The sequence below is a fragment of the Eschrichtius robustus genome, chromosome 16, assembly GCF_028021215.1.
Source record: "Eschrichtius robustus isolate mEscRob2 chromosome 16, mEscRob2.pri, whole genome shotgun sequence".
Taxonomy (NCBI): Eukaryota; Metazoa; Chordata; class Mammalia; order Artiodactyla; family Eschrichtiidae; genus Eschrichtius; species Eschrichtius robustus.
The window spans coordinates 24250814-24393435 of NC_090839.1; the positions used below are offsets into that span (position 1 = coordinate 24250814).

Sequence of the window (142622 nt, forward strand, 5' to 3'; positions counted from 1 at the left end):
CAGGACTCAGCCATGCCCTGTGTTCCTCCTCCTACTCTTTCTCAGGCTCGTTTTAGAGAGTCTTTTTTTTTTTTCCAGTAATTGGCTGGGTTGGGTCTTCATTGCTGCGCGCGGGCTTTCTCTAGTTGCGGGCGAGCAGGGGCTGCTCTTCATTGCGGTGCATGGGCTTCGCATTGCAGTGGCTTCTCTTGTTGCGGAGCACGGGCTCTAGGTGCGTGGGGTCAGTAGTTATGGCTCGCAGGCTCAGTAGTTGTGGCGCACGGGCTTAGTTGCTCCGCGGCATGTGGGATCTTCCAGGACCAGGGCTCGAACTTTCGTCCCCTGCATTGGCAGGCGGGTTCTTAACCACTGCACCACCAGGGAAGTCCCTTAGGGAGTCCAGAAGTGCTAGGAATCTCCCAGGATTCTGCTCTTTTCAACCATCGGTGAAAAGGGGGGAATCCTTGAGGGGACAGAGTCTGGGAAAGAGGGACTCCGACAAGGTGGTGCTGAAGAGTGAGGCTGGGTGAGGTAGGTTAATGAAAGAGCTATGAAAAGCCCGAGGCAGAGGTCAAAGAGGACAGGTGTTGCGATGACTTGAGCCTCTGCGACGTGTCTGGCGGAGACTAAGGAGAGCGGGAGGCGCGCGCCCCAGGCCCTGCCTCCTCGGGCACAGCGGCGGAAGCGCGCGCTCGTGTGCGCAGCAACCTCTGTGCGCCTGCGCCGCCGTTGCAGGGCATCCGCCGGCGAAAAGACGACCTAGAGGAGGGGTGGTTGTAGCGGGGACTCCGGAAGCCCACCTTTCACCCGGAAATGGTTGTCGAGAAACATGGCGTTGCTGGTGCGAGTGCTTGTGAGTGAAGGAGTGATTTTGTGCTGTCGCCCACCGGGCCTCCGGGTTGGAGTCGGAGAGGGCGGGGCGGGAGCAACTGGACGGAAGTGCAGGAGCGGAGCCTGTGCGGTAGCGAGGCTGCGCCGCCGCATCTCTGCGGGGAAACTGAGGCAGCTTCCCACTTCCCCCGACCCTCGGTTTGGCCGTGGCTTCCCCCTCTTTGGAGAAGGCGTGAGACTGACGTCAGATATAAATTTGACGAAGCTTGCTTTTCCTTGGTCACCACCTGTGACTCCTTCCCCTCAGGGAGAGAGGCAGCGATTGGGGCACTGATTGTAGTTTCGGGAGACCCGGGTTCTAGTTCCTGTTCTGTCACTAATGCTCAGGGTGACCTTGGGCAAGTCACTTTTGGGCTTCAGAGTTCCTATGGGCAAAGCGAGGACGTAAATCTGCAGGTCTTTGGGATTCTGACGTTCTTTGGGTTTGTTTCAGAGATCAGTAGATTAATTATTAACTGTATAGTTAAGTGGAATACTCTTAAAGGCTATTAGAGTGAAAGCTGCACGAGAACTGGGGTCATATCTGTCGTTTTCACTCTGCCTAGCACAGTGTCTGGCACATCATAGGTGTTCAATAAAGATTTGTTGAAGGAATGAGATAAGTGACGAAGAACTAGTCGACTAATTAACACCCATATGGGAAGCTGCTGCACCTCTTGTGATTCAATCCTGAACTTCTAGCTGACTCTGACTTATAGAAATTAAAGAGAACAAAAGTTAGGAGGATACAGAGCTTGGGTCCTAATCATGGAGGGATAGTAGAGTTTATAATTTTATCAAGTCTTTCAAAAACTGGGTCAAGGAGATTGTTTTCATAGCAGACACTGTGTATTCCTGCCTCTAGCTTTCTTTTGAGTTGTGATATTAGAAATATTTGTGTCTAATCTTTTTATATGTGGCATACACGGCCTGTGATTTTACTTCTTGTATACCTTGTCAGCCTAGCAAAGTGCAGTGCCCTCTATTGTTGCGTAGTAAAAGTTTTTTTGAAGAGTAGCTCCTGTAACCTACAGAAAGTCACTTGGTGAAGTAATTGTTGATGCCGGGGCAGGAACTGATTCAGATCTGAGGACTGCTGAGGAAATGGCAACTAGGATGTCCTAAGTGTTTTTTTTTGGCCATGGTGCTCGGCTTGTGGGATCTTAGTTCCCTGACCAGGAATCGAGCCCAGGCCCCTGGCAGTGGAAGCGCAGAGTCCTAACCACTGGACCACCAGGGAATTCCCTCCTAAGTGTTTTGTTTTTTAAAAAAAATATTTATTTATTTTTATCATTATTATTTTTTTGGCTGTGTTGGGTCTTAGTTGCGGTGCGCAGGCTTCTCTCTAGTTGTGGCTCGCATACTCAGTAGCTGCGGTGCATGGGTTTAGTTGCCCTGCTGCATGTGGGATCTTAGTTCCTCGACCAGGAATTGAACCTGTGTCCCCTGCATTGGAAGGTGGATTCTTAACCACTGAACCACCAGGGAAGTCCGCCTCCTAGATGTGTGTTGCTTTTTTTTTTTTAAATTAATTTATTTATTTTTGGCTGCGTTGGGTCTTCGTTGCTGCGTGCGGGCTTTCTCTAGTTGTGAGCAGGGGCTACTCTTCGTTGTGATGCACAGGCTTGTCACTACAGTGGCTTCTCTTGTTGCTAAGCACAGGCTCTAGGTGCTCGTGCTTCAGTAGTTGTGGCACGTGGGCTCAGTAGTTGTGGCTCGTGGACTCTAGAGCACAGGCGCTGTAGTTGTGGTGCACAGGCTTAGTTGCTCTGCGACATGTGGGATCTTCCCAGACCAGGGATTGAACCCATGTCCCCTGCATTGGCAGGCAGATTCTTAGCCACTGTGCTACCAGGCAAGTCCCATCCTAGGTTTTTTGTTTGTTTTTTGTTAATAATCGGGTCTGAAACTGAAATTGTCTTCTTTTTCTTTTTTTAAAAAATTTATTTATTTATTTATTTATTTATTTATTTATGGCTGTGTTGGATCTTCGTTTCTGTGCGAGGGCTTTCTCTAGTTGTGGCAAGTGGGGGCCACTCTTCATCGCGGTGCGCGGGCCTCGCGGGCCTCTCACTATCGCGGCCTCTCATTGCGGAGCACAGGCTCCAGACGCGCAGGGTCAGCAATTGTGGCTCACGGGCCGAGTCGCTCCGCGGCATGTGGGATCTTCCCAGACCAGGGCTCGAACCCGTGTCCCCTGCATTGGCAGGCAGATTCTCAACCACTGTGCCACCAGGGAAGCCCCCTAGGTGTTTTTAAGATAGACATTTTAGGGGGGAAAGATGAGAATTTTATTGGGCCGTAGATCTGAAATGAATACCTTGACTTGTCTTGGAAGTTAGTGGCTGCCCCAGCTGAGCATGCCACTGAGCGTGTGGATGGTTACAGGATCATTTCTTCTTAGTTGGTAGCATGCAGTGAAACCACCTTTCTAACTGCCTTCTATTAGTTGAATCTTTTTCTACCCCCCATTTATCCCTTTCTATTCATCTTTTTAGGTAGAAAGCAAGATTAGGTAAGGGAAGTCACTTTCACTTTATACTGTATACTGTAATTCTTTGAAGTCTTCTTATCATGTTGTAATGTGTGACAAAGCAACAGAAACTCCCTTAGGACTAGAGAGTTACAGTAAACATGAAAGTAGCAGATATTTATTGATCACCTATGCTGAAGAGGCGTTAGGGTTAGGCACTGTGAGGAATTCACAAATACAGGAAAATGCACCTATCTAGGAGTCAGAAGAGCCTTGTTTGAAAGCTTGGCCCCATTACTTACTATGGGTATAGCCTTAAGCAAATCACCTAACTTCTCTGAGCCTCAGATTTTCTTAAGGGTAAGTTTGATAGGGTTGATGAGAGAATCAATTGATACAAGTGACATTTTAAATGCTTTTTTTCCCTTCCTTTTAATTCAGCGACTATTTTGAGTGTTTACTGCATTCTAGGAACTCTCCAAGGGACTGAGGATGAAAAACATAGAACTTATTCTCATGTTTATAATCTAATAGCAGAGACAGAAAAGAAAACTACTGATAACAATTCTTGAAATGCTGTGATAGAAGTCTTAACTAGGTACTATGGTAGCAGAGTAGAAAGGCACCTAACCCAGCCTGAGGACAAGCATTTAGATACTTAAACTAAATGAGGGAGCATTAGATGGGGAATACGGGAAAGGAAATAGAGGAGAAGCATTAGCTTATGCTACTATGCTAGACAACAAAGGCGCTCTAAGTAAATCTCTCTGGCTGGACTCAGGGGCACTTGTGGGGAAATGGCAGTAGAGGAGACATTGCCTTGCATGTCATAGTTAGGGGTTGGAGATTTATCTTGAGGCAGAGGGCAGCCATTGAAGTATTTTAAACGAAGGGAAGATTTATTTTTAAAGGTTTTTTTGATGCATTTACTCTTGTTTTTTTTCTTATTTAAATTTTTAAAATTGAGGAATAATTGATGTACAGTAAATCACACTTATTTAATTGTATAATTTGATAAGTTTTGACACAGGTATACACCTGAAAAGTCATAATCATAATAAAAATAAGGAACATATCCGTCACTCCCCAAAATTTCTTTGCGCCCTTTTGCAATCCTTGTGTTGCTCTCCCTGCTTCCAGCCACCATTGATCAGGGGAACACTTTGTTCCTTCTCTCATTTTTAAATTGAAATTTAAAATTTTTAATTAGTATAAAAAAGTAAAAAAAAAGTCAACATAGTAAACAAAAAACATAGATTTTTGTTCTAATAGATCCTTGTAACAGGGGTGGATATAACAGATGGATCAGTCAGAGAGGGCTGAGATTAGAGTCCCCAAGGCCAGTCAGAAACTAAAGTAATCCTGGAAGAAGTGAGGAAGGCCTGTACTAAGTGGGAGATGGACAGTGTGGTTACAGAAGAAGGGATGGTTGCAAGAGGTATTGAGGTCTACAGAGCTTGATGAGAGATTAGATGTTAAGGATGAGGAAGAGGGAAGAGTCTAACAGCTTGTCCCAGGTCAGCCTAGGATGACTGAGTTAATAGCAGTGTTCTTCACTGAGAAAATCTAGCTGGAGTTTTTGGGGTTTTTTTGTTTGTGTTTTGTTGTTGTTGTTGGTTTTTGTTTTTGCAGCTGGATATTTGGTGTTCAGGAGAGAGAGCTGAAATATAAGTTGTAGTTGAAACAAAAATGTTGAGATTTCTCTAGCAATAATATTGATAGGTAACATTTATAGGGCACTTACCATGTGGTAAGCACTCTTAAATACTTTATGTGTGTGAACTTGCTAAATCCTTACGACAGCCCTTTGAAAAGGTAGGCACTATTATTCCCCCATTTTGCAGACAAGAAAATTGAACCACCGAGAAGTAGTATTCCTGAAACATTCTCATTAGTCTCCCCTTATTTCTTCCTCTTTCTGTCTTTTTGACCAGTTTTTACGCTTCTCTAAGGATGGGTTTGGGAAGGAGGAGTAAACTGAAACACTGCTATTGCTGAGTAGATCTAGCAGAGGAACTGGACATTTGAGCAGTGCACTGGGACTTTTTTATGGTTTTATGAGCTGTTTTGACATTGGTAATAATTTTTACTTTTCTTTGATAGTAGTATAAATTGCAGAAAGCCACACTGGAGTTTAAAAAAAATTGTAGTAGAATATGCATAACATAATTTACCATTTCAACCAATTTTAAGTGTACAGTTCAGTGGTATTAAGTACATTCACATTGTTGTGCTGCCATCACCACCATCATCCAAAGAACTCTTTTCATCTTCAAAAATTGAAACTCTGTACCTATTAAAAGACAAATCCCTATGCCCCACTCTACCCAGCCCTGGGCAACCACCATTCTTTCTGTCTTTATGATTTTGACTACTCTAGGTACCTCATATAAGTGGAATCATACAGTGTTTGTTCTTTTGTGACTGGCTTATTTCACTTAACATAATGTCCTCAAAGTTCATCCATGTTGTAGCATGACAGAATTTCCTTTTTTTTAAGGCTGAATAATATTCTGTTGTATGCATATACTACATTTCATTTATCCATTCATCTGTTGATGGGCACTTTGGTTGCCTCCACCTTTTGGCTATTGCCAAATAGTGCTGCCATGAACATGGGTGTACAAATATTTGTTCTAGTCCCTGTTGTTACTTCTTTTGGGTATGTGCTAAGAAGTAGAATTGTTGGATCATATTGTAATTCTGTGTTTAACTTTTTGAGCAGTCGCCATCCTGTTTTCCATAGCAGCTGCACCATTTTACATTTCTACCAACAAAGCACAAGGGTTTCAATTTCTCCACATCTTCTCCAACACTTATTTTCTTTCTTTCTTTTTTTTTTTTTTATAGTGGCCATCTTAATGGGTGTGAGAGGATAATCTCATTGTAGTTTTTTTTTTTTAAAGATTTTTTTGATGTGGACCATTTTTAAAGTCTTTTAAAAATTAATTAATTAATTTATTTTTGGCTGCATTGAGTCTACGTTGCTGCGCACAGGCTTTTCTCTACTTGCAGCGAGCAGGGGCTACTCTTTGTTGCGGTGTGCGGGCTTCTCATTGTGGTGGTTTCTCTTGTTGCAGAGCGTGGGCTGTAGGCATGTGGGCTTCAGTAGTTGTGACACGCAGGCTCAGTGGTTGTGGCACATGGGCTTAGTTGCTCTGTGGCATGTGGGATGTGGGATCTTCCCAGACCAGGGATCGAACCCGTGCCCCTGCATTGGCAGGCGGATTCTTAACCACTGCGCCCCCAGGGAAGTCCCATCTGCAAGTATTTTTTCACATATTTTTTCTGTTCCTTATTTCTCTCCTCTCCGTCTGAGACTCCCATTATACATGTGTTGGTATGTTTGATGGTGTAGATACGTTTGCTGGTAGGTCTCTGAGACTCCATTAAATTTTCTCCATTTTTTTTTTCTTTCTGTTCATTGGGCTGGATAATCTCAATTGATCTATCTTCAAGGTCACTGATTCTTTCTTTTGCTCAAATCTGCTGTTAAACTTCTCTAGTGAAATGTTAATTTTATTTATTGTTCTTTTCTTTTTAAAAAATTTTTAAAAAAAAATATTTATTTATTTGCTTGCACCGGGTCTTAGTTGTGGCAGATGGGCTCCTTAGTTGCAGCTCACAGGCTCCTTAGTTGTGGCTTGTTGGCTCCTTAGTTGCGGCCTGCGGGCTCCTCAGTTGTGGCACGTGTACTCTTACTTGCAGCATGCATGTGGGATCTAGTTCTCTGACCAAGGATCAAACCCAGGCCCCCTGCATTGAGAGTGCAGAGTCCTATCCACTGCACCACCAGGGAAGTCCCTTATTGTTCTTTTCAACTCCAGAATTTTTGTTTGGCTTTTTGTAAAATTTCTTTCTTTATTGATATTGTTTATTTGGTGAGATACCATTCTCATGCTTTGCTTTAGTTCTTTAGTCATGGTTTCCTTTAGATCTTAAAATTTTTAAATAGCTGGTTCAAAGTCTTTGTCTGGTTTGTCTAATGTCTGGGCTTCCTCAGGGACAGTTTCTATTGATTTTTAAATTTTCCCTTGTTTTGACCATGCTTTTTTTGTTTTTTTACATGTTTCATAAGTTTTTGTTGAAAACTAAACATTTTAAATAATATAATGTGGCACCTCTGGAAATCAGGACTTTCTTTTCCCAGAGTTTGTTGTTATTTTTCTGTTTAGTGACTTTTCTGAATTAATTCTGTAAAGTCTGTATTCTTTGTCGTGTGGTCTCAGACCAGTTAGCTTAGTGGTGAAGTAATGATTGGATGGAGATTTCCTTAAATACCTGGAACCAGTGAGTCTCTCAGTATTTGTTGAGCGGCTCTGTGTGCATTTTGGAGCATGCCTTCATCCTTCTGCCAGTCATTTGACAGTTCTGCCTTAACCTTCACTTCCTGCTTGCGAAGCACCTCAAGGTCAACCACAGATGAGAGCTTAGAGCAGTCTCAGGTCTTTCCTGTTCTGGGCATGTGCACAAACCTGTGCATCTGCATGGCCTTCAAATTCCCAGGAATATGTCAGAGTTTTTCAAGGTCCCTATGCATATCTCATTCCTCTGATTTTCCTTTTAAACTTTTTGGTTAGCCTATTGTTTTCCCCAAGTATTATCCACTGCCTCAGGCAGCCACAAAGTTAAACAATTGCCTCTATTTGTTTTCCACTAACGCTCCTGGGGAGCTCCTGGGGAAAATGGTTTTCATACTGGAGGAGTTCCAAGACGGATGGAGTCTTCCAAGGAACTGCTAGACAGATCAAATAATTCCAGACCTTTGTGAATAAGGTTTGAGGAGCTTCAACCCCATTCAGGAGTCAACTTTTCTCCAGAGAAGACTAGTTCCTTTCAGTGAATACTACTATTTAGAAACCAAGTTTGGATGCTACATGTTGTCATTGCAACTGGGGTGTCATTGCTTACAGGCCCTATCAGTACAGGAGTAGGAAGTATATGTATGTGTATACATATACATAAACACACATATGTTGATTTCTTTATTTATCTCTGTATATTAAAAACTTATACCAGTTACTCTAAATCCAACCCAATAGCACAGGGTTTATTCTATCCTTTTGCCTTTTCATATTTGTTAACTCCTTTCTCTGATAGAAACCTGATCCCTCATCCTTAATATATTTACTGATTTGCTCAAATCCTTCCTGTATTTGTGAATTCACATACTTGCTAAAATTTATTTGTAACCCAAATCAATACTCCTGGTGCTTTTGCAGTCATTTGTGGACATGTGCAGAGGGGTGAAAAATTTGAACTGCAACATGCATATTCCTGGCTGAGGTGATACTCTGACTTCTTGTTTCAGCTATTATGCTGTAAACAAGTATCCTTCTCATGGTCTATTTAGTGTCATGTTTTTTGCATTTTTGTGCTTTTGTTGGTGATTTCCCTGTTTAAAATGGCCCCCAGGTGTAGTGCTGAAGTGCTGTCTAGTGCTGCTAAGTGCAAAAAGGCTGTGATGTTTCTTGTGGAGAAAATTTGTGTGTTAGATAAGTTTTGTTCAGGAGCGAGTTAGTGCTATTGGCTGTGAGTTCAATGTTAATGAATCAACAACATATTAAATAAGGTGTCTTTAAACAGAAACACAAATAACAAGGTCATGTATTTGGTTGATGAAAATGTTGTGACCAGAGGCTTGCAGGAACATAACCCTGTATTTTTCCCCTAGGAGCAATGGTTCAGTGTTTGCTAGCTTAGTGTTTGCGGTCACTTTGTAAAACATAACTATGGGGAATAGGACAATTGACTACCTGTAAAGCCTTTTCCAGCTCATGGGTGAGCAAAGGAAAATACTATGTATCTTAAAAACCACATGAAGAAACAGTCTGGTCAGTGGACTGATTAAAGTGTAGTCACAAAAAGAGCTGATCTGTGAGAATATTTTGAAATACAGTGTAAAATCACCTGCAAATCACAATATGCACAGGAAATACAAACATAAAACTTATCTTTAAAATTTTGGTTGAAGTGTTGGTGAGGCAAAAGGACGATAAGGCCAGTTCCCACTGAGTAATGGTGTTTATACTATCCTAAGTTAAAGCAATGATTTTAACCACTGGAATTTTTTTCTGAACTTGGGAGAACTGAGGTTTGCTAATTGTTATAGACCTAATGTATTAGTACCTATAAGAGGATGATAAGTACTTCCACAGATTTATTGATATATATTTATAAATGAAGTGTTGGGAGAGGTGGGAAGGAAAAAGGACTTAGTAGAATCAGTAGAACCAGAACCTGGAGTCTAGGTTGAAGCAAATGAGCTCATGCTTTGGGTAGGAGTGAAGAAGAGAGTCCCAGAGGAACTCCAAGGGGATTAGCTTGTGTGGAGAAGAGCAGTAATTCTCAAACCAGAGAGTATGAGTCAGGTTTTGGAACTGCTGAGTGGAGAATGCAAGGCAGAGTATGTAAGTATATTGATGGGTTGGAGTCCAGTTGGTAAAGATCAGGTGTTTAAGTTTGACTACAGAGACACTTGGAGGCACTGCAAGCTTTTGAGAAAGGGAATTCCAGGTTCAAAGCAATATTTTAAGAAAATGGTTCTTGCTGCTGTGACAGTTTGCTGGGGAAAGAGGAGTTTACTTACATAATTCAGTAACAGTTGTTAACAGCAATAGTGAAGCTTTTGTGTGTGTGTTTTACTGTTATTGAAGTGCTTTTACAGGTGGTCCTTGGGACGCTTCTGTGAGGTAGGTTTTATTATTCCCACTTTTAGGTAAGGGAAAATGGAGGTCCAGAGTTTTGAGTAACTAGTTCAGGGTCACACAGCTATTTAATGGTAGGCTTGAGATTCAGAGACCCTTTCTGCTACACCTCAGTTTCAATTAAGGATTCGACAAAGAATTGTTGTTGTCGGATTGGAGAAGGAAAGAAAAGAGCAGCTGATTACTACTTTCTTCTAATAGAAGTGATTTAAAGTATTGGCATGAGACCAAGTAGAGTCAAATGCTACAGAGAAAATTCTTATTGACATTGGAAAAAATATGATGAAATTCTTCAGAAAATCTTCCAAAAGTTTGCATTGTTCCTACTTGTAATTTCCTCTTACCTTCCCCCCACCCCCCACCTCTTTGGGCCTGAATCTGCTGAAGTTTCATCTTAGCACGGTATTTACATTTTTAGGAAAGGAACATCTGACATCGAATGATTCTGGTAAATGTGTCAGTTGTTAGTAAACAAGAAGCCAGTAATTGTATCTCATTTGAAAACAATCCCAACAGGTCAAACCTCAGCTGAAATAAAATCCTATTTTTAAGCTTTACTTTTAATTTGAAACATAAGTTGCTATGAGTAGCCTATTAGAAACAGTTACACAACTTTAGAAAGCATCTCTAGGTTTAAAATTCTAATACTTTCTCCCCCTTACCCCTGGCCCTTCCTGCCTACTCATGAGGAAATGGAGATTCAGATTCAACTTAATATTTATTGAGCTGGACATACTGCAAAGGACATTTTTTTTCCTTAAAATCCTGAGAGGTAGGGATTTTTATTTATTTTATGAAAGAGGCAACAAAGGCTCATAGCTCACTGACAGGGGAGCCAAGAGTCAAATCAGTGCTTTCTGATTCCAAGTACAGGACTCTTCCCATAGTATTATGCTGTATTTTAATTGGTTCAAGACTAGGTCATAGAGTGGTAGAGATAGAAGGGACTTTGGGGATATTTCCTTTACCCTTTCATCCCATAAATGAGCATGGATCCAGGAGTTGGGCTTTCTGGATTCAAATCTTAACCCTGCCATTTATTAACCATGTGACCTTGGGAAGTTACTTATCTTATCCATACTTCCATTTCTTTATCCACATACATGGGATAATAACAATATACCTAAGTCATTGGGTGGTGATTATGAGGTTTAAATGAGTTCATATATGTAAAGTACCTGAAAAATACCTGGCACATAGTAAGTGCTTGTAAGTATTACTAATATTTGTTAAGAGGAAACTGAGTATCATAAAGGTGTAATTACTTTCAAAGATTATATTAAAGTAGCTGAGTTTAAACTAGGATCCGGATCTTTGACTCCTACTATTGTAGTTGATGCTTGGCAAAGTGTTTTCAGACAGTTTGGTATATCCAGTCCTCATTATGGCCCTATAAGGTCTACAGGCCAAGTGAAAGAAACCCATTGATCTCCCAGAGTTGGTTTCTAGAATAGAGATTTCCAGTGCTGTGTACGTGGATGCCATTTATACAGTGGGTTGTATTTCAGGTTCATAGAGTAAAGCAGGCTTCTCATTTAGCAAGGTAGAGCTCCTCCTTTCTCCAGCCTAACCTTTAACTAATCCAACTCCTGGATCCATGCTCATTTAGTCCAGAGACCTTTTTGAGGTCAATTAATGCCAGAGGGAAAAATTGGACCTCAGTCATAGCTCTAACAGCCACTTAATCTCTCTTTGTCTTGGAAATCAAATTGCCCAAGTGTGTTTTCCCACCCTAAAAATTTCAGCCCTAGTTTCTTCATCCTTTTGGGGATTATGGTAATCCTGGCACTGTTTACTGTAAAGGGATTTTTATGAGGAGCTTATAAATCAGTGTTTATGAAAAGGAATTGCAAACTCTGATTTAAATGATAAGCTAACTGTAAAATGCCTGAAGTAGGTTTATTTTGTTACTTTCCTGAGAGGGAGCTCATGTCCTCCAGTTTGGGTCAGCTATTACCAGAATTCATCTAGTCCGTGGTAGGCAGTGGTACCTTTTATCCTTGGAGAGATGAGCATGGGGAGGCTTGGTCCTAGTCCTGTTTTGGAAATTCTCCTTTCATGTGCCCTGTTCTGGCAGGATTTCTAGACTTAGGTACACTCTTTGCCTTCTACACATGGAGTCTGATAGAGATTCCTGACAGACTATTTTTTTTTCTTTCTCTAGAGGAACCGGATTAGCATCTCCCAGTGGGTTCCAGTATGCAGCCGATTGCTACTTGTGTCTCATACACAGGGACAGTGGGGCAGGGCTCTGTCTGGTACTTCCCAGGTAAGATTTGTTATTCCTTTGCTTGGTATGAAAAAACCTTAGTGTTTATGTGCAAATGTCATGTATTTATAGATTAGCCAACCAAATTGTGTGATGGAAAAACCTCATGAGACCACTTCTGGGTCTCTGTGGTGCCAGCTCAGGACTAATTCCTACTGTATGGTGTCTAGGGCGTTGCTTCTAAATACCCCAGCAGTGGAACTTAGCCTAGGATACCATGCTACAGTCTGATGACTTTTACTGTTGGGAGTGTTTCCAGATATTCATCTCAGAGTTAACTTTTCTTCAGTTTTCTTTTTGTAGCCACTTTGTACCGCTTTTATTTGGGGTAAGAAATGTTTCTTTATTTTTTTCCTTTTTATGAACCTAAGAATCCAAGGAACAATTATTTCAGGCCTTAGTTTACCACTGATCACATGATTCTTTATAATGTAGTTTACTTTGGACCCTCCTTGAGAGTTTTTTCTCCTGATTTTTGTTAATTGTACAAATAATTTAGTAATAAAGGAAATAAAAATCACCCATGACTTCAAACCTGAAAACATCTGCTGGTTCTTTTCCAGTCCTTAAGTATGTATGTGTGTACTAATTTTTTCCCTAGGTACCTTAACAAATATCCACAGAATTTTATGTTCTGGTGCTTTTTCACTTATTAGAGCAGACATTATTCACATTGTTAGATAGATTTCATAATTAATTTTTTAAATGGCTACATGTTATTTATTTAGCCTTTGTTTATATTAAAATTATTTACAGATTTTTTGTAGACTTTAATGTGGTTACCATTTTATTCTTATATAGTATTTCTTATTTTTAATTATTTATTAAAGATAAACTTCTAGGAGGGTGTACCCTAGGTCAAAGGGTATAAGCAGTTTCCTCTCCAAAAAGTTGTTTTAATTTATACTGCCACCAGCAAGTTTATATAACTAGTTTTTCATCATTACCTCCCCTAAATTGGGTGTTTTTAAAAAATTTAAACTAATTGGGTAGAAAACTGTTACCTTATTTTGCTTTGCATTTCTTTATCAGGGTTAAGCATTTTTCTGTTTATCAGTTATATTCTGGTTTGTAAAAATTACATACTTACATCATTTCTCTGTTTATCTACTGGGAATTTATTTTCATTACCATTTTATATAAATTCCTTTTGTAGCCATTCACTTTCTTTTTCATATTTAATGCAATGAAAAATTATTTTTGATGTATATAATTATATATTATATAATTTAAATAAATAAATATATTAAAATACTTAAAATATAGAGTAGTTCCCTCCAGCTAGTGTGTAAGCCTTGCCCTTCTGAGGACATGTCTTATTTTTACCTGTATTTCCTGGGCTTCTCACTAAGTCTGGCACAGAGAAGGCACTAAATGTATGTTGAATGAATGAAGAATATACTTGTGCAGAAGAGGCATCTACTTTGGGTAGTTATGTAGCTATTTCTTTTCAGAGTTGGGCTAGGTTCTATTTTTATTTTTATTTTTGTGCACTGGAAAATTTTAGTAGAATTTATCCTATAGTTCTAAATCGTTTGTAAATAGTGTGTGCAGACATGGTGGAAGGAGGAACTCATTATATCAATCTCTGACTTGTGCCGTATTCTTTGAATCAATAAACATTTCTTGGGTACCTAATATATACCAGGTACTATATTAGGCTCTGGGACGGCATTATAGCAAAGCATCCATGTAAATAACTTAAAATTGTTTATCTCATGCTGACAAGATGTAATTTTAGCCATTGTAAATAAACTGGACATTTTGTCATATTGACGTTACCTCACTGGTACATCTTCCCATCTTTGAGTTCTCCTGATTGGAAAACTCTGCCTCAGAATGACATCCTTAGGTACATATCTGACAGGGAGGCAGATTTGGCTTAGAATGAGGAAGAACTTTGTATTAACTAGGATTGTGGTGTAATGGGATGTGTGGGCTGTATTTTGACAAAGTAAATTTACTTTTACTGGAAGTATTCAAGCAATGATTGGAAGGCTATGTTAGGGGCTTGACATAAAAGTATCCGCCATTGGATGAGTGGTAGTATCAGATGATCTCTAAGGTAATGTCCAATGCTATAATCCTATTATCATTTTCAAAAGGCTAGGGACATTGGACTCTAATCTGTCTTTTCTAGATAACCTCTTGAAGTTCTGTCATACTTTGATGAGTCTACTTAAAAAGTTTTTTTTTAGCTTTTGAAATAATTTAAACTTACAGAAAAGTTATAAAAATGGTAGTGTTCCCTTATACCCTTCATCTAGCTTCCTCTAATGTTAGCATCTTATATGACCATAGTGCAATTATTGAAACCAGGAAGTGAACATTGATGTGATACTATTAACTAATCTATACACCTTATTCCAATTTTACTTTTTTTCCCCATTAATGTCCTTTTTTTGGTCTCTCAATTGGGGTTCGTCTAATATTTTCTTAAGAATAGATTGAGGCTATGCATTTTTGGCAAAAGTGATATTGTTTCCTTCTCAGTGGGTCATATCAGGGGATACATGATGCCAGTTATTACTGGTGATGTTAACTTTGATGACTTGGTTATTAGATTGGTGTCTGTCAGCTTCCTCTACTATAAAGTACTATTTTCCCCTTTGTAATTAGTAGGTGTCTTGTGAGAAGATACTTTGAGATTATGCAAATATCCTGTTTCTCATCATACTTCTTTTTTTGAAGTTTTAAAAATAATTTTTATTGAAATATAGTTGATTTACAATGTTGTGGGGTTTTTTTTTGTTTTTTTGGCTGCAATGGGTCTTTGTGGTGCACGGGCTTCTCATTGTGGTGGCTTCTCTTGTTGTGGAGCACGGGATCTAGGCATGGGCTTCAGTAGTTGTGGCATGTGGGCTCAGTAGTTGTGGCTCGCAGGCTCTAGAGCCCAGGCTCAGTAGTTGTGGCTCACAGGTTTAGTTGCTCCGCAGCATGTGGGATCTTTCCGGACCAGGGATCGAACCCGTGTCCCCTGCACTGGCAGGCGGATTCTTAACCACTGTACCACTAGGGAAGCCCCAGGAGGTGGAGTTTTGATAAAAACTTTTATTTCAACTATTTTGTTCCTTTTTTTGCATAAATATAAAAATGTTCCAAAACTTCCAAGATCTTAGAAGATGGTGACTGAAAGGATCAATCAGTGATGTTCATTTTAAAGGATTAAGAAAAAGTCCAAGAACTACAAAAGATGAAGCAGCCTAAGCTGAATAATTTATTACAACAACTTGTAAATGTTTGTGTAAAATGTCTTATAAGGGTTTATTGTTGGGTCCGTGGGCACCCAGGGGTGAGGGGTGGGAGCAGGATTTCTTTCTTTTTTAAGGCTGTATAACATTCCATTTTTCTATCTATCTGTCTATCTATATCTATATCTGTATATCTATATCTATATATATGTCACAGTTTCTTTATCCATTCTTCTGTCAGTGGGCATTTGGGTTACTGCCATATCTTGGCTATTGTGAATAATGCTGCAATGAACATAAGTGTGCAAGCATCTCTCCAAGATCCTGCTTTGAATTTTTTTGGACATATACGCAGAAGTGGGATTGTGGTATCACGTGGTAATTCTATTTATGGTTCTTGACTGCAACAGTCATTACTATGGTGTTTGCTTGATGGTCATTTTCTAATTCCATCATTGCGTACTACATTTCTTGATTGGAATTCTACTGTAAGGAAGAGCTGTCACTTCCTCTCCATTTGTTTATTTATTCAATTATTTTGTTTGTATCAGTATGAGCTAATGGATATTTATTCTGTGAGTTATAATGCATTATTCTCATTATTTTGTTGATCAAATTGTTCCATGTTTGGCTGTTGAGAACTCCTTCAAGTTCCTTTCCACGTGCCTTCATTTTTTGAACACTTCCTTGTTTCTTGGCACCACAAGATGTTTCAGGTTCATGTTGTATTTTCTTTGCTCTAGCCCTGGAGTTAACAGTTTCCCCCCGGGAGCCCTGGTTCCTTTTATTGGAGAATGATATTTGGAATATTTAGAAATTAAGATCTGGGTGCTAAGTGTACATGAGCCAGTGTTGTTGAAAACTCTACACAGGTTTTTGAAATCAGTTAGATATAGGGGAAAGAAGATAGCTCTGAATACATGTTTTACCCCTTAATGAACTTTACTTCTTTGAGCCTTAGTGTTCTTATTTCTAAAATGGGAAAAAATAGTATCAGCTTTTCAAGGTTGTTGTGAGATAACATAAGTAAAACAGCAAGCGTACAGGTGCTGGGCATATGGGAGATCTTCAGTAAATTGTAACTGCTATTTTTGTTGCTATTTGTGTTCATGCTACTTGGGTAAATTTTCTCCTCACCTTGTAAATTGAAACTTTAAAAAAAAATTTTTTTTTTAATCCTAAAACTACCTTAAGCAAGTTGCAACCTCTCCCTGTGTCTTAGTTTCCTCATCTGTGAAAGGAAAAGGTTGGACTTAGAAGATCTCTGAGATTCCTTCCAGCTCAAGTGTTGTTATTCTAAGTTACTCCTTAGTTCTTCAGTTGCTTTTTCTCCAAGCTAAACAGCTTCAATTTATTTTAACCTTTCCACTAGGACCTTTTATTCATCTCTTTGATCATTCCTGTGGTTCTTTACTGGACCTTCTCCAGATTGTCCTTCTATTTGGGAAAAAAAAAAAACCCCACCTAGTTTTTATTGAGTGCCTACTCCATGCCCAGAATGGTGTTGAGCAATGGGACAGAAAATAAAAGAAGTATAAGATAGACTGTCTCCTGGTGGAGCTTATAGCTTTGCTTTAGGACCAGATACATATAGTGTTCAAGAATTGCTTGAGTCCTGCCCTCCTTTTTCCTTTCCTTTCCTTTCTCTTTCTCTTTTCCTTTCTCTTTCTTTCTTTCTTTCTTTCTTTCTTTCTTTCTTTCTTTCTTTCTTTCTTTCTTTCTTTCTTTCTTTCTTTCTTTCGTTCCTCCTTCCCTCCCTCCCTTCCTTCCTTCCTCATTTCTTTCTCTCTCTCTCTCTCTCTTTCTTTCTCTCTCTCTCTCTCTCTTTCTTTCTCTCTCTCTCTCTCTCTCCCTCTCTCTCTCAGGGAGATCTTTTCATTTTTAGAACCTTTTAGGAAGCAAAAAATAAAAGCAAAATCTTAATATGTCTTTTTTTTAAAAATATATATTTATTTATTTTTGTCTGTGTTGGGTCTTCGTTGCTGTGCACGGGCTTTTCTCTAGTTGTGGCGAGCGGGGGCTACTGTTCGTTGCGGCACGCGGGCTTCTCATTGCAGTGGCTTCTCTTGTTGCGGAGCATGGGCTCTAGGAGCACAGGCTTCAGTAGTTGTGGCATGTGGGCTCAGTGGTTGTGGCTTGTGGACTCTAGAGTGCAGGCTCACTAGTTGTGGCACACGGGCTTAGTTGTTCCGTGGCATTCGGGATCTTCCCGGACCAGGGCTCGAACCCGTGTCACCTGCATTGTCAGGCGGATTCTTAACCACTGCGCCACCAGGGAAGCCCAAGGGACCCTTCTTGTACTGTTGGTGGGAATGTAAATTGATACAGCCACTATGGAGAACAGTATGGAGGTTCCTTAAAAAACTGAAAAATAGAACTACTGTATGACCCAGCAATCCCATTACTGGGCATATACCCAGAGAAAACCATAATTCAAAAAGACACATGTACCCCAATGTTCATTGCAGCACTATTACAATAGCCAGGACATGGAAGCAACCTAAATGTCCATCAACAGAGGAATGGATAAAGAAGATGTGGTATATATATGCAATGGCATATTAGCCATAAAAAGGAACGAATTTGGGTCTTTTGTAGAGACGTGGATGAACCTAGAGACTGTCATACAGAGTGAAGTAAGAAAGAGAAATGCAAATATCATATATTAATGCATGTATGTGGAATCTAGAAAAATGGTGTAGATGATCTTATTTGCAAAACAAATAGAGACACAGACGTAGAGAACAAACGTATGGACACCATGTGGGAAGGGGGGTGGGGTGAATTGGGAGATTGGGACTGACATATATACACTATTGATACTATGTATAAAATAGATAACTAATGAGAACCTACTGTATAGCTCAGGAAACTCTACTCAGTGCTCTGTGGTGACCTAAATGGGAAGGAGATCCCAAAATGAGGGGATATATGTATATGTATAGCTGATTCACTTTGCCATACAGCAGAAACTAACACGACATTGTAAAGCAACTATATACCAATAAAAACTAATTTAAAAAAAAAGAAAGAAGTACACAGTATTTAAATGGTCAGTACTCATCTTCATTATCATCATTATATAGTATTTATGAAACTATACAAGTTGAAAGACAACTTTCTAAAAGACTTTCTGTAAGACATTCACTCTAGTGTTCCAAGCTGTTAGAACAGGGCTTTGACATACAGTAGGCATTTAATAAATATCTGTGGCTTGATAGAATGAATAAACCAGTCAGTCAACTATGTGCAATTTTATAGTGCTATGTATTAGTTAGAACATAATTAAATAAATTTTGCTTTTATTTTCGATTTTTTATTGTTTTTTGTTTTTGTTTGTTTCCATTCTTTTTTTTAAACAACAAAGATAAATTTATAATTTCATACATAAATGCAGATTACATACTATACATCATTTATTCACTTAACAAATGTAACTTGGAGGTAGTTTCATATCTGTACATCTAAAACTCATTTAAGAAATGCTACATCGGGCTTCCCTGGTGGTGCAGTGGTTGAGAATCCGCCTGCCAATGCAGGGGACACGGGTTCGAGCCCTGGTCTGGGAAGATCCCACATGCCGCGGAGCAACTGGGCCCATGAGCCACAACTACTGAGCCTGCGCGTCTGGAGCTTGTGCTCCGCAACGGGAGAGGCCGAGACAGTGAGAGGCCCGCGCACCGCGATGAAGAGTGGCCCCCGCTTGCCGCAACTAGAGAAAGCCCTCGCACAGAAACGAAGACCCAACACAGACAAAAATAAATTAATTAATTTATAAAAAAAAAAAAAAAAGGTTTGTTTAAGGAAAAAAAAAAAAAAAAGAAATGCTACATCACATTCCATTGCATGGACACATCATACATATTGAAACAGTTCTCAATAAATGAACATTTAAGTGGTTTCTAATAATTTGCTGTTGTAAACAATGCACTTTTCACATATGTATGATTATACGTGTAAGACTGAGTATCTAGGAGTGAGTACGGTTGCTGGGTTAATGGATATATGAATTTAAAATTAAAAAAAAATTTTATTGGCGTATAGTTGGTTAACAATGTTATGTTAGTTTCAGGTATATAGCAAAGTGATTCAGTTATACATATACATGTATCTGTTCTTTTTCAAGTTCTTTTCCCATTCAGGTTATTACAGAATATTAAGCAGAGTACCCTGCGCTATACAGTAGGTCCTTGTTGGTTATCTGTTTTAAATACAGCAGTGTGTATATGTCAATCCCAACCTCTCAATCTATTCCTCCCCCCTCCTGCCCACTTCTTAAGACTTATCCGTGATCTTTTTTCTGATGACTCCAGATCTTTTCTCACTAAATTTCTGTTGTTTATTGAAGTATAATAAAAATATAAAAAAGATATAAGTTGTTAAGTGTACAGCTCAATGAATTATCCCAAAGTGAACATAACCAGCACCCAGAACAAGAAATAGAACCCCAGAAGCTCCTTGATCCCCTTTTAGTCACTATCCCTAACCAAGGTTAAAACCACAGTCTTCACTTCGAACATCAGAGAGTAGTTTTGCCTTTTAAACATACAGCATGTATTCTCTTGAGTTTGTCTGCTTTCATTCAATTTTGTTTTAGAAATTCACCTGTTACTCTTTGTAGTAATAGTTTATTCATTCTCATTGTTGTATAGTATTTTATTATATGACTATACCACAATTCATTCATCCATTTATTTATTTAAATTTATTTTAATAAAAGTTATTTATTTAACTTTTATTGGAGTATAGTTGCTTTACAATGTTGTGTTAGTTTCTACTGTATGGCAAAGTGAATCAGCTATACATATACATATATCCCCTCTTTTTTGGACTTCCTTCCTATTTAGGTCACCACAGAGCACTGAGTAGAGTTCCCTGGCTATACAGTAGGTTCTCATTAGTTATCTATTTTATACATCGTATCAGTAGTGTATATATATCAATCTCAGTCTCCCAATTCATCCCCCACCCCTTGGTGTCCATACATTTGTTCTCTACGTCTGTCTCTATTTCTGTTTTGCAAATAAGATCATCTATACCATTTTTCTAGATTCCACATATATGCGTTAATATATGATATTTGTTTTTCTCTTTATGACCTACTTCACTCTATATGACATTTATTTATTGATGGATATTTAGATTGCTTCCAGTTGGGCTTTTATTGATAGTGCTTTTATGAACATTCTTGTACATGTTTTTTGTGAACATATGTACACATTTCTGTTGGGATATATACTTAGGAATGAAATTGTTGAATCTTACAGAATGTGTATACATTCAGCTTCATAGATACAGCCAAATAATTTTCCAAAGTGATTGTACCATTTTACACTCCCATCAGCAGAGTATGAGAGTTCTAGTTGCTCTGTATCCTTTCTAGCGCTTTGTGTGTGTGTGTGTGTGTGTGTGTGTGTGTGTGTGTGTGTGTGTGTGTGTGTGTGTGTGTTTGGTGGGTGGTCTTTAAACATTTTTAAATGTGATATTCGGTTCTCTTTCTTGTGTAGTGAGTTTTCTTTCTCTTCTCCACAACATTATGAGCTCCATAGGATAGTAAAAACTGGCACAAGGGCTGGCATATTGTGGGTATTTAATAAAGGTTCGATAAATGAAACATGTATGCATGGCATGTGTGTGGATAAGAACAAGAAGGATATAATAAGAAATAACCATACAGGTGGTTGGGTTTGTTCATTCAACAAATGTTTGAGGGTTTCCTGTGTATAATACACTGTACTTGATTCTGGTACTACACCTAGTTCCTACCCTCATGGATATTTTTGGTGGTGGTGATAGAAAATAAGTGTGTGTAATAAATATATAATTGTACATTGTAATGATTACTATGAGTAAAGTGAACAGGGTACTGCTATGATAGAGAATAATGGGATGATAAGAAACTATTTTAGATAAAGTGGTCAGAAAAGGCCTCTTTGAAAAAGTGACATTTGAGTATTTTGGGGTATTTTTTCTCTTTTACAGAAAGTTACTTGATATCTTTTTGGTTTAAACAGAGGAAAAATTCATGTTTTTAAAGGTCAAGGGAATCTTTTGGGGGGGCAAGGGCAAGAATGGGTAATAGAAAAAAGTAAATGTGTGTATTTATAGATATGTTTAGGTATGGGGAAACTAGATGTTGTCCTTGGTGCTAGATACCTAGGTACTTTGGTAGTTCAATATTGTGTTCAATGTTACCCATAAATAATGATAGGACAGCAGTTGGTGAGACAGTCACAGAAGGAATCCATTGGTTACTCCTGGAGCTATAGGGGAAGAAAAAGATCATGACATACACCTCGCCCCAAAGCACAGCTTGTTGAAACTGCTGTTAGTTGTGTTCTTTCAGCCTGTTTAAGTGCTTCATGTTCTAGTGGACCATTACACTGATATATGTGATGTAATGGGAGGTGTTCTGTGTTTAGTCTCTGTGTTACAAAGCCTGCTTGATACCTGTGAATTAAAGCATAAGTGTTCTTGGGACTGACCAGAAGAATCCTGACTAATCTTTTAATATCCTTGTTTGGAAAGAAAAGTAAATAGTAACTCTCCACATTTAGAAATTCTATTTTTTTCCTTCATTAGGATTAAAGAAAAAATCATTTTCATTTCATGTGTCCCATCTCTTGGAATAAGCCAGAATTGAACCCTCCTGCTGCTCCTTCCCCACCCCTTTATATTGTAAAGGAAATATAACATTACTGAGAGTTTGGAAACTAGATTCTTAAACTCTTCCATAATTCTACCAGCATAGCAAAATAACTCTTTCATTTCTGTGTGTTCCTTTTTAGACTTGCCCTTATGCATTCATGTGTTTACCTATAATTTTGTACATATTATAAGTGTGTTTTCATGTTGCTAAAAATAATAATCTCTAATGTAAACTGTGGACTTTAGGTGATAATGTGTCAGTGTAGGTTCATCCATTGTAACAAATGTACCACTCTGTTGGGGGATGTTGATAGTGGAGGATGTTGTGGATGTGTGGGAGAGGGTATATGGGAGCAGTCTGTACTTTCTGCTCATTTTTGGTGTGAACCTAAAACTGCTTTTAAAAATAAAGCCTATTAAAAATCTGATTATCTGATTTCCCATTGAGTGACTGTACCTTAATTTAATTAACCACCTCCTTTCTTATTGGGCTTATTCCCCAGTTTTCACTCTTGTGAACAATGCTACAATGAGGATCTCCTGCATATTGTTTTTTTCCTTAGGAATTTACTTTCAAAACTATGTTTACTCGTCTTGATTATAATAATACCAACCTGGTAGGATTGTGGTGAGGATTACATAAGGTAATATATGTAAGGCAAATACATAGTGCCTGGCATGTAATTTTAACTAATGGCTATTATATTGCCAAAGTGCTTTCAAATGCAGTGTGAGCATTGGAGGAAGACAGTTCTGATCTGAACAACAATGATGTTGATAACGATGGTGATGATGAAAGCTTCTACTGTTTATTGAGTACCTATTTTGTGAAAGGTACTTTACGTTCTTTTACTTATTCAGATATTTAACAGATGTTTATTGAGCATGTAGTAGACAACATTAGGAATTGAGTTAAGCAAGGCTAGAAAGATTCTGTATTTTTTACTTTGAAGCAACTCTGATCACATTAACTCTCTAAGTGAATGCTCAGTGTTGCTTACCTCTGTTTTTTTTTTTTTTTTAAATCTCCCAGTGGCCCCAGATGAGCCAGGCCCTATCATGTGGTGGATCAGTAGTAGACATTCAGCTAAGTAGGAAGTATCATACCACAAATAAGGTGAGACTTACAAGTTCTTTCTGTGTCTATAGCGTGCTTTCACACAAGTGTTCTTACTTGAAATTCAGCAAAATTGTTAGCTGGATGAGGCAAGAAATTTTATCAAATGCAGAAGGTGAGGCTCAGGGAAGTAAAGTGACTTGCCCAAGGTCACAAGGATGGGAAGAGACAGACCAACTGAATATTGGAACCTAAGGTGTCTGATCCCATGTCCTATATTTCTTCCATTGTACTCTCTTGCTTGGAAAACACTTTAGAGAAAAAGTGTCGTAGATTTTTTTATATGTTAAAAATAAAGTAATATTTAACTTACAGAGAATTTCTTATTGGATATATAGCCTGCCTTCATCTAGAGAGGCTTAGCATTAGCATAGGTTTTCCTTTGAATTTATTTGCAAACTACAAAACTTATATCTCCTATAGTCATTAATAAAAAATACAAGAGTTTAAAAACATTTATTCAGTGCATGCTTTGATTGATTATGACTTTGAATGACTTCTGACTGCTTTCAGATAGTATTTTTCTTTCCTTTTCCCATAATGTCAATAAACATAGAACATGTTTCTCAGAATTGTTCTTTGGGAGGTGGGGGGTCAAGATTTCTTTTTTAAAGTACTCTTTTCCATAGAACTTTTATTCTGATACCCCAAATCTATCATTTCCTAGACAGGGGTTCATAGACATATGGTCAGTGAGGTGGGTATGTCTGCTCTGGAATTTAGAGGACGCCTATTAGGGTTCCAGATGTGTTTGTATTGAGTGATAAGGTACCCAGAAAAATGAGAATTAAAAATTCTAGGTAAAAAAAAAAAAATCTAAGCTATAAAAAATGCCCTTAGACCCTAGTGAGAAATAAAAGCATTCTTTTAAAAAAACTTTTTTGCAACTAATTTTGGTTTCCTTCTTTTTGAGTAGCTTTCTTCTACCAAGGATTCCCCACAGCCTGTTGAGGAGAAGGTTGGTGCCTTCACAAAGATAATAGAAGCCATGGGATTCACAGGACCTTTGAAATACAGTAAATGGGTAAAGTCTTTTAAGTTTTTTTCATTTTTCTTCTTGAGCTTTGTGCTTTCTGCTCTTCACAGAAGATTTTTTTAAAGCTTCTGCTTTGCTTTTTGTGAAATGCTTATAGTATTTTGAGAGCTTCAAAATATGTTGTTGTCCCCTTGCCCCCCATTCCAAGTCAGGTCTATACAGCATGTGGGGCTGAAATACTCCCTCTACTCCCTTAACCTGATTCCTTAGAAGTATCTCAGTAGCAGGCAATCCAATAACACTGGTCTTCCCAGGTCTTTGCTACATGATATGCCATATAGATGAGTTCTAAGAAGTTAGATGGGCCAAATGTTCTGATGGGCACTGCTCTTAAGGAAACACTCTCTGTGATTCATAAGTGATTTTCCCTAGATCATTGTAGTGACTTTCTTTAAAATTTTACTAATAAGCATTTTTAAAATTAATCAATTCTATGATTAATTGTAATTCATATTATGAGGGCTGTTTGCTAACTGTGTCATTCCTAATCATTCCTAGTCTTGGCCTAGCATGTTATCTGTTTTATGGTACTTGCTATAAATGAATGAATGTCCTCTCTACATCAGGTGCTACTGCCCCTGGACTTTTATAGCAATGCCTCTAACCAATTAAAATAATAAAACACACGTATTTGGGTTTTTCTCAGCCCAGTTATCTCCTAGTACTACTGTTTCTCTCTACAGTTATGGCAAAAGTACCTTTTAATACTTTTCAAGGTTGCTAGAATGTTGGATAAGCCTAATCAGTCATAAGTTATATATTAAAGCAAACCAACACAAGTCAGTAGGGAAGACTTTTCTAGAAAACATCATAACTTTGCCCAAAATGACTAAATTATTCCAGTTACACCATTTTAACAAGTTGGAGTAAAATTAGAATTTCAATTTTATTGTGGACTTTACTTTTAGTTTCTTCTTATAATATCTGGCTCTCTTCCTAACAATTGTCACTGTAGCAAATATAGGCTTCTCTCTATAATCTCCGTTTTACATAAATTGAACGGTGATTCCACAAGCATTTTGTTTGTAAGGGGCTTTGAAAAGTATAGAAGATAGCACACACATTACTAGGTTATAATGATGTCCTTGAGACCCTAAGGTTATGAAGTGTCTTCTTAATCATTAATGAAATATTAGTTATGCTCATTAAAGTTATCTTTTTTTACATCATAATTCTTTGACAAATGATAATCACTGGTATATTTGGTAATATTATTAACCAGGATCTTTTCCTTTATTAAAAAAAATATTTGCGATAATACATTTGGATTTAAAAACTTAAAATGTGTGTTTTGTTTGAAAGTAAGAAATTAAAAGAAAAGGGAAATGAGAGCAGAAAGAAAGAAAGAAAAGAGAAAAAATTTACTGTTTTATTCATTTCTTGATGGTTGAGTTCCACTTGGTTGCTTCCATATGCTTTTGTCTTGTCCATATTTTTATGATTCCAGAGGGAAAGTTGGCTACCATTTGGACGATTACTAAATCATCAGGAAAATTTCTTCACTGTTTTAGTTTAAGTTAGTCTCTGATTTTTCTTGGTTCCCTTGTGACCTCAACTAAGTCCCTAATATTTGCATTTAAAAACTCTTTTGTGATGTGGCAGTGTCTACTTCCTGTAAGCTTCATTTTTTAAATTTGTAATATCAAAACATCGAAGTATGACATTCTAGTATATTTTGGGTGGGAAGATATAGGTATAATTTTCCATATTGAAAGATTGAGAGCCCTTTTCAGCAAATGTTGACTCAGAAATCTATGGCAGACACGTGTATTGGGTTGCACTGGCAAGAATCTTTGAATTTTGTGTTTTCTCATGTCTTTCATTAGGGAGTAAAATGTCTGCTTGTCTTGCTGCCTCAGCAGTATCAGCCAGCTTTCCTCCATCCTTTTATGTAATGTTTTCATGTGTAGTTCCATTTTTCTTCTAGATCCATATTTAGGAATTTAAATGTGGCTTTCCCTTACCTATTTGATTATCCTGAAATAACCCTTCTTTTTCATTATCTTTATGGAGCAATATCCGATAAGGATAACATTTAACAGATTGAGCCACATGTCATGGAATAAGCGCTTTTCAGATTAGCATTAAGCCAAAAAGTTATTCCTGTTCTGAAGGACACTGACAAACTGGAATGCATTCAGAAGTGGGCAGTGAGCCTTGTGAAGGCTTCAGAAACTGTTGAATGCAGAGTGGTTGAAGGAAATAGGGATACTTTGCCTGGAAAAGAGAAGACATAATTGTTCTTCTCAGGTGTTTGAGGGGCAAAAAAATGGTAAAAAAAAGGGTAAAAAAAATGGAGACTTAATCTGAGGTATTCCAGTGTGCAGATAATGTTTAATGAATGTTACATGAAGCAGATTTATGTTCAATATAACAAAACTTTATCAACAATTGTCCTCCAGTGGGATAGGTAGCCTCACAAGGTCACTGGACTTGTTTGAACAGGGGCCCAGATAGTTGACCGTGAATCAAGAATGCTGTAGAAGGAATTCCAGTACAGAATAGAAAGTTCAAATGACTTCAAAGCCCCTTCCAACTCTCACACAGCTGTTTTAGTGTAAGCCTTTTACTAGATTTGTTTTTTATCTTGTAGGATGGTACAAAATGCATCAGTTAGTGGGAGAGCTGATTTTCATTTCCTAAACCTGTCTTAGGTGCTTGTGTTTTAGTCAAGTAGACTGATGAAGTCTTCCAAAGTTAGAATGAAGTCATCTGAGGACCAGAACAATTTGTATTGACTGGATGGAAATTTAGTCCACCTACTTCTTTAACTTATATTAATGCATGAATCTTGAAGAGGTTCTTTCCCCGAGTTGTTATTTCCAGTCCCTGTGTGATGGTCTTAAGGGACTTGCTTTAGAGATTTGTCCAGGAAAATGGCTCACCCAGGTATAAAGGTTTGGCCTCGCTGCAGGAAAAGTGAGGAACTATAAAATGCTCCTGATTGCTGCAGTATGAGCACTGTATAAATACACTGGCCAATCTGGTGAGGTCTTCATTATTTTGTAATGAATGCTTGCTTCATGAACATGTTGTGGGGAAAAACCTCTTTCTCATGGAACGATTTGGGCCTTGGAGGCAAGTGTTCCTTTCCTTAGGCAGAGTGATTGATTATGAACCAGAGGACTATATATGAGAATCAGAAGGAAACTGCCGAGTTAAAAAAAAAAATCAAGACATAGGCCATTAGGAATTTTACTTAAAATTATAAATGTATTGATAGTTGAACTAGGCCTTAAGTTCCATGAAAAGAGTTTTTAACTGCTTTGTTTACTGCTGTATTCCTAGTGTCCAAATCAGTTTTAGGCACTGAGTTAGGTGCTCAATAAATTATTTGTTGACTGAAACAAAAGCTCATACATGTCCTAAACTCTCTGTTTCAAGGATAGGAATAGGCCTGTCAAGCCCAAAGCATTAGGATAACGATATCATTAGGATATCATTAGTTTGGTGATGGTACAAACCAGTGCTTCCCAAAATGTGTTCTATGTCAAATAGTTCCCAGAACCTCAGGTGTTAAAAAGTTAAACATGCTTCTTTTTTAGACTGCTGATATGGTGAATTACACTTATTGATTTGTGAATGTTGAATCAACTTGGCATTCCTGGGATAAATCCCAGTTGATCATGATATGATCTCCTTTTAAAATATTGATGTTAGTATTTTGTTAAGGAGTTTTGGATCTATGCTTATGAAGGCTATGGTTTTGTAGTTTTGTTTTCTTCTGATGACTTTGGTTTTGACACCAGGGTAATGTTGGCTCATAGAATGAGTTGGGAAGTGTTCTTTCCTTTTTTTTTCTGGAAGAGTTTGTGTAGATTTGGTATCATTTCTTTAGATATTCGATAGAATTCTCTAGTGATGCCATCAAGCCTGGAGTTTTCTTTGGGGAAAGGTTTTTAGCCACAAATCCAATTTTTAAAATAGAGATAGGACTATTTATGTTATTTATTTATTCTAGTGAGCTTTGGTAGTTTGTATCTTTCAATGAATTTGTCCATTTCATCTAAGTAATCACATTTATTGGCCTAAAGTTGTTCAAAATATTCCCTTATTATCCTATTAATATCTTTAGGATATATAGTGATGTTCCTCTCCTCTCTGATTCCTGATGTTGGTAATTTGTATCTTCTCTGTTTTTCCTTCTTTTCCCCCCTATATCAGTTCTACTAAATTTTTGTCAATTTTATTGATATTTTCAGAGAACCAGCTTTGGCCTCTTTTGGTTTTCTGTGTTATTTTTCTGTCTTCAATTTCATTGATTTCTGCTCTTATCTTTATATATCATTCTTTCTGCTTGCTTTTAGGTTTAATTTGCTCTTTTTTTTCTTTAGTGTCTCACCATTTGTTTAAATGTGGACTTCCAATGCTGATTTACTGCCCATATAAGTATATCTGATTTCCATTTGTTATATGTTCTGTTCTGTTTTCCCCCATATGAACTTTAGACTAAAATCATTGAAAACTTAACATTAGCAAATGAAAAAATCTTAATTGCAATCAAAGACATAATATTTTAATTTATTATAGGTATTTCTGCCCATCAGAAACTGAAATATGAATATTATATAGTATTGGATATAGTATATCCTTGGTGACTTTGAACCTTAATAACAAAACAGCTCTGCTAAGATTCTAGATTGGTTTTTCTTCAGTTGCTATGCCATTCTCTTTGCATATGTGTATTTTTTAGTCTTTGTATATTTGAGTAATTTTCTCTGTCATTTTAAGGAAAAATAAGCTTCTATGAGCCTTTTGTTGATGGACTAATTTAATTGTATCCTTAAGGAAATATTTTGAAAGCCCTTAGAAATTCTTCTTCTTTTAGCACTGAGTTGGTCTTCAGACCTACAGTTCAACCCTTACAAGAATTTATTTTTCATTTTTAGGTTTTTGTGCAGGCATAATGTACATACAGTAAAATATACAAATCTTAAGTATACAGCTCAGTGAATAAATTAAAACCACCACCCAGATCAAGATTCTAAGAGAATTCTTAGTGCTTTGGGGAATAGTAAAAGGTTGATCCTTTTACTATATTTTACATTCATTAGAAACTCTTATTTATAAACATTGTATTCTGTTAATCAGCGAACTATAAAACTAAGGAAAACATAAAAAACAATGACCCCCTCCCTTCAGGGAAAAAAAAGACTTACAGAATAGTTAATAGGACCAGAAGGGGTCAAATGGAAAGCAGCAGTCCTACATTCAACCACAGGGGTGTGGAATAAAATTCACATTTTATGGCAAGGCAAGAAAAATTTAAGCAAAAAATCTTCTCTACCCTTTGGCACCCTCTCCCCCCTCATTGTGGATTGTGTATGTGCATTATGCATCACCAAACCTCCCCCAATGGCAGGAATACCTGCTCAACCATAAACAACAACATTCTCCTAGCATCAGCAAGACAACTCCTTAAAAGATAACATTCCTCTTGATCTTATAAGGGGTCATATGACCCACCACGATGAAGGTCTAGATTATATAAACTGTCAATAGTAAGTCATTTGATGTACAGCCCTCTGCTCAAAAAACTTATATAACTGTGTCTTGATTCCTAATGAGTAGAACAGTTCTCAGAACTTTCTGAGATACTCTTCTCCAGTTATAATCCTTAAATTGGCTCAAATAAAATTTTCCATTTCTTTCTTAAAAAAAAAAAAAGAATAGTTAATAGAGCTTCTGAGGAAAGATCAAAGGATTGAGGGCTTTGTTTGATTTTGGTCAGGAGAATGGGTAATTTTTTTAATATAAAGGGTTTCAGATTATAAAGAATTAACGTGGATGGTTCTGAATGGTGGTTTAGAGGCTGAAACGTGGTGAAATGGGTTTGAATTAAAGGAGAGAGTTCGTCTAAATATTGGAAAAACCTTTTTGACATTTTGATGCCAAAATCGTAAAATTGTGTGAAGTCTGTGAATGGCTAGAGACAGGTTTGGACCCATCCTTCTAGTTGAAAAAAAAATAAGATTCTGTGACCTACATCTAATGGCACTAGAACATTCACTTGGTCATGTCTTGAGTTTGGTTTTATTTTCTTTGTCTAGAAGATTAAGATTGCGGCCCTGCGCATGTATACTAGCTGTGTGGAGAAAACTGACTTCGAGGAATTCTTTCTAAGTAAGTTACTATTTTTGATAGTTGTGAAAAGGAAAATGAATCTACTTTTCATTTTTATGATTGTGTCTTGGTAGGATCGGTTTTTTTTTAAGTTACTAGTAAAACAGTTTTTCCTGAACAAAATGTATAATAAAAGCTGCTTATTTTTCTCTTTTAATAGAATAAACAAAGGCCAAAAAACCCCTATAAATAAGACATTTTAACAAGTTTGAAAAAAAACCTAAAAATTTGTCCAGTACTTTGACATCATCATTCCCCCTTGTCCACACATGCATCTTTTTACATAAGAGTACTCAGAGTAAACACATCCTGTTTTACGTTCTGGATGTTTTACTCAGTATTTTTGACATGAACTTCTGGCCAATCATTTCTCTTTTATTTCTAGTATATAATTGTTTAGTTAACCCTGGAATATGCCTCATGATTTTTCTTCTTTCTGTAGAAGGACTGTTGAGTCAAAAGGCACATATAATTTTATTATTTTTATCCCATTGATAAATTGCTTTCCAAAAGTGTTTTACTGGTTTAGATCATCATCACTAGCAGTTGATTATATCAATACAGTATTCATTTTGTTAATATAAACTGTTGTAGTTATAAACAAGTCATTTAAAGCAGATACTTATAAAGTCATTGGGAAATTTTAAGCTGTTTCCAGTTCCACAGATTTTGGAAGGAAATGTGTTCTGTGCACATCTGTGGTAATAGTCATTATCCTCAAAGCAACAAACACTTAACTAAATATACTTGATATTTTTCATGGACAGCCAATAATTATATATAATTATGTTAACAACAATGAAGAAAGAGATGAAGTTTTGATTATTTAATAACTATTTTGTTTTTTTAAAATTAAATGCAAGTTTTGTCGATTTTACTATTTCAGCAGATTGAGACAATATTTCATTGGAAACTTAAAATACTGTGCTGAGTTGTAATCCTAATTTAGTATACACCTTCCATTTCTTATTTACTCATAGTAAGAAAAGAAAACTTTCCTCCTTTTTTAATCTCTAACAATTTCTTACTTTAGGAAAAATTAGTCTGAAAGGAGAAAATATTCTTTCTCTACCTGATCAAGAGACTATTAATATTATAAGCTGGATTTTTCTTAAGTGGTTTCTTGAATCCATGTGCTCAAGTTTACTTATTTATTTATTTATTTATTTATTGGCTGTGTGTTGGGTCTTCGTTTCTGTGCGAGGGCTTTCTCCAGTCGCGGCAAGCAAGGGCCACTCTTCATTGCGGTGCGCGGGCCTCTCACTATCGCAGCCTCTCTTGTTGGGAGCACAGGCTCCAGACGCGCAGGCTCAGTAATTGTGGCTCACGGGCCTAGTTGCTCCGCGGCATGTGGGATCTTCCCAGACCAGGGCTCGAACCGGTGTCCCCTGCATTGGCAGGCAGATTCTCAACCACTGCGCCACCAGGGAAGCCCACTCAAGTATTTTTCATCAGGTCTTTTTAAAACCTCATCCTACATATCTATTTAATATTAAATAACTCATAAACTTATTATAATTATTTTGAAAGGATGTTTACTAGCTATCTTTGTTTAGCTAATCCTCATTATTGAAGATTCTTGAATAATGAGACTATTATTACATATTTAAGTTAATATATCATGCTTCAATTTATAATCTGTTGTAAACTACATATAAAAATAAAAATTTATTAAAATTATTAACTATTATATTTTAATAATTCACACTTACATGGTATGCTTTTATTTTTGTCTCATTTAGGAATTACAAAACGCTGTGAGACCAGAAGGGCTTGTATTCTTATTTTCATTTTTCTTTTGTTTTCAGAAACAATTGAAACTTATAAAAAGGCTAAGTGATTTGCCCAAGGTTGCTTAGTCAAGCCTTGATCCTGTGTCATCTGGCTTAAAATCCAGGAATTTTTCTACTATAAAATATTGCCTGTGAATGAAAATAACTGCAAAATAGAAATTGTAATCCATTTTAATATTTTTGTGTTTTATAATTTTTTGTATTTTATAGTTATTTTTTTACTTTTTAATTTTTAAAATTTTTATTTATTATTTATTATTATTTGTGGCTGTGTTTGGTTTTCGTTGCTGTGCACGGGCTTTCTCTAGCTGCGGCGAGTGGGGGTTACTCTTCGTTGCAGCGCGCGGGCTTCTCATTGCGGTGGCTTCTCTTGTTGTGGAGCACGGGCTCTAGGCGTGCGGGCTTCAGTGGTTGTGGCACACAGGCTCAGTAGTTGTGGCACGCGAGCTCTAGAGCGCAGGCTCAGTAGTTGTGGCGCACGGGCTTAGTTGCTCCGCGGCATGTGGGATCTTCCTGGACCAGGGCTCGAGCCTGTGTCCCCTGCATTGGCAGGTGGATTCTTAACCACTGCGCCACCAGGGAAGCCCTATTTTATAGTTTTTAAATGAGAACTACCTCTGTGAGATGTTCTGTTAGTATTGTGAACTGATGTTTATGTATATTAGAGTGTGTACATCTCAGTGAGCTTTGTACTAGCCTTGCCCTTTGAAGTAGTTATCTGATGTCACATTTTTCAGTAACACCACTCTTACTTCAGGTTTTCTAAGACTCACTTTGAGAATTACCTTTTAGACCTATATCATGTTCCTTTGTATTATGCTCCATTGTGGTCCATCTTTGTCATTTGTGGTTAGATTAAATTTCAGAATCAAACCAAAGTGGTTCCAAACTGTGACCAGTGAATAAAAAAGGGAGCAAATCTGAAAAGTACCATTTAGAGGCAGAAAAGAATATCTGTAAAATAATGAGACTGACTTTCTTGCATCTTGGATTCTAAAGAGTAGGCCAGACAGGTTTGGGGTAAAAGAAGAGAATGTGTATAGATATATTGCTTCCTAAGATTACATCTTTAAAGTGGCTATTGCTCCCTTGGATTTTTGGTATTTTAGGGCTTGACTTTTTAGAGTCCTGAGAATTCAGTAGCTTTTTAAAAGGATAGAAAGTCCCAGGTAGCTCGTCAGTGTCATTCTCACTCTTCCAACAAAAGTGAGACCAGTTATATTTCATGAAGATTGAGTTCTTTACTCAGTAAACAATATGCCTATCAGCCTCTTGGACAGGCCCCCACAAAATGCCAAAGTTATAGATACTCTGTCATCTCAGAGCCAAAGTGTTCAGACGTCTTGATCCAGAGACCTAGATATTGGGGATTCTGACTGGTGAGATACCTTAAGAGCCAACTGTTGTTTCCAAGATGTTCTGATGATGTCATTGTGGCATAAATGAGTGTACCCTCTGTGAGCACGCAGTGTTTGCTAACTGGTCTTTTGGAGATAATTTCTGTTATAAAGAGCACTTAAGGGCAGAGGCGTCCAGCCAATCAATAAAGCTTGTGTTTAATACCACACTGTTGTCTGCAGACTGCTTTGTTTTTAGCCCTTAAGAGTTCATACCTTGGAGAGGAGGCTCCTTAGTGAATAAATTTTGAGTTAATAAAATTGAGGTTCTACCTTTATCTCTTTCTGCTACTAATACTCAGCTATCAAATTTATCAATTTTGTGTAAGTGTATGATAAATATATTTTTTTAAAACTTGAAGAAAAAAAAGATTGAGGTTCATCATTTTATTGATGCAGTCTTAAATAGTGAGTTTTTTCAAAGATAATTTAAACCCTAGTGTTTAAACAATTCACTAAAAAACAACAATAGTGAATATTTATTGAGTACCTATTAAATACTAACTACTTTGTTAAACGTTCTACAGGCCTTACTTATCTCATTTAATCCTCACAAGAATCCTGTAAGGTAGGTTCTCTTGTTTTCCCATTTTTACAGAGAAGGAAACTGAGGCACTGAGAGGTAAAGTAACTTCACCCAGAGTCCTATACCAAGTAAGAGGTAGAGTTAAGGTTTTGAATCAGAATGTCTGACACTGGTGTCTGCGTTAAACAAACAACTATGTTAATCCTGCTGCCCCATAATAGTAATGAATTATTTAATTTTATCCAACTTGATGTTGAGGAGGAAAGTACCTAGCCTCAGAAAATAGTGCACTGAGTGTGTACTGGAGCAAGAGTGTGATCATGGCAAGACCCTATAGCAGGTTTTAACTTTGAAGTGTTTAAAGACATTTCATGAAGCTAAAGAGTCTGCTATGTTGTTGAGTTGCTCACAGTCAAACTTTCAGTGGTCTTGTTTTTTAGGGCTTTACCCCGTGGGTTTCTGTTCTGACCCCAGTGGGTACAGGGAGTCAATCATATGCCAGCTCTTTTCCCATCCTCAGCCCTGAGCTGACCCCCAGAGGGAAAATTGTGACCCAAGTCCTGTTGCTGGCCTGTCTGTCTGTCTGTGCTTTCCAGCCGAAGAACTGATTCCCTCTTTGAGAAAATTGGAAAGGCTCCTGGAGGCTGCTGAGAAGCTTTGATGTAGAGGTAGCAACTGAACAGATTGTCCTTTAGAAGCAGCCAAATTTCATTTTCCAGATTGAAAGACAGACTTCCAAGAAAACTTTTCTTTTTAATGTTTTGTTCTAGCATCCAAAAAAGACCGAACTTTAGATCCGGGCTTGAGAGTTTCTCATGGCTGTTCTTGTTCTAGGTAGAGGGTGGTTGGCCCACTCTCAGATGGCATGTGTCTTAATAGCTGAATGGCTAGCCAGACCAGCCTTCACCTCCCTCCTGCTGGGCTCCAAGAGGAAGTCCACTTGACAGCTGCTGGGCACCTCCCAGTAAGCTCACCAGAGTATTTTGGTGTCAGTTTGTGACAGACCTGGACTGAAATCCCAGCCCAGCCACTATCTTGTTAATATTGTGGCTGCCCGCAAGTTACTTAGCCTTTTCGAGCCCGTTTCCTTATCTCTCAAATGAGGCTTATAATGCCTTTCTTCAGGGTTAAAGTGAGGATGAAGTGAGATAATGTATTGACATGACTAACGGTGGACCTGACAGGAAGTATGGACCCTAGTGAATGTTAGTTTCTGATACTAGTATTAGAGAGGCAGTTAGCGATTAAGCCGACAATGTATGGAACCAAGCAGATCTGAATTTGATCCCAGATGTCTCATTTCATAGCTGTGTGACCTTGGGTAATTGTCATGATCTCTCTAAGTCAGTTTTCTCACCTGTCAAATGCGGATAATATCAATACCCACCTCTTAGGAATGTTAGGAGGAGTCATTGAACTAATGCTTGTAAGGTACCTATTATTTCTGACACATAGTAAGCACACAATGAATTACAGCTCTTTATTATTATTGGCATTGTTAGTGTACCTCACAGGGGTCCTGCTCTGTGTTTTCTATCTTAGTGGCCCCTATTTGTTATCATTTAGTACATTGTATACTTTGTTTGCTGAAAGGCAGAAGATACTACTTCCTTCTTGAGTCATTACTCCAAAGGACAGATTCTACTCTAAGGGCCCGAGTTTCCCAGTGATTCTTTTTTATTTATTTATTTATATAAATTGATTTGTTTTATTTATTTATTTTTGGCTGCGTTGGGTTTTCGTTGCTGCACGCGGGCTTTCTCTAGTTGCGGCGAGCGGGGGCTGCTCTTCATTGTGGTGCGCGGGCTTCTCATTGCGGTGGCTTCTCTTGTTGTGGAGCACGGGCTCTAGGCTCGCAGGCTTCAGTAGTTGCGGCACACGGGCTCAGTAGTTGTGGCTCGCGGGCTCTAGAGCGCAGGCTCAGTAGTTGTGGTGCACGGGCTTAGCTGCTCCACAGCATGTGGGATCTTCCTGGAGCAGGGCTCGAACCCGTGTCCCCTACATTGGCAGGCGGATTCCTAACCACTGAGCCACCAGGGAAGCCCTCTCTTTTTTCTTTATCCTCTTGCTCCAGCTTTTCTCCCTGCCGTGTAATAAGGAGGGCATATTCTGTGGGGGACCCCTCTTCCAGCCAGAGGCATTTCTTAGAGATCTGAGAATTGAGAGGCTTGGATGTCTAAGCCCTGAGCTGATTTTTGGTTTCTTAAACCAATGAGAAGCCCTACCTGGTTTGTCATTCCTGGGGGTGGTGAACAACCTTTCGTTAGATATTATCTGCTTTCTTATTCAACTGTAGCTCCCTAGAGTCCTGCTTCTTTCTTCTGATCATTTATTTTGGTTGAATCATTTAACATACCCATTGGGCCACCTTAGAGAAAGAAAGCAGGAAAGGGAGATGGACAAGAAGAGCTTCCATTTCTCAGCAGGGCTCAAGTGAAAAAAAGCCTCTAGTTAAGTGGGGTAGGTAAGGTGGTGTCTGCCTAGCTTTCCAGAAGAATTGGAGCCCAGGAGGGGAAAATAACATTGAATCACAGTTGGAAGGAATTATAAAGATCATCCAGGCCACATTATAGAAAGTGAGAAAACTGAGGCTCAGAGAAGAGAAGTGACTTCCCCAAGTCCACACAGCAAGGTGGTAACAGGGCTGGAACTAGAAGCCTGTTTGTCTGACTGCGTTCAATGCTCTTTCAACCCATGGGCTTGCCTTGTGGTTCCATTGGCCTTCTCTATGATAGCATAATCAGAGAGCACTGTGACTACCATATATTTTAGTTGAACAGATTCCTACCGATATTTCAAATATAGTCCATATTCCTCTTCTAAACCTTCACATATTTATACTTTATTGTTATTTCTAGGGTGTCAGATGCCTGATACATTCAATTCATGGTTTCTCATAACTCTACTTCATGTCTGGTAAGTGAGCAATTTAAGTGAAGTCACCAAATGTATTTTTTTTTTTAAAAACACTGCTGACTTGTTAAGGTATAGCCTTCAGCAGGGCTGATTATATGAAATGGCAGTTGTTCAGGCATTAAAAGCTGTTCCTTTCATTTTAATAACTGGTGTCTTATAGCACATTTTTTAATTAAAGGTCAAAGCATAGTCCCAGAAAGAAACTAATATTTGTAGGATTTTCTCAAAGAACACCTAACCCAGTGAACAATGCTATCAGTATCTGTAAGAGACCCTGTGAGCTTGGGTGGAAAGTTCTTTCCCTTCGCTGTTTTAGGAAAGTTCACATTTACGTAAAAGTGGTTTGAATTGTGAGCATCCGTGGTCATTTTCATTGCTGGTCATCAGAAACCTATAACAAATTATAGCACTGACATTTACGCCTGTACCTCTAAAATGTGCATACAGGTTAGATTCATGCCAGGTTTGTTGCATGTAAAAATATTTAACACCTTAAATAGTATATTTTTTCTTCAGCTGCAAATTAAGTAGCCAAAAAAATCAATTTTTCATCTAATGTTACACAGTATTAAAGGTCAGAAGGATATAGGAGAGACGTTGAAGTGGGGGCTGGGGACTATTTATTGAACTGCCAGATCTTGGGAAAGTAAATTCTGGAGAACTAAGTTTACTACTTTGACCGTAGTGAGTATCTGAGGAACGTGGGGAATGGTTGCCCTGTCAAAAGGACCCTTGTTTGAGACTGCCTTCAGCTGAGCTTTGCATCACAGGACTGACTACTATATAAAGACTTTTTGGTTTTGATCACCTCTGAAATATTTCTTCTGAACTCACATAGTCAGTGAGATTGGCTAAGGGGCCTAAGGTGGCAGTTCATGTTGTTTTTTCCTAAGCCGGTAGTTTGTTGAGTGTACACTGTGTCCTGGGCAGTCAGTAAGCGATGTCAGGAAGCTCACAGTCTAGTGAGGGAGATAAGACATATATAACAGTCAGTTATAAATTGGACTGGCTAAGTTCTGTCATAAATCTGAGTAAGTAGTGCCTGTAGGATCACAGAGGAAGCTGCAACTATCAAAACCCTTGAAATGTGCCATGTCTTTTAGTCAGGCAGCTAAGAAGGCCAACCACCTTCTGTCTGTATGGTGAAGGTTAGGAAAAGGTTCAGGGAGGGCAGCTGGATGTACTGAGAGGAAAACTACTTTTTCAAGGGTAGAGGACTGCAGAGGTGGCCCTGTGGAATTACTCACTGGAAAGGTGGGAGGGTTGAGAGGAGGCTAGGCTGTTCCCAGAGGAGCTCAAAGATAATATTCAGAGTCAGAATGAAAGACTCTTTATTGCCCAATAGCCAGAGGTATCAGAGTGTTAGAGGGAGTGGATGGCAAAATAAAAAATATAATCCTTGTGACCACATCCCAAGGTCAATACCTGACTGCTAGCAGCTGGGAGAACCTTGAAACTACTTGTAGTTCTTTCAAGTTAGCCACCATTCCCAAATGTGCCTGCTGAGCCTTCCTTGCTGAGGTTGGTTTAATTTCTCAGAGGAGTGGGGAGTACCACCACCAGTTAAGTAGGGGGAGGGAGGCCTGTCTATGCTTGGTGTCCCCTCCATCCTTCCTCCTTGGTTCTCATGACCTGTGGGCTTCAGTGGGATGAATCAGCAAACTCTTATTGTGTTAAGGACCGGGGGGCACTGGAGAGTAGGATATGACATGGTGTGCCCCTTCAAGAAACTTAGTTGAGTGGAAAACAGGCACAGTACAATTGCCTGTAATGGATGACAATGAAAGAAGTGCTGTGCCCAAAGCATAAGCAGATACTATGGAAGGACAAGGAGGTGTGACTAAATCCAAATTTGGTGGATGAGGAAGTACGTATTGGATAAAGAGTTGCTCTGTGGTAGAGGTGACATTTGAGATGTACCATGAAGGGTGAGTAGAATTTCTGTCAGAGAAAAGGAGGGCATTTGGGTTGAGGGAATTATTAGGAGCAAAACATAGAACATGTACAAGAACATGGAGTATTTGAGGGCAGCCAAGTTGTCTGAAGCACTCAGACAAGTTGTCTGAAGGGCTGGTTTGTGGAGGAATGTAGTAGAAAGGGTCACCAGAAAGTTACTTTAGTGTCCAATTGTGCTATGATCCTCCAAGAAGAATTGGGGAAACTCTCTTAGAGGGAATAAGGGGTCCACCCCAAGTCTGCAGAAAAGCTATGCTCTTCTAAGTCCTGTTTTCTTAGCCCGAAGCTCCAGGAGGGTAACTGAGGGATCACCAAATCCAGTATTACAGGGCTCAGTGGACTTGCTAGGGATGTGCAGGGTTGAAATACCTCCTGTGGGTGGTAGTGTGAGGGAGAGGTGGGGAGGCTTAGAAAGCAGTCATAAAAATAGAATCTGCCCCCCCGCCCCGCCCGGGGAAAAAAAAAAAACCCACAAGACTAGAATACCCTGGCAGTGGACCTTACAGAAAGCTTGCTTAGGTTCCCAAGGGTGATGACTCCCTGTTGGCTCTCAGAATAGGGACAGGATTTCTCATATCCTGTTAGTTCCCTGTAAGAGGTGTTGATGTTTCCCTTATCCTGTCTGCTTTCTCTGGTTCCCAAGTTTTTATGTGTATTGGGATTTAGGACTGGGACCCCTCCAGTTCCTAGAAAGCCCTTATCAGTTGTGTATTCTTGTGAGCTTGCAGCTTTGGTGACTATGTGTCCTTTGTCTTTGCTGAACAAAATTAGTATTCACCATGGCTACTGAAAAAATGCTGAGAGAGGTTGCTGTGTGGGGTTTCCAGCATTCCCATGTGGACTTGATAAAAGCCAGCCTCCTCCTTTGTTCCCTGTCTGGGACAGTGGCATTGTGATCCATTCAGGTACCCACACCAGAAACCTGGGAAGCCTCCTTGACTTTTCCCTCACTCCCTTCATCTGGTCAGGCACCAGTTTCACCATCTGCAACTTTTTTGACCATGACCCATAGTAACAAATGCATTTTACATTGCAATCCAGAACACACACATGTATCTGACACAAACGTTTTGTAAAACTTATCCTTACAATGTCAGATGATCTCTGATATTTTCTACTCCATTTGAATTCATTTAAAACAGAAATTCAAGATGTCACCCACTAAATTGATTTCACTGGGTTACAAGTAACAGTACCTGAAAACTGGTGTTTGGCCTTCAACTTCCCTCTTCCTGTGCCATTGGTCTTCTCAATACAAATTGGATTAGTATACACACACACACACACTCTCCTTAATATTCTCCATTGTTCTCAGGATAAAGTATGTTTCCTAGCATGGCATTCATATCCCACCAAATATGCCACCTGTGCCACTCTCGTCTGGTACCACTACCACCATCACTCCCTCCCCTGCAAGAAAAAATTAAACTATGTAATAGAAATTTCAGGTCTTCTGCACAAAGTTTTCTCCTGCCTAGAAAGTCCTTCTCCTTCCTCTCCACCTGACAAACTCCTATTTTTTGTTCAATATCCAACTCAGATATCTCTGCTTTGAAGCGTTCCCTTCCCTCTGAAGGCAGAGTTATTTCCTCTTCTGAGTTCCTTTAATATTTTGGTTACCTTTCTTATAGCACTCATCACATAACATTTTTATATTTTATCATATATGTGTCAATCTTCCTTGTGGATGGTGAATTTATTGAGACCAAGAATTATTTTTATTTTCCTTTTGGAGAGATATGAAAATGAGATATTTCTTCGGCTCGATAAATGTTGATTAAATAATCTATGGCCTCAGATCTGACTTGGCTCCTATGGCAATTGGAAGGGTCGGTGCCACTGCCTGTTAGTGGGGAGAGTGGCAAAGCTCTGCGCCTACTTAAGTTTCCCTGGGGGGTGAGATGTATGTAGGTAGAATTTATGTTGGTGTTCTAAGTATTAATAGATTTGCAGAGACCCCCATTTTAAAATATGTCATGGAACACTAGTATGTTATAGATGCAGAAATTAATTTTAGAAAATGGAATGGAATAAATAAAATTAGAATATGCCCATGATGGAGGTAGAGTAGAGAGGAAAATGCAGTTTGTATTTTTAAAAATTATTTTAAAGTCAGGTATATCATAAATACAATAACTACTAGGCCCTTTACAGTACTATTTTAAAAATTATTTACTTATATTATCTCACACATTCTTATAACTGCTTTATTCCTGTTTACATGAGAGATCAAAGACTGAGAGCAGTCAGAGAGCTTGGCCACAGAACTAGTTAGTACATGGTAGAGAGGAAATTCAAGTATGGGTCTGGCTAACTTTGAGTTGCTTTAAGTTGCTTTCCTCATTGGTAACTAAAACTACTGAAGTATCTAATTAGATAATTATTTATTAATACGAATAATATTTAATATTAGTGATACTATTTATTACTTAGTTAAGTACCTGCTTATTCTTAAACATAAATCCATAAAGTTACAGCATTTGTTTTCTAATTGAACCTATGGTATGCAGCACATTTGTTCCCTGCCCTCATAGGGCTGAGGGTGTGGGGGAGAGACCTGAAAGAAGTCATTAATAAAATACAACTGGGATGGGTGCTGTGAGAGTAAGTGACAGGGCTCTGTGGGGGAAGAGGGATACATAACTTAGTTGAGGGGGTGTGGCTCACTCAGGGAGGGCTTCACTGAAGAGATGACATTTAAACTGACCCCTGAATAATGAGTAGAAGTTAGCAAGTCAAAGAGTGGATGAAAAAGCATTGCAGGCAGAAAAAGCATTGGTGGGGAGGGAGTTTAGGAAACCAGCAGAGCCCTTTTTACAGATGAGCTTTTATGCTCAGCCACAGTGTATGAATAGATAAAAGGATTGCTAGTTGGGTTGAAGAAGTGGGAATGACCTGCTCACTTCAGGTCTTCCCAACACGCCCACTGATAAGGGACCCTTACGTAGCTCCCTGGAAACTCAGAGCACAGTTTAAAAACCGCAGATCTAGTCCAGCTCCCTCATTTTACAAATGGGGAGATGATCTTGGCGATTTTAAAGGATTTTTCACAGGCCTCTTTATCCGTAATGGAGGATCCGAGACTCAAATCCAAAACTGACTCTGCGAACTGCTCCTTCTGCAACACTTTGCTTCCTGCGTGCGTGTCCCCTTTCGGTGGTCGTGGGATGGGAGTCTGTGGCCCTGAATTTGAACTGCATACCACCGACCAGCAACTGTATGAAACTGTGTTTCTTAGCATTCACTGTGTGTGTCCTGGGAGAGGCAACAAGTAAACCTGAAAATAGTACAGGGTGCCAAGGGCCGTGTTTGATAAGCAGACATACAGATCTTTTGGAGCACGGGGAAGGGAGGCAGCCTGGGGATAGTCAAAAAAAGCAGTTGCATTGGCCCTCTGGGGTCTAGAACTAGAGGACATGGGGTCTTGAGGAGTTATTAGCAGAGGAAGAATTAATTGTAAACTACTTTTTAAGATGTCCCAACTGAGAAAGAAAGATGAGAGGATGATCACTAGAGGGAGAAACAGGATGGAGGGGGGAAGCATTTTGTTATTTGTTTTTTGTTTTAAGATGGGGAAACACTGGAACGTTTTTATAAGCCTAAGGGAAGACGCCTCTGGGCACGAAGAGAAAGAAGTAAAGTGTGGAGGTGGAAGGGGTTGGAAAACAGACTGGGTCCAGTCTCAGTCCAGCCAGAGAACCGCCCTGGCAGACACTCCTGGCCTTTTCGAGAGGGCTCTTTAACACCACCACAGCAGTTCTGATGTAGCTGTAGGGCTTTCGAGCTCATGCTGGATTCCAGCAGCTCCAGACCTGCTGTATATGGTGAGCCCGGGCCATGTGCACATCCTCTCTCTGCCTCCCCCAGCCAGAGTCGCTCTGTTTAAACACACACACACACACACACACGTAGCTTTTTGCCCAAACCAAAGGCCTGTGCAGCATCATTTTACCAACATTGCACAACCTAAGAGCACTGGTACCTGCTCCCCAGGAGCTTGTTTGTTATAGTGGATCTGACAAGCAGGCCACAGGCCAGGTGTAGCTCTTGGAGGAGGCTCTCTGTCAGGTGAGATGGCTTAAGGAAGTGCCTTGCCCCACTTGTCTGTTTGCCCACAGACTGTCCTGTGGCCCCCATGCTCCCCACGTAAAGGGTAGGCTTGGTGGGGAGGGAGTTTAGGAAACCAGGTGGAGATAGCCATGCACACAGCCCCAGGAAAGGGTCAGCATGCCAGCTCACAAATAAATAAACTCATTCATTAGCACACTGCTGAGACTTGAGTGTGGCCATGTCAGCTCTGCTTTCTTGGCCCCAGCCGGTGGCGGAGTAAGGGAAACAAGCTACGTGAAAGTCCCTTTGGGATGCCTTCATAGCAGCCAGAGTGACACACCTGCCCAAGTGCCCACTGGTCTTCATTGAATTCAAAATCAGATCCTCTCTGAGCAGCTTATAAACTACCATGAGGGAGAAACAAGGCCAAAACACAACTGGCATTGTCAGAAGGCCCAAGCCGAGCAAGTGAGACAGGATGCTGAGAGCTGCCAGGACATGGCAGGAGGTCAGAGTCAGGAATAACAAGAATTCTTCCCTCCCAGATTTGGGCAGAGAGGAGAAAAGCGTGGCTAGGAAACTCTCCTTCCTTTGAACTCTGCAGGCAGTGTTGTTGTCTTCCTCCGAGTCTGACCTAGCAGGAAGAGGCCCTTGGAGCTGTGCTGTCACAGGATGGGGGAGCAGTCAATACTGACACTGCCCTGGGAGGCACTGTGGCTTGAGGCAGAGAGGGGGAGCCCAGGCTTCACTCCAGCTCCCCTCTCCTTCACTGAGCAACCTTTAGGTACTTAACCTCCTCAGAGTGTCAGTTTTCTTTCCTGTGAAATGGGGACAGTTATACTTAGATGGTGATGTACATTGAAAGAGGTGGTGAATGAAAATGCATCTTACAGTGACAAGTCTCATATTAGAGGACTTAATAAATGGTAATAATCATTATTGCTATTTGCCATAAGGCAAAATTTACATCTTAGCCCTTTATATTTTGAGACTCCTAGTGAATGAGTCTTTCTTCCCTTTCCCCCTGTCTTTTAGATATTAGAGAACCATCAGACTAGGGTTTGAACACTCCTTTTTTTCTTTACTTTGCTAACTGGGTTATTTGCTTTCCTTATATGTAAAAGAGATCAGTATTATTTATGAGGCGCTGGAATCACTGAGAGACAAGGATAGTACTGTGAAGCTCAAAACCTCAATAATAAACTGTGGGTTAACAGCATCATCAAACTCGGGAGGGGCAACCGGAATTGCTCCTAAACAGAGAGTAGTTTATGCATAGATTAAGTCTATACTCGGAGTAGGTACTAAATAGATACTTGTTAAATGAATGATTAAATTAATTATTTAATACAAGAATTTTAAAATTACTAGATTGTCTCTTTCTAAAAAGACTAAAAAATAGACTTTATTTTTTAGAGCAGTTTTAGGTTTGAGTGGAATATTGTCTCTTTTTAAAGTTTCTTTTGCATTCTTAAGGGCAATTTTTATTATGTTTTAGCATTGAAGTCTCCCCTCTCCCCCTTCCTCTTCCCCCCAGAACAGCTCTGAAATTATGAAGTAGCAAATTAATCAGTAGCAAAATGTAACTTGACCTCTCAACATTTAATTTAAGCATTTATTATGAGGAATGCATCCATGATGTAAATTGAAGTAGAGCTGTCCTGATCTTTTATTTAAACCTAGTATTCTCAATTGTGGAATAGTTTACTTAATGACTCAAACATATTGTATGGGCAGAGCCTGTGACACGTGTTGGCTTTGTTTTGTAGTGGGTACCAGGACCATCAAATCTTTTTTGTTTACCATTTTGAACTTGTTTTACTCATTTTCTTTTCACCTTCCAACATACTTTAACCTATTCTGGATCAATCAGGAGGTCCTGATAACTCTTTCTCTAAAAAAAAAAAAAAAAAAAAAAATTTGTTTATTTATTTGGCTGTGCTGGGTCTTAGTTGCTGCGTGCCGGATCTAGTTCCCTGACCAGGGATCGAACCAGGTCCCCATGCATTCGGAGCACGGAGTCTTAACCACTGGACCACCAGGGAAGTCCCGGTTCTGGTAACTCTTAACTGTATTTTGCCAGACTGCCTTCTTTGAGTTGTACTCGTAGCTATAGCCTCCCTGTTGAACTGCTGTTGTGTTTGTTTTAAATACATTTTTAGGTTCTTTCCTTTTAGTCTGCCAGCAGTTACATTTTGCTGTTGTAGGTGTGTTTGCCTCAGGTTAGCCAGTCTTTTCCCTTCTGATATTTTATTTCTAATATGATGCTAGTTTTGAAACTTAAATTATTGCCGTTGTGAGGATTAAATGAAAAACAAGGTAAATGGATTCTGGAAGGTTCGTTCTAGTCATTAAAGAGGCAGAAAAACAGTATAACTCTGGGATCAGATTATTAGGGTTCAGATCTCAGCTTTGACACTTAAGTTTTGTAACTCTGGGCAAGTTACTTCTCTAAGACTCAGTTTCCTCAACTATAAAATGGGGACAGTAAGAATACCAGCCTCCTATAGTTGTTGTAAGGATTAAATGAAATAATGTATCTGAATCACTTAGCACAGTGCCTGGCACATAGTTGTGTTAGCTGTTAATTGCAGCACTTGTCCATTTTTGCTATTAAAGGGTTGTTTTTGCTTTCTTCCTATTTCTTAGTCTTATTAGAATAGGAAAAAATTGCCAGATAAGCTGAATTCAGCCTAGATCAGATGTTACCCTAACAACTGCTAAATAAATTACTACAACTCTATTATCCTAAAAAGGGTCTCATTGGGGTGACTGTAGTATCTGTGGATGAAACACAGAGTTGGAGTTGAGATTTCTTCACCACCATCCTTCTGTAACAGATTGTTTTTTCAACGTAAGAAAAGTGTAGTAGAATGCTACCATTGTGGGAAATGGGGAGAAAAGGGAAGCTACTATTTATGTAAAAAGAGTACATATACACTAAGTTGGTATATATATAGATTACATGTGGAAGGTTTCCTAAGAAGCTGCTAACTGTGGTTGCCTTAGGGAGAGGAACCTGGTGATTGGGAGATGTGGGTAGGAAGGGGACTTAATGTTTTTTTTAACATGTGCATGTATTATCTATTCAAAACATTTACTAAACAAAGAAAGGAATAGACTGAACTTGTAGGCTTCAAGGTTAGGAACCCTAAGAATTGACCTTCAGCTTGATCTGGACATTCCAGGCAGCTGACTGTCTAAGATGTGGGCCCCAGCCTTCAGCTATGCTTTTTCCTTGAAGAGGACAAACACAAAAGTTCTTCACAACAAGACGACTTTTCTGTCCTTAACTACCTAGAGAATTTGATTCACAAATTCAGGACAAAAATAAGTTGAGCCTTTAGTTAGCTGAGTTTGGTGATGGTGGATGAATGGACAGCCCTGTGGATCAGAATCTTATTTTCCCAGTAGAACTCATGGTTATCTTCAGTACACTTCCTGTTGATGAGAAGACTGATTGTTTTGATTTTATAACTTTAACTATGTGAGATGAAATTTACTGTAGAACTTTATATTTGATAGTGTTTTCAAATTGTCATCAATTGTCTACTGAACTAATTAGGTACGGTGTTTTAGGAATAATTAGAATTTGCCCTTCTTTCATTTATCAGGCTTGAATTTATATTTTTTAAACTCTTAGTATCAGCAAAATTAGGTGCAGGTTGCAGCAAACTTTGCTGTTGCATTTCTCTCAAAAGGTAGATGCACACTTAATTTAAATTTCTGGATCAGACAATTATGAATACCATAGTTCTACTGAAGTAAATATTCACCAAATTTGTCATTTTTCAGCCTTGGAAAGAAAGGGTTTCCAGCTGGGAAGAAAGAAAGGGTTAACTTCTGAGAGACTTATCTGTTCTTAAAGCCAAGGTCTTATTACACCCCTAATCTTATTACACCCCTTCTTCCTGAAAAACATTCAGTGGCTCTCCTTTGTCTACTGAGTGAAGTCCAGACTTTTAGCATGACATTTTAAAGCCCTTCATGACCTTTCTGGCATATTTTTCTGTTTCCTATACTTCCCTTCCACAAAATCTAGGTATTGTCCCATCCATGTGCTGCGCTTTCCGCGGCCCTGTCTTTGCTCATAATGTTCCACCTGCTGGAAATTCTCTTTATCTTTTATCTGTCCAACTGCAGCTCACCTTTCCAAGCCCCAGGTACAATGTTTCATTTTCCATGAAGCTTTCCCTGATCCCACTCAGCCAAGAGTAATCCTCTCAAACTCCATTGCACTTTGTGTTCCTCTTGGACGGGTACTTACTGCGTTCTCTCTTAGGGCTCTTGTCTCCCCTAAGGAGACTAACTGCTCCTTGGAAGCTGGGCTCTTGTTAACCATCACTCTAATCTCCACACAGTAGGAACTCAATTTATGTCCATTGAGTGAATTTAGTGTCAGTCAGCATCTTGAAAGTATCTTCAATTTGCTTTACCTTTTCAACCCAGATAACCATTTGACTGTAAGCGCTATAAAACAAACTGCTCTGAAACAAAAAACACTTCACTCCATGTTGATATAGTTAGTAAGTTTATGGTCTGAGAAAGTCTGTGCCTTTTAAACCTCAGAGGGCAGGTGTATTAACAAGCTACAGAATTTTCATATAAATGAAGAATTCCATTACCTCACTATTGCTGTTGATGAATTGGCCTCTGACGACACTTAAGCATCAAAACACACAGCGTCTTTTCAGGTGGAGAGGCTAACTTTGGTTAACTTTAAGAAAAATCTTATGAAAAAGGACTGTTGAACTTTCCCCGGTTTGTTTCTGCCTTGGAATATGCTCTGTATCATATAAAGTGGCCAAGTCTTTTTCCATGACCTGTTTTTATTGTCACAAAGTGTTATTTCTTAGGCACTAACTGGGTTCAGAGGTTACAAATTTAGAATCACAGCATCAGCAAATCCCGAGGTTGGAAGGGACTTTAGAGATCGTGTAAGTCAGCCTTCCGTCAGATAGATAGCTGAGTTGCAAATTCTCTACTTTTTGAGGTCATCCGTTACATTATTCAAATCTTCAGAAACTCCCCTATTAGAAAGTTTTTACTTTCAACATTCAATGTTGAGTAGTTTTTCTCCCTCTGTGACCCACCCATTAGTTCTGATTCTACCTTTTGGATAAACAGTCTAATCACTTTTCTGCAATATTTAAGGCAACTGTCCTGTTTTTCTCCAGGTTAAATATCTTCTGACCTTACAACTCTTCCTCTTGTCTCTTAAAATATAATGTTCAAAACTGTCGACAGTATTCCAAGTAGAGTCTGACGTGTGCTGAATAGAACAGAAATCTCACGTTGTACATGAAGATATTATATTTGCATTACTGTTTCTAAAATCACATTAATTTGGGGGGCAACCATATCATCTTCTTGACTCCCCTTCAGTGTATACTGTCAACGTAAGCCTGTAAGGCTTTTTTCACACATAGGTGGGCATGACTCACCAATCCTGCACCTCTACAGCTGTTCTTTTAGACCCAAGTGCAGGACCTTAGATTTATCCCTGTTAGATTTAGCCCATTGAAACAGTCTGTTGAAGTATTTTTGGTTCATGGTTGGGTCATCCAACATATTTGTCTTCCTGCCCAGCTTCTTGCAATCTACAAATTTGATAAGTACGTTTTCTTTTCTCCATCTTAGTCATTAACAGAGATGTTGAGGCAGGCCAGGCTGGAATCATTCCATTGGACCTTACTATTGCTAGTAGATTTAAATGGGCAGGATTAATTGTGTATGGAGCTAGAATTGTCGGTTTAGACTGAATACTCCATAATTATAGTAGGAGTTGTCTTTTAGGTGAGTAGTCCTATTGTAGCTGCTTAATAACTATTTAACAAGAGATAATAGAAATACGTATGGTCATAAGAATGAGATTAGGAACTAGCTTGGAAAGTTGGTGACCCTGTTTATATTCTTATGTATAATTAAATATAATATTGTATTTATTAATTAATAAAACATAATATAATTCTTACATTCTTATGTAAGGTCTTAAGCAGAGGGGCATTCTGGACTGATTAGAGGCAATGTGGTATAGGGGAAAGAGCCCTAAACTTGGCCCTGAGATGTTTTATTCATTTATTTATTCAGAAAATATATATTGAGTGCATACTATACTTAAGCCCTAGATATACAATGATTAAAAAAAACCCAAAAAAACCCAGACTTGATGTCTGCCTTCAATGGAACTTACATTCTAATGGGGGAAACAATTTGATAATTATACAGATGAAATCATAATACTTTCTGTCATCTATATTCTGGACGGGTACTATCCAACAGAAATATAATGCAAGTCACACATTTAAAAGTTGCTAGTAGCTCCATTTAAAAAAGTGAAAAGAAAAAAATGAAACTAATTTTAATTATAGGTTTTCTTTAGCTCAATATACCTGATAATATTTCAAAATGTAAGCAATGCAAAAAATTTGAGATATTTATATTCTTTTTTCCTGAACTGGATCTTTGACATCTTAAACTTATACCACATCTCAGTTTGAACTAGCCATATTTAAGTTGTTCAATAGCCACATGTAGCTAGTGGCTTCCATATGGGACAGCTCAGTACTATACCCACCTTTATAGACTGCTCTGTGGTGTTGGGCAAATCATTTTCCTTCTTTAGAACTCCTGTTTTCATCAGTAAAATGAAGGATTCAGACTTATCTTTAAACAACTAAAAGTGGTCCCTTTCATGTATGAGGGAGCCTTCTGAGGTGCTCTAAATAATCTATGTCTTGATGTGAGTGGTACTTACATGGGTGTATATTATATGTAAAAATTCATCAAGCTGTACACTTAAGATTTATGTACTTTTCAGTGTCTATGTTATAGCTCAATAAAAGATTTTTTTAAATCACTTCTAGTTTTTTGATTCTGTGCCCTTTGATAAAATCACTCAGATGAGCTGACTTTCAGTGGAAATGTGTGATATGAAAAATGCAAACAGCCAGTAACTCTTTATGTCTTCTTCCCACCCAGGATGTGTCTAGTCCGAATGAAGCAGGAAGGCCGGAGTGGGAAATACATGTGTCGTATCATAGTTCATTTTATGTGGGAGGATGTTGAGCAGCGTGGCAGAATCATGGGGGTAAGTGAGTGCTATCAGATTCTGGTCCTGGAAAACTCCAATGAGGGATTGCCTGACTTGAGTTGAAGTTTTATCTGTTCTAGAATGGCCTGATGTCAAGTGGTAATTCACCTAGAGTCACTTCTGCCTCTATGAAGACTGGCATGCTACAGACACTTTATTTATGTATTTGCACACATTATCATGATTTGTCAATGTGAGTACATCCTATGTACGGAGATGGGATTATTAAGTCCAAATCATGGTGATAGGAGAGATGGATTTGGTGAACAGATAAAATCAAATAATAATAATCCAGTTTTAGGACACTTTGCCTTTGATACCAGTTCAGTGTGTCAGTTCACAATTAGTTTGGATGGAAAGACCCTGGCATGGGGCCTGCACTGTCCTCAAGAACTTAAAAACAAGCTTCTTGATCACTGACAACCTAGAATACTTTGGCAAGGTATCTACTGAAAAGGTACATTAGTATATTTAATAACCTGAGAAAGGAGAATATGTAGTATGTATATAACAGAATAGAAAACCAAAACCAAAACATTAGGATACAGTTGGTTATATAAATAGTAATCTCTTCCTTTGTGTATATTGTGTATTTTGTGTATCTAGACCGTGTTTTAGTATATTGTAGTTCCTTGTTTTTTCCCATATCATTGCCTCCTAGCTTGGGAGCATCTAAAGCCAAACCATCAGACAGGGTCACAAAATGGGTTAACTCGGTTTCTTTCATTACAACGCAAAGTTCCGTGGTTTTGCGTGTATATATTTTATCATATATGATATCATCCTCTATGCACTTAAATGCAACTTTTTTTTTACTCAACAGTATATCTTGGAGATCTTTCCATGCTGCATGGGAATTAAGTGGGAGATCTCCCATGTCTTACTTTTATCTACTATAATTATTTTCACACACTTCCTATGTTATTGTCTGATGGTATCATGTGCTCACTCTATGTGTGAAATTATAGTCTTTGAGACTAAATCATGGAAATGATGGTTGCCTACTGAGAATCTGGATTGAGGGTATTTTCAGATTCTCATGACTTTGGAGGAAATGTGTATATAGAAAGCACAGTAGACATGGGTTCATCTTTAGATAGCTTCACTGACATTTACATGCCTTTCTCTGGGACAGCAGACCATTAGCATTTCTGTTCATTCTAAGAAGATGATAGCATATTTCAAAGTTTTAGCTGCTGTCATCATCATCTTCGTCATTATAATCATCTGTTTTGGAGTCAGTATTCACCTGTCTTTGTAATTACACTCTTTGCTTCCTTCTTCATTTTTCTCACTGTCATACCTTACTGCTGTTTAGCTGCCCAGAGTGGGATCAGCAGTCTTCAAGCTATTCATCCAGCTGAGTGTTCCACATGCCCTCAAGTACTTACTACCCAACTCTGTGGCAGCTCACAGTGGATATACAGTAGTGCTGGCAGTCTCAAATCATCCCATTTAATGATGACCAATGATACCCCCTGGCCAGCCAAAGCCTCGGCTGACTGCCATGCAGTTACACAGTAGTTCTTCTATGAGTTAGTCTGTTTTCTTATCACTGTTGATTAAACTCTGCTGGAAGTGGGACCACTAGAGCCATGTGGACCACAGCTGTCCCCAACCTGAATAGCTTAATGAGTCATAGGTTGTCAATTCCTGGACCACAGGAACCTTTTACTCTATCCCACCTCCACCCCCAAAACGAATTTCCTTTGGGACCTACATATATATATATCTCCATCACAAGGTTCAGCAATTTGAACCTTCTCCCATGTTACTTTATAATGTCCCTTCTACTTGACTGTATGCTTTATAAAGGCAGGAAACCTGTCTTATCCAGTTTTTTGTTTACACAGTAAACATTGGATAAATAAATACTTGTTGAATGAATGAATAAATTGAACTTCAGCCTCTGAAATTCTGTTTTAAAGCCAACTTATTTGTCAGATAGATCATACTCGGTTTATTAGTCTCTGGTCCAGGTGTACATCAATGCAGTCCTGCAGGAATTAGCCTTTCTTTTTTTTTTCTCCCATTTTATCCAACCATTTTTTTCTATCTCAATTGTTCTACATATGATGCTGTCCTATAGAGAAGTGTGTTAGACCAGCATTTCTCAAACTTTAATGAGCCTACAGTTCACCTGGGGATCTTGTTAAAATACAAATTCTGATTCAGTAGGTTTTTGGTGAGACCAGAGAGTCTACATTTCTAAAAAGCTTTGGGTGATGCCAATTCCACTGGCGGGACTGGGTGGGGGAGGGGCAACCACACGTTGAATAGCAGGGTTTCAGATGATCCATAATGCTCCCCAAGTGTAGACTCTTAAATTTGTCTTCGTGAACAGAAATGCCAAGCTCAAGTTTAGTCACAAAGACTATAAATAAAAGATGATTTAAAAATAATAGAGGGACTTCCCTGGTGGCTCAGTGGTTAAGAATCCGCCTGCCAATGCAGGGGACACGGGTTCGATCCCTGATCTGGGAAGATCCCACATGCCGCGGAGCAACTAAGCTGGTGCGCCACAACTTCTGAGCCCGCGCACCTGGAGCCCGTGCTCCGCGAGCAACAAGAGAAGCCACCACAGTGAGAAGGCTGCGCACCACAATGAAGAGTAGCCTCCGCTCGCCGCAACTAGAGAAACCCCGCACGCAGCAATGAAGACCCAACACAGCCAATAAATAAATAAATAAATAAATTTATAAAAAATAATAGAGATTTGAAGGAGTTGGGGAATTAATATTATTACGTTTCTGTTATAACTGATTTGCTCCTTCCTTTCCAACCTCATGCTATAAACAGACACCCTTTATACAGGCAAGAAAATTATATATTAGCCACTTCTAAGTTGTGAGTGTGACTGTGTGTGTGTAGAGGGGACCTCAGTCTTTGGCGTTTGTACAACCTAAAGAAGTGAGAAGGTTAGGCTGGAGAAGAATGGCATGTGGCTGGAGAAGAGTAGCAGCCAGAGGGAGCCAGTCTGGCCTGATTCTGACCCTGGCTGGCAAGTCTTTTCTCTTCCCCTTGCTTCAGTTTCTTGGTTAAAAAAAAAAAAAACTTGGGGGGGCGGGTAGCTACATGATTTCCAAGTTTCTTTTCAGCTTTGAAAACCTATGATGTGAAGGTGGTAATTTGCAAATCTATTTCTGTGTTATTTGACATCTTTAAGAAAACTCATATAAAAAGTAGAATTTATAAGACTGATCAATGTAGTGGTGATTTTTCTTATGCCAAAGAATTCTTAGAGGCCATTACTTTACTTGAGTGGATTTGTGTGGGGAAGATTGAGAATGTGAATTAATAACACATTAGAAATTTGGATCAAGAAATCCTTTGAAATTAGAGTTCCAGTCTCATTTGGTGGGAAAATTTTCGCTTTCCAAAAATTTGCTTTTTATCAGCTTTTTAGGAGCCCAACTATTGTGAAAAATATGGCAGCCTCATATATCATCAGTGAAGCTGGTATAAAAAGTAAGTGTTAAATTTGAGGTTACAAAAATCACATCAATAATTTAGAGTGTTCTGACTTAAAAAAAAACATTATTTGGGATTTAAACATATAAATTAGCTGTGGAAATAAAGTTCATTATATCACCTCATCTGGTCTTGTTTTATTTCATTAACTGGTTCTTAAAAACCTTTGTGAGCTGAGTTGCAGCTGAAGAGGTTGGAGACCATTTTTCCTTGGGCCCTTGCCTCACTCCTGAGTGTTGGTAAGAGTAGAGAACTAAGACTTGACACAGCTGTAAAAACAGACAGCGCCTTTGGCCTCAGCACTTTCTCCTGGTGCAGGCAGATTTCAGATGTAAATTTCACTTTCTACCTCTCCTACTAATGAAGTAAGTTTTCTTTTGCTGGGTTTGCAGCCAGGTGTGTCCAGTCTTGTTGCTAACTGGAGCGCTTTACTTAATTTTTCCATTTGTGACATTTCAACCAAACTTAAAAAACAAACATAAAAATTAGCTCAAGGCAGTGGCTCAAAGTGTTAATGGTAACCTTAGGCTGGCTAAACAACTTCCTTTCAGTTCTGCCCTGCCAGACATCTCCACCTTGTGGCTTACAATAAGCAGGTTTAAGCTTTCCAAACTGTGGAGACAAGGTAGGAGTGGGTGGGGATGGGCTTTAGTTAAGAAATGGCAAGTTTATCTCTGTCAGTGGTCCCTGGCGTGACAGTTGGCTTCAGCAGGATGTCAGGTGATTTCTTGCTTGCTGCTTTTCTGAATAAGGGTGAACCTCCTGTCAGCTCATGGTCTCCTGCTCTCTCTGTAGCAGAGCTGCTTGATGGAATGGTGCAGAGGGCCTGGAAGGAGGTGGAGGAGCTGTGGGCTGAATTGGACTTCTTTGTAAAATTCTACTCTGCTTTTCAGAACTAGCGTTTTGCTTTGTAAAGTCCTCTGATCATACTCCAGACTACCTTTCCAAACTAATTTCCGCAACTCTTCTTGAACCTTAAATATGAGAAACCTCTACACATGTGTCTGGTACATAGGAAGCACTCGGTGAACATAACATTTCATCTTTGCCTCACATACTTTTCACTGCAGCCAAGCTGAATGTCTTGCGTCTTTTCTCATGTGGTACATATACCTAGATTGCCCTAACATGCCAGCCCCAATTCCTTCATGTCCCTCCACTTCAAATTGGAAGCCAATCCCGGTTTCCCCTAGCTGTAAGTACCTTAATAATTTATCTTTACCCTTCTTCTGGCTTTTACTGTTTCTATTTTGCATCAGTGTCATTCATGTATTGACTGCCTTCTGGGTGAATTCCAGGGGGACGGGATCACATGCATCCCTCTTTGTATTCTCCAAAGTGCCAATCATTGCTCCTTGGCTGAATGTGTGCCCGGTAAATATCTGATGAAAGGAGATGGTTCTGGAAGCCCACTATAAGTGTTGGAAAAAGTAGGGTGAGGAGGTATCCTTTTTATTCTGAGGATATTTGTTTGCTCATTAGTCTTAAATATTGGAAGAAAAAGAAATGAGAAATTGTCTCCACTCTCAATTTTTCTTTTTCTTTGTCCATGATTTCTCATCTTCTAGTGGAATTATTTGATTAAAAAGAAACAATTTGTAAATAAGGTACTCTATGTTTCTAAACCAGAAAAGCTTTATATCTATAAAAGGTAGTAGAAATAAGAATTACATGTACTTTAGTTTTTCTGGAAATTTCCTTCCAGACCTCTGTAATTCCATTCCCATCTCTTCCTTCCCCCCACAAAAATCTTCAATCAAACTCCTTTGTTTTACCATGAGGTAAAAATTTTGCTATACTTTGCATCTCTAGGTCAGAATTAAAACTCACTGCCAAAGGTATTGTTTTAAAAGGCAAGGACCACTTTAAGGGTATAGTTTTTGTGGCCAGTAATATGAATGGTGGAGTGTAAATACAGAGCAATCCCATGGGCTCAAAGCTTGTAAGAATACATGTTTGTTTTTCAATATCAGTCGTTCTTTTGAACATTTTTTAAATGTCCTAAGCTGTTGCAGTGGATACTTATTTATTAGGGGAGAGAAGACTAAATTCTTAGAAGGCAGAGCAATTCCATTTTGGAATTGGCCCATGAATTTGAGCCAGCTGAAGATGTACCTCTAATAGATGCGTTCCTTTCTCTACACAAGTTTCTTATCCTCAGGCCTTAAGAGGTAGCAAGAGTGCATGGAATGTATGCTTTAGGTAGTTTTCTAACTGACTGGATGCCTGGGTGCATACAACCAGAATGCCAGTCTGATGGCTCAGGTCATGTGACCTGAGTGGCGTACTGGATTCACTCCACTTCAGGGAGTGTCCCTAAAAGAGAAGTTATAAACGTTTCTGTATTTGAAATTAAATAAAGCGTGAGACTGCTGTCTATGCACATGGTCATTTATCTCTCTCATGGCCATTTTTACGTTCAGTTATAGATTGTGAGTTTCCTGAGGTCTAATTCTTACTTGTTTGTCTTTGTATTCCTGCGGTGCCTCAGTGGAACTTTGTGTTTAGTAGGCATTCAGTAAATGTTTCTTGACTGAATAAATAAGTGAATTTCATCCACTTGTTTTTTGTTTTTTTTTTTTTTAAAGTCCTTTTGGCGATCAACCATATACTACCCGATCTGGCCCCAGCGATCTCTCCGACCTCATCGTCTACCTTTTTGCCCTTTGTTTCACTCCACTCTAGTGACCCTGGCTTCTTTTTTTTTTTTTTTTAATTTAATTTAATTTAATTTAATTTAATTTATTTATTTATGGCTGTGTTGGGTCTTCGTTTCTATGCGAGGGCTTTCTCCAATTGCGGCAAGTGGGGGCCACTCTTCATCGCGGTGCACGGGCCTCTCACTATCGCAGCCTCTCTTGTTGCGGAGCACAGGCTCCAGACGCGCAGGCTCAGTAATTGTGGCTCACGGGCCTAGTTGCTCCGCGGCATGTGGGATCTTCCCAGAACAGGGCTCGAACCCGCGTCCCCTGCATTGGCAGGCAGATTCTCAACCACTGCGCCACCAGGGAAGCACCATCCACTTTTTTATCTTCAGTTTACCTCCTGGAATTTCTGTAGGAGAAACAGTGACCTAATTCAATTTTACAAAGCCCTGGCTGACTCAGTGCATGACACAGTCCTGCCTTCCCCTAATACCTTCTTAAGTACTCCTCATGCTAAGTACTCCCAGTTCAGCTCATCACTGCAGAACTGTTTACCTCTCCAATGCATCACATTTCTTTTGCCTCCAATCTCTCTGGGTGCCCTGTTCCATTTGGTATCTTTTGTACCATAGTTAGAATACTGCTTAGAGCTGTGTGCATCGGGCACAGCTAAAGCCATTTTCCACACCTCTCTTTCAGGGGTCACTATTGCTACTCCTAAATAAATCTCACTCAGGAGATGGGATAAAGAGCTCCACGAACCTGTTCTTCCTGTGTTTCCTGTCTCACTGCTAAGGTCATCACCACCAGTCCAGCCCCGCAAGCTAGAATTCTTAGAATGTCCTCAGCTCTTTCCTCATCCTCTGCATCCAGTTGTCTTGTGACTTTTCTGCCCAAAATATCTCTGGATTTTATCCTCTCCTCTGTTCCATTGCTTCATGTCAGTTCCTCATCATCTGTCGTTTATTGGACATGGCCTCCTAACTAGTTCCTGGACTTTCCCCCTCTAGTGAACCTGCCACCATATAAGCTGCCAGAGGTATTCTCTCTAAATCCCACATCTGATCATATCCCTCCTCTGTCTAGAAATCTCTGAGGGACAAAATTCAGACCTCTTAGCGATGGCATAAAGAACCCTTCGTAGTTATATCAGAGAACCTTCTTGGTTGTAATACAACAAACTTTTGTTGTATTACTCTTAACACCTTAAAAAAAAAAAATAAGTTTGAAGCTTTACAAAGTGAAAAATTGGGGGAGAGGCCTTCACATTCTGGCCCCAGCCCACCTGTCTAGTCTAATTTCCAGCAAACTTCTCTTACATGCAAATGTTCATGCTTGAGCGTGTGCACACACACACTCAAACACATGTTCCACTCATGCCTTGTTTTCACTGGTGCTATAATATTCCATGTTCCTTTATGCTTCTGGGCCTTCGTTCATGCAGTTCCCTCTGTCTGAAGTGGTCTTAATCCTGTCTTCTCTGCTCATGGCATTATAAGACACAGCTGGATAGTACCTCTTCCAAGGAGCTTTTCCCAGCACCCCCCAGTAATATTAGTATATTTGGCCACTCCCTTGTCTGTATTCCTCCAGCACTTTGCACAAACTTCTGAGATAGGACTTATCATGCTGTACTGTAATTACGGGTTTGTGGAGGTCACGCCCATTAGATGGGATAAGGATCCTAGGATCCCTAGTGCCTAACACAGAGTGCCTAACGTAGTCACCCCTCAGATACTTGTTGGGTGTATGTATGTGCTTCTATTATTAATGTCTGGCCAGCACTATCTCCCAAATACTGACTTAATGATCTCTTATGGCACCTGGATTCAATTTCTCTGACCCATCCCCCCACCCCCACCCCCCCCAAAAAAAGTTTCGTTTTTCTCTCTCTGACCTGCCTCATGGATTCCCTGGCTCTCTCATCACTTATACTTTTAATCCACTTTATAGCATAGATGAACCTTAGAACATTAGACTGGGAGCCTCAGAGATTCTCTGGGTCTGAAGGTGCTCAGGTGTGTGTATTTTGAAAAACTTCCCCAGAAGGTTTCTTTTTTTTTTTTTTTAATTCTCAATTTTACTTTTTTATGTCGTTTTGATTTTTTTTTTTAAGTTTTAAATTATTTATTTATTTATTTATTTTTGGCTGTGTTGGGTCTTTGTTTCCGTGCGAGCGCTTCCTCTAATTGCGGCAAGTGGGGGCCACTCTTCATCGTGGTGCGCGGGCCTCTCACTACTGCGGCCTTTCTTGTTGCGGAGCACAGGCTCCAGACACGCAGGCTCAGTAGTGTGGCTCACGGGCCCAGTTGCTCCACGGCATGTGGGATCTTCCCGGACCAGGGCCCGAACCCGTGTCCCCTGCACTGGCAGGCAGACTCGCAACCACTGCGCCACCAAGGAAGCCCCCCCCCCCCAGAAGATGTCTGATGCCCATTTCAGGTTAAGGACTATAGATTTGTTCCCACCCTCTCACTTCTGTGGTGAGGAAATGGAGTCCCAGAGGAGTTAATTGATTTGCCCAAGGTCATGCAGCTAGAAAACAGCAAAATGAGGACCAAAAACTAGGGTATGCTGATTCCCAGTCCAGTGTCTGCTTTACTGTACGATGATACCTCTGGGGGTGAGGGGGAAGTGGAAATCAACTTCATGGCAGGTTCCTTCTCCCCTGTCTTGTTACCAAAGACTTCCAAAGACCAAGAGGACAGCTTTTCTTGAATCTAGAGGTGTTCCATTTCTTCAGTGCAGTCCCAAGCCTGAGGCCCCTTTATTCAGAATTTCTAACCCAATACAGCAGAAGTTTCCTACTCAACAGGACGGATGGAGATTAAGGGGAAAAAAAAAAGACAGATGAGAATGCTAACAATGTTCTGAATTTGTTTCTTTTTCCAGCATTTAGAGTCTGAATATCTCCACATCGTCTGAATTCGCCTTAGTTGATTTTACAATTATTTTTCAGAGTCTCCTCAGTTATGTTTTTTTTAGGAGTAGAGGAACACCGAGACTGAACACCGTGCTTGGAGAGGCTGGGCTGGGAGACTAACAAAGGCGGTATTATACTGTGCAAAGCCAATAAATGTATTCAGGAGACACCTAGATGTGTTTCTAGAGGAGGGCATTAGGGGGACGGGTCTGGTGAAAAGGCAGAAGGGTGGGATTAAGATAAATTAAAATGGGGCCAGCACGTTGGATAAGGGGACAGCCTCTTCCTGTTCCCACCATTGCTTAAGATTTTTCATTCTGCTTCGTTCAAAAGTTAAAAGCAGTCTTTACCATATAACCTCACACCCTCCTGTCCCCCATGGGGAAAAGAACTTAGTTTAAAGGCTATTTCAGCCTGATACAGCTGTGTTTATTACTGGATTGCTACATCTGGATGTTCCTGGAGAACCTCAGACTTAAAACTGGAAAAGAACCTTGAAATAATCTAATCCAGAGATTCTCAAAGTGGTCCCCACACCAGCAGCTTCAACATCACTTAGGAACTTGCTGAATGAGAAACTCTGGCGGTGAGGCCCAGCAATCTGTATTTTAACAAACCCTCCAGTTTGAGGGCCACTGCTCTAGTCTGATCTTGTCATTTAAATGATGGAGAAACTGGCTCTGGGAGAGCTGAGTAGGCTTACGTTAGAAACCAACCGAAGAACAGAACTCGGGTTTCCTGATGGCCAGTTCTTACTGCTCTCCCTGCTAAGAGGACATGTGAAAGTTGAGGATTTCAGCATAATACAGAAACAGAGTTCAGCAATAGTAATAGCTAACAATTATTGAGCACTTTCTCTTTGCTGTGCACTTTATAAGCACCATTTCAGTTTTATGTTTTACAACAATCTTACCTGTGAAATCCTATCCTCATTTTACAGATGGAGAAACTAAGGATCAGAAAAGTTAGTATATTAGTTTCCTATAGCTGCTGTAACAACTTACAAACTTGGTGGCTTAAAACAATAGAACTTTATTCTCATACTTCTGGAGGCTAGAAATCATTTTCACTAGGCTGAAATCGAGATGTTAACAGGGCCATGCTCTAGGGAAGAATCTGTTCTTTGCCCCTTTCTAGCTTTAGGTGGCTGCTGGCATTCCTTGGCTTGTGGCCACATCACTCCAATCTCTGCCTCTGTGGGCACGTTGCATTCTCCTCTTCTATCTGGGTCTAAGCACCCTCTTCCTCCCTCTTATAAGGGTGCATGTGATTACAATTAGGGCCCACCTGGAAATCCAGGATAATCTTCCCATCTGAAGATCCTTAATCTAATCACAGCTGTAAAGTCCTTTTTTGCTACATAAAGTAACATTCACAGGTTCCAGGAATTAGGATGTAGATATCTTTTGGGAGACCATTATTTAGCCTACCCATTAGGTAACTGAACCAGACTTACACAGTAAATATGAGAGCCTGGATTGGAACCCAAACTTGCCAGACTCTGGAGCCCATGCTCTTAATCACTACTCTGTACTGCCTGGAAAGGTCGTTGCTAAAAACTGTGGTGCTAGCATTAGTATTAAGATTTTAAAAGTGTTTACTTCTTCCCCAAACTTGCATTATATTAACTGTCATATAACTCAGAATCTGTGAGTCCTTAAGCATCTCTGGTCCTGACTCCTTCAGTTAAATTACTAGAAGGCAGAGATTGTATTTCTTTTCCATTAAAAAAAAATGGAGATATAATTCATATACCATAAAATTCAGCATTTTGAATGTGCTTTTTTAGTAAATTCACAATGTTATGCAACCATCTCCACTATCTAATTCCAGGACATTTTCATCACCTCAGAAAGAAAGCCCGTGGCCGTTAGCAGTCATTCCCCATTCCCCTTTCCCCCAGCCCTTGGTAACCACTACTCTACTTTCTGTCTCTATGGATTTACCTATTCTGGGCATTCCATATAAATGGAATCATATAATATGTGGTCTTTTGTGTCTGGTTTCTTTTACTTAGCATAATGTTTTCAAGGTTCATCCATGTTGTAGCATGTTTCAATACTTCATTACTTTTTATGGATAATCTATTATATGGATATACCCCATTTTATTATCCATTCATCAGTTGATTGACATTTGGGCTGTTTCCATTTTTGGCTTTTTTGAATAATGCTGCTGTGAACACTCATGTACAAGTTTTTATCTGAACATATGTTTTCAGTTCTCTTGGGTATATACCTAAGAGTGGAATTGCTGGGTCATATGGTATGCTATGTTTAGCTTTTTGAGCAACTCAGATATTGTATTTTATATCAAGTTATTTGAATTCCTAGTGTGACATCCATTGTTCATTTGTTTATAATGAAATAACATTCTCATAATTTGTAGTCTTAATCATATTTCTCATCTTATTGCCAAAAAAATATTTATACCTGCAATTTTTGACAGTAAAGAGAAAGGATGGTGTGGTATAATGGAAGGAGTTCTGGCCAGCCCGGCCACTCTCTGGGTGAGCTTGAATAAGTCAAATCACCTCACCTCTCTGGGGAGGGGAGCTTGATGATTTCTAAATTCTCTTCCAGACTTAACATTTGCAACTCTGTGAAAGTCTGAAAAGCTAGCCTTGTGTTAAATCCCAGAGCTTGTGTTCTATTTTTTTAGCAGTTCATCATTCTCTGTCTGATTTCTGTTCCCAGACACAAACAAGGTTTTACCCATCTATCCAACCATTTTATTGTGGTCTGCTAGCTTCCAGGTACTCTGCTAGGCACTGGAGATACAAAGATGACAAAGATATTGTCCCTGACTCCCCAGTCTGGTAGAAGAAGACAAACATATAGACAGGTAATTATAATATTAAGAGATTATGATATTTAAAAATTGCTCTGCCCAGAGGAGAAAAGCTTGGGGTAGATGACATTTGGTTTGTATCTTTTCGGATGAGTGTTTGCTAGACAGGAACATTCTGGGCAGAGGAATGGCGTGGGTAAAGGCAGTATTCTGTGAGAGGACAAGAGCATGTTTGCCTTTGTTTGGTGGCTTTTTTCCTCTTTCTCCTGCAGTGGTGACAACAGACTGTCCAGACTAGCTCCATTTTGAGATCCTTCTGTGTGTCCAGTATTCACAGACTCATTGACTCAAAGGTCTGCAAAATAACACATTTTGTCAAAGTCCTGGCCACCTATAGGTCTTCTTCCCTGTTTTTTAAGGGCACCTCAGACGCAGTTTCTGAGTCAGGAGATTCACCGAATGGCTAAGGAGCCTTGATCAAGATTTGGGTTTTCTCCATAGTAGCAGCTTAGTTTGGGCTCTTGAAAATGCCCTCTTGTCCCCGCTAAGGGTTTTAGTTACATAAAAATACTAGGAACGTGAAATTTTACAATACGATCAGCACAGCACAAGCTAAATTTCTAACCTTTGACTAGAAACATATATGGAAGGCTTTGTGTTTTAAACTGCCCCCTTCCCAGCCTCCTAGGCTTCATGAGAGGTCATTGTACAGCTCTTTCCATGGTCCCTGTTCTCTTCCTTTTTACTGGAGGGCAAAACTAGGGCAGAGAAATAATTTTTATTCACTTCTGAAAGGTTACAGTAATAAAGAAACTCTTGTTAACATCAGAGAACGTTGCAGCCAAAAGTTTTCACAGTCTGGCATTGTTTATTTTACATGTAATTTGGAACCTTCTGCACTCTTAAAATATTGGCACAAAAATGTTTTAACTGTTGAAGTGCTTCATTGCATGCAGTGGTAGTGTGGTGTGAGAGAGGCAGCAGGGCTCTGGAGAGCGGCTTGGCCTGTTCCTTGGAAAGAGAAATGGGGTAAGCGTATGTGTATGTGTGCAGATACACATTCGCTTGTGTATATATGAGTGTCTCTGCACTGAGAATTAAGAACTTTCTCTGCCCTGATGAAGTTCTATGCTTCCCTTGATTTAACAATGAGAATGGTGTAACAATCCTGCTTTCCTATTGCCATGGCTGCCAGAAAGTATAGAGCTTCCCTTATTTGGGTATTTTGGTATAATTATTCATTATCCCCTTTCTCTCACACACACTATTACTTAACACTTTTCTTTTACTTTTATCCATCAAAGGATTTTTGTTGTTGTCTTGTTAGGTCGAAATTAAGATTTGAAAACAATTGCAGAAGGATCACATGTGTTAAATGGGAAGACTGCTAGGCTGGCGACTGGGCTTCCTTAGTTCCAGGCCCAACTTTCCTTCCAGAGTTTGGAGGACCTTCTCCTTCCACCATCTCTTTCTTGTCCTGGAGCCTTAATATAGAGCTATATATTAACCTGACCCTTGCTAAGACCCAGGGATTCCCCAGGGCTGACTATGCACTCTAACCTGTCTGGTCTGGGGACAGTAGCCTGTTGCCCCATAAGCTCTTCTTCCTCCAAATCTGGCACTTTGTTCCTTAGCCTCCAAAATGGAGCCTTAGCAAACGAGGCAGAGGTTACCCCCACCAGGTGAGCTCTGCAGAGCTATCTCCAGGTCAGGCCCTTCTCTAGGGACCTCTAGCAGGGGGCTTCTTCCCTTGCAGGAGTTCCACTCCAGCTCTGAGAAAAGGATGCTCTGCTGGTATGTATACCATGACCACCATGCCCTGCTCCCACAGGCTGTAGACTTTCTGTCACAGCCAGCCAGGGGATCCCACACCCTCTGGCCTGGATCCACTTTTCAGTGCCCACCAACAGAAGATGAAGTGCTCAGGACCTTGCAGTCTTTCTTTGCTCAGAGAGATCTCTGTTCCCTTTTGGAAGACCCTTGCCTTTGGCTTCTTGATCCACAAGAGCAGTCCCTGTGGTGGAGGATCCAGATGAGTACATGCATATGCAGTTTCGGGCTGAGGAGACAGGCCTTTCCCCAACAACCTAGTGAGGGCCCATGTGTCCTGCTCTTCACCTCTAAGGTATGGGTACTTTGTGCTAGACTTTCCAAAGACCGTTTTCCCAAGCAGTTACCTCCCATCACACGGGCTTTGGAGCCAGACAGACCTGGGTGCTAATCCCTGCTTTGCCATAGTGCGGCCTTGAGACCCTGGGCAAGTCTCTTTACCTCGCCTTTCTTTCTCTATAAGCCACACATAGTCTGACTTAAACAATATGATGGTAGTGAAGACTTAGCACAGTACTTGGCACATTTTAGTGCCACTTGGTAAAATAAGGCACTGTATTTGGACCTTTTCTACAGCACCTAGCATAGGCTGCCTTATTTCAAAAAGATTTGTGTACACATCTGTCATGCCCCACTGGATTCTGACTCACTGGAGGATGGAGATCATATCTTTTGTCTTTGTATCGCCCGTTTGCCTGGCATGGGTCATGTGCATAGGAGGCCCTCAGTCGATGTTAGCTGAGCCTGTTAGGATGACTTGGACAGATAGGGCAGGCATGAATGTTTTAGTTTCTCCATCTGAACCTGGGGAAATAGTAACCCCTTATTTTGGAGCCTTTGAGGACAATTTAAAACGATATGTGTGAAGTGTTTGGAGTCCTTTGAAAGGAAGGTACTGGGGAAATTAATGGTGTTTTTGCTGTTCTTAGGAAAGCCTTTGTGGTTCCCAGCGAATAAATTACTTGTAGTGAGTTTTCTAACACCTCCTACTCTGCTCTGTTCACTGAGGCTTTAAAAAAAAAAAAAAAACAAAACTGCTGTAATGCTTCTTTGCTCTGACTTATAAAGAGATATAATTTTGGTTTTGGACTTTTGACCCCTTTCTGCTCCCAGGAGAGAAATTTCTATCAGAATAATAAAAGGTGTAAACTGTGTGTGTTGCCCCTTTTCTGGGCCTTGGGTAGTTCAGCTGCTGGGGTTAAGAATCAATGGGCTTGTGGTTTGTACCTGGTTATGGGGCAAGTAGGAGATGATTCCCATTAAGCACTCCATGGCATTCTAAGTGTCTCCTGCACTACTTCTTTTCATCCCTGTCCTATGCCCTTTTGCTAAAATTCTTCAAATTTCACAGGAACTCTATTTTCTTTGGTATTTTGAGCACACTTGTTTATGGCTATATCTCTTCTCTTTCAAAGACAGAAGATGTTTATCATCTGCTGTGCTTTAGGTCCCCAGCTGAGTTGCCTGGCAAAGAGGATCCTTCCTCTAGAGGAAACAGGATGGGGAAGTTGAAAAACCACTCACTAGTCTTAGAGCTGGAAGAGCAGGGAATTAAAACTTGGTCCTACCGTTAATCAGCGGGTTCAGATGAAGAACCTGGACCAGGTTATTTCTAAGGGCCCCTTCCAGCTCAGACAAAAATCTGTGAGACAAGAATTTTCCAACCCTGGGGAGAATTTACAAGAGTGAACAGTAGTTTGCCACACTTCCCACTTGTTCTCCAAGCCTCTCTTGCCCGGTAGCCCTGGATGACTGTCCCTGTCCCTAATATCCTCAGCTCAAAGGCCCATGAGAGACTAGAGTGGTTTGGGGACAGATGTGGAGTTCAAACATGCTAGAGTTGTCTGGTTTGAAGCAGTGGGTAGATGTGGATGTCAGAAGAATCCCACTTGGTGACGACCCCCAGGGACTGTGTAAAGGAAGTCCAGACTGCTCTGGCTGGTGGCGGGAAGCCCCAGTCAGGGCTAGCCCTAGCTGATCAGATTTGCAAAGCAGTCAGTGTTTATATTTTGTGCCGCTTCAGTGGCTGGCAATCTCCTAGAAGCTTGACAGCCACAATGATAATCCTAATTCAACCTTTTCCAATTGAGGACACTAAATCCTGGCAAGGAAAGTGGCTTGTTCAGTGTCACATATTAGTAGCAGGGCAGAGATTAAAACTCACTGCTGGTTCATTTTGTTGCTCTTTTCATTACATCATCCTGCCACCTTTGCCATTCCCTAGAGCTACCATATACACCTTCCATTTTGTCTTCCTGTCTTACAGACCTCTTTTGGTCCTTTTAAGGTCAGTGTTCCTGTGTCTAGTGCAGTGCTTCGTACATAATAGGCCTTTATCAGATGTTAGTGAATGAGTGAGTGAACTCACAGAGTCTTTTCCTAACTCATTAGAATCAGCTCCCTATTGCTACCTTTCCTGATAAACTGACGCTAAATTGTTGATGGATGCTAATAGGATAGTGTTTTAATGGTCCCTGATAACATTTGCATTTGAATGGGGGGCTTCTTGTAACTAGTGTCTTTGGAAGGAGGAGTGATTGCAGTAGCACTGGGGAGCTCTTGGGGTCAGAGAGGATTGATGATGCCCCCCACTCCATGTCCTACCACAGAGTAGGCAGCTGTCTGCTCTTTTCTCCTGTGGGTTTAACCTGGCACTGGGCAGTACCAGAGGGCGATGGTTCTCCTAAGATCGGGATACCTATGTGAAAAAAAGTTCTGGAAGCCAAGATGTCAGACCCAGGATACATTAGAGCTACACATTGATTACAGCTGCCCTGGATGTGCTGTGAGTATTTCTGGATCCATTGGTGAGACAGCTGTAACACTCCTTTTCCCGATCGTTTCCCTAAATGCTGGCTGAATGATGCTGTGGGGTTGGTTAGAGCTGAAGGGGCCTGGCTGGAAAGCAAGCACTTCTTTTTCCATGTTGATTGCCATCTATTTAGCTGATCTTTTCTGAGTGTCAGCCATATGTGCTGTAAACGTGACATCTCTGATGCTCAAAGGAGCAGGAAGAACTACAAGGAGCCCTTCATTAAAACAACCACTATCAGGACTTCAGTTGTCTTACACTCAGAACAGGTCCTGACCTCTCACCTGAACTCACTGTAGGCTACTTCACTGGTCCCCCTGACTCTCGACTCTTCATCTCAGTTCCAGCCTGCAAATCATTTAACAGCTTGGCTCATCTTCCTAAACACTACTCATGTCAAATACTCATCACACAGAAACCCACAACGGCTCCCTGGTGCCTGCTAGATGGGTGCCATACCCCTTAACCTGTCCTCAAGGCTCCTTGTGGTTCACCATCATTTTATTATCTTTTCTGCCTGCCCCACTTTTCTTCCAGTCTCTGCCTGTCCATAGTCTACTGTCTCCTCTTGAAATCTTCCCTAACTCATCCAGATTTACATTTGTGTGTTATTCTAGCAGTGTGATTATAAATTTCTCAAGTGCAAGAATCACGGGGCGTCCTTGAGTTAACCTCCTTAGGGCCCAGCACAGAGCAAGGCACCGTTCTAAGTACACAGGAAATGCTTCTTGATTTGATTTAAGAAGTAATTTTGTTGCATTGCAAGGGACTCCAAAGGGAATGAAGCCCTTGAAGTAAATGAAGTAAAGATAATCCTTTCAAAAATTGACACAGGTATTGAGACATCTGTGCTGGGTAAAGTATATTCTGAATAATATTTGTTCTTGATTAATTTTCCTCAACTATTGCCTTGACCCTTTCTCATCTGGCATGGCAGTGCAGAGCAGAGTGATACATATGGAGGCATGGGGCTTCCCATTTTCCCTTCCTGCAGTCCCCAGATGCCCTGTACCATCATGAAGTGTTCACTCAGTGCCTGCTATGTGCTGGGGACACAGATGGGACCATGTGGCCTTGTCCTTCAGGAATTTGTAGTAAAGTTTCCATCAAACATCCCTGGTTCTGTCCTTGAGTCGTTTCCCTACCTTCACGTCGGTGCTTGCCAACTGTTAGCAGCAGCAGGCTCCTGCCCTATCCCCACATCTGTACACTAGACACAGGCACTTCCAATCTTAGGGACCTTGAATGACAGGGTTAGGGTAATAACACTAAATTACTATCTAGCATCCTATGTATTTTATTTTGCTTATTGTGACCCTTCCTCCCTCCCTAGAATGTAAGCTCTAGGAGTTCAGGAATTATCTCTCGTTTATTGCTGTATCCTCAACTCCCAGAGCAGTGCTTGGTGCATGGTTAGCACGCATATGCATTTGTTGAATGATGAAGGCATTACTGAATTGTTTTTTTCCTCGAGGTCCAGCAGCCTTATTAATTTTTATGGCACTGTTAAGGATTGTTTTCATTCATTTGTTTATTCAAGGAACATTTTGGTCTCTCACCACGTGCTAATCCCTAAATGCTGCTGGTAGAGCGTATGCCATAGAGAAATGATCTTACAGGGTTTACAATCTAGTCTTTGCCAAGAAGAGAAATGAAGTTGAATCTTTCATCGATTAAGTTCCAAACTAAATAGATGAACAAGTAAGATAGAGTTCACCTGGTTTTTGTTTCATTTTGTTTTGTTTTAGCTGCAGACTTCCTGGAGAAGCTGGCCCAGAGCAGGGTTGAGAGTGGTGGCAGGATGGCACAGGGAACTAGGCAGCCCCCAGGTGCTGAAGGGAGGGACGGAGACTGCCAGGCCCCCGTCTCAGGTGAAGGAGTGGGTCAGATTTCTCACCTCCCTTCCAAGGCAGTGTCACGGTGTTTGAGAGCACGTGGGCACTGAAGCCAGACTGTTTGGGCTCAGGTCCCACCCCAGCTGTGTGACCCTGGGCAAAGTCTTAATCTCTGTGCCTCAGTTTTCTGCCTGTAAAATAGGGATAGCTATGTTACCTACCTCACCTTACAGTTTTGTGGAGAATAAATGAGCTATCATGTGTGAGACTCTCTGAATAGTACCTGGGACTGAGATAGGTGTTTGCTGTATAAACTTTACTACTTATTGTTAAGCATTTTTATCTCATGTGATAATGTAAAAAGAAAAAAGAAAGGCAATTTTGCATAGTTCAAATGGAAAAACTGAGACTCAGAGATTTGTCTTCTAGAGTCACAAGGTGGGGAAGTGGAGCTGCTTGGGCCCAGAATTTGCTTAGGTTTCAGAATATTTCTTAGGCTGGAGTGGGACTTGAATACAGATCACTAGAGAGAGCATCTCTTTAACAGATACAGCATTCCAGCAGCAGTTTTCTTTTTCCTTTATCAAATGCTTACCCTTTGGGCTTCCCTGGTGGTGCAGTGGTTAAGAATCCGCCTGCCAATACAAGGGACACGGGTTCGAGCCCTGATCCGGGAAGAACCCACATGCCACGGAGCAACTAAGCCTGTGCGCCACAACTACTGAGCCTGCACTCTAGAGCCCACGAGCCACAACTACTGAATCCCGTGTGCCTAGAGCCCGTGCTCTGCAACAAGAGAAGCCACCGCAATGAGAAGCCCGCACACTGCAATGAAGAGTAGCCCCCGCTCGCTGCAACTAGAGAAAGCCTATGCGCAGCAGTGAAGACCCAACACAGCCAAAAATAAATAAATAAATTTATGTTTTTTTAAAAATGCTTACCCTTTTAAGAACATTGTACAGAAAAAAGAGGACAAAAAAGGATTACCCTATAGAGATGGGGTCACTCTCAGAGCTCATAAGGCCAAGTGTCCATTCCGTTTTCAGGGGGTATTCGGACGCTACTCCTTGCTTGCCTCACCCTTGGCTTCCTCATTACTTGAGCAGGAGTGATCATATCACTCCTACCCAGAATCCAGGCTAAGCCATTCCCAGGATGCTTCTACAAGATTCTATAAGCTATCAGCTGAATGGCAATTCTGTTTGAGTCATAAAAGAATGTTGGACCAGGAGTCAGAATGCCTTGTTTCTGTAAACATCTAGAGCATTTATGAGCTGAGTGATAATTAGGCGAGTCATCTGACATTTCTGAGCCTTTGTTTCCTCATCTCTACAGCAGGGAACAGCTTCTTTCTCAGATTACCACAGGGTCAGTATTTTGGAAATTGTATGGTGCTGAACAGTAAGCAGTAAGGAAACAACAGTAAAAGACAAGCATTCTGTGATCCATACAGAACAATGGAAATATCCACTTTATTGTTTGGGGCTATAGATTTTGGTCTGACCTCCTCTGCCCAGCTGGAGTCACCAGTTAACATGTGTGATTCAGTTAATTAGCGTTTCCCATCTCTTTTGCTCCCCATTCCTGCAGAGAAGGAGAATTCAGGTCTGTTTGATAAAAGGGCTCCCAATCTCAAGACCGGGAAGGGGCTAGATTTTGCATCGTCTGAGAAAATGTTGCTGCCCAGGTAACATGATGTCTGTCTTAAATTCACTGAGTGGGAAAGGACTCTGGCTGGGGCCTGTGAGCTCAGTGTTGCCTCTAGATCCTCTAGGTTGTTTAGATCCTCAGCACCCAGGACAAGTGACAGTGCCCAGGCTCTGTTCGCAAAGAACTCTCAAACTTGTTAATTATCCATTTTCAGCTGTTTGGTTATATGTCTGTGCATCTGAGATAGCCAGCATTGATGGGGAGCAAGCATCCTCTAGTTCTCCACTGTCCGCAGTCTGCCTAAATTTAATAGAAAATCATTAAAAAAGCAAAGTTGTGCCTGCAGCTTTTCTGCACTTATAAATACAGTCATGAGGTCCAGGGTGCATTTGGGAGCCTGCAAGTGTCTCTGGAAACCTAGGTGTGTCAGCATCTTCTTGATGACAGAAATCAGACCTCATGGCTGCAGGTAGAATGCAGAGGACCCAGAGGAATGACAGCCACTGACACGTGGTGAACAAATTACTAGGAAAGGGGCTCAGGCTCCTAGGCCCTGGTGTGCTATACTGCTGCTCTGCTGGAGACGCCCGCAGGCTCAAGCTAAATACACATCTTGCTCATATTACATCTTGTCCAAGTAAGATTTTCCATTACCACAACATAGGAGACATTGAGGGCACCGTGACTGCTAAAACCCTACAAGACTGGTTGTCTACGCTTAGCGCTGCCAGGGTCAGAAAGTCATCAGCTTATGATTGCGTATAACTGTTGCATTCTCTTTTTCAGCTGGCATTCAGTGAAGTCTGATTAGGTGCGAGTCATGGCCTCACCTTCTGCTCCACATTCACTTCATAATAAAATCCTGTTGATCTTGCTGGACTTTTTCCTCTTTATTCCTTTTGCCACTTACATTAATTCAGTTTCTTTCCAACTCTCATCTGAGCCATTGCAGCAGCCTCCTCTGGGATTCCTGCCTCCGATCCTTCCCCCAGCTTTATGGTTTGTACTTGCCGGGTTACTTTTCTTTTCTTATTTTTCCCGTTTTATTTATTTATTTATTTATTTATTTATTTATTTATTTATTTATTTACTTACTTACTTACTTACTTACTGCGCTGGGTCTTCATTGCTGTGCTCGGGCTTTCTCTAGTTGTGGCAAGCAGGGACTACTCTTTGTTACAGTGCGCAGGCTTCTCATCGCAGTGGCTTCTCTTGTTGCGGAGCACGGGCCCTAGGCATGTGGGCTTCAGTAGTTGCAGCACACGGGCTCAGTAGTTGCAGTACACGGGCTCAGTAGTTGCAGTGCTTGGGCTCTAGAGCACACGGGCTTCAGTAGTTGCGGTGCATGGGCTCAGTAGTTGCGGCTCGCAGGCTCCAGAGCGCAGGCTCAGTAGTTGTGGCGCACGAGCTTAGTTGCTCCGCGGCATGTGGGATCCTCCCGGACCAGGAATTGAACCTGTGTCCCCTGCATTGGCAGGCAGATTCTTAACCACTGGACCACCAGGGAAGTCCTGGGTTACTTTTCAAAAACAAATCTATCCAATAGCACAGGGAACTATATTCAATATCTTATAATAATATATAATGGAAAAGAATCTGAAAAAGAATATATATATTGTTAATTATCCATATATATATATTCAGTAATATATATATTACTGAATCACTTTTGCTGTACACCTGAAACTAACACAGCTTCGTAAATCAACTATACTTCAGTGAAATAACAGTAACAACAAATCTATCTGTGCAGCTTCCCTGTGCTAAGAACTCTTCTTTGTCTTTCCTTCATGTGGCATTCAGGGCCATTTACAGTCAAACGTAAACTGCCTTTCCAGCTCTACCTTCTGCTTCGTCCCATCATGAGCTCTTTGTTACAGATTTTCCTCTGAGGATGCTGTAGTTGTTCCCCTCTCTGTGGCTTTACGCATACTATTCTTTCTGTCTAAAAAGTACAAATCCCTGTCATCCTTTAATACCCAATATAATAAATGTTACCTCATCTCTGAAGCCTTTGAGCCCCCAGACTCACCACTGCCATTTTTTACATACAGTATGTTGTTACAATCATTTGTATGTCATTTCATATGAGATTACAAACTTCTTGAGAACAGGTTCTGTGTTTTATTCATCTTTTATGCCCAGCATGTACCACAATGCCTTGAATATGGTAGGCACTCAATATATACTTATCAAATGCACGCAAGGCAATGTAGAATTCTGCACCCAGACAGCTTATGGTCTAGCAAGGAACGTAAATGACATCATGACACTACTGCTCAAAATCGAGAAGTATCATGAGACGCTTTAATATATACATACACATGGTTAAGTCGCAGACTGAAATACTTGTGTGGGAAGAACCATTTGTAATTGCAATTATCTTTTATTGTGGTGAAATATATATAACATAATATTTATCATTTTAGCCATTGTAAGTATACAGTTCAGTGGCATTAGATACAGTCACGATGTTGTGTAACCGTCATCACTGTCTATCATAGGATTGTTTTTTTTTTTTTTGGCCGCACCCCGTGGCATTTGGGATCTTAGTTCCCCAACCAGGGATCGAACCTGCACTCCCTGCATTGGAAGTGTGGAGTTTTAACCACTGGACCGCCAGGGAAGTCCCACCACTGTCTATCTATCTCCCAAATTTCTTCATCATTCCCAGTAAAAACTTTATACCCATTAAATAACTCCCCCATTTCCACTCCCCCCAGACCCTGGTAACCTCTATTCTACTTTCTGTCTCTATGAATTTGCCTATCTTAGGTACCTACTATAGGAGGAATGGTACAATATTTGTCCTTCTGTGTCTGACTTATTTCATTAGGCATAATGTTTTCAAGGTTCATCCATGTTGTAGCATATATCAAAATTTCATTCCTTTTTATGGCTGAATAATATTCCATTGTATGTATATACCACATTTTGTTTATCCATTCATCTGTTGATAAACACTTTGTTTCCATCTTTTGGCTAGTGTAAATAATGCTGATAGGAACATTCAAATGTCTGTTCCAATCTCAGCTTTCAATTCTTTTGGATATATACTTAGGAGTAGAATTACTGGGTTATAGGGTAGTTCTATGTTTAACTTTTTGAGAAATCACCAAACTGTTTTCCCTAGCGGCTGTACCATTTTACATTCCCACCAGCAGTGTATGAAGGTTCCAGTTTATCTACATCCTCATCAGTGCTTGTTATTTTTCTTTTTTCTTCTTTTTAAAATTGTAGCCATCCTAGTAGATGTGAATGGAATTATCCTTTGCTTATGCTTCAGATAATTGTCTTGCTAATTGGTTCTAATTTGCTTATTGGCCATTGGTGACCATTAATAAGTTAGACTGTTTTCACTTTCCAAATCTTGTATTTAACGACAGAAAACCAAATCCTGATCAAAACTTTCATGCATTGGCACTTGTTTGCAGGGCATTAAGTCCTTTCTTAAACTTGGAAATATAAGCAGAAAAGCACTTCTTAGTTTCCTAATTATTCTTCCATAGTACTTGTTATAGAGCAGGCAGGGATCAAAGGTCTGTTAATGTTTGATCTGTTCACATCAGAGAGTTAGTTGGCTATTATCTTGTTAGAGTGACTAATGAGAGAGGAAAACTCAGTTGCCCACTTTGTGTTTTCTTACCCTGGCAATCATGAAGTTCCTTCTCTTTTCAGTCATAAAGTCTCCTTTTTACTTGAAACTGCTTGTGTATGTATTTTGGGTTCTTTGTTTGTTTGTTTTTTAATTTTTATTTTTTTTTGGCTGCACCGTGCGGCTTGTGGGATCTTAGTTCCCTGACCAGGGACTGAACCTAGGCCCTCCGCAGTGAGAGCGTGGAGTCCTAACCACTGGACCACCAGGGAATTCCCTTGTGTATGTATTTTGCCTCCAAATCTAGAACTCTATTAGATGGTAGTAGTGGAACTAGAAGTGGTCTTGAAACTTTTTTCAGTGGAAGAGATTGCTTTGAGAGAGGTGTGGAGTTTCAGAGGCCATGTGAAAACAGACTAAAAGGACAGGAGTTGAACCTCTTCTGGCTAGAGCAGAGTTGTGTTTGAAAACCATGAAAACAGTAGCAGCATGTATACAGAGTTGCTCAACCCCTTCCCAAATCCTTGTATTCAGGGAGCTTTCTTAAAATTTGTAAAAAGTACGTGGGCATCAATAATACAAGAGGTAATTATGACAGGAAATATTATATCGATTCATTCTACAGACATGTGCTGAGCAGTGTGCCATCTTTGCCCTCAAGGAGCTCACGCTCTAATGCAGTGGGGGGGGGGAGGGGGCAACCTGTAAACAGATTATTAAAATAATACAGTGCATCTTCCTGGTGGAAATATTAAAAACCATGTGAAGGAAAAAGCAGTAAGCTTTGGGGAGCTTGAAAGACTTCACAGAAAATGGAGTGATTCCTTTTCTATAAAATGACAATAACACCCCCTTTTTTAGGATTATTGTGAAAATTAAAGAGATAACACATATAAAGTTTTTAATATAGTTTCTGGCACATGGTAGGCATTCAACAAACGTTAATTGTTAGCTAATGTTATTATTATGGAGAGGTTTTATTGAGTTGATGAATGACAGTATATCCATTGATTGCAAGCAACAGAGTCTGCAGCTAATTTAAGCAAACAAAGGAGTTCATTGGGGGCTAACTAAAGCTCACAGAATGGAAAGGAGAGTTTAACAGCAGGCCTCAGGAAGGAAAGATACAAGGAAGCTCAGGGATCCTAGTATTAGTAATAGGAATTTAGTAATCTCTTTGGGATGATCCAATTTTAGCTGTCTTTTATCTTTGGATGTTTCTACTCAGAAACGAGTCTCATTAGATTAGCTTGGACTCTGGGCCCCTCTCTGTGATGAGGGGACATGGTTCTAGGATCAGCAGGCTACTAACTCACATGGAGTTGGAGAGGAGTAGGAAGGCTCTAAGGAAGGGATGCTGAGAGAGTGAGTGATTTTCACCTTAGACAGTATCAGAATACTTCCAAGATCTACTGATCCATTGAGGCTGATGATGTAAGCAACCAGGCCAACCCATGGAACGGCCTCTGGGTGTTTCTGTTGGCCATAGAATCGACTGTCCTGTCTTGTAACCAGTGCCAACCCAATGTGATCATTCCAATCTGACATTCTTCATTGAAATTCCTCTGGTTTCTTCATGTTTATTCTTAAGTACTGTAGCTAAAACAAAGACTCTTGACTATTACAATAATAGAGGAAGGAAAACTTTCTGAGCTTTGTATATTGCATTTCTTTTGATGTATTCAATTATGATTACCTTTTCACATTTCTCATTTATCAGCTCATGATCAGGGATTTGCTCTAGGTCTTAATTATGACCACGTAGTCAGACCCTTCCTTCATCCTGTTACGTATTTATTTATTTTGGCCTAGACATGCTGCTGTGCATCTGACCTTGTTGAATCTCATCTCAGTTTCTAGGATGATTTTTCAACACTTCAGGGTCATTTCCATTTTACTTTTGTTTTCCAGCGTACTGAAATTAGCAATTTTTGCTTATGTGATTCTCCATTTCTGATATGACTCATCAGAAGCAGAAAGGTGTGACAGTGTAGAGAAGACACTAGATTGAGGTGCCAGCTGTCTGAGATAAAAATTCCAACACTGCTAGCACACAAGCAGGGTGTGACTTTGGGGAAAGTTACTCAACATTTTTGAGCTTCTGTTTCCTTGTTTATAGAATTGGGACAACAGCGCATGAGACTTGTCCTGTGGGATGCAATCAAAAACTTCGGAAATCAGAGTAGATTAGAGCTATCTCCCTCTTAGCTGTATGTCTTGGCATGGAAGAAAATGAACTTGGCGTGATAGTTTGATCTTCCCAGGACCTTAATATACCTCATCAGCTTCTTTTCAAGGTGATTACGGGCTTACTGATATGTTTGAATGCCTTGTTAAGAGGGTAAATGACTGTAATTTCCAAGGACAGCCATCTCTTGCTTTGCTGTTTTCCAAGCCTGAGGAAAAGGCTCCTGTGCTTTGTAACCATTTAGAAATTAAGGTTGAGAAAGTTACAACCACGTACCTTGTTTTTCAGGACCTTATCAAGCTATGCAGATCTCGAATATTCAGATCCCAAGCAATAAAACTGGGACTTTCAAAACACATAAATAAATAAATAATAAGGAAAAGTATTTTTAAAGTCCTTTCAATGTAGCAAACCTCTCTGGTGCATTAAAAGTTTGAAGTGATTTATTAAAATGAGATGTAAAGATTATCTCATGCCTTGTTTAGGTTGGCTTTTCATCACAGCTGGAACACGCTATACTCATATGTTCACATCATTTTCTAAAAAAAGGAAAAGAAATTGTCCATCTTTTCATATTTTATTATTTTTCCTTTTCTTTCTTCTTGGTGTTAACACAGTTTTCTCTGGACCTACCAAATGCACACGCACGCACATGGAGAGTTTTATTTGTTGTATTTTGTGATCATTGCTGAAGGATCCTCAGTAGGTCTTTTAGTCATAATGCGAGTGAGTTACATGCACACATGTGTATTTGGTCTCTCCATGTGCCCTTCTCTCTTTCTATCTACTTTCACCCGTTTCTGTGTATTTCATATAATGTTGCACAGTGAGCTCATTTCTAACATTAAATTTAAATAGACTGGCTGATGTTCAGTGCACACTAGTTTATTGCCATGCATGCAGTGACTGTAGCCCATGGTGCTGACATTGCAAAGTGTTGCTGATGTCATTACTAACCCCTAGAAAGACAACTAAAACCTGACCTGCCATCTTTTGTGCTGCGTTGTAGCCCTATGGTGAATTTGATATATTCCTTAGGCTTCAGTCAGCAACTCTAGGCACGCTTTATCATTCACTCATTGCAACAAATCCTTATTAGCCGGCTACTGTTATCAGCTTTGCCTCAGTAGCCTTAAAGTTTATTCTTATCTTCATTCTCATCAGTTCTTGTGTTACCCATACCAACCTTCTTCCATTCTTCCCTCCTACACCATAATTATACTTTGTTCCCTCCAGTTTACTCAGGAGTGGGGCTTAGCTTATGCTAGAAATGTATGACGTATTAGTAATTGGCCACTGATCACCCATCTCGTAGCCCATCTCTAGCTACCATTGTGATCGGGAATATCTGCATTGTGTTTACCCAAGACCATAGTAGCATTCGCCCAGCCTCTACAGGTAACCTGAGGTATAGGGCATATGAAAGGGCAGCCACATTATTTATGGTGTTTGTTCCAACATAGATAAGCAATGGAATTGAACTGCTCTGTATTCTAATCTTGACCCACTATTTCCTAGCTGTATAACCTTAACCTTCCCAAACACCAGTTTCCTCTTCTCTAAAGTGGGGACAGTAATAGCACCTATTTCAGAGAGTCACTGGGAAGGATTAAGTGAGCTCATATGTATAAAGCTCTTAGCGTAGTTCTTGGCACATGGTAAACAGTGAATTATGGGAACTGTTTCTGAGACACTTTTGTAGACTGGGGAGAGAGGAGGCTTTTCAGAAGATATAATTTGTAAGTTATGTCTTAGAGGATAAGAAGGAGTTAGCATCCCAGTGGATAAAGAAGGGAGAAGGATTCCTGGCAGCAGTGTGCTTGAGAGCTATAAGAGAGCATGACATGTTTGTGGAAATTGCACATAGTTTACTCTGACTGAGGGTGAGATAAAAGTGGGGAGGTGGGAGGAGGTGAGGCAGGAAAGACGACCAAGAACAGATCATGAAAAACCTTACAGAGCTCACAGAGGAGTTTAAACTTGATCCTCCGTCAGGCCCTCCGTCCACATAATCTGGTTCCTCTGTTAAGCAGTCACATAAATGTCTTTAAGAGCAGCAACAGGGAAAAGGGGAAAGAGGGCAGCGAATTGGCCTCAAATGAACTGGCATCTCTTTAAAGCAAATACTCCTCCTTGAGAATACTACATTAATTAAACATGTGCCTTGCAAGATTCATTATTGCTTTACTTGTGTTCCCCGTTGGTTGTCTCATTCATTAATCTGCTGATTAGTAACCCTGAACTCTTGTATGCCCCCGTCCCTGACCATTTTTGCATTCCCTTTTTAATATACTGTGCTGTTCCCCCTGGGATGTAAACTCCAGGACCTGTCCCTGGCCTGCTCATGTTTGTTTTCTTTGCCCCTTGTGCCTGCCTCTGCTATAACATCTGTAGTATGTGTTAAGTAATCCTTAAGGTAACATTTTTATTATGTAATAAAAAGTGCATGGCAAATATATTATAACTTGTGGACTTTGTTTAAAAATGAACGGATAATTTATTGAGTGTGCCACATGAGCCTTGCTCCCCTCCCCATTTCGGCCGAGAGACTTGCTGCTCGTTTAGCCTCGCCTCCTATTGAGTGCTCCCACCCTGTGACATGCTAGGAAAGCAGACCCATGGTTGGCTAGAAATGACATCATAGTTTATGTACTCAATAAAAATTTAATTAAGTCATTACAGGAATTGCAGTCATCATTTAACCCTCTGATTTCTTCTGTTTAGTTTATTATTAAACATTCAGTAATACCAGTCACCAAATCCTGATGGCTTATAAATATCTGCATGAATTTTAATAGCTTAAATAAATGGGAAAATATGAGTAACTGATATAAAAGGAAACTTTTCCTTGTGGTGGTGCTACATGTATGGGTTTTGTTTTGTTTTTAATAGAGTTTATTTATTTATTTATTTATGGCTGCGTTGGGTCTTTGTTGCTGTGCATGGGCTTTCTCTAGTTGCGGCGAGTGGGGGCTACTCTTTGTTGCGGTGCGAGGGCTTCTCATTGCGATGGCTTCTCTTGTTGCGGAGCACAGGCTCTAGGCGCGCAGGCTTCAGTAGTTGTGGCTCGCGGGCTCTAGAGCGCAGGCTCAGAAGTTGTGGCGCACGGGCTTAGTTGCTCTGCGGCATGTGGGATCTTCCTGGACCAGGGCTCGAACCCGTGTGCCCTGCGTTGGCAGGCGGACTCTTAACCACTGCGCCACCAGGGAAACCCCTTATGTATGGGTTTTTTTGTTGTTGTCGTTTTGATTTTTGGTTTTTTAAAAAAATTTATTTATTTATATTTTTGGCTGTGTTGGGTCTTCGTTTCTGTGCGAGGGCTTTCTCTAGTTGCAGCAAGCGGAGGCCACTCTTCATCGCGGTGCATGGGCCTCTCACTATCGCAGCCTCTCTTGTTGCGGAGCCCAGGCTCCAGACGCGCAGGCTCAGTAGTTGTGGCTCACGGGCCTAGTTGCTCCGCGGCATGTGGGATCTTCCCAGACCAGGGCTCGAACCCATGTCCCCTGCATTGGCAGGCAGATTCTCAGCCAGTGCGCCACCAGGGAAGCCCTATGTATGGGTTTTTAATAAAAAGCAAAGCATTATGGAAAGGATAAGAGCTTAATAAGAGAACAACCCAATGCTAACTGGGGAGAGTTTCTCATCCGGTTTGTCCATCTATGTATTCATGGGCAGGGTGCTCCATATGGAATGATCTGGCAGTGAGGACACAGAACCTGCGCACCAGCAAACAAAAGCTTAAGTGAGGGAATAAGATCACAACAGAGGTTCACCAGAGGGAATATCCAGCTCTCCTTGGCTGCTGGGCTGGCTAGAAGGGCCCTTCAGGGCGAGTCCAGTAGTTCAGGAAGCTGCTCTCACTTACCCTCACCTGTTGCCTGCAGATCATGTGTCTGCCCTGATGGAGCTTCCACCCTCTTCCAGGAAGGGCCCTTTTCATGATCTAATCCAGCCTGGGTGATGATATCTGAAAACCATTTCTAGCTGTGGCAGCTTGCCATCTCTCAGCTAGAGGTGAGGGGGAGAGGCAGCTTACAGGTCACTGAAGTTAGAATATAGGACCAGGAGGCAGAGGATCCTTGCTAATAAGGAATTCTACTCCTGCTCTCCATTCTTTCTGGGCAATAGCCAGCCAGAATGCAGGTGCATCCCAAGAGGAGAAAGTATGTTTGTATGTAAATGAGCCTTGTTGGAAAGCCGGAATTGAAATTTGCAGATTAATGTGTTGGTGATCTTTGGAAATGCCCTGCAGATGGTGAAATAGGGAAAGCATTCATCCAGAAACCAGGTTCTTGTGACCTGGAGAACAAGTCCCTTCCCCTTTTGGGTCTCAGTTTACCATTTCCTCAAAGGGATGAGCTAGGTGATCTCTGAGGGCCCTTCCAGCTCTAAAGCTTACTGGCTTGTATAAGCCAGCTCTGCTGAGCAGGTTCAGTGAATGCTTACCTCTGAGAGATGCTGCCTTTGTGCTTGACTTCTCTGACATTGTCCTTTGGTGGCTCTGGTTCTTCTTGCACAGTTAGGAGAACGACTAGTATGGGAGTAGGGAGAGCCCCAAGATGGGCATCAACAGATCTGGATTGTAGTCCCATCCTCTCATTACAGAAGGAATTAACTCTAGCTCTGGCTTGTTCCTTGACTCTTCTTTTACCTTAGCCCATTCTGAAAGATGGTGCAGTAAGAAGTTTGGCAGTTCTGAAATTTCAGAAACATGGAAGGTAGTCAGCAGTTAAAAAAAGGAAACAAACAAAAGGATATTATTGGATAGAATACACTATGTGTGGTACTCAGGCCTTGTGAGGATTCAGTCATCAGCATGCCAGTCTTAAACCCTGTTCTGACCAGGCCCTGGCCTAGGTGTCAGGGGTGCTGAGATTCATCAGACAGAGTTTCTTATGACCTTTGAGCAGCTCACAAACTAGTGGGAGAGACAGGTACAAAAGCAACTCTAAACTGTGTTGTGTGCCCAGGAGAAGTGTAGACAGAAAGCTCTGGGAACACAGAGGATGGATGGCTGTTTTGGCCTAGGGTGAAGGTGGGGTGGGAAAGGTCATGGATTACACAAGCAGCTGCATCCAATCTCACATTTTCCAGTCTTGAGCTTCACAGTTCTCTTTCGCTTTTTGAAAATTGTCCATGACTATAAAGTATTGGAGCTGGTTTTAGTTTTATATAAACAAACCAGAAGGTATTACTCATAATTCCTTGCATTTGCAGAGCACTTTGCAGCTTACCAAGGCTTTCAGTGTACATTGTGGAGTGAATGAATGAATGAGTGAATGAAGTACATGCTAATTCATTTGCTCTACAAACCAGCCCTCTGTATAGGGCATTTAAAAGACAAGGACATAGACTCAGAGTGGTTACTTGACTTGCCCAAGATCACGTCCTATGTATACAGCAGAATTATGACTTGAACCCAGTTTTCTGACTAAATCCAGATCCTTTCACTACTCCTTTCTGCCCTCCTTCAGAGACCAGTTATGAACCACAGGATGAAATCATTCAGTATTTGATTTATGATCCAAAGTAAAATTATCTTCCTGCAGGCAGGAACCTGATGGAATGTCAGGCACATGGACTTTGGATTCAGACTGACCTGGAGGATTTATCACTAATTTGCTGTGGGATCTAGAGCAAGTCACTTCACCTGTCTGAGTCTCAGTTTTCTGTGTCTTTAAAAGCATGACTATAGCATATCTGCCTCTCTGAGCCCCGGCGACAGTTAGAGGAGATGATGTCCATAAAGCATCTGGCCCATAACAGTTGCTCAGTAAATGGAGGTGATGATGGTGGGCAGTGGTCATGGTTGTTAAGCACAAATCTTATTCTCCATGTAAAGTTCCAGATGACTTCGGGGTGTTTCTAAAACTTGTCAGTTTAAATAGTCAGCGAATCCTTTCTATGTATTACACATTACACCAGGTTTTCTGCTGGGATCCCAGAGAGGAATGAAATACGGTACCCTTTCCTTTCGCATATTCCCGGAGGTCAAAGTTTTATCCTATTGAAGAGATTCCGTGAACTGCACTCTAGGTTCTGAAGGCTCACTGGCTATTCTCTGAGAGGAGTTCTACCTGAGTCTCCACGGTCTCACTGGCATTGCATTTCTAAAACAGTCCATTCACATTAACAGTCTTACTTCTGCAGCCCGTCTTATTCTCCCCTCCTGTCCACAGCCTCAGGGGCCCACCTTTCTCCTCAGCATCTCACTCACAGCCCTGCCTCTCTTCCTCCTCTTCCCACCTCTGACCACTTCCTTCTTTTGTCCTTTCGCTACAACAAGCTCCTTTGAGTAACCCTTAAGACATTTCCTAACCTGGTCCCAACCTACCTTTCCAGTGTTCCTGCCCATTCGCCCTCCCTGGCACTCCCCATTTTCTTTCCTGCCCCTGCACTTTGTACAGCTTATTCCCTGTGTCTAGAATGTCCTCTTTCCTCCCCCCAACCCTCTCTTGTCAGACTCCTCCTCCTCTGAGGTCCACTTAAACATTACCTCCTAGAGAATTCTTCCCAGCCTCACCAAGTGGAGACCATTGTACTAAAATGTATTTATCACTCACCACCTTTGGGATAGAATATGAGGCAGTACATTGCAGTGTGATTATTTTCTACATGTCTGTTTTTACTAGACTGTGTGCTCCTCCAGTCAAGAAACGTTTCTTTTAATTTGTGTTCATAGTATCTAGCACAAAGCCCGACGCGTAGTTGGGGCTCAGTTCATAAAACTGAGTTACTGCTTTGTATAATTTGGGACCAGAATCTAAAAGAAGCTGTCAAATTGGGGAGAGTCCTGACAGATCAGGGAAATGAGGATGGACAGGCAGTTTGACCTGTTAGGGGCCCTCTCTCTCTGTTCTGCTAAGTTAAGAGCCAAAAATCTTACTTTTTGGTTTTTTCCTTTCTTTCATACTTTTGTTTTTGCCATTTTGTTTCTGTAGGTTAATTCCTATATCCTGAAGAAGAACATGATGCTTATGACAAATAATTTCTATGTGGCAATCTTGGGATATGATGAGGTAAGCTTATTTACCAAGCCTTAGGCAGAACAATGGCCTCCCCCAACAAAGGCATTTGATGAGAGCCTCTGAGAGAAGCTTCAGGGGCCACCATCACTGCCTGCCATTATGGCTTAGTATTTTACTGTTTCCTCACCTTCACTGACTCAGCAACTAGAATGAGTGTGCCCAGCAGTTTGCCTAGTACTTGAGAAAGAAAGCACTATGTAATATGGTCAGATCATTCAACTAGTCTGCATTTATTGAGTGCCTGTGGAGTGCTGGATGGAGGGACAAAGGCAAATCAGTCACAGTCTCAGCCCCAGATGCGTTCAGAGAGAGGAAGACATGCACACATCAACATCACGGTCAAATCACACACTTTTTTGGGGGGTTTAATTATAAAAGCAATACATACTCATTTAAAAAATTCATAAAACTGTGCATAAATGGTTGAAATAAAAAATAAAAGGGCCCTTTCCTCTCCTGCCCAATTCTCTGTCCCAGAGGAAAACTTTGTTAATAGTTTATTGGGTGTCCTTATAAGTGTTACCCATGCATACACAAGCACCTATGTATTTATTTTCTTCATGCAAATGTAAGTTACACTGCATATACTACTATTCTGCAACTTGCTTTTTTCACTGAGCAATATATCTTGGGTATCCTTCTACATGAGAACATTTAGATCTATCTCATTTTTTATTGTAAAATTTACATAACATAAAATTTACCATTTTTAAGTGTACATTTTAATGGCATTAAATACATTCACATTGTTGAGCAGCCATCACCACCATCCATCTCCAGGACTTTTCCTGATCTTCCCACATTGAAACTCTGTACCCGTTAAACACTATTCTCCTATTCTCTCCTCCCCCCAGCCCCTGGGAACCACTCTTCTGCTTTCTGTCTCTATGGTTTTGACTACTCTAAGTACCTCATATAAGTGGAGTCATACAGTTTTTGTTCTTTTCTGATTGGCTTATTTCACTTAGCATAATGTCTTCAAGATTCATCCATGTTGTGGCATCTCTCTCATCTTTTTCTCCTCAACTGTTATAGAAATTTCAGACACATGGAAAAGGCAAAAGAATGGTGTAATGAACCTGTATGCATACCACCAGGATTCATCATACCTCATCTTTTTAACAAACCATGTGCTTTTATGTTCATTTTGTGGTTACCTTCAGATTTAATGCAAGCATCACCCCTTCTGGGACACAGGCCCAAGAACTTTCCCCAGGCTCAACGGCTTCTGCCCTTCCTGGGCTCCACAGCACTTGCTGCATTAGCATTAACTGTCACCCCACTGGGTGAGGATCTCTGCTGTGTAGTTGCAGTGTCTACTCTGTGTTTCTGTTGCCTGGCATGGTGCTTGGCACATGGCAGGTGAAGAGTGAAGAAGGGAAGAAATGCATAAAGGATGAAAGTAAGAAACTAGAGTTCAGGCTGGAGGAAATGTTATCACCCTGAAGATAATAATTAAAGCCAGGACATGAGCTTACAAAAAAACTTAGTTAAATGATTTGCTTAGGGTCATAGGACTAGTTAAAATTGAGGTTTCCCAATTCCCAGTCTACTAAATATCCTCAGTTATAAGAGAGCAATTAAGACTGCATACTGCATACATCATTAATTCAATATGAGCTTTGTGGGATGGGAATTGAGAAACACTGCTTAAATCTATGCATCAGTTGTTAAATTAGATACATTCTGATTTCAGAAACCTTACAGTATATAAAATAATGAGGCTTAGAATTGAAGAAATATAATTTTCTTTCTCTTAGCATTTGTTTGCGGTCTTTATTGCAGATGGCTCAGTTGTTTCCTTTCACCCACATTAATAAAGATGTTCTGTCCCCCCATCCCAAATCCATCTTGGCAGAGCCATCTTAGACACATGCTTGAGCGCAAGAGTCACCTGGGGTGCTTTTAAAATCTAATTATTGAGAACTGCACTAAATATTCCAATTCAATGGGAGTGGGGCCTGGTATTTCAACAAGCACACCAGGTGACTTTTCAGAGTGGGAAAGTTTGGGAAATAGACTAATTACCTGGGACACTTTAGAAATACCATTATTTGGGCCCTGTCCCTCAGAAGTTCTGGATTTAACTGTAGGTGGGCATCTGTAGTTGTAAAAGTTCCCCAAGTAATTTAAAGGTGTAATTCTGGAACAGTTTTTCTTATATTTTAGTGTACATGCAGATCATCTGGAGTCCTAGGTAAAATTCAGATTCTGACCCAGCAGGTCTGAGGTGAGGCCAGCGATTCTGCGTGGCCCACGAGCTGTAGGGGATGTGCAGCCATTCTGCAGGCCACACCGGCAGTCACAAGGTTCTAGAGCTGTGCTTTCTAGTACTAGCCACATGTGGCTGTTTTGATTTAAATTCATTAAAATTGAAAATGCAGTTCTTCAGTCACACTGGTTACATTTCAGGTGCTCAGTACTTGTGTGTGGCTAGTAGTGGCTACTGTGTTGGGCAGTGCAGCTGTAGATTGTTTCCATCATCACAGAAAGCTCGATTGGACAGTGCTGTTCTACAGTACCCTTTTCCTAGAATCTTGCTTGGATTGTGCCCCACCCCTGAACACTTTTGGACCCTTCCTGTTTTCTACTTCATTAGGTCCAAATTCCTCCATGGAACTTCCAGGCCTTCTGTGAACTGTCCCCATTTGTGACATGTCCTGTCCACCTTTATCTCCCACGGCCCTCCAGTGTGTAACCTTCTTTCTGAGTGAGACCATTTGCCTCACTGCTCCACAGATATGCCGTGTCTGATTGAGGCTGTCCTGGACAACCAGGTGTGGGGGGCAGTAGCTGAGGCTGTCAGCTTTGAACCTGAGGATTTCAGGGTCTCGCACTTTGTAGGCACTCTCTCTGTAAATGTTCAGTGAACTAATATTATTCTCTCTTGCTTAGAATGTTCTGTAGCTCTCCAAATAGTCTCCATTCTTAAGGCCCCCTTCTCCACAGAGCTTTCCCTGACCTCTCTAGGTCTGTGTTTTTTTACCCTGAATTTCAATATCCATCCATCCATTTAACAGGTATTTATTAAGTGCCTACCATGTGTGATGCACTGGGGATATGCTGGTAAATAAAACAAACATGGTCTGATTCTTTCCCACCAGAGCTTATCTCTTAATGGAGAGACAGGCGGTAAATAAGTAAACAAGCAAATAAATATCTAATTACAAATAGAGCACAGTGATAGAGAATAACGGGGTGGGTGTACTTAGTGTGGACTAGGAGGGTCTCTGAGGAGTTTTCATAGAAGCTAAGACTGAAGGTTGAGGAACCATCCATGTCTTGACTATTCCTCAGAGTCTCCTGTACAGATTAGCATTTGTTCATTCTCCAGGATTTAATTCTGTGCTGCTGTTTGATGTGCTCTAGCTTTGTCCCTTCAACTAGATTGCAAGCGGCTTGTGAGCTGTGACCATATCACTGTGACTCTGTGTTCTTACCATCATGCTAAGCACGTAGTGGTGTCAGATCAGCCCTCACTGAGTGAGGCTCCACCACTTTAAACTCTTAACTATAACCAGGGTCCTCCAGGGCCAGGACAGTCCCTTTGGCTGCCTCTCGGTTACTCTAGACCTAGGTGTCTCAATTTCCTGAAGGATGCTTTTTTTGTAGCGTGAGGGAAAACAAGTAGGCGTCCCAGTAGATTGTGGGAAAATTGCTATGCAAACTAATTTTTGCCTCCTAGGCACCCCTTTTTCTTTCCCGCTTCCTCTCTCAGACCAGTTTGTTTTCACTGACTTACTAGAAGTGTGGTGGAAAGAAGGCAGCAGTTGGGTTCGTTGATTTATTCAGCCATTTGTGTTGCACTCCCACTCTGTGCCAGGTACCGCATCCTGACTAGAGCCAGTCAGCGCCATCCCTTGACCTCACCAGTGCATTCTGTTTCCAAATCTACCACCAGTTAGCTAGAGAAGCTCTAAGCCTCAGTGTACTTACCTTTACAACGAGGGTAATAGCATCTGTTCTTCCTGGCATACCTCGCCATCGGAGCCAGGTGTGTGAAGGAGCTCTGACAGTCTGGAACAGTCAGGTTGCTATCATTGTTAATCTGAGTTCTGAGTCATCCTTTTCCTTCTGACTGATTATGGACTTGGCCCTTCCCAGCCATCTCACCCATCGCCGAGGCTGCCTGTTTGCGGCAGGCCGTGGCTCCCGGGGCTTTTGCTGTCCTGCGCTCTGGGCTCATTTTCTAAGTCCTTATAACACTCGCTCCCACTCCTGTTACCTCTCGTGTAGCATATGTGAGTCGCTGCCAGCAGCACTCCGGCATGTGCCCAGGGCACTTCAGACACAGGCAGGCTGTTGTGTTAGCAAATAGCTTGGAGAACAGTGATGTGCCTGAGCTTGTCCTTGGCTCCTGTCCCCATCTGCCGGAAGAAGCTGGTTTTCCCGACTCAGCCATTGTGCCAGGACAGTCTCTTGGAATTGTAGGGGTGTTTAGCCAGGGGCATTTGGGACAGGTGGATGGTTTTTCCACCAAACTGTCAGTACCCCATACTGGACATGGCCCTTCCTGGCAGCAGGCCTAAAGCCAGACCTCATGTACTGCAGTGCCTCGGGGGCCAGACCACAGCATGACATCGAATAAGTGATCCTGGCTCTTTGTGTAATGCTTTACCACTTACAGAGCCTTTCATGGCCATTGTCTCTTAATTCTCACAACTCTGTGGGATAGGTTTTATTTTGCTTGTTTAGGTTGTGAGAAGCTGAGGCTCAGGAAGGGCTAGTGGCTTTCCAAAGGCCACATAGCTATCAAGTGACAGAGCTGCCATTTGAACTCAGGTGGTCTGATCCCCAGATCTCACTGTTGTTTCAACTGTATTCACAGCTGCATGCCAAAACAAGCCCCTAATCTTTGTACCTAACATATTACACTTAACAAAACACCTTTACGTTATCTCTTATAATTCAAAGGTGCTGTAAGTAGGGCAGGCATTTTAGTCTCTGTTTAATAGATGAGAAGGTCGAGACTCAGCTTTATTAAATTGCCCACCGTCTCTGAGCTTGGTACTGGCAGGGCCAGGACTTGATCCCGTCTTCTAACTGACTTCCAAGCCCCAGTCAGCACTTTGTCTGGTTCCGTACACTACATTGGCACCTGGACAGAGCAACTTCTCAGGGCCTTTCCCTTTAGTCACCCTTGCCCAGGAAGCAAGACCCTCCTCTCTCCCTCCTCAGAGTTCCAAGTTAGAAAATGGTCCTAGTCCAGGATGAAGGCCTCTGTGATATTTGGGCTTCCCAACAGAGCTCTCTCTCCTCTGTGCCAGGACAGCCGATGCTAGGCACACACAGGCTCTGAGCGCTCCCCTGTGGCCCATGGCAATCCTGCCGAACAGCCTGTTCCTCTGCTTAGGGACAGGCAGGGAGAGGCTGGGCCAGCCATAGCCAGCCCAGAGCTGGGTGACACTGAGGCCAAGGTACCTGGCTCTCATCGCTAAAGAGCTAGCTGCCTTGCAGATGTGTGTCCTTGGACCAGGGGAGAAGGTGCAACCTACACTCACCTCTGTTCTTGGGAAGAAATATATACTCACAGTACTCCAAGCCCATTCCTTGTGGACGGCAGTGGAACCACTGCTGCTCCCATCTCTCTTCTCTGCCTTCTCAGGTGTTGCCTGGGCCTGGGTGGGCTGTAGAGGGAGTTGTGGCCTAGGAGGGTCCATCAGACATGTGCCCCATCTCTGTTATCAACCTTATTAGCCAGTCACTTGGCCCCTCTGGGTCCCATGTTCTTCCCCTGTATAAAATGAAAGGGTCAGACCAGATGCTCTCTGAAGACCCCTTCCAAGCTCTACCAAGTAGCTGCCCCATTTCTCTCATGGTATCTGTAAGGTCCCTCTGAGCTGATTTTGTGTTGCTAGCGTGTTCACAGTATCCCCAGCTTTTGTATCCTGGCTCTGCCATATGCCCCAGAAGAACACTTGTGCTGTGTATTCTAGGGGGTCCTTTCAGATGATCGTGGGCTGGCTGCTGCCCTCTGGAGAACCTTCTTCAACCAGAAATGTGAAGACCCTCGACAACTTGAATTGTTGGTGGAGTATGTGAGGAAACAGGTGAGCAGTCCTTCCCCTCCCCTCCAGAGCCTCCTGGACAACAGGTCCTTCCTGAGGTTTGTGGATGCTGGACTTTCAGAGGATCATAAGAGGTTGAGTTCCCAGAGTCCAGTCTGAGGGAATTCTGACCAGATCATGTCAGCAGTGGGCACTGATCAAGAACACCTTCTGTGGATCCAGCCATGAGCCAGGTCAGGGGTCACGGAGTAGGAATAGAAGAATAAAGGGCACCGAGAAGTCTGCTGCTTTTATAAACCTGTTGTCTTTCATTCACTGCACATTCGACTGTCTGCTATGTGCGCAGTGCTATACTGATCCTGGGCACACGCAGTCCTCCTGTAAGATAGCAGCACGGGGTGCAGTGAAGCTCCCCTTAGGTACCCACCCAGGATTCATGTTTCCAGCTCCTGGCTTCCAACAGGATTGGTGGAAGCTTCCAGGCAGCATTCCACAACATCCTGTAAGCCTCTTCCCACTGGGTGCTATCTGTCATCAAGCAGAGTCCCCCTGCTTCATTCCTCACCCCTCTGGCTGCCCAGGGCTCCCTGACACCAAAGCGTCTAAGAGAAAGCTCCAGGGTGAGGACTGCTTAACTACATAGTTTTCCTTGAGCCCAGGAAGAATTCACTCCTGTTCTCTCTGCCCCTGGATCCTGTATTGATGGGAAATCCATACATTATAGATGAGGGAGCTGAGTGGCAGGGAAGAGGCACATGTAGGCTTTCCCAGGGTCTCCCGGTGAGTCAGGCTGTGCAGCTGGTCTAGAGCCCCCAGCTGGGTGATTCATGCAGCCACTAGAGGCCTCAGCTGCTCCAGACCGCTCATCAGCTCAGGCTGTCCCATGAGTCACACCTTTGCTTCACGGGCCTGGCCCCTGGAGCCAAAGGGGCCTCACCTCACAGTTATTCTCTTATTCACCTGTGTCCACGCCCTTCAAGCCTCCAACAGCCAGGAGGGGAAGGCCAGGCTCTGGCTCCAAGGAGAAGACAGGGCCAGCAGGCCCAGCTGGTTGATTACTGGAAAACTACATACTAAGGCTCTTCAGAGGGTAGAGAACCCCAGAAGCCAGGACTGCTGTTTGACCGTTCTTCAAATCTGCCAGAGCCGGGAAGAAGGCACTGTGGCCAGAGGACCCCACCCACAGAGAATTCTGAGACTCACACTGTTGACTGGACTCGCCCTCAGACAGGAGTAGCAACTGGCAAAGCAAATGCTATGTTTTCTGAGAGACCAGCCCAACTTTTCCATCTACCGCGGTGGGCTTGTGCCAGGGGCCACAACAAGGGCACAGCTGGGACCTCTTCGAGGGCCCTGAAGGAAAGGGCTGCCACACCAATAAGAAGGCCCAGATTGCCCCAGTGAGAGGCAGGCACTAGGAAAACAGTGACGGAGCTCTTAGGGAAGCAGCGAGCTCTGATGGGGACCCAGTTCTGTCAGCAAACCTTTTGAGCACCTATTGTACCAGCCTCTCTGTTGAGAAAGCAGAAATTAGTAAGACCCAGTCCTGCCCTCAAGGATCCAGCTCATGATTTGGCAAGGAAGCCAGTCAGGCACAAGGCTAACCCTGGAATAAGTCAGTCTGCAATGTATACAAGCAGGAGCAGAGTCTATGAAAGGCTAAAGAAAGGAGGGACTAAGTCTGACCGAGTAGATCGGGGAAGGCCAGGAGGCTAGTCCTGGGCCTTGATGCCAGTTGGTCTGGTAGATGGCCTGAGACCCAGTCAGAGATCATGCTGAGATTTTCAACCCAGGAGATGGGCATAGTGGTGGCATTCGGGGCAGAAATGGAGTAATTGGAAAGAGGAGTGGCTTTTAGGTGAGATAACAGGTCAGTTGATCTCCTTGCACTGGAGACACGTGGAAATCCAGACCTGAGGTGTGTGTGAGAGACTGGGGGTGAGTGCAGGGGTCTGCAGCCTAAAAACAAAGCAGTGGGAGTGAAGGAGTTCTTGGAAGAGGGAGTTGATGCAAGGCCTAAGATGAGGCCTTTGGACTCCTGCCACCTGTCCTTTCCCCCCAGTTGCCTTCTCACCCTCAAACGGAGCCTCATCTTTCTGAATCCAGTGCTGACTCCTGCTCTGATCCAGCTCTCGCCCTAGAGTTTGCCTGTGCACTTGAAAGCATTTGTCCTTATTCATCTCCTTACTAACAGGAGCCTGGGAATCCTCCCAGAGGTGGCCTTTATCGCCTAAGACTCGCCACTCGTTAGAGCATCTGCCTCTTGCAAAACTGCCCGACCATGCCTCCCTGCAGCTGCGCCTGTTCTCCATCACAGGTGTCCCCTCTCCGCGTTGTTCAGGGGGATAAACTCCCTCAATCATCCTAGAGGGGTGAAGCTGGGGCCCACTAACCATGGGGTCAGGGCCCACTAGAGCACAGTAGAAGCATACACATTTTTTTTTTTTAAGTTCCAGTGACTAGCAGTGTCCTTCATCTTGTGGGGTACACATTACTATTATGGGCCCCTTTCTCAGACAGGGGAACTTAAATCTCAGAGAAGGGAATTGGCTCACCTTGGGTAACATCGCCACCCTGAATGGACAATCAGACACACAGTTCTTCTGGTCCACAAAGTCAGGGCTTGTGTGTCAGACATTTGTCCATTCAGAGGCACAATGCGGAATTCCCTAAAGCCTGAGAGAGCTTTCTTAGTGACTTGTTTCTTCGAACTCCCTTAAATGAAATAATCCAGGAGATCAGAGACCACTACCCCACCCCCCACCCCCCCGCCCCAGGCTTGGGAGCTGGGATGGTCAGAAGCTCCTCATGCCCCCGCCCCGTTCTCTCCTTTGGGAGGCTGGTTCCTTATGCCATCTCACGTCTGTCCTGCCCTTGTCCCTTTCCTGTTTCCTGTTCTCCTGATTGCAGATACAGTACCTGGACTCCATGAACGGTGAGGATCTGCTTCTGACAGGGGAGGTGAGCTGGCGCCCTCTCGTGGAGAAGAATCCTCAGAGCATCCTGAAGCCCCATTCCCCAACTTACAACGACGAGGGTCTTTGATGGGCTGGTCCCTCCAAACAGCTGGCCAACTAGCTCTGAGAAACTGCCAGAAGAGAGGTGGCTGTTTGGCCCAGGATCCTGCAGTAAGTGGCCTGAACTGACCTTTGAACAGCATCTGTCAAATGCCTGGCCCCATTTGTGTTGATTTTCCTCTTAGTACGCCCAGGAGTCTGATTGGGTGGGGTACGGTACGGTGCTGGGAGAACCCTTAGCCCTTCTAAGGTGTCCTCTCCCTCAAGAGAAGCCCTGAGCAAGAGCTCCCTTGCACACACTCCCCAGGTCCCCTCTAGGAAACATGTGATTGACAGCTTTTCCCAAAGGCCACAGAAGGGAATGGGGGTAGGTTAGAAAGGGGACACCCCCTGCCCCCCCAAGGGCCCACTGTGGCCTAGGAGCAGTTTGTAATGCTGCTGAGTCAAGACTGGTAACCACACTCTGTCCTCCAGCGTTGAGCCGTGGGGTTGAGTTGGCCATTAAAAGAAACAGAGACTTCTCTCTGCCATGGCTCTTTATTCCTGGGTCTTGTAGCAACTTACCTGGGATGGTGGATGCCACGAGCTGACGAGCACTACCCAGCTCAGTTAGAGGCAGGGAGGGGGAGAGGCTCGGGGGTCTCTGCTGCTGCTTCTGCCTCCAGTTCATGGAGATGTCGCTGTTCTGGCCAAGGTACAGCCTTCCAGGCCACGACCCTGGGGACCCAGGAGGCCTCTGTGGCCAGGGTGCTTGTCACATCCTGAGTCATTTGGAAAGAGGCCTCGAGAGAAAGGTCCCTTTGTCACACACACTCCCAGTGAACTGGGTGAGGAACATGCTGTCTCTTCCTCTCTTGGTCCCCCCTTACACGAGGTACTGGGGAGAAGGGGAGAAGAGGAGAACACACGCTTCCTAGCTTCGTTGCACCGCCCCAGGACCCAGCCCCATGCCCAGCCTTCCACCCCCTTCCCAACTGTAGGAGCATGGGCTGCAGAGCCACCTTGGTCTGCGCACTTGAGGACCAGTCCCCTCCTCCCTCTGAGTGTGGGTCATCTCTGGGGGAATTTTCTTTAAATTGAAGAAAGGGGGCGGAGAACCATATTGCCCCTCCCCCCATCAAACTTCCTTCATTTAACTTGCTATAAAATGAGTCATATAAAGAAACTCTATAAGGGTGAGGTATATCTCACTTCTGTGAAAACATTACAAATCAAACCGCCTTCTCTGAGTTTATTTAAGATGCTTTTGTTGCACACGGAGCTCTAGAGTGAAGCCTCCTGTGTGTGTGAGATAATAACACCTTGTAACTCATTACAGCTGGGCACTATTTACATAAACCAGAGCTGGGCCAGGCAGGAATTTGCTGATTAATTTATTTTTAATGGAGTGAAGTATACCATGCACCAAAATAAACTTTACGGTGTGTACCTAACTGCTCCTGGAATGGATGGAAAAATTAATGGAACAGATTTGGCTCTCAACTCTACACATTAATTTATATATAAAAGTTATTTGAGCCTTAACCCATTTGCTGCCCAGGGCAGCTCCCCAACCACAGATCCCAGCCTGCAGCACCCGTTCAGCTTCCGGACTTGCTTTAGAATCATGGAATCTCAGATTTGGAAGGACCGTTAGCGGTCATTTAGTCCAGCCCTGGTCCGGAACTTGACGCCCCTTCTCAACATCCCAGTTGCCTATGTTCATACGGGCCCTATATGAATACCTCCAGCAGCAGACGGCCCCCACCTGCAGAGCCAAGTCCTGTCTCCATAAGAAGAGTAATCACCAAACACTGCAACTTATGACACGCAGCCATGTTTCTAAGAGCCAGTCGATCTGTCGTGTCTGTGATGTCCCGAAGCCCTCACTTCCTGGCCGTAGGCATCTTTCACTGACTACACCCGCCCCCTGCCCCAAAATAAAATCCAGGCTCCTTGGAAGCTGCAAGGCTCTTCTTAGTTTGATCCTTGTTTGTGTTTTTGAGTCTCTAACCCATTTCTTTTCTGAGCAACTGAACCACTTGGGGTTACCTGAGGAGACTACCCTGTATGTTTTCTCTGCCTGGAACCCTGTCTGCTCTTCTGACTAAAGAAATTGCACGTGTCCCCTAATACCACCCTTTCCTGTTCACCCCAGGCAGTATTCTCCAGAGGAACTATTTTTTACATACCCACCCTCCATCCTGCAGTGTGAGCACCTTCAGAGTGGGCATTGGTGTTTGGGTCAGTTGCCTTTGTTTTTCCAGCGTCCAGCAGCATGGCTGGACCTTAGTAGGCATCAGTGTAAGCTTTGATAAATGAAAGAAGGAATGAATGACTAGATCACCAATCATTATCTCTACAAGCCCAACAAAAAGCCCCGTTCTGTCTGGACATTCTCTCAGTCTGTACTACAGTTCAGCTTATTTTAATAATTCAGTACGAAGTACCTCCTTTGGCCTTCAAATAGGAACGAAAGCCAGATGTTCTTTCTATAGCTAAACGTTTTTCTATTGCAAATTGTTATTATACAGAACAAGTGAAAGACATGTTTTCTTTGCTCTCAGGGAGATTGCTCTCTAGGAATAATTTTGTCCTTTATTTGTACTCTGTATACGTCCAGAAAGGATCACAGCAAATTAAGAGGCACAGGTGTAAAAACTGCAAAACGATTGAAACAAAGTTTAAAAGATAAGATGCAAGTATTGGTAGGTTAGAAAACCTAGCCTGCTGATAACCAACTTTCACGTGACTTTTTCAGCAATTTATAAAGTGTGATCTCACGTGTGCATTGTCTCGCAGCAGTCCTGTAAAATAGGTATTGTTCTCCTGATTCTTATCCCCTTTACACAAGAGATGGGACTACAGCTCAGAGAGGCCTGGAAGATGAACCAGGGTAAGCAGGGGCCTAGAGTGCCCAGCCCTCATCTTCAGCCCTGGGGCCCTTGCTCTCTCCCCACCCCACACTGCTTCCCGCAGGTCAGTGAGGAAATCTGCAATTGAGTATCAAACCTTGCTCTGAGCTCCCTGGAAGTCAAAGGCAGAAATGAGACAGGCTGAAGGTTATGTACTTCCCATTGTCACATGAAAGGAGTTATACTTATTCATCAGAAGAAACAAATGTTTTCCTTACTCTTCCCAGAAGAATATATTACAGGGTCTTAAAATGAGAAACACTGAACAATGTTGCGAATAGTACCCCTGAGGTTTCAGATTTGCCTAAAATTTTAAAAATTGCAAGTATTGCTTTCTTACATCAAGCTGAGATTAAAGCCCAGGCTACGCTTCAGCCAGTGTTTTTTGTGTTTCTGTTCTGCGCCAGACGCTGCTTGGTGTTTTCAGTTAGTATCTCATTTAATCCTCAGTGACAGTTCTGTGAGGTAAGTGTTATTTGTAAGTTCATGTTACCGCTGAGGGGGACTGAAGCTCAGGGAAGCCCAGATTTACCCTGCATGCAGACTCAGGCGGTTCTGACACCCAAGTCCAATGCTTTTAGTTCTAGAAAAGGAGTACTAGATGGTGAAAGGGTCAGTTGTGCTACATTAAAAAGTAAAAGGAAAACTAAAGCAGTATTCCAGCCACGTGGGCTTCTGTGGGCGCATACACATACTAACAGGAAAAGTCAGAACAAGGGAGTTCAGGTTCAAGGTTCAGAAAAGCCTTCGAGGAGTTGGAACATAAAGGACGGGCAAGGTTTAGGTAGGTGGAAAGAAAAACAGGAAGTGAGGATCCGCGGCGCGGAGCAGGAAACTTCAGACTCAAGTGGAGCAGCTGAGTCGGTTGCCAGGGAAGAAAAGGTTGCCGAGATCCAGATGGGGCCACGGCTCAGGGAAGTCTGGGTAACGCTGCATCTGGCAGGGACTGTGACCTGATGGGAGTGCAGATGCACAGCGGCGTGCAGGGTGGATGGGCACAGTCAGGAAGGATTCTAGCCAGCTAGGCTTGAAGGCCTGGGGGCGATTGTAGAAATTCAGAGGAAGTTCAAACCCCAGAGGCATTGCAGGGAATAAAATCGTCAGGACTTGATGCCTCACTGAACATGAAGCCTGAAGAAAGCTGTTCAGGGCTCTCCTGGGAGCAGAGAGATGGTGATGTCTGGCAGAAGAGGGGAGCGTGAAAAGAAGAATCTTCTTTGCATTGTGGTTTTTTTCGGGTGCTAATTACATTATCCTATGAGATAGGGCAGGGATTATTGCCCCCATGATGCACTAGGGAAACAGGTCCACTGAGGAGAAACCACTTACTGGTGCAAGAAACCACTTTCATAGCGAAGCTGACCAGTCTCATGTCTTCAAGCCCCACCCCACTGCTTTGGTGCATGTTGGTTGTGTCTGTATGGGGAGCTGGTCTGACGGAAGATGCATCAGGGAGGGCAAGGGCATAGGGCAGGCCTGGACCTTGGGGGATGATGAGGACCTCAGGGCCAAGAACTTTGGCCCTGTCTTGTGTATAGAAGGGACACCTGAAGTCATGAAACTGGATGAGTTCCCAGAGACGAAACGTGGAGGGTAGAAAAGGGAGTGGGGTGGGCGTGGGAGAAAGCATCCACCGGGGGTAGGAAGAGATTAGGAACCAGCGTAGGAGGCGGAATCAGGAGTAAAAGCCAGGGGTGGGCGGTGTGGGTGGAGCCTTCCAGGAGGAGGAGGCGGCTAAGGCCGTGTGCTGCAGAGCAGTGTAGGGCCGGGAGTAAGTGGGTGGAGCTTAAGGGCTTTAGACTTCCAGGAACAAGACTTTTGAGAGCAGGTTATGGCAACAGTTGTGGTATCTTGGGAGGCGCCTAGATGAAAAGGAACGGAGAAAAAGCAATGAGTGGAGTAGGAAGCGTCCCTCAAATGTGAGGAATTAGGGTTAGATCCCTCTGGAAGTGGAAGCCTAGTCTGGAGGACAAGGGCCTGGCTTTGGAGGGGAGGAGGGAAGCCTTTCCTGAGACCAGAGATTGGAGGACAGGTCGGGGGCAAGTGATTTCTGAGGTGAGGGTCCAGAGGGAAGGGAGCTCACGCTGGTCTCCATGCCCGGGGAACCTAGAGTTTATCAGCCCTTGGGGTGAGGTGGGGAAGGAAGGGGAGTGGGCAGGTTTGTGGGCCGAGAACACGACAGTCCCAAACTGAACTCTTCCCTTGGGAGAAGCCCTTTACTTGCTACCCTGGTTCTGCCCCCTTCAGCCTTCTCCCACTGCATCCCACTGTGCCCTGACCACTGACACCATGGACTTGGCCTTAGGGAGGATAGGCCAGACCTCAGGCCCCTGGCCATGATCTTCTACCCCCTCACTCTGCCCTGGTGATAACCACCCCTTACAAGTTTTCTGTGGCTTCCAGGGGACTTCCCTCCTCGAGCCATGCTGCTGAGCCCAGGGCCCAGACCCTGCCCAGGTCAAGGGCCTCCATCCCTCTGATGAGGTGAGAAAAGGTCCTGGAGATCCTGGCCGGGGATTTCCAGGAAGGAAATCTTCAAGCACTGACCCGTAATGTCAAAAAGTGATAGAACACAATGTGAACACTAGAAGGGACTTGGAGACCTCCAGCCTCTTGCTCTACAGATGGGAGGCTGAGGCCTTGAGAGGCTCACTCAAGTTTTCACAGTCGGGAACCAGAATCACTGACCTGTGCTGGCTTGCTTCTTCCCTCTTTTTCTCTCTCCCTGTGGCCAGAAACAGTTCCTTCACCTCCCAGTCACCATCTGAGAAAGAGCCTACAACAGGGCTGTACTCTAATTGGGGGTGGAGGGTGGAACATGGTTCCTCTAAGCTTCCAGAATGGCTCATGAGCTCTAAACCCCAAGCAATTGGTTTATACCTCGGCTTATTCTGTGGCTTATAATTATTTACGAGTCTACCTTCCCCACTAAACTGAGTTCCTCCAGGGCACAGACCAAGTCTTACTCATCTTTGGGACCACAGTGCTAGCCTACAGTAAGCATTAAATATATGTTGGGTGGACTGAATGGGCAGAGGGAGAGGGGATGGGGAGGGAGAGGTGGCTGGATCAATAATGTTGGGGGCTTAAGAGATCAATGGCTAATATATCTTTCTTCCCCTCCCAAGTCCAGAATGAATTGAAAAATAAGAGACAGACACATGGACATCAAAATGGGGGCTTTACCAGTATTTCTGATAAAGCTGATTGGAGAATGTAGCTTTTGCTTTTGGGCCAAATGGACTTAATAATATCCTCCCCAAAATAAACATGCACACCCCACCCCGCCCCCAAAAAAGGGGCAGACCTCTCTCCCTGGCAGGGACAGAACCTCCTGTGGAATTTTACGATGTAGATCAATGGAGAATATGCTACTTATGCCTACAGCAGAACCAAGGGTGAGAGAGAGAGAGAGAAACCCAGAAATATTTGAGCTCAGCTCCTTCCCTAAGCCACTAATCAGCCAAGCCATTCCCCTCCTCGGGGGAGGATGAAGCCGGTGAGGATTTAGGGGGTGGTCCTCTCACCCTTCCCCTCCAGGAGAGTGGAGTGGGAATTCTCTCCCCTTAGGGAAACATGGGGAGTGGGGACAGGTCTCCCACTGTGGGATGGGATACGGTGGACGGATGGGTAGAGGGGGTGGAGGGAAGGACGTGGGGGAAAGGGTGAGACCCCATCGTGACAGTGTTACAGTGTAGACCCAGACACAGTCACCTTTCCAAAACAGAATGCCAAAATCCTTATTCCTTGTGATCGTACTTGCCCAGTGTTCATCTGTGTATGCGGAGTGGAGAGAGGACCTTGACTCCTGTGAGCTGGGATGAGAGGCCAAATCTCAGAGCCACACTCCACTGACATGGCCCAGGGCCATATTCACCTTCAGGGCTGGCCTTTGGTCTGGAAGGGGCCGGAGACGGACCCGAAGGAGCTTCTGTGGTGCTGCTTCGTTTGCCGTCAGGCCGTCACTGAGCCCCTGCCCCTTCATGGCTGGAAAAGCTCTAAATTCAGCATGTACTGAGCTCCTCGTCCTCTCAGTCAGGCACCTGACACAGAGTAGTCCACTTATTCCTTACAACAACCTGGTGAAGGAGATGCTGTTGGTCCCATTTCACAGATTAAGCCACTGTGACTCAGAGTTGTGATTGTTTGGCTCACCCATTAAGTGCCAGAGCCAGTGTGGCCTCCTGAAGGCCTGTGTGGTGCTCAAGAACAGCAAACCACACCATCTGGGCTGTTTCTGGGACTCCTGCTTTGGGCCACTCTGCCCCCGGGGGCCTGCTTCCTAAGTTATCCTAAAACACGCTCGATGGATCTTGCCAACCTCTGGGCCTCAGCAAGGCCCTCTTCAGGGTGTGGCTCCACACGGCCTTTCCGGTAGCCCTTTCCCTGCATTGCTGCTCCCAATACCTTCAGCAGGCAGGCCCCCGCCCCTCTAGTCCTCCAGCCTGGAGCGCCCAGCCCTCCACCCTGCACGTCTCAAAATCCTTCTCATCCTTTAATACCCAGCTCGAGCCAGTCTCTGGGAATCCTCACGACTTGTCCCTGTGTCAAGCTCTTAGGTCACTTTGCCTTGATTCAAGGGATTTAGGCACACTCTGGCGCCCCTACTAGCCCTGGCTGCTCCTCCCAGGAATCTTGTCTCCCCTGACCCAGAGGTGCCACAGTAAAGGTGTGTGGCAGTGTTGGCATCAGAGCAACCTGCAACTGAAGTGCTGCAGCCCAGCCTCTGCTCCCACCAGCCCCACACGACATTCACCTGCCCAGGTGCCACTCAGCTTCTAAGAGAGAACAGACAAGGCTAAATGGCCCCTAGGATAGCCGAATGATGCCAGGCAGGCGCCTGACACACCCCCTGGACAGGAAAATACTTTTCTTCCTCTTAATAACAGTTATTAAGGGGCCTGTGCCCGACCCACTGCATCCAGGGTCTGGGCTTAGCTATCTGTATGGCTCTCGTCACCCTGGGTCCCCACCCCTAGGCTCAGCCCCAAGGCTAAGATATACCTGTCTGTCCTCCCATTGCCCTTTACCCACTCAGCCCATAGGACGGGTGGACAGTCCTGCAGCCCTGGGGGATTTAGTTTGATTTATACGCTTTTATTATCAGGGTATCCGGGATCCCTTGGAGCCCTTTTCAACTCAGTCTTCCCATCCTTGCCCCTCTCAGTTGAGCTCCCTTGTACAGACACTTAGTACCACAGTCCCATGTTAGGGTCAAAAACCACCCCTAGTGCCCAGACATTCATGCACACAGATATGCACCCAGACACATACACGAGAACATACACAGATGCACACGCAGGTAAATACACACTGATGTGCAGCTAGATACTTAAAGACAGCCAAGCAGACACACAAACATCACAAATAGACAGTATGTAATGTACACACATGCCCAGGTATATAGTTATGCATAGGTATAGTGTACAGGCATACCTCATTTTATTGTACTTCACTGTACAGTGCTTTGCAGATACTGCATTTTTTTTTTTTTTTTTTTACCAACTGAAGGTTTGTAGCAACCCTGAGTTCTCAGATGATGGTTAGCATTTTTTAGCAATAAAGTATTTTTTAATTACGGTATGTACATTGTTTTTTAGACATAATTCTATTGCACACTTAATAGACTACAGTATAGTGTAAACATAACTTCTGTATGCACTGGGAAACCAAAAAAATTGTGTGATCCACTTTATTGAGATATCAATATTTGCTTTATTGTGGTGGTCTGGAACTGAACCCATGATATCTCTGAGGTGTTCCTGTATATGTTGAGTTGAGCCACGTGAAATTGCCAATATTCAGTGGTTTTTTTACTTTAAAAAATGGAATCTAATACAAATGTGGGCATGGAGGGAAATATTAAAAAATACAGAGCCAAATTTGTACACCCATGTTCAAGCAGTATTATTCACAATAGCCAAAAGGTGGAAACAATCCAAGTGTCTATCAGTGGGTGAATGGATAAACAATGTGGTACATACACACAATGGAATATTATTCAGCCTTAAAAAGGAAGGAAATCCTGTCACATGCTTCAACATGAGTGAACCTTTATGCTAGGTGTAATATGCCAGTCACAAAAAGACAAAGACTGTATGATTCCACTTACATGAGGTACCCAGAGTGGTCAAATTCACACTCAGAAAGTAGAGTGGTGGCTATCATGGGGTGAGCAGGGTACTTAGCCTTTCATAGGTACAGAGTTTCAGTTGGGGAAGATGAAAAAGTTCTGGAGATGGATAGTGGTGATGGTTGCACAGCAATATGAGTGTACGTAATACCACTGAACTGCACACTTAAAAATGGTTAAGATGGTAAACTTTATGTTAATTAAAAATAATTTTTTAAAAGATCCAAAAATATGTACCGTCAGGTAGACATACACACACTGAGGGATAAACACAGGAACTCAGCAACACAGAAACATGACTCCTCCCCTCCCAGGAGTGCTTCTCTGACCCAGATAAGGCCCCTGTTCTCCCCCTAAACAAATCTAGAGATAAGGCCCTACCACCTTGGCTCCCCCTACGGCTTGTTACCCTCCCACAGTCTGGCTCTGCTTACTCCTCCCCCTGCCCTTCACGCAGCCTCCCCACGCCCAGGGCCCAGGGAAGGGCCTCCTTAGGGTACCCGGGGCTCTGATCTCTGCCCCTGCCCCTCCTGGGCCCCTCTGGGCTCCTCAAAGACAAAGCCCCATTCGTCTTTAGTCCCAGGGCCCAGCTTGACGCAGGGAGCCCCTAAATCCCCTTGCCAGCACCCGCCCCGATGTGCATGCATTGGGCCCCAAGTGAAGCTTTGTGGACATAGAGGAACCTGAGTCTGATCTGGACATAATCACAGATCAGTTAAAGCAAGTGCAGCCAGTACTAAACGGGGTCGTTGAGACATGGCATTAGGTCTCCTGCTGTCCCGGCCACCCTCATGGGACCTCGTCCCTCCACAGAAAGGTGGGGCTGGCACCGTTGTGACCACTTCTGCCCGGCCTGCCTCCCTAACTAGCTGCCATCTGCTGAGCCCCCTTCCCCAGCGCAAAGCCTCACCCTGCTCCTGAGGACGCCGGGACTAAGGCCCTTGATGGGGGCAGAGAACAGAAACTGGCCTGCTGTTTGCCTCCGGACCATGCAGTGTGTCCCCCGATCCTCTCAACCAACTTTCTCACTAACCATTTAATACTCAGCCCCGCCCCGAGGAGGGGAGAAAGGCTGGGGTCTGGCGCCACCAGGTCAAGAGCTTCCCCAGAGTTGAGGGTGGTGGAAACGCAGCCATCGGGAACAGAATTTTTCAGGGGTGGGACAGCATTTTTCACTGGGACTCTGGAAGGGCAGTGTTTGGAGGAAACTTGCTGGGAGCCTGGTGGGGATGGAGCAGGTGATGCTGGGGTGGCGGAGGGAGTGTGTGCTGAGTAAGGACCTGCCCTTTCCCCGGGCGGCGGGCGAGTCCCAACTGCAGGCGGACAGGTGAGGCTGACCCAACAGGTTCCCGAGGCCGGGGGCAACGGCGTGGAGCACGGCTCTGACAAAGGGCAGGCGGGCGGGAGGCAGTTTCTGCTGGTATCTTCTTCCTGCCGCGGCCAGCCCCTGGTGCCCGCCACGGAGCCTGCTGGAAGGTGAGGGTAGCCGGTGGGCAGGCGTGTTCGGAGGCTCTGGGAGCTCAGGGCATGGCGGGGCCCCTGCGGGGCCGGGTGGAGGAGCTGAAGCGGCCGCGGTGGCGGGAGAGCTCCCCACGGGTGCTCCAGCACAGTGAGGCCGCCCGGCTGGCCGCCGATGCCCTCCTGGAGCGGGGTGAGGTTGCCTACCTGCGGGTCATCTCCGCGGAGCGGGAGCTGCCCTTCCTGAGCCCTCTGGATGTGGACTACATGACCAGCCATGCGCGCGGGGGCTCTGAGCTAGGCGAGGCCAAGGGACCAGAGGCTGCAGGGCCTGACCGCCTCAGCCTGCTCTCCGAAGTCACCTCCGGCACTTACTTCCCCCTGGCCTCCGACATAGACCCCCCGGACCTGGACTTGGGCTGGCCCGAGGTGCCACGGGCCGCGGGCTTCAGGCCCACGCAGGCTGTGGTCCACTTCCAGCGGGACAAAGCCAAGAGCGTCAAGGACCTTCTGCATTTCCTCTTCAGCCAGGCCCGCACGGTAAGGGCCTCGTCTCTTCAGACATTCATTTCACAGATGTGGAAACTGAGGCCCAGGGAGGGAAAGTGTGGCCACACAGCAGCTTGGGGGCAGCACTGGGACGAGAACCTCTGCCCCCTATCAGATCACACGCTCCTAGAGTGTGGGCGTGTTTTATTTACCTTGGTAACCTCTTGGCACTCCAGGACATTACGAATAAGCTTAGAACAGGGGATGGGCCTCAGGGACGCCACACACACCCTGAAAACGCGTGCGAAGTGGCGCTCGTTGCAGAGGGGATCCTCTCTCTTTTGGGGGAGAGGGCCTATGGGCTTCATCAGATTCTCGAAAAGGTCTGTGATCCCCAAACTAAGAACCCCAACCTTGGTGAGCATCTGAGCCACCCCCTTGAGTTACAGAGGAGGAAACTGAGGCCAGAAAGGGGGTGGGACTTACTCAGCAGGTCCAGTCAGTTGGTGAAATGGAACCCGGGGCTCAGGGAGAGGGAAAGGGGTCTAGACTCAGGCCCCGGGCCCCAGGCACAGCCCTGCCTCCTGACAAATGGTCTCAACCGCACCTCGCTTTGTGCACTGTATCTCCACTGGCCTGAAGCAGGGGAGGGGGCACTTGTGCCTGGGCCTCAGCATGGCCTTGAGGGCTGGGCTTTTAGCTCTGCACCCAAAGGAAAGAGGGGCGGAAGCTGCTGGGCTCAAGGACGGGGAGCAGGGCTCAGGAGAAAGGGAAGCGGCAGAGCAGGTGGGGTGTTGGTACCTGGGAAGCCTTCAGCTACAGACTAGCACAGCCTCACTCCTGGAGCCCTGACCTCTGACTCAGGAGGCAGGGAGATGGATCAGATGACCCTAGGCAGGGTTTGGGGTGGGATAGATTCAGTGCCCTTGCTAGGGGAGCAGCCCTGAGGGTACCTGCTGCAGATGTTAGGAGCCAGGATGCTGGGATCCTGCTGGTACCTCCAGAGCCTCCCTGGCAAGTCTACCTATGTCCCAGGCAGGGGAGGGCCAGACCTGACTGGCACAGGGAATGGGGTTATTAGTGAGATGGCTGCTGTCATCACCCCTGCCCGTTTGATCTTTCTTGCTTGTCCTTGTTCCCCTCACCCGTGGCCAGGCCTATGCCATGGACTAGGGCATCCCTCAGTGCTTTGGTTCCTCATCCCCCCTGTCTAGACCCTCCACCTCTGGGCCAGGAGCCAAGCTTCCACTCTGGGCTGTCACTGAGTCTCAGAGTGATCTTGGGAAGTGCTTCCTCCCCCTGTGGCCCAATGGCTTTGTTTGTTAAGGAGGCAGCAGGAGAGGAACATTTACTGAGCTTCTGTTGTGTGTTGAGTATTTTCACATTTAATTCCCCATAACTCTTGAGAGGTAGCTATCATTATCTCCATTTATCAGATGAGGAAGTTGAGGCTCCCAGAGGTGAAGGAATTCACCTAAGGTCATAGCACTAGGAAGTAGCAGAGTGCAGGTTCGAACCCAGTTCTGTCTGGCTCCAGAGCTGGAGTGCTTTGCTCCGCACCTCCTGCCTTTCAGCCCGGACTGGGAGAGGAGCTTCTCACGGCAGATATTGCAAGCCCCGCCTCTCAACTGAGCAGAAAACTTGGTCCCAGTTGTAAGAGGTCACAGCAGATCTCTGCAGCTTCTCAGGGAAACAGGTGGGTCTAGCAAAGGGCACTGAAGACCCCAGTAATTGGCCTGCAGCTCTGATCCGTGAGAAGGGAGCCTCAGACAGACAGCCAGAGCTACAGCTTGAGCTAGTGGGGGGAGTGTGAGGTGCTAGCCTGGGAAGTGGGGTCTGGGTTTTGCTTCTGACTCTTTCCCCCTCTGGGCCTCTGTCTTCCCATCTGTAGAGTAGACCTTTAGACTGGTACAGCTGATCCACAGATCTCTTTGAGAATCAGATGACAGATAAACAAACCGTCCTTAGAAAAATGCACACAAAAACTTTCAAACAGCCTTCTGGGCTTCAAGACAGTGAAACCCCCCAGTTTCCAAGTCAGGAACCCCCAGCCTGGGTCACCACTAAAAGCCCTCCCAGTTCAGGTGTTCTCACGGGCTCTGGCCTCCTGCTTTTCAGTCCAGTGCTGTTTCCGGGGATCTAGCCTCTGCCCCTGGCCTCGGCAGTGCCCCGGGCAGGGCTGAGCTCCTTCCCCCCACCGCCCCGCCAGGTGGTGGCTGTGGTGATGGACATCTTCACCGACATGGAGCTTCTGTGTGACCTCATGGAGGCCTCGTGCTGGCGTGGTGTCCCCGTCTATCTGCTTCTGGCCGAGGAACACCTGAGGCACTTCCTGGAGATGTGCTACAAGATGGACCTCAATGGAGGGCACCTACAGGTCAGCAAGGGACAGGGGCAGGAACTGGGGTGTGGGGTGAGGAGTCAGGGAGGGCAGGAGAGTCAGTTGGGTGGTTCGTGAGCATCGGGGGTCAATGGGAGTGGGAGGCCGGGTTCTCTTAGCTCTTTTGGGTCAGAGACCCCAGGGGATTTAGACATGGCTTGAGCCCCGTCCTCTAAAGGTGATTCCCAACCTCCCTCCCTCCTTGGCCCAGAACATGCGTGTGCGGAGCACGTGTGGGGACACATACTGCAGCAAGGCAGGCCGCCGCTTCACGGGGCAGGCCCTGGAGAAGTTCGCCATCATTGACTGTGAGCAGGTGGTGGCGGGCAGCTACAGGTGAGCAAGTGGATGGCGGGGAGGGTGCCTGGGGCTGAGCCAGCAGCTTGCGAGGGTGCCTGGGACCTGGCAGCTTTGAACTTTCCTTCCTTCATCCATCCCTTCCACCATGAACTGAGCAGCCGCCATGTGCCAGGCATGGTGCAGGGCCCAGGGGCCAGTATGGGGAGCAAGACAGCCCTGGGCTGGGCCCTGGAGGAGCTCACTCTGTGGAAGGATTATTTTAATGCCCTTGGCATAGAAAGTAACTCTTGCACCTCGGAATTGGAGGGACTTCAGGGAACCTGGCCCTTGGTCCATTTTACAGATGGGAAGTTGAGGCTGAGATGTGAAACCACGTGCCGAAGTCCACTAAGCTGCGCTAGGGCTAGAACAGACTCCGGAGTCAGAGCTCTGCCCCCTCACTTGGGCCCTCGGGGTGGTGGTGGTTTTGTCTTGCTCCCCTGTTTGTGACTCCTGCCTGGACCCAAGGTCCTGCACTTTGCCTCTTGACCCTGACCCTCTGCCCCCAGCTTCACCTGGCTTTGCGGCCAGGCCCACACGAGCATGGTGCTGCAGCTGAGGGGCCGCATCGTGGAAGACTTTGACCGGGAGTTCCGCTGTCTTTATGCCGAGTCCCGGCCCGTGAAGGGCTTCTGCGGATGTGAAGATCCCCTGTCTCCCAGGGCACCGTGCCCTCCCCCAGTGGCCCTGGCCTTCAGGCCCGGCATCCCCAGCACCACATCCTCGTCGCGCTCCAGCACCAGCCTCAGCAGCATCAAGTGCTCACCTCGCAGGGGTCACTCCTCCTACCCCGCTCTGCCAAGAGGTGGTGGCTGCAGTGACACGGGTATGGGATCCTCCTCCCCGGGCCCTGCCCGCTGTGAGGCTGATGGCCAGCCCTCCCTGCAATGCCAGCTGTCAGACCCTAACCACGGCCCCCTGCTTGGGCCCTACAGGGCCAACCTGAGCAAGCTGGGGGCATCCCCCTTGTCCCAGTCCTCCCCTGCCCTCAACCACAATAGCAGCAGCCCTGTGACCCTGGCAGGGGAGTCACCTCTGCTTGCTCGCCCTCGCCCCCTCCTCTCCTTTCCCCGGTGTGTCTCAGCTCTGTCCCGGCTCCCAGAGAATGGGGTCACAGGAAGCCAGGAGCCTAGCCCCCCACGAGGCCGCTGGGTACCCGGCACAGCCCTGGAGGCAGCGGAGGAGAATAAGGTGTCTCTGAGTCAGAGCCATGGCCAGCTGGATCTCCTCGTCCCCTTCCCCAGGGCACGAGAAGCAGGAGGCCCTGATTCTGGGGTGACCCCCAACTCAGGCTCCCTTTGGCCTAGTGAGCAGGCCCCAGAGGACAGGAGGTTGGCCTCAAATCAGAGATACAACCAGCTGGATCTCCTGCCCCAGGCCCAGGGTGCCAGGGGTCCCCCTGAGTCACGTTCCCCCAGGCCTGGCAATCGGACCCCAGAGGACAAGAGGCTGTCCCCAGACCACAGCCATGGCCAAATGGACCTCCAGGTACAGTCCCCCAAGGCTGGGGGCTCCAGAGTGCCCCCTGAAGCCAACTCCTTGGCCAGGCCTGGTAAGCAGGGTCCAGATGAACAACGGCAGAACCTGGGACACAGCCAGCTGGACCTCATCATGAAGTTTGGCCCATTCCGGGATGAGGGGCCTGGGTCCAATGATCTCCCCAGACCGAGCCCTGCCAGAAAGCCTGGAGTGGACTCTGGGGATAAGAAGTGGCTGACTCTGGGCCACAGCCAGCTGGACCTCATCACCAAGTATCATCAGTTACAGGGCACCAGGCAGGGACCTGAGCCTGGCCTCCCCGGGGGCCCCACAGGTGGCCAGCGCAAAGGCAGTAGCAATGGCCTGTCTGGGGATGAGAAACGGCTGACCCTGGGCCACAGCAAACTGGACCTCATTACTCAGTACAACAAGTCCAAGTCCAAGCTGCTCCGAAGCCGCTTTGAGTTGTAGTTCTACTCCCAGAAAGGACATGTCCGTCCTCCATCCACTGTGACTCTAGATTGGCTCAGGTCCCAGACTCTGGGGTGGGAGCTCGAGCAGGGGCCTTATGGGGAGGAGAGGGAGTCTAGAGGCCCAGGTTAGACATTCCTTGGGCTTGGGATTCTTGCTCACAGACATACATGCACACATATGGGGAAATGGAACCCACAGTTACTGGGCACCTGCCGTTTGTCACTGTGCTGAGCCCTTCTCACCAGTTACTTCTCATCCTTCATCCTCACAATACCCTACGAGATAGAGCTCTAGTAGGCGTACAATTCTAGGATCATAGATATTATTTTCCCTATAATAGAAATTTAGAAGCTGGGACCCAGCGAGTTTGATGACTTGCTTGGAATCAGGTCCGAGTAAGTGACAGGGGCTCAAATCTGTGTCTCTGACTCTTAATTTCTTAAGATCGTGTTTTTGCACAGACAGGACACACAATATCAACAGTTCCCATGTCCCCATGCACACAAAATCCTCATATAACAGAGATGCTCCAAATGCCTGCACAATATACACTGCACACTGACAGGGTTCACACCCACAAACTGTACACCCACAGATGCAGTCCATATGATAAACCAAAACACTCAGGATTCTAGTTATAGGTACTCAATAAATGTCATTTGGCTAAATGAATGGCTACATTCGGTGCACACCGTAGACCCCTTAGGATCCACAGACCATAAATATGCACATAACCACACACACACACACACACACACACACACACACAGGCATGCATGCACCAACCAGTATCTTTTTGTACCTAAGCTGTGTACCCAGTCCTGTGCTGGACATGCCATAGGGCTGAGAAATGAATCAGACTCAGTCCCTGGGAGACAAAGATTCAATGCATAAACGATTGGTGTATCTAATTAAAGGCTAACCAGTGACAGAAGGTGGTAGAGAAGGAAGGCCAGCAAGTGGTGGTGATGATGGAGTGGTGAGAAAAGTTTCTTAGAGGAGGCAGCCTTTGAGCCAAGCCTTGAAGGGTGGGAAGGACTTGGATAGATGGAGGCAAGGGTTAGAGGAATTCCTGGTAGAGGGAACCAGCTGAAGAGAGACCAGGGAGAGGACTGAATGAGTGGGTCTGAGATGAACCTGGGAGGATGGAGAGGACGTGGACACACACACACACACACCAGCATCATTTTGCTGAGTGTCCCTAGAAGTATAGGCTCTGTCAGATGTAGGTCCTTTTCCTGAGCTTGCGACCTGCCTGGGACAGTATACGTGATACAAATCAATAAAAGCAGACATGCTATGACCCAGCAGCAGCCTGGTGTATCCTGAAGAAGGCAGAGTTAATGAAACTGCAGGTTGGGGACAGGGGAAGGGCGCCATTCAGGCCAACTATGGAGAGGTCCTTGGAGGAGAGTGGACGGCTGCAGGAGGGCTGGGGGGTGGGGAGGAAAGGGGCTCCAAGCTTCCCTCTTTCCTCGCTGAGAGTGACATTCTGAGAGACCCTGGGGCTTTTGTACAAAATGTGGGCCAAGTTCATCCGTCCACAGAGCGGGTTTCTTGACTGCCACCATCTGCGGGCGTGGCGGGGTCGGGGGTGGGGGAGGGAGGCAGAAAGTGGCTGCCCATCAGCCCCTACACCCTTGCCCACTCTGGACCCTCCCTGACACCCGGCTTCGTCCATCCTCTCCTCTCCAATACCTTCTTAAGCATGGTTTCCTTTCCTCCTCTGGCCGCGCCTCCTTCTCCAGCCTCTGCTGTGGTCTTACTTCTCCCTGATGGACACCTTCTCCGTGGGTGACTTCATCCACCCCAGGCTTCAGCTCCACATCTCAGCCCTTCCGTCTCCCCTGGGCTCCAGATCCGGCCTGGGCATCTGTCCCACACCTCACTGTCCCTCACCTCTCCCACACCTGCTCTTCCTCTTCAGGCTTTACTTCAAGGTATAACTCCATCTGGGACTTCCCTGACGGTCCAGTGGTTAAGACTTCCCGCTTCCAATGCAGGGGGCGAGGGTTCGATGCCTGGTGGGGGAACTAAGATATCACTCTATCATCAACCCATCTGCTGCGAGACATCCCTGGCTCCTCCATTCTGATGCCTCACATCCAACCAGCACAGGTCTGGGTCGATATTATCTCCTACAAAGCTCCTGACTGAATGAATAAATGAATGAATGCGAGCTTGCTGGAGGCGGGGCCAGGCGGGGTAGAGACCAGACCACTTGCAGCCATAGAGTCCGCCCAGAGGCTGGCGCTAGAGTGGTCGCATGCGTGGCAGCGTGCGTCGCGTTCTCTCGGAAGTCTCCCAGGGCGGAGGCGGAAACGGAAACCTACCGAGGGCCGAGGAGGCTTTTTGCCGCGTGCGGAGGTAGCGTTTACGTGGTGAGCGGTTGTGGCGGGACACCAGCAGGGTCAGCTCGGGGCGCCCTGGGTCGTGAGGGGTGGGGGCCGAAGGATTCGGGGCCGGCGTGTCGGGAGGGGCTAGGTGGGCGGGCCCCGAGGGCTGGGGGCCGAGAGGGGCGGGGTCGCGGCGGGGCCTGAGGCGCGGAGGCCGGGGGACCCGGACCCGGACCCAGGGTCGAAGCCCGGGCACCCTGTCCCGGGAGAGGATCCGCCGGCCCTGAGCTCCCTGTCCCGCAGCCCCTAGGCCTCATGGCGGTCCGAGCGTCGTTCGAGAACAACTGTGAGATAGGCTGCTTTGCTAAACTTACCAACACCTACTGCCTGGTGGCCATCGGAGGGTCGGAGAACTTCTATAGGTGCGGCGGGAGCCCCGGGCCCGCGGGCAGCGTGTGGGTGGGTGGCTGGGAGGGGTACTTGGGAGTCTGGGGCTCGGGCGGAGGGAGGGCTCAGGCCCCCCAGCCCCGTGACCACCGAGTCCTTGTCCCTACAGTGTGTTCGAGGGTGAACTTGCTGATACCATCCCTGTGGTGCACGCCTCCATCGCCGGCTGCCGCATCATCGGGCGCATGTGTGTGGGTAAGCTAGTTGGAAGTCGCCGAGGGAGGAAATGGAGCCTCCCAGCGCCTTTAATTATACCCCTAGAAGGGACCCCGGGTGACCCAGGGATTCCCAGGCTTTCATCCATTATCTCCAGGGACTACAGAATCTCTCAGGCCTGTGCTGGACCCTAAGTGTCAACAGATCAGGGAAAACCTCTGGCAAAGGCTTCTGGATCATTGTAATCACAAATAACATTAAGGACTTTCACTTTTACCCTTGTTTCAGTCCTTGTTCACGAAGACCCTGGGAGGTCGGCATTATTGTCCTAATTTGACTGATGAGGAAGCTGAGACTCAAAGAACCCAAGTGACTCGCCCAGTTCCACACCTGGTGTGAGGGAAGATTGGATTGTCATCTCTCCCCGGCCACTGACTCTGGGCAAATTGCTTCCACTTTCTGAGCGTCTATTTCTGCCTCTAAAAAATGACAAGCTAAGATTCTGGGGCATACTGTTCAGTTACCCATTTCAGTCTTCAGTTCCCTTTACCATGTACCCCTATATCTCTCAGCACGGTTGACTCTGGCCATTTGTCCTTTCTTTGAGCTGGATCTGTCTGCCTTTACTGCCTCCCCTTCTTTCTAGTTTTGCTCAAATAGGAGTTTGTTCCTTTATTTTTAATCATAAGCCTGATGATCTTGGACTCTGAGTATTTTCTTATTCAGGCAGAACATTCTTATCCCTAACCATGACCTTTGGACTTGAAGCTAGTTCTTATGTAACAAGGGAGAACTTAACCTGACCTTTGGTGGTTTTTTTTTAATGATGGGAGAAACTCATAGTTGAGAAGTTCAGAGTTGTGTCCTTGCAGAGTTAGGCAGAGGTTTAGTCATTGTTGTCACAAGATAGTTGTGGTTCATTCATGTTGCTGTGTACTGTTTTGTGTAAGTATACCACGGTGTATTCATTCATTCTGTTGATAGTGGGTATTTGGGTAGTTTTCAGTTTGGTCTGTTATGAGTATTGCTGCTATGTTTCTTAGTGAACAAATGTATGGATTTCTATTGTATATATAGTACCTAGGAGAGGAATGGCTGGGTATTCAATGTAGTAGATGATGTCACATACTTATCTGAAGTGGTTGTCCGGTTTATACTCCTATTGGTTGCTCCATATATCTTTGCCAACACTTGGTATTGACATTCTTTTAAAAAATTTCACCATTCTGGTAGGTATGGAGTGTTACTTCAGTTTCTTAAAATACAACTAATGCCGAAGAGCCCTTCCTGTTAGTCCTGGTTCCTCCTGGCTGATGATGGCGAATTGGGCAGGATGTGTTGGGACAAACTCCTACGCCATCTCTGGCCTGCCCAGTGGGACTCCTGGTACCCCGGGTGTTGTATGGATCAGTGGTTTGGAGGACTGGGGTCTGGGTCTAAAGCTTTGCTGGGGAAGCTAATTGGGCTGGATTGTATCCCCAGCCCCCAGGGCTCAGCAGGCATCTTGTGTATTCATGGTCCATCCTTGTCCCACCTTCCCTAACTTGGGTCTCCCCAGGGAACAGGCATGGTCTCCTGGTGCCCAGCAACGCCACCGACCAGGAGCTGCAACACATTCGCAACTGCCTCCCAGACTCAGTGCAGATCCGGCGGGTGGAGGAGCGGCTATCAGCCCTGGGCAATGTCACCACCTGCAATGACTACGTGGCCTTAGTCCACCCAGACCTGGACAGGGTGAGGTGGCCCAGGAGTCACAGGATATTAGCCGAGTCGGTGGTTAGCCATCATTCTTGCCCATCAGACAGGAATTAGGGGTATCTCTTGTGGTTTCTCTTTATACCTGGGCTCCTGCAGTTCAGACACTGGTTGGAATAGTGAACAGAGGCCTTCCATGGTGTGATCAGTGTCCGAAAGAAGCTAGGGAGTGTATTAGTCCTTCAGAATCAGGGAGATTGACCCATCTGGTCTTGAAGCCAGGGCTAGGAGAGAAGATTGACAGGTGAACTCTTGCCTGTGGGTTAGAGGAAAGGAGGGTAATGTGGAGACCAGCCTCTGGCTCTTCAGGGCATGCATGGATATTAGGGGCTCCATAGCTGGTCTAGACTCTGCTCCAAGTTGTATTCCCTCCTTTTTCTGGGTGAAGCTTCCATATGCAGCTACATAGCAGAGGAATGAGCTTAGGGAGTCATGCCCTGGGTGGGTCTGGGTGTGGAGGCCCTGGGTTCTTTGATCTGCTTGTTCTGGGGGCTGAGCACAGTACCTTTGGTTGACAGGAAACAGAAGAAATCCTGGCTGATGTGCTAAAGGTGGAAGTCTTCAGACAGACAGTAGCTGACCAGGTGCTGGTAGGAAGCTACTGTGTCTTCAGCAATCAGGGAGGGCTGGTGCATCCCAAGACTTCAATTGAAGACCAGGATGAGCTGGCCTCTCTCCTTCAGGTCCCCCTTGTGGTAAGCAGTCTTGTTCTCTGAGCTCTGTCTCCTGCTGGAGCAGATCCCTTTGCCCAGTATTCGGGAATCTAGATTATTACCTGTCACAGTTTGGGTTTGGGCTGAGGGTCAGGGAGAAGGGTTTGGGGAGAGTCCTCATGACTTTGGCTGTTGGCGCCATGACCCACACTGAGCCGTCCCTTGGCAGGCAGGCACTGTGAACCGAGGCAGCGAGGTGATCGCTGCTGGGATGGTAGTGAACGACTGGTGTGCCTTCTGTGGCCTGGACACAACCAGCACAGAGCTGTCAGTGGTGGAGAGTGTTTTCAAGCTGAATGAAGCCCAGCCTAGCACCATTGCTACCAGCATGCGGGATTCCCTCATTGACAGGTATCTGGGCCTCTCTTTTGAGGGGAGGGGAAGGGAGGGGAGGGAGATGCCACCTGTAATGGGAGCCACACTGTATTCATACTGGTAGGTTCTCCTTGCATGTGAGGCCACATCTGCACACTGCTGAGCAGGCATAGGGTACAGTCCACAAGCATTGCCTGAGTATCTGCCCACTGCCGTCTTTGAAGACGCTGGCTCAGTGTATCCCTTCTGTAGTCTGTCTTATTTTATCACTGACCACATTCTTTTGCAGTTTGTATTTGCCTGTGTGTCAGTGTCCCCAGCCAGTAGCCTGAGACAGGAAAGAGCTTTTTAATTGAAGGAAGGAGGGAAGGCTTCTTTTAGGAACTGAGGAGACCCAGGTGCCTAAGGGACTCAGGGGTGTGGGGAATGCATCAGAATCACCGTCATCTGGACTTAGTGGGTTTAAAACAAGAGTGGGTTCTTGGGCCCTAACCCTGGAAGGTTCTGGGGTGTTAGGCTCTAGAATCTCTTCCTTTGGAAGAGCAGCAGGTGCTGGATATTTAGTGTCCCCCCCCCGCCCCCCCATTTAGGATCCTTCTCAAGGCCCGCCATACCCAGCTAGCACAGGAGTCTTTCTTTTTCTTTTTTTTAACATCTTTATTGGAGTATAATTGCTTTACAATGGTGTGTTAGTTTCTGCTTTATAACAGAGTGAATCAGTTATACATATACATATGTTCCCATATGTCTTCCCTCTTGCGTCTCCCTCCCTCCCACCCTCCCTATCCCACCCCTCTAGGTGGTCACAAACCACCAAGCTGATCTCCCTGTGCTATGCAGCTGCTTCCCACTAGCTATCTGTTTTACGTTTGGTAGTGTATATATGTCCATGCCACTCTCTCACTTTGTCACAGCTTACCCTTCCCCCTCCCCATATCCTCAAGTCCATTCTCTAGTAGGTCTGCGTCTTTATTCCCGTCTTGCCCCTAGGTTCTTCATGACCTTTTTTTTTTTCTTAGATTCCATATATATGTGTTAGCATACGGTATTTGTTTTTCTCTTTTTGACTTACTTCACTCTGTATGACAGACTCTAGGTCCATCCACCTCACTACAAATAACTCAATTTCGTTTCTTTGTATGGCTGAGTAATATTCCATTGTATATATGTGTCACATCTTCTTTATCCATTCATCTGTTGATGGACACTTAGGTTGCTTCCATGTCCTAGCTATTGTAAATAGAGCTGCAGTGAACATTTCGGTACATGACTCTTTTTGAATTATGGTTTTCTCAGGGTATATGCCCAGTAGTGGGATTGCTGGGTCATATGGTATTTCTATTTTTAGTTTTTTAAGGAACCTCCATACTGTTCTCCATAGTGGCTGTATCAATTTACATTCCCACCAACAGTGCAAGAGTGTTCCCTTTTCTCCACACACTCTCCAGCATTTATTGTTTCTGGATTTTTTGATGATGGCCATTCTGACCGGTGTGAGATGATATCTCATTGTAGTTTTGATTTGCATTTCTCTAATGATTAATGATGTTGAGCATTCTTTCATGTGTTTGTTGGCAATCTGTATATCTTCTTTGGAGAAATGTCTGTTTAGGTCTTCTGCCCATTTTTGGATTGGGTTGTTTGTTTTTTTGTTATTGAGCTGCATTAGCTGCTTGTAAATTTTGGAGATTAATCCTTTGTCAGTTGCTTCATTTGCAAATATTTTCTCCCATTCTGAGGGTTGCCTTTTGGTCTTGTTTATGGTTTCCTTTGCTGTGCAAAAGCTTTTAAGTTTCATTAGGTCCCATTTGTTTATTTTTGTTTTTATTTCCATTTCTCTAGGAGCTGGGTCAAAAAGGATCTTGCTGTGATTTATGTCAGAGAGTGTTCTGCCTATGTTTTCCTCTAAGAGTTTTGATAGTGTCTGGCCTTACATTTAGGTCTTTAATCCATTTTGAGTTTATTTTTGTGTATGGTGTTAGGGAGTGTTCTAATTTCATACTTTTACATGTAGCTGTCCAGTTTTCCCAGCACCACTTATTGAAGAGGCTGTCTTGTCTTGCCTCCTTTATCAAAGATAAGGTGACCATATGTGCGTGGGTTTATCTCTGGGCTTTCTATCCTGTTCCATTGATCTATATTTCTGTTTTTGTGCCAGTACCGTATTGTCTTGAGCACAGGAGTCTTTATGAGGATAGAAACCCCAAAGTAGAGCAAGTGTCCAGTAGCAGACTCCCTACTTACCAGGCGCAGAATTTCCCTTCATTTTCCCTCCTTCATTCATTCAATTGCTTGGTGTTCATTGAACCCTATGGACAAGACTTCATGTGGGATAGTCAGGCAACTTAGTGCTACATCCTGCCTCTGAGAGGGACTTAGATTGTAGCAGGGGAGAGAACATGTAGTGGCCATATATAACTTAGCTACCTTCAAAGAAGAAGTAAAAGGTGCCTTTTGTGGTTTTGGAAGCTCCTGTGATACACTTTCTGGAATCCAGGAAGGCTTTGGGGAGAACAGATCATTTAGTCTGGGCTTCAGGGAATGAGTAGGTAATTGAATATGCGAAGATAGGGTGGGGATGCCCCACTTTAGACAGAACCAGGGATGGGGAAATGTGCAAGGTGTGAAGGGGAAAGGTTTTATTCCCAGTGTTGAGAACTCTGAATACCCATGTCGAGAAGTTTTGACTGTAGGTGTTTTGACCTTTGGTTTATGTTCGGATACTTGTTAACGTAGATTCTTGCCATCACCCCTCAGATACTGATTCCCTCAGTTTGGCGTGGGACCCAACCATGTGTGGTTGTTTTAATAATCTTTCCTGGGTGATTCTGATGAGGGCAGTTTGGAGACCACACTGACACACTCTGCTGTCAGCACTGGAGAGCAGTTGAAAGGGTCTGAACAGGAAAGTGGTACCAGTGGTTTTGTTATTTGTTCAACAACTTTTTTTTGAGCACCTACTATGTGCCAGACAGTAGTGATGGGGTGATGAATAAAATATACCCTTCCTCCCCTTTTGGAACATTGAACCTCATAAAGAAAACAGTACTTCCACAATTAACCATTTAATTAAAGAACAAAACAAAAAAAACTTAGCAACCTAAGAACAGAAAGAAATTTCTGTAACCTGATAATTGTTACCTACTAAACTACAGCAAATGTTGTATTTAATGGTGAAACTTCAGAAACTGCCAGGCAGAACTGCCTACAGTCAGCAGCCCTGGTCAGAATTGCAGTTAGTTCAAATAAAGAAATGGGTGTTGGATTCCCCCCTCCATCTCCCTACTGGTAACCACTAGTTTGTTCTCTATATCTGTGAGTCTGCATCTGTCTTGTTATATACATTCATTTGTTTAATTTTTTAGATTCCACATATAAGTGATAACATAGGAGTGTTTGTCTTTCTCTGTCTGACTTATTTCACTAAGCATGATACTCTCTAGGTCCATCCACATTGTTGCAAATGGTAGAATTTCAATTTTTGTATAGCTGAGTAATATTCCATTGTGTGTGGTGTGTGTGTGTACGTTATACATCTCCTTTATCCATTTGTCTGTTGGGCACTTGGGTTGCTTCCATGTCTTGGCTGTTGTAAATGATGCTGCTGTGAATACTGGGGTGCATGTATCTTTTTGAATTAGTGTTTTTGTTTTCTTTAGATATATATACAGCGGTGAAATTGCTGGATCATATGTTAGTTCTATTTTTAGTTGTTTGAGGAACCTCCATACTGTTTTCCATAGTGGATGCACCAATTTACATCCCACCAACAGTGTAGGACTTTAAAGGGAATTCCCTGACTTTAAAGGGAATGTTTCAGACCTTTCACCTTTAAACTATGTATCAGACTAAAATTCTAATATTATTTTGAGGGTTTTTTGTTGTTGTTGCTGTCATTTTGTTTTGTTTTTAACAAAAGAGTATTGAATTTCTTCAAATCTCTTTTCTGCATATATTGAAATGACCAAATTGTTTTTCTGCTTGCATCTTGTAATGCAATAAATTACATTAATACAAAAAAAAAAAAATGGGTGTTGGAAAAGAAGAGACAAAACTCATTAGCCTCCTTTCGTTTTGAACCTGTTGAGTTTGAGGTGCCCATGAGACCTTACAAGGAAGGTGTCAGGTAGGGGATTAGAAATATGTACTTCAACTTCCCCAAAGTTCTTTCATTTCTTCTATTTAAGATATTATGAGGAAAAGCCAATCCTAGGAAAACTAAGATAGAATCCAACTTTTTAAGTACTTTAAAGAGAGAAATAAAAACTTCAGATAACAAAAAAAAGCAAACAAAAAAACCCAAAAAGAAATATGTACTTCAGGGAATTCCCTGGCAGTCCAGTGGTTAGGACTTGGTGCTTTCACTGCCAAGGGCCTGGGTTCAGTCCCTGTTCGGGGAGCTAAAATTCTGCAAGCCGCGAGGCGCGGCCGAAAAAAAGAAATACGTACTTCACTTTTATAATCATGCACGTGATTATCACCTCCAGGAAGAATGTTCTGGCCCTGCCACTAGAGGATTTGGGGCCTGGACGTGTCCCTTCCCCTCTCTGAGCCACCTTGTTTGTTCCCTTGTCTGATGTCTGTTGGGCTTGACCTGTGAGGCTCTGATTTATGATCAATAACGATTTGAATAAGTTATTGAGTTCACCCACCCGAGTGGAGGAGTTACTTTTAGTTTTTAAGCACTGAGAGTGCTAGACTGGATTTGTGACTCGTGGGAGCAGTGGAATCTGGAAGGGGCTCTGTGTGTGTGGCACTTTGGGGCTGAGCTGGAACAGAGGTCCTGGGGTAAGGGTGGAGGCAAGCACCTTGAGAATGGAGGGTGAGCTGTGCTCTGTGAAGCACCTACTGACAATGCTCCTTCTCTCTCTAGCCTCACCTGAGTCACCTTCCATACTCTTCCATGGGCTCCTGGCTCTGGACTTTGGCTCCGTCTCCACACCCCACCCAGTCTGTCCTGGCTGCTGGCAGGGCAGTGGCAGAGAGCTCACCTGGACTCAGTGGCTGGATGCCCAGCCCTTCTTCACCTGTGCCCATCTCCTGAATCTACAGTTACTGCAAAAATCTGCCACATCATGCTGGCCGGCAGGTCCTATGGCTTCTGGCTGAGAGCTGTGTTGTCTGTGCCAACCCATTAAAGGGCAGCTTCTTCCGGCCATTCTGAATGTGTTATTTGGGGACCTCCGCCTGCACTCAGCCCCCCACCATTGTTGCAGGGGGGAGGTGGGGTAGGATGCACACACACCCCTTAGTTCTACAGTCTCCCACTCCTCTCCCCCCATCACCAGATGGGCGGTTTCATCCCAGGACAAGAGGAAGCAGCACTCTCCACTGTACTTCTCCCATTTTCCACACAACTTCAGCCTCATACTTTTGGCTTCAAAGATGAGAGTCTGTTTCAACTCTCCCCTTGGCCAGTGTGAGGATCCTGAAGGGCTCTGGGCACCTGGCTACAGGGCAGTCTTGTCCTCTTTGACCCAGGGTGGATGGAGGTTTGCTGGCCTGGCTGTTAGGTGCCCAGGACCGCCTCAGACCAGTCTCGGTAGGCCCTTTTCTTTGGGGCCTTGGGTGGGTGTGGAGCCGGGCTGGAGAGGCATGGGTAGCTGGGGCGGCTCCAAGCGTCTCCGAGCTGCTCGCGGGGCGGGGCCCCGGGACTTCGGGGCGGGTTTGGCCAGTTGCTGGTGGGTGGGGTCGGGTTGGCTGGGCCCCGCCCCTGTGCCCTGAAACCTTCGTCGCTGGCGGTCAGAGGGCGGGGTTCGTGCGCCGTGGCGTCACGACGCCAGTCCTTCCAGACGGCGCTGCGCAGGCGAGCTGAGAGAGGAGGCCGGCGCTGGGATTCTCATCGGCGGCTCGGGCGGTGCGAGGTGAGGGTCGGTTCGGGCCGGGCCGGGCCGGGCCGGGGCGGGGGTGGCGTGCGGCCCGTCCCGTACCTGACGGGCCTCTCGTCCTGCAGAACATGGGAGCTCAGCTGAGCGGTGGCCAGGGCGCCGCGCAGCCGGCGCAGCCCGCGCAGCCCCAGCCCCAGCCCCAGCCCCAGCCCCAACCTCAGCCCCAACCTCAGCCCCAACCCCAGCCCCAACCCCAGACCCACCCCCAACCCCAGCCCGCGGCGCCCGAGGGCCCTGGGCGGCCCTGGCCAGAGCCCGGCCCTTGGGGGCCGCTGGACGACGTGCGCTTCCTTATCGTCTGCACCTCCTGGTACTGACTCGTCGCTCTCCGCACTTACCTCCCGCCGCCTCCTGTCATCCCGTCAGCCTCTCCTGCTCGGGTCCTGGTCCTTGTCGTCTCTCCCCACCTTCCGCCACCCCGGAGACGCGCGGAGAGTCGGGGAGCTCGCTGGGGACTGGAAGGAAGCCTCCTCCGCAGCCTCGCCTTGGGGCACCGTCTTGCCTCGGGCCCCTCCCGCTACCCCAGATTCGTTGGCTTCTCAGCCTGCACCCAGACAAGCTCAGACCTTCGTGTTCATCCCCACCCCACAGTTTCTCCAGCCGTCTGGGTGCTGGGGCAGCCTTCCCTCTCACTGGCTTCCAGAACCAGGCCAGGGCTCTTGGTAAGAAGACCCTAAGGCTGCTGACCTAATCTCACCTCATTTTTCCCTGTTGCCAAGAACTGGGCTCTTGCTTTTGTCCTTGGTCATGGCACCATGTGCCTTGACTTCAGAGAAGACCTTGCCACAGTGAACCTGCCCATACCTCTCCTGGGAGGGGTTGCTCCGCCATCCTGGGTGCCACCCTGGCATTATCTGGCTGTTTTCCTGAGACCCCAGTAACAGAGGGCCTCCAGGGCCAGCCTTTTGGAGAGAGGGGGCATCTGATTTTTGGGCTGGCAGATGAGATGCATGGGGCAGCTCCCAGACACCCCAAAGCACCCTGTCTCCCAGAAACTTCTGAAGGCCACCCAGAACCTGATCCTTGTTCCCACATCCCAGGGAAATGACACACTCTGTATTTTTGTTTTATTTAGAAATGATTTAAAAAACATTATACAAAGGCTGATCAGTTTAAAATGTGACTGACACTGAAATGCTGTGATGTTCCCCAGACTGAGGGGAAGCTGGGCTCTGGGGCCCCCAGTGCTTTGCCCCTCTGTCTGCCCTGTCCTGGGATGATGGACAAACGGATGACCACAAGGCAGGAGAATCCATGATTGGAAGCCTCCAGGCTGAGCCCTCTCTGGGCCTGGCCCTGCATCCCTCACATCTGCAGCCTGGGCTGCCTGCCTCCATCTCCTGCTCTTTCTCAGCTGACCTCGGTAGTACCAGGAGCCAGTGGGAGCCTGGGGGGCCTAGAGCTTTCAAGAAGTGAGAGCACCAACCTGAGGAGTGGAGAGGGACCCGGAAGGGGAGAAGGGAGGCCAAGAAAAGATGGATAAAAGAGACACTTCTGATCTCATCTTGGACCCTAGAGGGGTCTAGCAAGCCCACTGGATGGCCTGGGCAAGTAACAGCCTCTCTGTGCTTCATTTGAGGGCACAGTGAGAGTTATCCTTGGCCTCCCAGGGACTGCATGAGTTACATGTGAGCGGACAGGGGTGAGCTAATAAAGTGCTTTGCAAAGTATAAAACACTGTACAAACCTATGAATCACTAATATCTCTGCAGTTGTTCCCCACCCGTCCCAGGGAGCCCGCCCTTGGCCAAAATGAGAAAAAAACAGAAGGTTGATGACAGGGAACACAGTGGACCCATATAGGTGTCTCTGGGATGAGAGATTTTGCTCAAGACAGCTCCCAGAGTCCCTGTCTGCTACAGGTTAAGCAGACTCAAAGCCCAGAGGCCACGGGGTGGGGGCAAGGCCCATGCAGGCTCAGAGGCCCTGCCAGCACCCTGAAGACTGACACCTCCGCTCCGATTTGGCAGGGAGCCAGTGGAGATAGTTGAACCCATTGGTCTTGCCTCCAGCTCCTTAGTGACAACCAGGGCTGCCTCTTACTGGGTTGGAGCGAGGCAGGCCGAGCCCTAGGAATTCCTGCCAGAGACAGTGAGGGGCGGGCCCCTAGGCTGGGGGTTGTTACCAGTTGTGGCTGCCCTTTTCCGAAGAGCAATGCAGGGTGATGGGCCTAGAGAGCTGGGTTAGCAGGGGCCAAGCTTATGGTATAAACACTGCTTCTGGGCTGAGAGATTGAATTGGTCTCAGGGTAGCTAGGGGTGTGGGCTCTGAGCACTTCAGAAGGCTGCCCTGGGCCCCTTACTCCAAGGCCGTGAGAATGTTGGCCTGGAGCTGTTTCCGTCTCACCTCACTAGTCAGGCTGAGCCCTCAGGCCACAAGCGACAGGCTGGAGCAGGGCCAGGGACTTGGGGGATGGGGAGAGGAACGGGGGAGTGGAGGACAGCTACAAACTCAGATCAGCCTCCAGAGATGGGGTCAGCTCCTGCTCCAGCCCTTTAGCCTCATTAGCAGGGCCCAGCTCCTGGCGTGTCTGGGCACTAGAGTGGCCTTAACAGCACCTTGGTCCTTATCGCTGGGGGGAGGGCTGGCCTCATCACCAAGACAGTCACCTCTAATTCACCTAAAGCCTCAAGCAGCCTTTGCAGAATGGGACTTTAAACAATAGTGACAGGACATTGAAATATTCACGACATGACAGCTGGGTCCTTGTCAGACCCAGCTGGGCCACAGCCCTGCCTGCAGCATGTGACCCTAAATCCTGGGTCTCAGAGGAGACCCTGACGTGTGGAGCAGGTTTCCTGAGGAATCTGCTGTTGCCAGCAGAGGAAACCCAGGCTTGTTGCCCACTGTGTCGGCAGCAGGGTTCCTGTAGCCTTGGAGGACAGTGGGGTAGGGGTGGGGGGACATCTGACCAGCAGGTGTTGGCAATGGGGGACCAGGACTGGTGGCATCTCCCAGATGGGGCTGAGAGCGCTAGTGCTGGCTTCCCACAGAAGGTGCTGGGTCCAGCCAAGTACAGATGGTGCTGTGGTACCTCATGGATGCCATAGGGCGCAGTGACCATGGGCCTCCTCCTGGCATGGTCCCTGCCTCCTGATGGGGCCTGGCCTATTCCCTTGAGTAGGGAGCAGTTTACCCAGGACAGAAGGCTGGCAGCTGGGTGCCAGACACCCACCCTGGTGCACAGCTGCCATCACTCCCTGCCCCATGCTCAGCCTAGGCCAATGCACCACCACTTCAGCTACATGACCCCTGGCCTAGGGCCATGCTGGCCCCGGTGGGCAGTTGCCAGAGCTGCCCTTCAGACCCTGGTGAGGAAGGGCCTGGCTGGGCAGACCGAGTGGACAGAGAGGGCTCTGAGCTGCTCACACCCACTCCTGGACTGGCCGCTTATAGTAGGTGACAGGCTGAGGGCCTGCCTTGTTCTTGAACTGGAAGATGGTGTAGACCAGCACCAGGATGCAGAGGGACAGGATGCAGGGGATGACCACGGCCACTGCATTCACAGAGCCTGGCACGTCGTTGATGGTCACCATGATGTCCACATCGTCCTGGGGCAGCCGCCGCTCCTTGCGCCTCTCCACCTCCTTCTGGTTGCAACCCATCCAGTCACGCAGGATGTTGCGCGGGTAGCCTGGCTCCACGCTTAGTTTCTGGTTGTCGAATTTCCAGTAGTCCCGGCCCTTGTAGAAGTAGGTGTAATCTGCAGAAACACGACCCATCGTCACCATCCCAGACACTTCCCTGCACCTGTTCTGCGCCAGCGTGAGCGGGCCCAGGGTGCTGTGGCAGCGTGGAGGAGGGGCGCCTCTCCCACCTGGGAGGAGCCCAAGAGGAGCTCTGAAAGGCAGGTGGGCACATGACGTGGTGGGGGCGTGTTGGAACTCTTGGAGGTAGGCCTGTGGCGCACACCCTACAAGTGGTGTGGCTGGTCGAGGATGACCCGCCCAGCTGCAGAGAGGCACCTGGGACCTGGAGCAGCCCACCCTGTCATCTCAAAGGTGCTGGGAAGCCAATGAGGGGCTGGAAGTAGCATTGGTAAACTCATTTTGTGCTTCCCAGACAGGACTCTTCTCAGCCCTGGGTCTCAGCTCTGCTATAGTGTGCCCATAGCCTCCCCCCTCCCCCGTGTGAGTCAGATCAAGCCCCCAACGTAAGGCTTGGACGGCACTGTCTCCATAGCTCTAGGGCTGAGCCAGCTCTTGCCTGAGCCAAGGGAGGCAGGGAGCAAGATTTCTCCTGTTGACAGAGGGCACCACCTCTTCGCAGTTATCATGGACTTTTTTTGGCTTGGCACATGTGACTGTGCAACACAGATTGCAGGGTCGCTGGGACCCTGCTGGGGGAGGGGCTGGAAGGAAAAGAGGCAGCAGGGCTTGGCAACCACCACTAGGCTCCCTGCAGCAGCCTTATCGCCCCGCCAGTCCACAGACACAGAGCAACTCACGCTCTCCTATTGGCCGGCTCCCCACCTTGGCTGGGATTTTCATTGGCTAAAGTTCTCGATGTCACCTGCCTCTGAGGCTCCCCAGAAAGTGAGACCATGTGTGTAAAGCATCAGGTACACAGGAGAGCCACCAAATAGCAGCTCTGCCCCTGTGGCTGCTGGCTTTCTTACCGGTGATGTCTCCTTGGAGAGCTCTTCCTGACGACCCTCTCTCACATGGCCCTCTGCCTAGATGCTCTCTCACAAATGCTTTCCCTTATTGCATTTGTTGCCACTTTGTTTTTTGCCTCTAGACTGGGAGCCAGGGATGCAAGGCAAGTCTTGTTCCAAGCTCCATCCCCAGCCCTCCCACACAACCTGGCTCTCAGCAATTATTGTGGAGTGAATGAATGACACCTGTCATTCCATAAAAACTAAAACACCCCAACAAGATAATAATGATGATAACAGCTAAAACTTACATGGCATGGGCCAAGTGCTCTACATAATTTATCTTACTTAATCCTCACAAAGCCCTATGAGGTAGGTACCATTATTATCCCCATTTTATAGATGAAGAAACTGAGGAAACTTAAGTGATTTGCACAAACTCCTAGTAAGTAGTGGAGGTGGGATATGAAATCAGCCAGGCTGGCTCCAGGGTCTGTGCTTTTGACCAGATGAGCGGAGATGGAACAAATATCCATGGATAGCCCCTCTGCACCTGGCAACTCCCAGCCCCTCTTCTTGAGAAGCTTCTAGTCCGGAGGGGGGAGAGGCTGTGAGTCAGCCTGGCCTCCAGGAGGAGCTTAGGAAATGTCTCATAATTAGAAAATGCTGCTCTCTTTAAGCCCTGTGAAAAAGCACCTTTGAACCACCATATCCATCATTTCAGATCTGATAACTTGAGGGACTCCTAGAGTACACCTGAGGACCACTGTTTGAGAAGTGCTATCTGAGGGAATGAAGTCAGTCTATGAAAACATCTCTCAATTGCGAATGATCCCTACAGATGAGAAATTGTGACTTGGCCGCTGGTAAGAGAGGATTAATTTACTGGGTGAACATGGGTCGATATGAGGCAGTTGTCTTTGCCACCAGGCGGTGTTTCTCAAACCTGGATACCCTGAGAGTATGCCCGTGGGTCCCGGTGAGACCCACGTGAAATCAGACCCCCCCTCACAAAACCCAGCCGGGTTCTTACGTACATCCTTCCTTGCTGATGAAGGCCCCTTGGGGAGCCTGGGGGATGCCCTTCCACACGGTGATGGGCTTGGGATAGCCAGGGTCCGTGGCCCGCCGCTCCTCGCTGTAGCGCCAGTACCGCTCGCCTTTGAAAAAGTAGGTCTTGCCCACAGGTTCCCAGCGCAGAGCTGTGTCAATGCCTTCTCGCGGCAGACAGCTGCCCAGCTCCCCCAGGCTGTGGGGGTACCCCGGCTCCACCGTCACCTCCTTAAACACCCAGTACTTGTCACCTGTGGCCAAGAGGAACCCAGGATTAGCCTTCCCCGGTCATTCGTGCTGGAGGTTGTGGATAGAGCCACTTGCCCATCATCCACTGGGACCGAAGTCAGTCATGGAGCCAGTGTCAGGGGGAGACAGCCCTGGTCCTGCTTGATCCCTGTGGCGGAGGAGGCTGAGGCCCCTTGGCCCAGGCAGAGCTTAGGGGGCAAGAAGCCAGAATCCAGTCTCAGATCCTGGGCAACTCGCCCCACGCTGCCCAGGCTCCGTGCCCCACCCTCTTTTCCTTTCATGTGACTTGCTCCTTTTTCCTTTCCGGGTGACCTCAGCCTCTCATGGCTTCACACACATACTAGTACTCCCCCCACCTTCTACCAGTGACACCCAACTCTGAGGCTGCCACTCTCCCAGTGAACCTGGGCACCAGGCCCAGGACCCTGATTGCCCACCATCCTCTGGGCATTTCTAGGTCGGCTTCCGGAGTTCCTCCTCTCCACCCCAGGGGCTCCCTCCTTCACCACCTGTCTGCCTCCCAGGGTCCCCAAGAAGGTGGCATCACCCTCTCTTTCCTTCTCCTCTCAGCACTTAGCCTCTCACAAGGCCTTGTCAACCGCCTAGCCTCACTGCTCCTCCCTGGTACAGGCCTTACAGACATCGCTCTCCTCAGCTCCAGCAGCCGTCTCAGAAACGGCCTCCTGCCTCTGCCTGGATTGCTGCCTGCCCTCTGGCTCTCTGCTGCTCAGAGACAAACAGTGAACTTCCAGCATTGCCCTAATGGATTAAGACCACAGTCTGGCTGGGCAGCCAGGGATCCTCAGGACTCTCCCCTAAACTACCTTTCCAGGCCACTTCTCACACCTCTCTGGGGGGCTCCATGGCTGTCTGGTGGGTCTTCTAAAGCCCTCTGAACTACTCCTTTGCCCATGCTGTTCCTTCCCCTTGGAATGCTTTTCTCGCTCCTCACTATCTGAATCTTACTCTTCTGAGGCCTGGCCCAAGTCAAGATAATCGAAGTGAAACAACCTAGCACAGGGAGGGCCTGCCATACACCTGGTTCCCCCTCCTCCCCTGGCCTCTCCAGCATGCGTGACCTCCCCCCTCCAGGCTCTTACAGAACTCACAGGGTGGCTTTCCATGGAGCACTGGATGGTCTTCAGTTGTCTGCACCACCCTCTACTTTGTGGGGGTGAGGCTTGTCACCCCACCAACTTTGGCACATACGGACCCTCAACAATCACTCCTTGACTTAATTTCCCTGCCTGCAGGGATCGTCCTGTCAGATGGCAGTGTTTCTGTTAGGGCCAGAAGGACCCTTGCAGCTCATCTGCCTCCCACCCTGCCTCTTCCAGTTTACAGGTGGAAAAAGGGGGTCCCGAGAAGGGCAGGAAAGCGTGCCAGGTCCTTCTGCACAGGCCACGTTACCTTTGAAGAAGACAAATCTTCCATCAGCCCTTTCATAGGCTGCATCTATGCGGGCGGGCAGGCCTTTCCAGAACTGCTCGATCTGCATGGGGTAGCCCTCCTGTACTCGGTTATTGCGCAGGCGCCAGAACCAGCGATCCTGGGGGTTAAGGCAAGGAAAGAAAGAGGCATAGCCTTTGAACCCAGTGATCTCAGCCCTGGGGCTCAGGCCCCAACAACCCAACACGTTCCCCTGGGCCCAGCCTTGCAACCCTCCTTGAAGTCTGTCTATTTACTGCTTCTATCTTTCAAAGCCCAATGAGGAAGATAAAATGCCCATCAACTCTCTTCACTTAAGGCTCCTGATGGCTCTTGCTGCCCAAGGGGCCATGAGACAGAGCCAGCAGACAGGCCTGGTGGGCAGAGGAGGCGTGGGGTAGCTGGAAGGGATGATGCAAGGCCTGAGATGACCACATGAGGGCAGCAGAGAGTCACCGACGTCAGCGGGCCCCTCCGCAGGCTGGTGGGAAGCAGGGGTTGGTTACTGAGTCTGGGCAGAGTGCCCTCCTCACGGCTGGCTCCAGCCAGCAGGGTAAGGTCTGTGGGAAGCAAGCCGTGGAAATTCCCCCAAGCCCCGGGTGTGAATTCAGTTTCCTCCTCTTACAGTTGCATGACCTGGGGTTCAGTACTTAAAGAGCCTCACCTGCAAAGGGGGTAATAGTGGGGGGTCAGATGAGAGATTATAGGTGAAGTGCCTAGAACAGTACAGGACACATAGTCAACGTTAAGTAAATGGCAGCTCAATAGGCCAAGAATGTGAAAAAAGCCCTCCTCCTCAAATTGGTGCCTGGTCCCACTGCAGCCCTGGTTGGTAGGCAGTCTGGGCGAGGCCTGTAACCTCCTAGGACCTCGGTTTTCTTATGTGTGAATGGGAATGATAAAACCCAGACTTGCTTAGGAACCGTTCAGTTGGAGGATCCAAGGGTGCAGAAGAATGAACATGATACATAAAAATGGTACAGGGGCTTCCCTGGTGGCGCAGTGGTTAAGAATCCGCCTGCCAATGCAGGGGACACGGGTTCAAGCCCTGGTCCGGGAAGATTCCACATGACGCGGAGCAACTAAGCCTGTGCGCCACAACTACTGAGGCTACGCTCTAGAGCCCACGAGCCACAACTACTGAGCCCGCATGCCACAACTAGTGAAGCCCGTGCGCCTAGAGCCCGTGCTCCGCAACAAGAGAAGCCACCACAATGAGAAGCCCATGCACCACAACGAAGAGTAGCCCCTGCTTGCCGCAACTAGAGAAAGCCCATGCGCAGCAACGAAGACCCAACGCAGCCAAAAAAAAAAAAAAAAAAACGGTACAAAAGCTAGAAGTTTTTTTTTTTTTAAGGTGTTTTACGAAGTACTTTCACATCCAGGTTTTTAAACCTTATTTTGACTTTCGCAATTCCTGTTTAAGTAGATCTGAGATACACAGAGTCTTAAGGAAGGCCAAGTGACTCTCCTTGAGCCATGCAGTGAGAGCAGGACTGGGGCTGACCCCTGTCGCCTGATTCTTGGTCAGAGCTCAAAGCTTGCTGGGGAGAATTCCACAAGGTGAGTGGGGCAGCTCTCCGCAACCAGCCAGTGTGACAGAGACACGCTGTCAGCAGAGGGCCTCTTGTGCTGGTGGCCAGGAGGCAGTGTGGTGAGCAGGCAGTTTTCAACTGTCAATCTCTCTGGGGATGGCCTAGCTCCAGAGAGCTCCCCCAAGGTCATGCCCCTCCTCATCCATTGACTGAATAAAGTTCCAGCCATTTGGGGCCCAACACGGGACAACTCTGACGGGCCATTCTAGCTCCAGAACTCGCTGTGGGCGTGGCCGGGTCTGCAGTGGGTCTAGTTGCTGCTTATCTTCTCCTGCCCCATTGTGCTTCCCTCCCCGCCTTCTCACAGATGTGGATCCCAAAGGTGCTCCATAGTCAAAATCCTGCATCCCAAACACTGTCCCAGAGCCTGCTTCCCTGAGAACCCAACTGCAACACGCTGAGCAGGCTGCCACCCTGCAGCCCATGGCTAAAGGGACAGGAACAGGCAAGAGGACAAGACGGAGCCTGGCCAGCTTCCTGTCAGGCGCTCCTCTGAACCAGCCCTGGCAGGATCCGGAGACAGATGCAGCCACTGCTGTGCCAGCCCCTACTCCAAGCCAACATCTTCACAGCCATGACTCCTTTGATCTGCACACACCCTTCGTTAGAGAAATGACTCTCCCAGCTCTCAGATGGAGAAACTGAGGTCCAGACGAGGGAGGTGACTTGCTCAGAGTCACAGACCAGAGGCCGGTCTCCAGCACTTTTCCCCCAGCGTTAACCCTTGGGAAGGGGCAGGGTCACCACTTCCCCTCTCCCTCTTGGAAACAAGTCCATTCACCCAGCAGCACCAGGAAGAGACCCCATGGCCTGGCCGCTGGGCTAGCTCCCCTCCAGGCCCCACAGCAGGCCTAATCCCAGAGCAGCAGCTCTCTCCCGCCCCGTGGTGGGGGAAGGAGTGGGAGGGCAGCACCTAGGTCCTACCTTAAACACAAACATCTCGCCCCGGAAGAGGGCCACCGTGTTGAAGTTGCCGTCACAGATGTTTGGTTTGGCGCCCGGTGTGGCTGGCCGGTCCCCCAGGGGCGGCCGAGGGGGCCTGGGCTGGCGCTCATGCTTCCTCTCAGACGGTGAGTGGATCCTGCGGACGGGGAGTGTGGGGAGGGGTCTTGTGGGCTCCAGGGGCTCCGCGGGGGGTCCTGGAGAGAGGGGCTGCATCTTAGAGAAGGGCCAGGCATGCCCTGCCCCCTGCTGCCATTGCCTCATCATCACCTGGGCAACTCTGAGACAAGCCTGTCACACTCCAGCCTCCTGTCCCCCCTCTCCCATTGTTTACTCCCCCAGTCTTTGAGAAAATCCATGAAAAGAGCCATTAGATGGGAACTCCCATCTTTCCACCCCCAAATCTGGTATCTTCTCTTTCTTCTCTCCTGTAACGAGAGAGGACACGTCCCTTCTTAGGCTCAGTGTCCCCTACCCTCTCTGTCTGCTCCCCCCATTCTTTATCCTGCTCCAGTATGGCCTCTGCCTCGTCACCCAATGAAACTGCTGTCAAGATCACCAATGACCTCCCTGTTGCCAAATACAACATGACTTGACCCAAACTTTGATGTCCATATGAATCATTCAGGGATCTTGATAAAATGCAGATTGTGACTCAGAGGGTCTGGGGTGGGGCCTTAGATTCTGTGTTTCTTCAGGCTCTCAGGTGATGCCAAAGTTACTGGTCTGAGGCCCACACTTTGAGTAGCAAGATCATACACACACTTTCCTTAAAACACTCTTCTCTCTTTTCCAGAACCTGCACTCTCTTGGTTTTCCTCCTACCTCGTGTACTGTTCCTTCTCAGCCTGCTTTGCTGGCAGCCTTTCCTCATCCACCTGGCTCTAAAGGTCGGCATGCCCCTGGGTCCTCTCCTCTCCCCTCCCCTCCCCTTCTCTCTCTCTCTCTCTCTCTCTTTCTGTCTGTCTCTCTCTCTCTATTTTGGTCCCTAGGTCAGTGCTTCTCAACTTGGGCTGCATATTAGGATCACCTGGGGAACTTTTAAAACCCCTGATGTTCAGAAGTCACCCCAGACCAATTAAAGCCAAATTTCTGGGGGTGAAGGCTGGGTATCAGTATTTTTTTAAATTGAAATCCCAAGGTGATTCCAATGGACTGCCAAGTTGAGAATCACTACCCGAAGTGATCTCTTCCAGGTTCATGGCTTTAAAGACCTCTGTTCAAGCCATCCCATAGAACGTTCTGTGATTACATAAATGTTCTATATATCTGCACTGTCCAATACAGAAGCCTCTAGCCATGTGTGGCTATCGAGCACTTGAAATGAGCGACTAGTTATTAGTGCGGCAGAAGAACTGAAATTTTAATTTTATTTAATTCTAATTAATATAAATTTAAATAGCCACATGTGGCTAGTGGCTACCATATTGAACACCAAAGATCCCAGGTCAATATTCCAGCCCAGATCTCTGAGCTACAGAGGTCAATCTATTGCTCCATAATTACAAAAGCCAGAAACCTCACCCCTGTGTCTAATCTATCAGCAAATAGGGTCCATTTTATTTTCAAAATACCTCCTAGTCCTCACCACCTATCCAGTCCTCTGCTGCCTCACCTGTGGAGATCCTGCCCATCCTCCAGGCTTTGGGTGGGGCGACCTCCTCTGTGAGGTCCTCAGAGCCTCCAGAGGGAGCCCTCCTCCCGTACTCCACAGCCTGGGGGCTGTAGGGGCCGTGCCATGTGGACATGGCGTTTGCCATAATAAACTGGTCTTCCCGTCTCAACCGACTTGACAAGAACAAGAACTTCCCACACCGGTGTGAACAGAGAATGGGGTGGCCTGGTAGCAGGCCCCTCAAATCTTAGCAAGATATCAGCCTAGTTTGTCTTTTTTTCTTGTTTAAGAAAAAAGCTCTGGTAATAATACTTATCCTCTTGTATCACTGTTACTTGGGCAGATGGGTGAGTCTCTTGGCTAGAGGTGGGACCCCTTGAGAGGGAACCACAGGAGGTGAGAGGGAGGTGTGTGGAGGGGAGGAGGCGGGTAGAGTAGGGGGAGTGGGCGGCTCTCTGTTCACTTTTGTCTCTCCCAGTTGCAGCTCAGACCCTCCCCTAGGTTTCCCAAGTGTGCAGGGAAGGAGGGGGGTGGGGGAGGAGGCTTGCAGACAGCAGTCAGAGACCCAGGTCCCCGGCCTCCCCACAACCCCCCGCCCCGACAGGCAGGCAGTCATGGCCCAGCCCAAGGAAGGAACGGTGGCCCTGCTCCCCTGCCACACACCGTAGATCTTCTGGATGCCCTGGAGATCATCCTGAGGCAGCTTGAAGTTGTGTGTTTCCATGTACTGGTAGAAGGGCGCCATGATGGCGCTGGGGTCGTTGGAGTGCTCCAGTCCCAGCGCGTGGCCCAGCTCATGCACAGCCACCAGGAAGAGGTCATTCCCTGTGGAGGGGGAGATGGGGAGGTGCCCAGGGCGCCCACTCAGGTGTCAGTCAGTCAGTCAATCCATTACTTCAGCAAACACCTAGCGTAAGCTTTGTGCCAGGCCCTGTCCCGGACACTGGGACATACACACCCCTGCCTTCCAGAACTCTCCATATAGTGGTGGATAGCGACAGAGAAATAGAATAAGTGAAATTAGTGTTCCAGGTGCTTCTACAGCTGTCTATAAGGGTCGAGTGAGGATTCCGAGGAGGAAGGAGTCATTTACGCTTGAAGGAAGATGTTCAGGGAAAGCGTCATGAAGGTGAAGCTTAAGGTGAGTCTAGGAAGATAAGAAGTTAGTCAGCAGAATGGATTCAGTGGGAAGGAGAGGAAGAGGGGCGGGGGTGGCATTTCTGGCTGAGAGAATGCTATGAACAACGTCCAGGGACAAGCAGTTTCATTCCACTTGGCTCCGGAGCAAAGCAGGAGGGGAGGGCCGGAGGGAGATGAGGTCAGCCAGGCTGGCAAGCAGGGCTTGTGATGCCATGCAAAGGAATTTGGATTGGCTTCTTGGCCAGTGGGGGGTTTAAGCAGGTTGGTGTCGGGGGTGGTGGTGGTGGTGACATGATGAAATCACTCTGGCTGCAGTTGGAGGAAGGATTAGAGGGTGATGAGACCAGAGGCAGGGGGATCATCAGTGGGGTCGGTCTGGAAGCCAGTATGAGGGTCCCGGTGAGAGATGAAAAGAGCCTGAGCCAAGGCAGAGGGGGTGCGACGGGCAGAGGGGAGTCCTGGGGGCAGCAGGCTGGCGGTCATCTTCAGAGACCCAGGGGCAGGCGGAGCCTTGGTCGTGCAGCAGCTCTCAGTCCTGAAAGGACTGAACTATGGCCAAGATCAACGCAGGGATTCGAATGCGAGTGAAAACGAAAGGTCCAGGTACTGAAAGTGGGATACAGGATCCCGAGGGTGAAGCTGAGGCAGCAACACGGCAGAGTGGTCGTGAGCCTGGGCCCCTGAATGGGACAGGTCTCGTTCATTTCCAGCTCTACCCCAGTGAGCTTTGTGAATTCGGTCAGAAGGTCTACCCCCTGAGCCCCAATTTCCTTATTTGTACAACGCAGAGGTCATACCTACTTCAGAGGGTTGTGTGAGGACTGGATAGGATAAGATGTGTAGAGGGCATGAGGCTGCATGGCAGCTGCTGTCACCATGCATAAGACAGCAGCTTGGTCCCTGGAACAAGCCCATTGACCAGAAAGGAAGCACAAGGCCCTTGGGGTCCCAGCAACCAGATCCTCTTAAAGCCAGCTCCCTTGAACTTCTGGGTCAGGCCTGGGACAGCAAGGCCTGACTTTGGGGGGGATTAAGCAGCCCTGGCTTTGGGAAAGAAATGCAAGGGGCAGGGAGTTGAGCAGGCCGTCGAATCAACAGTCCTGACTCATATTATGTCCAGTTATAGACTCCTGCGTGCCTCAACCTCTGGCATTTGAATGTCCCTTGAGCCCTGCCTCTGTTGCCCAGCCCTAAGGCATGTCACAGTCCAGTCCTGCCACCTTGAAGTGCAGGGGAGGCTGCCAAGAGCCCAGGAGGTGGTCAGGAGCCCTAGTGCTCACCCTGGCCCCAGTGGCACTGGCCAAGCTGCCCTACCCCAGTCCGGCTGAGGGCCCCACGAGGGTCAGATGAGGCTGGGGATTGTGTCTGGCCTTCCTGGCTAAGGTCTCGGGAAGAGAGAAGAGCCCAATGGGGCGGACTCAGTCACACGCATGCATGCCTGCCGCTCTGCGGACACCACCAGTACCTTCAGCGAAGGGTGGATGGGCAAGATCAGGGGAAGTTTGGCCAAGAGCCTGGGGCTGGCCTTCTGCTGGGGCAGGGCAAGCTGGCATGAGGAGGCCAGGCTGCCCCCAGTTCCTTCCTCAGGTCCTGGCCCCTCTGGCAGCAGGGAAGGGTGAGCTCATCTCTGAGCTCCATCCCAAACAAAGGTGGCTGCTAGCGCCAATGGAAGGCAGCCCTGCTTCCTGGGGTCCGGTCCTGGCTCTGCTCCTGGCCCGTTCTGTGACCCGGGACAAGCTGTTTGGGCCTCTGTCTCCTGACTAGGCTTTTCCTCAGGGAGCATCCACAGGGATTTCAGCTGAGAACCAGGGAGCAGGGCTCTGGGCACCTGGCTAGACTCTAAACCTTTGTCCTCAGCCTGTGTCTATTACTCTGTTAGCCTCTGTGCTGGGTCTCTGCAGAGAACAGGAGTAAGCCCTTGAAGGAAAGGGGTCTGTGGGTTTGTTCCAGGGACCAAAAGGCAGAGGAGAGCTGGGGAGCTGGCATCCTACTGCACAGAATCCCGAGAGACCTGTAAAGTGGGGGCTGCTCTGGGGAGATGGAAGGAGAGTGGGGAGGGGCAGGAGAACTCCAGAAAAAGCAGAAGGATGGAGAAGACCCACATGCTTAATGGGCAGGAGGCTGGTAAGGGCTTCACCACCCAACAGGGTGAAAGGTAGAGAAGCAGAGTGGTCAGAAGTGCAGTCCCTGGGGGTCTGACTGCCGTGACTCCCGGCTCTGCCATGTCCTAGCAGTGTGACATTTTAAATCTCTTCCTCTGTAAAACAAAGGATTAATGGTACCTTCATCATAAGAATGGGGTGAAGATTAATGAGGCAAGGTACAGAAAGCACTCACTCCACCTCCAGGCACAGAACTATCACGGCTAATTAGCAAGGTCACGTTAAGCTATGTATGAAGGACCAGCATCCTCAACAGGGAGAGTTCCCTTGAGCTGGGAGCTCAAGTCCTTGGGCTTCCTAGCAAGCACCCAACAGTCTACTTGGCTACTCCAGTGTATCTTGTCTCTGCTTCATTTCCTTCTCTTGGGACCTCCATCTTTGGTGAGTCCCATCTCATTGACTCCTGAAACCCTCCCAAAGGTTACATTTCCTTTTGCCTCTATTCTTTTGCCAATGCTGTCCCCTCTACCTGGAGTAACCTTACTCCTTCAAAGTTCAGCTGAATGCCACATCCTCCAGGGAGCCTTCCTTCATTTCCCTAACCAGCAATGACTGCTTCCTCCTATACACTCTCCCAGCAGTGTATCTGTACCATCTTTATGGCCCTGACCACTTTCCACCCTACATCATAGCCAGGAGCACACACTCTCTTCTGCCCCAGGACTATGAGCTCCTTGAGGGAAAGCTCTGTGCTGGACAGGCCAGGATGGAACAGTGCCAAATGTTCAGTATTTTTCCAGGTGTTGTCTTTGGACCATCTGCAGCAGAACCAACTGGGGTGATTGTTAAAAATTCAGAGTCCTGGGTTTGAGACAGCTAATGTCTTCTTTGGATGAGAGTCAGGACTTTGCTCTGGAAAACCAAGCATGAACTATCCAGACGCAGTTCATAACCCCAGCAATAGACCGCTAGGAACCGGAACGCAGCCATTGCCCTAGGATGGTTTTTGGAAGGACAGCAAAGGAACCGAGATTGATTGAGCACCTATATATTATCTCGTTTAATTTCCACATAAACCCAGCGAGGGCGTGAGCGCAGCCTCCTGGGAATTTTTGTTTGTTGGCTTTCTTCTCTATTCTTCTGCCGCTTACTGTGTGAACGTCTTAACCACTCAGAACTTTCCTTTCCTCACCACCCTGCCCAGTCTAGCTCCCAGGGTGGGGAGGAATCACTGTAGTAACTGCAGAAGGACTGTCCCCTGTGAAGGGCTGGTCCCCATGACTCTTCCCGTCTTGTCACCTTCCCCAGGGCTGGGCTCCCTCCCCAGCAGAGCTTAGTGAATTCTGCTGACTTCACTGCTTGACCCATTGGAAAGGGATGAGGACACAGGGTGCCTGGGAGACTCCCCGAAATCAGCTTAAAGGTGTGGTGGGCCAGATCGCCCTTCACACAGACTCCAAAGTGGTGGAGAATCAGAATCCCCTTTACATTCTAGTGGTTCTCCAGGAGAGCCTTTTCAACACACAGGTGGAGGGGATTCTGATTCAGGAGTTTGCGGTTAGGGCTCAGGCAACCTTTTTAAAATAAAGTCCCCTGTGGGAATCTTATAGTGGTTGGGTCAGGCTGACACACCTGAAGCAACCGCTCAACCTTCACGTCACTAAGAGTGGGACGGCCTGTGTCACACGTGCTTCCTAACGTGATGCAACAGGGGGGACCAGCACCAACTGGGAAGCATTGTCTCCATAAAAGTCAATCCAGTCAGGCCTGTAGATCTATTCAGGCTATATGGGGAAGAGAGACATGGTAAAAGTGAACCTAAGTCAGACAGAGAAAGACAAATATCATATGATATTGCTTATATGTGGAATCTAAAAAAAAGGGTACAAATGAACTTATCTGCAAAACAGACATAGTTATAGATGTAGAAAATAAACTTACGGTTACCATGGGGTAAGGAGGGGCGAGGGATAAATTGGAAGATTGGGATCGACATATACACACTGCTATCTATAAAATAGATAAGTAATTTCTTCAACAAATGCAGGGAGAAAAGAGAAGCAAGGTGACTGCTGTAAATGAAAAGGGACTTAAGAGACGAATGATGTGTGGATGCCCTTTGGATCCTGATACAAGCAAACAACCGTTAAAGACATTTTTGAGGTAATTTTGGAAAATGAACACAAACTGTGTATTGGATTTTAAGAAATTATTGTTAATTTTGTCGGGTTGGTCATGATTTTGTGGTTGTGTTAAAGATAATCTGTTAGAGGTATGTACTAGAGTATTTAGAGGTGAGACCTGAGATTTTCCTTAAAATACATCACCAAAAAATACAGGGGGTCAGGGAGGGTAGATGAAACAGCACTGACGTAATGTTGACAACTGCTGAAGCAGGGTGATGGGTGCCTGGGGGGATTCACATTATCATTCTCCCTACTTGGTAAGTTTAAAATTTTCCGTAATGGAAATTTAGAATAGAGAAGAAAGCTAATAAACAAAAATTCCCGCGAGGCTGCGCTCACGCCCTCGCTGAGTTTATGTGGAAATTAAACGAGATAACATATAGGTGCTCAATCAATCTCGGTTCCTTTCCTCTCCTTCCAAAGGCCGTCCTACGGCAATGGCTGCCTTCCGGTTCCTAGCAGTCTATTGCTGGGGTTATGAGCTGCATCTGGATAGTTCATGCTTGGTTTTCCAGAGCAAAGTCCTGACTCTCGTCCAAAGAAGACATTAGCTATCTTGGAATTTCTATCCGAATTCTTGGTCATTCGTCAGGATGGGGTGGGACAGATGAGAGGGTGCCGGGATGGTGCCCATCCACAGGTCCCAGCTCCTTCCCACACACACCACCAGAAGTTCTCAGGATTTTGAGACTGGTCCAAGGTCTCCACCAGCAAGGAGCAGGTGTGGGAAGTGCACACCCAGAGCTGGGAAGGGCAGGGTAGAGGAGGAATGTCCTTAATAATTCATGTATCTCTATCAGGGCTATGACTGTGATCAGCTAACAGCGCCTGGCACATAACAGTGGCTCAAAAATGTTAGTTCTCCTCTCGTCACACTTTATCAGTTAGCACAGACCACCATTGGTTGACACTGATCCAAGAATAAGAACAAGATAAAGAATAGGTGTTCAGAAAGCCAGGAAACACATCCAAGACATAAGGGAAAGGACTCCTGGGCTGAGGAAATGGAGCTGGATAGGAAAGAGGACCAAAGAAGAGGGTGGGGGACAAAGAGAAATGTAGCAGTTTCATAACTTTGCCTAGGCTGAGCCTTTGCCACATCACCTCCTGAACCACCCTTTGACAGACAGGCCAAGAGTCGTGATCCCGGATCCATGCAATGATATGAAATGCTTTCAAGGAGGCAGTCCCCACCTACAGACAGCAGACACAGCCTCTGAGGAAATGGGCCTTTAAAGTCTGCTCTCAGCCTGAAGCATCGCCAAGGAAAAAGAAGGCCTAGTGTTTCCCCAACTTGCCTAAGCTTAAGAATTGGAATTTCCAGGGGAAGGGCCTGGGAATCCATGTTTAGAAAAAGAACCTGGTTGATTCTTATGATCAGGCAAGTTAGGGAAACTCTGGGGATTAAGACAGTGTTTCTCAAGGTAATGGATACCTGCCTCAGAAGCACTTGGGGAATTTATGAGACCATGTGCAGATTCCCAGGCCTGAACCCAGAACCAGAGAATCAGAATAGCAAGAGGTTAGGGGCCTGGAGCCTGGAATCTGAATTCTTAAAAAAGGTTTCTAGGTGATTCTGGTGTGCCCTGCAGTTGGAGAGCCATGGAAACAGCATGGTAGCAAAGAGTATGGGCTCTGGAATTGTCATGTCCGGGTTCGAAAACGTATTTCCCCATTCACCAACTGTGGGACCTTAGTAGGTTACTTACTGTTTCTCTACACCTCAGTTTACCTATCTGTAAAATGGGGATGATAATAACATATACATATTATACAGTATGTGGAAAACACTTGACATGGGCCTTAGAATATTAACATACTAATTCTAATCTATTATAATCTAAAATAGAATTGAATTGAATCCTCTGTCCCTCTTTCCTCCAGAGTCCTACTGCATTTTCTTGGTACTTCTGCTGCGTCCTTCAGTACAGTCTGCCTTGCAACAGTGTGGCTTATGTATACGTCTGTCTCCCTGACGCGACTCTGGACTTCCAAAGGGCAGAGACTGTGTCTTTTTTAAATGTTCGAACACATGCATCATGTTCCATTAGAGTCGGAAGGGACTTCAGAAGTCACCTAATCCAGCCCCTCATCTGACAGATGAGGAGACTGAGGGTGAATGATGCGCCCCTCGTCACATGGCCAGTGGTTGAACTATAGTTTGAGCCCTGGCACTGCTGCCTACCAGCTATGCCATCTGAGCCTCAAACTCTTCATCTTAAAAAAGGGCATAATGATGTACAGTTGCCTACTTACTAAGCAGTTGCCTTGCAAGTAAGTACTGATGAGGAACTCTTGCAACCTGAGGAGTATTGTTACGATTACTGCAGAGAGGATGCTAGAGTAATTACGGGGCCTATTATTCACTTGTGAGGTTGACATAAGGGAGAAAGTCTGTCATGTTTTCCCACAGCATGGCCTTTGAAGCCCTCATCAGTCAGGCCAGAGCCTACCACTTTCAGCTTTAAGCCTTTTAACCGTTTCCTCCAGCCTCTGATCCATTACTTTATCGTCTTATTCGTGGCCTAAACTTTCCTCCTAACTCAATCCAATTAGACCATTTACTAAGTGATCTGACCCATCTCCCTAGCCCTGGCCCTGATGGATCAACTGTTGAATATTATCAGAGACCGCAGTTCCCACCCTCTTAGGGCCTTAGTTCTTGGACAAGAAGCTCTAGAAACCAGGAAACTCAACTGTGGTATCCTCCAAGCTCTTCCTCAGGGCTTCTTTCCCTGACAGCCAAGTAACCCCCTGTCCCCTCATGACCTTACCATCGTGGTTGGCATTTCCTAATGTCCATGGCTCGTCTGAATCAAAGTGAGTGTCTCCACCAATCCCTGGGCCAGGGAAGTAGGCATGAGCCAGGAATCCCCCTTCGCCATCAAACGGGGAGCTGTCGCCATGGAAGCCAGAAGCAAAGAAGATCATGATGTCGGCCTCCTTCCGGTCACTTTTGATTTCATGGTAGGGCACCTCTTCAAAGGTCAGCGGGGTCACCTTCTGCCACACATCGAAAGCCTGGCGAATAGCTTTCCGCGTGTCTAACTCACCCACCTTTGGGGTGTAGTTGTGAATGCTGGTGAGAGAGGGGAGGATTGATAGGGAGGAACAGACCAAGAATCAGAGACCAGCAGAGCTAAAAGGAACACCAGAGGCCACGTGGGCCTAGAATTCTGCTGAGGTACCTCAGGGTTTGATGAAGAGGTTGGGTGGGCAGGGCTCTGGGTCCCCACCCCTGCCTTTTACTTAGTGTTTTTATATTTGATCTCTGAAAAAGTCTGTGTTGAATTTGTAGAAAAAAAATTAAGTTGTGCATGGCATTTCCTAAATTGTAAGTTTTTCTCCCAATACATAAAAAGGTACATTTGTAAAATTTATAAAAACACTTAAACAGGGACTTCCCTGGTGGTGCAGCGGTTAAGACCCCATGCTTCCAATGCAGGGGGCCCGGGTTTGATCCCTGGTCAGGGAACTAGATCCCACATGTCGCAACTAAGAGCTCACATGCCGCAACTAAGGAGTCCACCGGCCGCAACTAAGGAGCCCGCGAGCCACAGCTAAGACCCAGCACAACCAAATAAATAAATTAAATAAATAAATATTTTTTTTAAAAAAACCACTTAAACAGTGGAGAGTTTAAGTGAAATATCCTGTAAAAAACTCTTTGGCACCAACTACTACTGTTTGTCTACATAGAAGCTGGTATAGGGTGGCATGTGATTGAATCAGTTATAGGTCTGACTATGTAAGGTTACTGTATCCATACTTCATGGTTCTCCACGATGGAGCATCACCAATTGCGGCTGCTCTGCCCCATGAACACCTGGGGCAAAGACTATTCACCCATTCTACAGGTAAGGAAACTGAAGCCCAGAGAGGTTGCGTGATAGAAGTTAAGGTTAGAATTGGGTTAGAAGCCACTTCTAACTCTACTCTTCAGGAGGCTCTAAGTCTATCCAGTTACTAACCCAGATTCTTCTTAAGTTTCCTCCTCTTGTCAGATTTCTGAAAAAATCCTGTTCTGGTCTCTACAGCTTGTGAGCAGGAGAGTCCTTAGCTCAACCCAGAGGATCTCTGTCTCAGATCCTCCTCCTGAACCCAGGGATCCACCTGAGATGGAATCAGAGACGTGAGAGGTGCCAAACAGGGCCCAGCTGAGCCTGCCCTATGCCTGGCCCTGACCCCACCCCATCTGAATCCTGATGTCTGCATCTGCTGCGATGGGTTCCATCATCCCTGCCCTTGGTCACTGGGCTGACTTGGAGCCTGATCCTGCTTTGCCCAGACAGTCAAGGGATGACAACTGTTGCAATTCAGTTCCCAGCTTTTTATGCTCCTTAAGAAACAACTGGAACTCTGTGCTGGGAATCTCGGCTGAAGTCCATCAATCAGGCTAAGTGGGGAAGGGATCCAGATCAGAGGGAGTGGGGTTTGGCAAGCAGCGGTAGGGAGGATGAGTTCAGCCGTGGTTCTTTATCCCAGGTGAAAGTTACCGAACATACCCCACTTTCCGTAACTAAAAACTCTAGGAATCTGAACAGAGCATAACTCATGAGTCCCAAAGGACCAAATAAACCTGAAGCTGGAGACATAGCATCCTCTGGATGCTACACGGAGAACAAAGTCATGGGGTCTCAGAGCCTGGCCCTGATCACAGACCCACCTACAGTGTGAGCCTCAGAAACTCAGGCCAGGAAAAATCAGAGTGAGGGTGGAGCCAAAGCCAAGGAGGAGGAGAGGGAGTTGAGGCACCTGTAGGTGATATGCTTCTGCCGCCACTTCTGTCCCGTCAGGGCATAGCGCTTGTTTCTCCGCCTTCGGCTCAAGTGCGGGTGATCAGGGACACCACATCGGGGTTTCTTCATCCACCTGGGCAGAGAGAGGACACACAAACACACCAACACTGTGGTCCCTGGACACTCTAGGAAGGCACTGCAGCTCCCTGGTCCCAGGCTGAATGGCAACGTGCACGCTCAACCTAGACTCTGGGTCCCTGGCTCTGATGGGGTCCCCGAAAGGAACATGATCGACTGCTCGATTCATCACTTCATTCACTCCTAACTGAATATGAAGAAGCGCTGCTGCATAAGAGACTGGGAGTCAGAAGACACGGGCTTGCTAGTTCCAGCTTCATCACTAATCATAGGAGCCCGGGCAAGCGACTGAGTCAATGGGAACCTCAGTTTCCTCATCAGCAACATGAGAATTCTAGTTCTCGCTGGTCTTAGCTTGTGGGGAGCCTCCAAGGAGGGAATGCGTGTGGAAATGCTCTGTAAATGAAATTAGATCACATCACTCCCTGCTTTAAAACCTTCCAATGATTTCCCCAATCACCTAGAATAAGACCCAAACTCCTCACCTTGGCCCACAGCCCCTGCGTGATCCGCGATCTAGCCCCCACCTACGTGTGACGACACCGGCGCCCCCTGCTTCCCCACAGGCACTCTGCTCCAGCTCCAGTGGCCTCCCTGCTGTGCCTTGAACATGCTAAAATCATTCAACTTCAGGGTTTTGCATTTGCTGTGTCCTCTGCTTGCCATGCCCTTCTTCTTCACACGGTTTGTTCCCTTACTTCATGAAGGTCTCTGCTCAAATGTCACCCTTTCCAAGAGGACTTCCCTGCCACCCTCTCTAAAATAATCTCCCCCTCCCCATCCCACCTCTGTCTGTTTATCCTGCTTAATTTTTCTTTATATCCTTTATCATTGCCTGAAATGACATCATATAGTAGCTTTTTGTTTATTCTTTGTCTCTCTTACCAGATTCTAACTCCATAAGGACAGGAACCTTGCCTGTATCCCCAGTGCCAGCACAGTGCCTGACTCAGAAGGTGTTCAAGAATGATTTGTTGAATGAATGAATGAGAACTATCCCATGGTAGAAAGGCATAGCTTGGAAGACAGTAAATTCTCTTTCACTCCAGGTGTTCAAAAAGTGGCTGAACAACTGTAGGACTTGGAGTGTAATTATCTGCAGCACTTAACTACACTGTATTGTGATTTGAAATCTATTAGTCTGTTGTCTCTAGTAAATAGTAAATTCTTTGAGGACAGGAACTGTTTTGTATTCATCATCGTATCCTTAGAAGCTAGCCCTGTGCTTGGAACTAAGTAAATCCTGATAACTGTTTGTTGTCAGGTTAAGTTGCATTAGGGAACAGTGAGCCTGGGACTTCATTGGGGATATAAAATAGGGGCCAGGATAGGAGATTTAAAAGATCATGGCTGATTGGAAGGGCCATCCTTGCATTTCATGTCTCTGTGCTGCCCTAATGACCAGCTCACTGAACTGTAGATTGAGATGCTGGGGGAAAAACAGTCTGGCCTCATTTGCAGGTGTTGAAAGCAGTTGCCTTTGGCAATAGAGAGAAAAGGAGACAGAGACTATTTTAACCAAATATTAAAAGCCCCTTGAGGGACTTAACCAGGTCTTACTCATTTCGTATGCTTTACATCACCTAGAATGTCCACACTCGGAAATCAATAACAAAAGACAAAATAATAACAATAACATGCATTGG

General features: G+C 45.0%; 5 protein-coding genes across 7 annotated transcripts in view; 4 read left to right on the forward strand and 1 right to left on the reverse strand.

Annotated features, from left to right (window-relative positions):
* Positions 1 to 719: 719 nt before the first annotated feature.
* UQCC1 (ubiquinol-cytochrome c reductase complex assembly factor 1) lies at positions 720 to 95204 on the forward strand. Of its 3 annotated transcripts, XM_068565675.1 has the most exons (11): positions 721 to 832; positions 12194 to 12298; positions 23171 to 23254; positions 24171 to 24278; positions 30341 to 30413; positions 36988 to 37045; positions 50033 to 50141; positions 61932 to 62027; positions 82825 to 82902; positions 88848 to 88961; positions 91830 to 95204. In XM_068565675.1, the coding sequence occupies exons 1-11, from the start codon at positions 809 to 811 to the stop codon at positions 91962 to 91964; spliced, it is 984 nt and encodes a 327-aa protein (XP_068421776.1). In that variant the 5' UTR covers positions 721 to 808; the 3' UTR covers positions 91965 to 95204. The 3 variants fall into 3 exon arrangements, with proteins under 3 accessions (XP_068421777.1, XP_068421776.1, XP_068421778.1); XM_068565676.1 differs by lacking the exon at positions 23171 to 23254 and having other exon boundaries at positions 720 to 832; XM_068565677.1 differs by lacking the exon at positions 61932 to 62027 and having other exon boundaries at positions 723 to 832.
* A 7274-nt stretch (positions 95205 to 102478) lies between these two features.
* Positions 102479 to 108939, forward strand: FAM83C (family with sequence similarity 83 member C). The gene is made up of 4 exons (XM_068523929.1): positions 102479 to 102961; positions 105120 to 105287; positions 105502 to 105626; positions 106139 to 108939. Exons 1-4 carry the CDS (start codon positions 102491 to 102493, stop codon positions 107577 to 107579), a joined length of 2205 nt encoding a protein of 734 aa, XP_068380030.1. The 5' UTR covers positions 102479 to 102490; the 3' UTR covers positions 107580 to 108939.
* An 812-nt stretch (positions 108940 to 109751) lies between these two features.
* On the forward strand, positions 109752 to 118460 carry EIF6 (eukaryotic translation initiation factor 6). Its single transcript, XM_068524284.1, is given in 9 exon segments — positions 109752 to 109847; positions 109849 to 109938; positions 109940 to 109963; positions 110222 to 110340; positions 110475 to 110560; positions 112080 to 112255; positions 112795 to 112971; positions 113159 to 113340; positions 118178 to 118460. Coding segments are annotated over 9 exon segments (960 nt in total). The 3' UTR covers positions 118188 to 118460.
* A 619-nt stretch (positions 118461 to 119079) lies between these two features.
* Positions 119080 to 120867, forward strand: MMP24OS (MMP24 opposite strand). Its single transcript, XM_068566185.1, has 2 exons — positions 119080 to 119168; positions 119258 to 120867. The coding sequence occupies exon 2, from the start codon at positions 119261 to 119263 to the stop codon at positions 119507 to 119509; it is 249 nt and encodes an 82-aa protein (XP_068422286.1). The 5' UTR covers positions 119080 to 119168; positions 119258 to 119260; the 3' UTR covers positions 119510 to 120867.
* Positions 120868 to 122557: 1690 nt separating this feature from the next.
* The window catches only part of MMP24 (matrix metallopeptidase 24), a 42574-nt gene continuing 22509 nt past the window's right edge, over positions 122558 to 142622 (reverse strand). Inside the window, exons 3-9 of the mRNA XM_068566070.1 lie at positions 140855 to 140971; positions 138874 to 139178; positions 131335 to 131496; positions 129039 to 129253; positions 126502 to 126640; positions 124827 to 125093; positions 122558 to 122895 (exon numbers count right to left, since the gene is read on the reverse strand). Of these exons, the coding sequence (XP_068422171.1) occupies positions 122558 to 122895; positions 124827 to 125093; positions 126502 to 126640; positions 129039 to 129253; positions 131335 to 131496; positions 138874 to 139178; positions 140855 to 140971 (1543 nt within the window). The remainder of the gene's footprint in view (positions 122896 to 124826; positions 125094 to 126501; positions 126641 to 129038; positions 129254 to 131334; positions 131497 to 138873; positions 139179 to 140854; positions 140972 to 142622) is intronic.

What these genes read in the sequence shown, in the direction of transcription:
- UQCC1 (XM_068565675.1), top strand. Translation starts at nt 809, where the DNA reads ATGGCGTTGCTGGTGCGAGTGCTT. An exon ending in CTCTGTCTGGTACTTCCCAG is followed by an intron (nt 12,299 to 23,170) that starts GTAAGATTTGTT and finishes TAAATCTCCCAG; the next exon opens with TGGCCCCAGATGAGCCAGGC. An exon ending in TGGAGTATGTGAGGAAACAG is followed by an intron (nt 88,962 to 91,829) that starts GTGAGCAGTCCT and finishes TCCTGATTGCAG; the next exon opens with ATACAGTACCTGGACTCCAT.
- FAM83C (XM_068523929.1), top strand. Translation starts at nt 102,491, where the DNA reads ATGGCGGGGCCCCTGCGGGGCCGGGTGGAGGAGCTGAAGCGGCCGCGG. An exon ending in TCTTCAGCCAGGCCCGCACG is followed by an intron (nt 102,962 to 105,119) that starts GTAAGGGCCTCG and finishes CCGCCCCGCCAG; the next exon opens with GTGGTGGCTGTGGTGATGGA. An exon ending in TCAATGGAGGGCACCTACAG is followed by an intron (nt 105,288 to 105,501) that starts GTCAGCAAGGGA and finishes TCCTTGGCCCAG; the next exon opens with AACATGCGTGTGCGGAGCAC.
- MMP24OS (XM_068566185.1), top strand. Translation starts at nt 119,261, where the DNA reads ATGGGAGCTCAGCTGAGCGGTGGCCAGGGCGCCGCGCAGCCGGCGCAG.